Here is a 144,179-nt window from a genome sequence, read left to right on the forward strand (position 1 = left end):
CATGTTATCATAGTTTCACACATGTTGTTCATTGGAAAATGCAAGTACTCACAAAGACAAGCAGTGGGCCAAAGACCTATGCAGCCCTTCTATGGGAAATTTGCCCTTTTATTGCATATTCATTCAGGAAAACCAACATGGGCGCCCTAATTCCAAAAACATAAGCACCAGAATAGAATTAGTGTAAACTAAAATACCTTTGAATTCTTTCTATTGAAGTAATTCTATATCTGAGAAACTATTGTGCTCACGGATTGCAGATAAGGAGAACCAGCTCTCTCTTATTGACTCCCTGTGTGTGAAGTATTTGGCTCTAGAGTGTCTTTTTCTGCCTTACTGCTTTCAACAGACAACTGCCCTTGGGTTATAGAAGGACTGGAACAAGTCTTCCTCAAAGAACTATCCTGGGTCTCCATTGCGAAGAGGTTGGTTTCAATTCTTTCCAGGTCATCTGTCCCAGCCTTTATCTTTGCACATAGGAGGTGGATATATGTCTCATATCGGTTTTTCTGTGGAGAGCAGCAAAATAGAATGAAACATATTTATCTGGCCCAAAATTATTTAGATGTGCAATAAATAAACAATTAGCTGGCATGGATCATGCAAATCATAGATATATTTATGTCTTTTACAATTTGAATATTATTCCTGATTCCTCCAGAGCAGTGTTTCTCAACCTTGGCCACTTGAAGATGTCCGGACTTCAACTCTCAGAATTCCCCAGCGAATGCTGGCTGGGGAATTCTGGGAGTTGAAGTCCGGACATCTTCAAGTGGCCAAGGTTGAGAAACACTGCTCTAAAGAAAATATAGTGAATCCTGAAAGGACATAACTTCCTTTCTCAATTAGGAAACAGCCTTTGCTTAATCATAGAAGTAGATTATGATGCCCAGTTGTCAGATGCTTTTGTGCATGTCCAAAATTTCATCAAGTTAATTAGTTCTTCTACTGACAAACATCATTTGCCAACTACTGTAGAAGATAGAAAGAAGACTCACCTCAAATATTAAGTAATGTTCCTTCAAACGATATTCTTCAGCCTCTTTTGACTTCAGGCATTTCACTACAGGATGCAGTTTATGTTCAGTTAATTCATCTGTAATTTGCCTCATTTTATTCTCGTGGGACTGTAGCTGTTCTTCCTGATAGGTAAGAAATGTTAATTCATCCCTTCTGTAGAATCAAACCATTTTATTTTAACGAATGTGTGTGCCTGATTGATTTCAAAAATATTTCAAAATGTATCATTATTCTTGCTGCTTTCAAATTATATAATATGCATAGCGTAGCGTAGCATAGTTATCTTAGTCAGGTTATAAGTATTTTAAATAAAAAGGTGGCATACATTACATAAGATATGGAAAGAAACTCCTCTTAGGCAGTATTTCAGTTCACTGCCTCCTGCCTTCATCATAAAACAGACCAGGCAAGGCATGTAAAGAGGGAGCAGTAGTGATTTGCCTTCTTTAATCTTTGAGGCCTTCTATGATTTGGGATGCAAATCCTTCTCTTGCAAAAAAAATGTATAGTTCATTCAGTGCTTGCCTGAATTCCAGGCCACCCTATGTACACACATTTCAGTTTTACCTGACAGAGTTTAGTGGATGAAGAGGGCAAAAGAGGCCGGCAGAACTTCTTCATGGAGCAAATAGCAGCTGGAAATGCAGGGGCAGAAAAAATGGCAGCTACCAAGTTTATTCTCAGGATCCATGATAGCATTTCTCCTTTACTTCTATGGAAAGCAGGCAGCATTGAAAGTCAAATGGTCAGAAACATAGACACCCAGAGAAAGACATTTACTGTGCCATTAGTATGAAAAGGGGAATTGATGATTGGTACTGAACTAACCTATTATGTCAAGTGGAATGCCTTTCTCTTTTCATATCACTAATTGTTGTGGCCCAGCAGGAGTCGTTGGAGCTGCCACCAGATCCCGACAGCGAGGGGCCCCATGAGTCGGCCCTGGAGGATGTGGAGGACCCTGGACAGGGTTCCGACTCCAAACAGGGCGCAGAGAGACTGATTGGCCACCAGGTTGCGCCTGAGCCTTGGATCAGTGGGGAGGAGACAAGGGAGTGTAATCCTGACATCATGCATTGGAGCAGTGGGGAGGAGACAAGGGAGTTGGTCCTGGATGCCCAGCAATGGAGGGCTAATAGGCATAAAGAACAGTTACGCAGTTACAGGAGATAACTGAACTCAGCTGGTGGTAATTAGGTTCCTCTCAAGACTATAAAAGGAATGACTTTCCACATGCTCGTTGCAGGAATCAACGTATTTACTAGAGCTGGAGAAGCTATCGTGGCTAGCTTGGCAGGCTGGATTGCTGCCAAGGTTAGTCTGTGCTGGATTGCTGCCAAGGTCTAGCACGTGTGTTAATAAATCCTTGAAGTATCTTTGTCTCGGTGTGCTTTGGTGTTGAAGAGGGGGGGGGGTCAGAATAGGTAATATTTTTTTCTGCAAGTATGGATTCATTAACACACATGCTAGACTTTGGCAGCACACACACACACACATATATATGGACATAATTTATGGAACCTGACAATTATGTTGAGATTTATATTCTTTTTTCTTTTAATGTTGAAGAAGATAAACTAATTAATGTTGAAGAAGATAGATTGTAAACATTGGGAAGATAGATTCTCAATGTTTACAATCTAGGAAATTTATAGATTAGATTTGCCTCTTTATTATATGTAACAATTAGTCTTTGCCTATATATAAATATTTTATTTTATACAGTATTTATAACATAGTCCTGAGTACTATAGAACTGTCTTTGTCTTCAGATAATGGCTTCTAATGCTAATTACATAGTAATTGTAGGAGACGACCAGGCTGAGCCTGAGGGAGAGGTCAAATGTGTCATATGTCACAAGTCCTGGCACACCACAAGATCTAAATCCAATCCAGTTTGAATGCCTTTCTTATCTCCCACTCATTTCCCTTGACTGCTAGTTGGTCAGAATCTTGCAGAGAGCTTAAGCTTGCAATAAATCTTTATACTCATTGAACTGCCTGAATCTCCTGATTTCCCCAGAGCTTGATAATAATACGATATTTTTCATTTCTTGAACAGTAAGATCTGATGGTGTTGTCAATTGTAATAAGAACCTTAATGTGATCGTGAGACTTTGCTATATTAAAAGAGAGCTTGTAACTGAGGAGACACAATCCATGGATCTCAGGCTCCATTTTTGAGGTCCCAGATGCCTCCAAGATCATGTCACTTAAATTTACAAACAAACCATAATTGTTCAGCTTTTCATTAACCTAAAAACTGAAACAGATGAGTTACGCTTCTGCCAGGCTGAATATGTCCTTTTTTCCCTTTTAGTTCCCCAGTTTCTATGGCAAAGTCATCAGATCCCCAGAGCCTTTGGAAGGTGTAAAAACAACATCTCAAATAAGTCACCCCAAGTTCTAATAATCCTGACTAATCTTTCCTGTGGTACTCACGGAGCTTGGAAGAGAAACACTCTCCAGTCTGCTGTCTTCAGTTTCAGAACATTGGATTTTTTACTATAATCCGAGGCTTTTGTGGCTAAGGCATGATGAATGCGAATAGCATTCTTTAGATCTACTTCAGAAAGATCTTTATCAGGTTTATATTCATCCTGTGACAAAAAAGAAACAACAGTTCATCCATAACTGTTTGGAAATGACCCTTTATATCTGCTGAAAGATATTTCCCCAGATTTTCCTTTAAAAAGTCTGAGACTCCAATCCAATGAAGACCATAAAAAGAAATAGGAAAGAGCAGAATCAGATGATAGTCACAAGAGGAATGCATAAAGGAATTCAGTTTTGAATACTCTTCCAGCAATTACTGAATCCATTTTTTGGGATTTATTTCAAATTATAAGTATACAGCATGCAAGTTTTTTTAAAATAAATTTTGTGTATGCAGGCCTGGGACTGTGGTTGACAAGTGCTATATACTGCACAATTTTTAAAAAAGAAGCAAATTCAATAAATGCAGGTTGCAAGGTATAATGTTGCATTTTTAATACATGTGATATATGATGAGGAAGCAGGGATGCATTTTGTTACAAATAAGTTTTTCCTGGGGTAAAAAAGAGGGACTGATGTATTGATGAGTTAATCAATGCAGTGATTCACACATGGCAAGTGAATGAACAGTGTAATATTTTTACTTTTCATGTTAACCAAGGTCTAAAAGTAAAATGTGTACAGAAGACAAGCACTTTGTTGTTCTCAAAAAAAAAGTTTATTAATTCAATGTGGTAAAAATTGGCTACACAATTCTACACAATAACATATACTGGAATTAGGCTGTGTGATGCTATTGTACTATTTGATGCTCCCTTTTGGAAATGTGATTTATGACACAGTCTGAGGGGAGGGGAGGAACAGGGTAAAGTTCAGCTATAACTCAAACAAAGCTTAGATCTGACTGCGAAAGACCTTGCCTAATGATGCTCCTAATAAAGGATTGGTTTTGAATTGAAACTTGGCTCAATATTCATGAATCAATTAGGGCATTTTTAGGAAACCTGACAGATGGTACCTGAAGATATTAAACTAGTATTCCCATATGCTCTTAAGGCATTGCATTCCTACTAATGTCTTCACATTTAATTGTTGTTTCATATGATTGCTGCATTTATGAGAGTAGTATTTCATGCATAATCTCCATTCTTCTTGATATTTCTGTTCCTCATTGAAAAATCTTTAGAAATGTAGATACTGTCCGGTATTTCTTGGCTCTTGGATATATGCCACATATCTCTCTGTGATATGACTGGTGACATTTAGATAATTCTTATCTGTATATTAAGAGTTATGTTGAACAATTAGCTACCATTCATACTTTCTAAAATCTTAAGTAAGAATCACCGAATCCTTCAAACATAAATAATCACTAACAATTCCATTATGTCAGTGGTTCTCAACCTTTCCAATGCTGCAACCCTTTAATACAGTTCCTCATGTTGTTGTGATCCCCAAACATAAAATTATTTTTGTTGTTACTTCATAACTGTAATTTTGCTACTGTTATGAATCGTAATGATATACAGGATGTATTTTCATTATTATGAATTGAACATAATTAAAGCATAGTGATTAATCACAAAAATAATATGTAATTATATATTGTGAAATTGTTTGCTAATGAAAATAATATATATAATAATATAATATAATATAATATAATATAATATAATATAATATAATATAATATAATAATATAATATTATAATATAATATAATATAATAAATACAATACAATACAATACAATACAATACAATACAATATAATATAACCTCTAACCTTTACAAAAAGTCCATGAAACATTTCAGTTGGTAACAAAATAAAAATAAAATGGGGAAGAAAGACAGTAAAAAAAATGAGTCAAAGAGAAATAAAGTACTAGGTTTGATATCTCCTCCTATTTTTCATCTTGTCTTACTGGTTCTTTATGATTTATCAATTGTTGTTTGTAACTAATGATGGTAACTATTATTATGACCTATGACCTATTATTACTTGCTGTTTATATGTACACTGTGAGTTGATGCACTGGAGACAAATTCCTTGTGTGTCTTATCGCACTTCACCAATAAACATTTCTATTCCTTCTTCATTCTATTTCATTCTATTCTATTCTATTCTATTCTATTCTGTTCTGTTCTATTCTATTCTGTTGTATTCTATTCCACCCTATTCCTATTTCATTCCTATTCCCTTTCCCATTCCATTTTTCTATTCCATTCCATTCTATTCTAAGCATGGAAGCTTAAAACTAAAAAGATGTAGTGCTTTATTTTTTTTCAGTGTCTGCTGAAGATGTTTTGTGATGGCTATCTTTTTTCCCCTCCGTTCCTAAATTCCTGGAATCCTCTCGCCCCCAAGTTTTCCAACCACTCATTCATTCATAGATATCGCCGGAAGGGAACGAAGGTGGGTCTCCTTGTGAATGGACGGAAGTTTTTACAGAAAAGGGAAAACCCGAACTTCTGGAGCCAACTGCTGCAGAATGTCCACGTGAACTTCCGAGTCTCCGAGGAGGCTGTGGACTGAAAGGATATTGTCGCCATCCTTCCTGCCTCGGTTCTCAGCTCCTTCTTCCCGGTGTCCCCTCCCATCCCCTCGCTGCTGGGAGACCGAGCTCAGCCGGCCACCTCTGAATTTGATTTGAATTTGATTTTGAATTTGATTTGTTTATTTATAGGCCGCCCTTTTCCCTGAGGGGACTCAGGGCGGCTTACAATCAAAAAAGGGAAGGGGAGTGTAGGACAATACCAAAAAGAGATGTGCACAAAGTAAATTAGACAGTAAAACTCAACATTCACTCAGCATTCGGGAGGGGCGAAAATAAGATTATCCCCAGGCCTGACGGGCTAGCCAGTTCTTGAGGGCTGTGCGGAAGGCCTGGACGGTGGTGAGGGTACGAATCTCCACGGGGAGATTGTTCCATAGTGTCGGAGCCGCAACAGAGAAGGCTCTCCTCCGAGTAGTCGCCAGTCGGCACTGACTGGCGGATGGGATACGGAGGAGGCCAACTCTATGCGATCTGATGGGACGCAGGGAGGTAATTGGCAGAAGGCGGTCTCTCAAATAGCCAGATCCACTACCATGGAGCGCTTTATAGGTGGTAAGACCTTGAAGTGCACCCGGAGACCAACAGGTCTCCTGGCGCTCAGGCACTCCAGTCTCACTCCTCCCCTCCCCTCATCAAGCACAGCCATCTGATCAGTCCACTGGTGCCTCTCATGTCGCAATTGGCTGGGCACCGGTTGTCCTCGCTCCACTGCTCCTGTCAGGTAGCCCCTCCCTTTCACAAGGCAGCGCCTGCTGCTGCCCACAGCTCCCCTGGCTCCAAATACTGGCACGCAGGTGTCTCGGTTCCTAAGACCATCAAAAATATGTGTTTTCTGATGGTCTTAGGTGACCCTTGTGAAAGGGTCATTCGACCCCCCCAAAGGAGTCGCGACCCACAGGTTGAGAACCGCTGCGTTATGTGGTGTGTTTTAATCAGATTTGATAGCTCTTTCAGATTAAACATAAACAAAGTTTTCTTATATTTATATATTAGATGATAGAAATATTAAAATCACACACACCGAGAGGCACAGAAAAAGAAACACAAACCACACACAATTAAAACAATCTCTCAGATGAATAAAGGTCTTAGTGGCTATAAAGGATTTCTGTGGGATTCAACTCTTTTTACTACTGGTTCTGTGGGTGTGGCTTGGTGGGCATGGTGGGCATGGCTTGGTGGGTGTGGCAGGGGAAGGATGCTGCAAAATCCCCATTCCGCAGCCTCAGCCATCCAAACCCCGTTTTGTGCCTAGTGGGCCTCCCTGCACTTACCTGGGAGCCAAAATGGGGCACGTGGGGACTCCTGGAAGGGGAGGGACGGGGCCAGCCAGAGGTGGTACTTGCCAGTTCTCCAAACTACTCAAAATTTCTGCTACCAGTTTGCCAGAACTGGTCCGAACCGGCTGAATACCACCTCTGCTTCAAACTAGAAAGCCAGTATAGTATACAAACTTGCATACTGGAAATATAAATCTGATGTCAACGTCTAAAGTGTTTCCATGACTACTATCAACTTGAGAGGGGGGGAAAATGCCATGCATACTTTTGGCCAGAGTAAAAAGTCTCATATTTCTGTAACTGGGATGTGAATGTGCATGTCCAGAACCCTGCCGTAACGTCCTGTTGGAGAATGTGATTCATAACTTCAGGCAGAGGGGAGGGGACACAGGGGTAAACTTCAGACGCCATTAAGTGGGATTTAGTTTCGGCTCCACAGAAGTTTGTGCAAGATGTTAGTCCTAATAAATGAATAGGGTTTTTTTGAACTTTGTCTCAAGACTCGTAAATTAATTAGGTCAGCTCTTGGAAACTTCACATCTGGTTTGTAATTGTTCCTTCTTAAAGATCCAGCAGAATATTCCATTGTTACTGATTAATTTATCTATGATGAGTTCATTTCAAGTTTAATTTCAAGGATGATTCTGATCAAAACTCTTGAGTTGCATTTTCTACCATCTTTGGACAGTATAGTACTGAAACATTATAGTTCTACCCCAATGTGCAGTTCTTCATGTTCCTTGTTTTTACTGCTACATTATTTCCTAGCATTTTTTCCACTTTCCACTTCCGCTTGGAAATGAGGGGTATCAAGTACATGGCATCGGACCTGGGTACCTGAGAGACCGCCTCCTGCCGATTACCTCCCTCAGACCGATCAGATCTCACAGGTTAGGTCTCCTCCGGATTCCATCTGCCAGCCAATGTCGGCTGGCGACTCCCCGGGGGAGAGCCTTCTCTGTTGCAGCTCCAGCCCTCTGGAATGACCTCCCCATGGAGATCCAGACCCTTACTACCCTCCTGGCCTTCCGCAAAGCCACCAAGTCCTGGCTGCTCCAGCAGGCCGGGGGGCTTGTGAAACATCCAGCCCCACGGAAATTGTGAATGTCGTGTTTTTTAAAGTGTTGTCTTTGTCCTTGTCTATTTATCCCCTTTCCCTTGTCTATTGTGAGCCGCCCGGAGTCCTTCGGGAGTGGGCGGCATACAAGACAAATAAATACAATACAATACAAGTATTTGGAAAATGTCATGGCCTGTCAGCAGGAATAGCAACTATCTCCTTGATCCATGTTTCCTGTCACTTGCTGTAGAAAAATCAGTTTTTGAATTTTAATCAGTGAGTTACATGCATGGAGGTAACAGACAATAAGTGGGAAAATTATATGGTAACAAAAATTAAAGGTGGGGTAGCAACATTTGTTATAATGTAAATAAATAGAAATTCATTACTTTAAATTTTCTTATTCAAGCTAAATAAATGCAGACACATACTGCTATTTGAGGACAGAAAGCTTTCAAATTATATATTCTGGTTATATAATGAAAAACATTCCTGGGGAAAGTATGATTTGTTCCTGTACTGCCTAGCTTCAGATAATTACTTTGAAAGGGTTATTTCCTGCATAATTTCAGAGTGTCTCCATGAAAAATTGCCTTCAAATATACTGGTTAATAGCTTTTGCTTTACATTTTTCTAATCTATATTTGTGTCTTTTATTACTTAATTTTATTGCAGATTATGTTGTGCAAATTGTTTTATTGCTCATCTGTGTACTACATCAGTGGCTCCAAAGGAATAATGATACGTTACGGAAATAAACAAAATAAAGTGATAAAATAACATAAAATGATTCACACATGATTTAAATGAGCAAATACAATTCAGTGGCAGGAAAAGAAAGTTTTACACTTAGGCAAGAAAAACCAAATACACAGACAAATACCTGGCTCAACAGCAGTAACTGGGAGAGGGAATTAGGAATCCTGGTGGACAGGAATTTAAGTATAACCCTGCAGCTTCTTAAAATGTTAAAACCTAGACTGCATCTTAACCTTAAGGCCTAGACTGCATCAACAGAGGGATAGAATCAACATCACGAGAAGTGTTAGTACCATTTTATACTGCACTGGTAAGACCACATTTGGAATAGTGAGTCCAGTTTTGGTTATCCCAATACAAAAATATGTTGAGACCCTAGAAAGAGTGCAAAGAAGAGCAATACAAATGAAAAGTAGTCTGAACTGTATGATGAATTGTTAAAGCATGTCTAAACCAGTGGTGGGATTCAGCCAGTTCGCACCTATTTGGGAGAACCGGCTGGTAACTTTCTAAGCAGTTTGGAGAACCGGTTGTTGGAAGAAATCTCATTTTGTTTTTTTTCCTCTTTACAGGGCTAATCCTATAAGGAAGGCAGAAAGGAAACATTCTGGTGTTGTTTCTAGCCTAATCTTTTCTGCCCTGCTTACAGAAACTGCCTCTCTGGTTAACTCTTATTACATTGTAACAGCTAAGGTGAAGTGCCCATCAACGTGAGTGATGTTGAATTGGACATGCCCACCCAGTAACATAACCACCAAGCCCCACCTACCCTGCTGGTCATTAGGGCAGAGAACCGGTTGTTAAATTATTTGAATCCCACCACTGGTCTAAACCAGTGAAAGGAAAGATTAGGGGTGACAAGATAGCTGCCTACCAAATACTAGCTAAAAATCTTACAGATAAACAGAAAAATGAATTGACAAAGAAAATAGATCTTCAGGTAGTTAAGAAAGTAAAATACTTGGGAATTTAACAGCTAAATGTGCATCAAAGAAGACAACTATACAAGGCTTTGGGCTGCCGGATTGAGAGCTTTATTACCAGGCCTCGGCACTAATTTGGATGAAATAATGGATAATTCTCAGAAATGGAAGATTGCTATTATTGGAGGGACGTGATCTTCAATTGGGATGGCAAGGTTGACTCAGTGTTCTTTCCTTCCGAGGTCAGTAAAATGAGGGCCCAGATTGTTGAGGGCAAAATGCTGGTTTTATAAACTGCTTAGAGAGTGTTGTAAGGTGCTATGGAACAGCGCATGTCTATTTAATTAGTTAATCTTCAACGATGGTGATAAACAGTATAACATGGTAATCCAATCCTGATGGTTAAGACTTCCTGCTCTCCTTCTTCACCATATTTCATCAGTCTCTTCTTGCCAGAGATATGGTGATGCTGGGTGATGATAGGCTTCCTCTTCTCCAGTGCTTATTCACGCGAGTCAGCCACGGTAATCATAAAATCTTCTGGCAACCAAAGCAAGGATGGTGACAGTGATATTTTCAGTCTCCAGAATCTTTAATTGCCTCCCCTCCCTGCCTTTCCCACGGCACTGCAATTGTCCTTCTCTTCTTATGGAGATCTTTCTCAGATGTTATGATGATATAGGCATAAACGTCTCCACCCTCCAAAGAATTTGACATCAAGTATCTCACTCATACATTCCTCCCCAAACTGAGACATTTAATGATTCCTATATGTGTTTTCTTTCTTCCTTTCCTACTTTCTTTCATTTTCTTCCTCCTCCCCATTCACCAGAACTTTTGGTCCTTTCTTTCTGTATTCCAACATTTCCCTCCTCTATCTTCCTCACTCCTTCTTTTCCTGGTCTATATTTTCTGCTCGTCTACATACTTCATGTTCTTTTCTCACTGTGTTCCGTGTTCTTTACCAGATTACCATACCATGCTTCACATTCCTTCTTCCTTTTCTTCATTACTTTCTTCTTTCCATCCTTACATTACAAGTCCATTTCTCAGCTTCCTAGATCAGTGGTCTCCAACCTTGGCATCTTTAAGACCCGTGGACTTCAATTCCCAGAGTTCCTCAGCCAGCTTTGCTGGCTGAGGAACTCTGGGAGTTGAAGTCCACAAGTCTTAAAATTGCCAAGATTGGAGACCATTGTCCTAGTTAATCCCAGTCTCCTGGTCTGTTGACTCAAAGCAGACCAATTTAAAACCTCCGGATTATTTCCTGCTCCTTCCACATCAATCTGCAAGAGTGGGGATTCAACAATTCATTGGGATAATTTTGAAAAATCAGGAAGCTCCAAAATAGCTTAGCCTCAGGATTCCATATACATATAAAGATGACCAGCCTTTCTTTGAGAAACCAATTTGTACTTCAGCCTTGTCAGAATCTTCAGTTATAAGCTAAGGGCTTGAGGTCATGTGGCTTATTGTGGTATAATCAGATTTCCCTATATAGAATATATATAGGTTGGTTGGTGAACCAGGCAGAAGCTAAATAAAAAAGAGGCATCTCACATAAATTGTTTATTTATTCTCAGACTAGTTGTTTAGTCCTTCTTGAGAACCAATGTTCCATGCAAATCCAGCTGTATACCATCATCTGGTCAGCATTTTCCTGACCCTCACTACTTCCATTTTATCTGGATTAAATTTCAGTTTGTATGCTTTTATCTAACTAATCTGTTCAATATTTTTACTAATATGAACAAGACAGGTAGAATTAATTATTATTTGCATAATGATGTCCAAATAATGAACACAGTCCAATTTGCAGAATGGCTTCAGGATCACGTAGATGTGGGGGGATTAATAATAATAATAATAATAATAATAATAATAATAATAATAATAATAATAAAGTATCCCAAGGCTAATGACCAAAGGGCAAATCTATCAGCATCATTTTCTGCATGTTACCTTCCAGATAGAACAGGAGTTACATGAATTTTGGAGTTACTAGTGACTTTGGTTGTAAATGGCAAAGTAGAAGTTGGATGATAATATTCATGCCATGGGACCTAAATAATGATTCCACCCCCCACCGCCTCCCCCTGAATTGTCAGGAATTCAAACAAGATAGGATTATTTTTGTTAACTTCTGTGTGCAAAAACGATCCTCCTTTAATTAGGTCTTTACACAAAAAAACACACAGAGAGAGACTCCTGTGACAAAACAGTTCTGTGACATATGGTTAGGAGGAGAAATAGGGAGAAATGGAATGCCCCTCTACTAAAGATGGGACTATAGCATCAATGCCATTTTGAATATATGGAAAATGAATAGCCTGTACTGTTCATGAAAGTCAGATAAGTAATAGGGTCATAGATGGCCTTTTGTTTAGGTAGTGGGGACCAAATATCAGAGGCGCCAGATGCTGGGAGGAACTATTGGCACCTCCCAATAAATTGGTCCTAAGTCCCATAGTCATGCCAATCTTTTTGGAATATCATTATTAGTCTGTAACCTCAATTGTGATGGTCGAGCCCATCCCATTGGTATTGTGGCAGCAGTGATAATTAGCCAAGCCATTTGGATTCTGAAATTGGAACATGAATGTATGCAACTTGGGAGTCCTCCTGGACCCACAGCTGACCTTTGATTACCATCTGTCGGCTGTGACCAGGGGGGCATTTGCCCAGGTTCGCCTGGTGCGCCAGTTGCGACCCTACCTGAACCGGGAGGCTCTCACGACAGTCACTCGTGCCCTTGTGACCTCTAGGCTGGAATACTGCAACGTGCTCTACATGGGGCTGCCCTTGAAGAGCATCCGGCGACTTCAGCTAGTTCAGAATGCGGCCACGCGAGTGATCGTGGGCGCACCTCGGTTCGCCCACATAACACCTATCCTCCGCGAGCTGCACTGGCTACCTGTTGATCTCCGGGTGCGCTTCAAGGTGCTTCTCACTACCTATAAAGCCCTTCATGGTAGTGGATCTGCGTACTTGAGAGACCGCCTCCTGCCAATTACCTCCTCTCGACCCATCAGATCTCACAGATTAGGCCTCCTCCGAGTGCCATCTGCCAGCCAGTGCCGGCTGGCAACTACGCGGAGGAGAGCCTTTTCAGTAGCAGCTCTGGAACGATCTCCCCGTGGAGATTCGTACCCTTACCACCCTTCAGACCTTCCGCACAGCCCTCAAGATCTGGCTATCCCGTCAGGCCTGGGGGTAAAGAGTATAATCCGCCCCCACCCGAATGTTGAATGAATGTTGCTCGATTTTAATTATATATTGTGTTATATGTCATTGTATGTTCCCCCTCCCATACAAGTTGTTAGCCGCCCTGAGTCCCCTCAGGGAAAAGGGCGGCCTATAAATAAACTTATTCTATTCTATTCTATGAGTATTTTTCTTTTCCTTTGGTTCACAAAATGAAATGTTTAGCTGATTCCAGACAAACAATGTTGCTGCCTCTAAAGCAAACTTGTGAGTTTCCAGAGCTATGATTTAAGACTAGATTTGTAGGTTTCTTCCTACATTACATTTCTCTTAATATCAATCCATTGGGCATCTTAGGTTTAATAGAAATCCTTGCCTTGAGAAAATACCTTTCTGTGGTAAAAGGGGTTTATCAACTATCCTTACCTTTTGCAAATACAGTATGGTCCCTTTAAGCACAGCATAAAATTTCTTCCATCCCCTTCGTCCTCTTGGAGCTGAAAAAGATGGATAAATATTTCCCATGACTACAGGAAAGAGGGGCACACAATTAAGGCAGAATATCAGCAGATAGCCAGAATCTGCAAAGACGAAGTCAGGAAAGCAAAGGCTCAGAATGAACAAAGGCTTGCAACAAAAGTCAAAGATAATTTTTAAAAGTTTCTTCCAACATATAAATAACAAGAAAAAAATCAAGGAAAGAGTCGGTCCGCTAAAGAGAGAAGATGGCAAGGAATAATAGGCAGCAGAGAGAAAGCAGAGCTGCTTAACTCATTCTTTGCTTTGGTCTTCACGCAAAAGTAAACTATAACCCAACCTACCAAAAACATAACTGTAAAAGACAGACTAGAAATAAAAGTTAAAATAAGCCAAAAAAAAAATAATAGTAAAAGAACACCTGTCTGATCTTGATGAATACAAATCACCGGGACCTGACGGATTACATCCCAGATTTCTAAAGGAGCTGGCAGATGTCATCTCAGAACCACTGTACTACATCTTCCAAAAATCCTGGAGCACTGGGGAACTACCAGAGGACTGGAAAAGAGCTGATGTGGTTCCCATCTTCAAAAAAGGAAAAAACCAGACCCAGGAAACTACAGACCAATCAGCCTAACATCAATACTCTGGAAGATACTGGAAAAGATAATAAAAAAACAGATCTGCCAACATCTAGACACGAGTAATAACCAGCAGTCAGTACGGGTTTGTTAAAAACAGATCATGCCAAACCAATCTTATTTCATTCTTCAACATAGTGACTAAATTAGACGACCAGCGAAATATTGTGGGCATGATATACTTAGACTTCAGCAACATATGAAGAACAGTTATAGGAACTGTGCATGGCTAGTCTAGTGAAGAGAAGGACCAGGGGAGACATGATAGCAATATTTGAGAGGCTGCTACAGAGAGGAAGGGGTTGAGCTATTTTATCAGGGAACCTGAAGGCCAGACAAGGAATAATGGATGGAAACTGATCAAGGAGAGATTCAACCTAGAAATGAGGAGAACTTTTCTGACAGTGAGAACAATCAACCAATAGAGATGCTTGCCTCCGGAGGTTGTGGGAGCTTCATCACTGGAAGCTTTCAGGAAGAGACTGGACTGCCATTTGTCAAAAATGATGTAGGGTCTCCGGCTTGGGTGGGGGTTGGACTAGATGTCCCTTCCAGCTCTGTTAATCTAATCTAATGATTATCATGTAAACAGAAAGGTCCTTTCAGATGCAATCCATTAAAAAAACAAGATAAAAAAGACTAATAAACTGAACCAGCTATCAATACTATATGTAAACGTTTGCTTACATATAAATCCAATGAACCTCAAACCTCAACCTGTTTTCAATTTAATAGATATGAAAAGATACAGGTAGTCCTTGACTTACAACAGCCTGCTTAGTGACTGTTCAAAGTTGTAATGGTACCAAAAATGTTACTGATGAACATTTTTCACGCTTACGGCCGTTGTAGCATCCCCATGATCACATGATCAAAATTCAGATGCTTGGCATCTGGTTCACATTTATGACGGTTGCAATGTCATGGGGTCATGAGATCACATTTTACAAGCAAAGTCAATGGGGGAAGCCTGATTCACTTAACAACCATTTCACTAATTTAACAAATGCAACAATTCACTTAACAACTGTGGCAAGAAAATTTGTAAAATGGGCAAACTCACTTAACAAATGTTTCACTTAGCAGCATAAATTTGGCTCAGTTGTGGTTGTAACCCGAGGACTACCTGTACTTTAAAAATAAATAGGAGAAAATATGAACACCTATCTACAAGACAAAAGACCTCCAACTGCAGGGTGATGGGATTAAGACATGACCTTCCAGGACATAATAGGATTAACCCATCTAGTAGCGGAGCTCACCACATGGCACAATCACCTGGGGATATTGCATCACCCAGTAAACTTCAACCAAACCTGGGACAACCTACAAAGTTAGCTATGACCTCTACAACAGCCATTAGAATACATGTTCTTCCACAGGAACAGGAAGTTCAAGTGCAAAGCCCAAGAGAAGGTATATATATACCCCTCCTTCTCAACCCTATGTGGTCAGCTGCACCATGATCATGTGCTTGGTGGTTCTTTTCACCATTAACCTTTTTCCAATCAGCCTCCACGTTTCCAGTGTCTTTATCCCAGCTTAGAACTGAACCAGATGGATATTTCTTCCAACAGCAGTTATTTTCTATGTGAAATGAGTTCAAGACTTTCTGCTACAAATAATGGTGTGGAAAGTATTTTCCAAGGGCTTCGTCTTAAATTTCTTCAATGGGATTCAAGAATTGCATGTTGGTAGTGATTATGCTCTAAGATGATGTTTGCTTTAATCATAGTATGTTTCATAGTATGGATTAGTCATTAACTATGGCTTTTCACTGAGCTAATTTGAAACAAAACACATTAGTATAAATTAAGAGCCTCGTCATTGGGTTACCTTTTGAAGCAACCTTTGAATTACAACTTGGGCTTATGAAACAGTTTTTAAAACAATTATAATCAAAGATCAAAGATGGTCGTACATTGATAATGGAAGTTATAATTATTAACAAACAAGAATAGTAACTATTTCATTGGTTGTGATTGGCTTAGTTTTGACTTAGAATCTTGTGTAAACCTAGTCATTGTAGCTCATGTAGCGGTTTGACGTCATAGCGAGATCGGACATGAGGAACAGGGCTCTGTGAATTTGCACCAAATCCTTCTTGTTGGAGAGTCCTCCAAGGGGCTAAAGTCATCCTGTAGGGGTGTTGAAGAAAGAAGGGGCACCCTACATGTCGTGGAGAGCAGTAGCTCTCCAGATGGACCCAGGGATTCCCTCCCATCCAACAACAAAAAGGAGAGGCAGTCATTATGGCTGCCATGAATCTGGGGCAGCAGAAGAAACAAAGAATGTGCTGGAGTGGTGTAGATGAACAGTGATTGGAACTCGGTGAGATGATTGTTGTTGTTGTTTTTACCTAGAACCTAAACTCAAAGAAAATAAACCCAGCAAAAGACACTCTTTGAAATGCATGTCAAAGCAGTGGATAATACAGAGGGAAAAATTATAGACCCAAAACAAAAGGAACTAAAGGGAGAACGCAAAATCTTTAAAATATAGAAAGCTTGGATTTTTAAACTTTATTGGCAATATTTTGGTAAGGCATTTTAAAACGCTGGAATTATTTGTCTGCATATTGACTATTTGCAAAAAACTGAAACAAATATCTGTCAGATTTTGTGCAACATTTAAATTTAAGCTGAAGCTGCCATCTACTGGTGAATGGAATATATACTAAACTCCTACAACTTTGGGAAGTACTGATAAGACAAAGGGGGGGAGACCTGGAGGACTGCTGTGGTATCTACTGTTCTATATCTGTCTACTTCATGATTATTGGAGGTTTAACTCAGAAATTATCTAAAGAAAGAGATTTAAAATGCAAGGATCTATGACTGAACTTACAGAATGGACTTAAGGAGACATTTGGAAATCTTCCTGGATTACCTAAATGGAACAAATTGACTGTGGGAAAGAACTATAATTATTGCATTCACCTGAGGAGCAATGCTAGGATTCTAAGTTTCTAAGCTGACTTTTTGTGGTCATAGACAATTGAGACTTTGGGGTGATGACAGATTACTGACAGGCTATTGAGCAAAATTTGGACCTATCAAAATAAGACAAAATGTTGCATCAGGGGGAGATGAGTGGATTTCAAAAAGAAATGGTGTTGATACTCCAAAGTACTTATGATATGTTGATAAAGAACCACAGGGAGAAAAAACACTTAATGTATGACATTGTGGGGAAATCAGAAAATGTTCAACAAGGGACAATGAATAAAGAGCATAAAACACAGGAAATAGAGGAGATAATAGAAAGTCCAGAGAAAAAGACAGAGCAGATAAAACAACAAATAAAACAAGAAGAGAAGAAGGAGAAGACAATAAAGACTTATGACGCAAATAACGGACAATATACTGTATATTAAGAGTTCAAAAAAATGGAATTCGATAAAAAGAAAGATATTTTTGAAGAGAAGATAGGGGCTTAGGCAGATCCTCGGGAGGTATAGCAGCAAAAGATAGTAGAGATGGAAGAAATATTTGGGTTAAATAGGAAAGATGTAGACAAGGACCCAAGGGAGGAGTTTGGGAGGCAAGTCAAAAAACAAATAAGAATTGAAATACTAAAGCGGGCAAGAGATGATGGTTAGAATGGGAATGCTGTTTAATGAAGATTGAACATCTCTTCATTGAGAGCTAGAATAGAGGCAGAAATAAGATCAAAGGGGAATATTATTTTTATATACATATACATATACACACGTATGTATGTATGTATGTATGTATGTAAATGTGATTAAAAGATGGATTTAATGTTAATGTGATATATGAAACTAGGATTTTTAAATCCTTTTGGTTTGAACTTAACCAAAAAAAAAAAGGTAATTGAACCTGAAAGTTGCCATAGTAATATAAAATGAGGAGATGGAGATGATGCTTTCATATGTGCAAAGCTATGAAATAATTAATAACAGCCACAAAATTAATTAATAGTAAAGATTATTTAATCCATTTTTAGTTGCACTGACAGTTATAAATGCATCATAGACTCAAATTGTTATTTCATCATACCATTCTTGTCCCGTTAAGACTTACTTCTCTTCCCATCCATGTCAGCATGGGTTTTTCGAGTGAGGATGCCATGCTTGTAGGTTACAGCATTCTGGGCCTGGGGAGCATCCAGGAAAGGGTTACTGCCATCAACTATCCTTGTGATTTTCTTTGCACTGGCACCAAATTTATCATCCACCAATTCTGATAATGACTTCCTGAGTTCATCTTCATCACTTTGATGCAAGAAAAAAAGAATAAAAAAATTAAACCGAAGCATAGAAATTTTGGGGGGAAATGCCACACAGTATTGAGAAAAACAAAAAAGTCATCAGTAAGTTATTGTGGATGTTGATCAATCATCAATCATTCATCAATTTTGGGGATTAAAGTGTCCTTCCATTTTTGTGCATAAAATAATCTTGTTGCCATAAACATATATAACATCAAAGTTCCAATTTCCACCCCCCCGCCCAAGTCTTTTAATATAGAAATATTCCACACTGCAGAATCAGAAAGTGGCTCATATGAAAATGAAGGGAATGGAGGTGATAATCTCAATTTGTCTAAATCCTGAAGTTCTAAAACAGAGGAAAGTACATACCTTTTCCAGCTGTGTCACAGAGGATTTCAACTCTCCTCTTGTCCGCAATGATGAAAATGTAAAAAATGTAAAAAGAAAAAGGCAAGAGCTGCTGCTGCCAGAGCAGGAGGCGAGAGAACCACGTGCCTCCTTTGCATAAGGAATTTTTCGCCTTTTAACCCTTGCTTAACTCTGCTCAAGTGATCATAAAGATAGTCTAAAGGAGGCACGTGATTATCTCGCCTCCCCCTGCAGTTAAGCACTAAGCAGAGTCATCCACTGTGACTCTGGCAGCAACGACCTCTGCCTTTTTCCTTTTAATTTTTTTTTTCTTTTCATCATGACAGTGGTGAGGCCCAGCCTCCCCTGCCTGCATGTCCCTGGCAGGGACTACAGGTAGTCCTCAACGTATGACCACAACTGAACCAAAAATTTACGTTGCCAAGTGAGATATTTGTTAAGTTTGAGTTTTGCCCCATTTTATGACCTTTCTTGCCACAGTTGTTAATTGTTGCAGTGGTTAAATTAATAACACAGTTGTATAAGTGAATCTGGCTTTCCCACTGACTTGTCTTGTCAGAAGGTTGCAAAAGGTGATCACATGACCCCAGAACACATCAAGTGTCATAAATATGAATCGGATGCCAAGCATCTGAATTTTGATCACGTGACTATGGGGATACTGCAATGGTCGCAAGTGTGAAAAACAGTCATAAGTCACATAAGAGCCGAGGTGGCGCAGTGGTTAAATGCAGCACTGCAGGCTACTGCTAGATCAGCAGTTCAGTGGTTCAAATCTCACCGGCTCAGGGTTGACTCAGCCTTCCATCCTTCCGAGGTGGGTAAAATGAGGACCCAGATTGTTGGGGGCAATATGCTGACTCTTTGTAAACCGCTTAGAGAGGGCTGAAAGCCCTATGAAGCGGTATATAAGTCTACTACTGCTACTTTCTTCAGTGCTGTTGTAACTTTGAATAGTCACTAAACTGTTGTAAGTAAAGAACTATTTGTACATATTTTCCCAAACATATGTGAAATAGATTATTTAGTAAAACCAACATAAATTAATTTCAACAGTCATAAGTACCATGAAACAAAGAATAATATTGTTGAGATTTCCAGGACAAAAAAAAAATGATGATTGTCCCACACTAAATGGCTATGTGAGGGAACAAAGCTTTTCTTTTTCCTGCCTTTGTATTAAAATTCAAACTAAAATATTTTGAAATATTTTAGTTATTTTAGCTCTGCTTTGAGGTAATCATTACTAAGCCCTTGAATTTTTTTTTCCTAAATTAACATTTAGTTTAGGTTAGTCTAAAAAGAATGCTGCTAAGATGTAGATGGCATTGAAAACAATACAGTAATCTGTGTTCCATTAAACAAGAACGTCTCTGCACCAAACTTAATTCTTGGTGACTGAATGGATACATCCATGTTGGGCTGAGGGCAATTACAGTGAAGAGATTTCGCCTTGCCTTTTGGGATATCACTTGATTTCCCAATTTAGCCTACAGCCTTAGGATTTCCTTGATGATTCCCAGGTACAACCCTCCTTCATTTTTCTCAGGTCAGCCAACGTTGGCTCTAATTTGTTATGTCTTGCAATAGATTAATTAAACAATTTCAACTCTTGACCATACACCTCAGTTACACAGTTGGTTACAAATACAAAACAATTGCAAACAGCAAATGAAATGATGCTTACAGTAAGTAATACAGTTGCAGTCATTATATTGAACGTAATACTACATTTAAAGTATTTAAAAAAGCAATTAGACTACTCCATTTATATTTTTCTGTTGTATTCTTTGGATTTTGGGAATTATAGATTTTAACAAGTCTGTTTAAATAATGCTTTGCTATCTCTTTCTGTTTATATAATATTAAGGAAAACTGTTCTAAAAATGAGCTCTCAAAACAGTATATATTTACTATTGAGAACAATGATTTTTACAAACTCCTAAAATTGTTTATCATTCATGCCAAGATGTGCATACTGTTTATATCTGGAACAAAATCCATACAGCAATATCTTTGTAGGGGTTACAGTCACCAGACAATAATCTACCATATATATTTAAAACAATTACTTACATTGCCCATTCTAGTTTTTCATTTTTTATGGAGTTATACAGTGTCTGAAACAAGAACATAATATTATCATAATATTTCTGAATATCTATTAATTATTATTACATTTTCTGATGGGAAAATATTTTACAGTTATCTTAATGTATGGTATTACAGATAAAAATTTCCCTCTGCTCAGCATTCTTTGTACAAAAACTAGAGATTTAGCTTCAGCACTGAAGGCATAGGACAGTATCTTTCATTTTCCAGGGACAATAAGCCAGATCAGTTTAGTTTAGAACAAGATATGCAGTAGACATTTGTTCTTGAATACCCTTAAGCTGCATCCTTTGTTTAATGGCCAATCCTATATCGAAAAATAGATTTGAAGAGCTTGTTTATTTATTTTGTAACCATTATCCAGCGTATACAAGCAATGAATAATCAAGACATAATAAATGCTTTGGTTTTCTGCTAGCATTTTTAGAACTAACTTACTGTTTTATCTTCATAGCTCTGGTTTTAAGAAGATTGTAACTGAAATAAAATTATTCAGTAATAATGATCTAATTTAAGTGAGATATTTTTGTGAAGAACCAATTCTATAAAATAGCTAGCTGTTTGATATAAATCTATATTAATCATGTTAACAGTGGCACAGACTACATAACCATTCTGCATTACTTCTTGGATTTTACTTCTTGTAAAACCTGTTGTTGTTTTTTTTACTGTGAAAAGGATAAAGGAGTAAACATCTGTTTGGAAAACCCGTATAGCAATAGCACTTAGACTTATAGACCACTTCACAGTACTTTTCAGCCCTCTCTGAGGGGTTTCTAGTGGTTTCCCCCAACAATCTGGGTCCTCATTTTACTGACCTTGGAAGGATAGAAGGCTGAGTCAATCTTGAGCCAATGAGAATCGAACTACTGGCAGCTGGCAGTCAGCAGAATTAGTACTGCAGAACTGCATCCTAACCACTGTGCCACCATGGCTCTTATACCACTCCATTACATTTTACAGCCCTCTCTGAGCAGTTTATAGAGTCAGCATATTGCCCCCAACAATCTGGATCCTCATTTTAGTGACCTTGGAAAGATGGAAGGCTGAATCAACCCTGAGCCAGTAAGGACTGAACTCCTGGTTATAGGCCATTACATGACAAAGTGCAGATAGACATTAGTATGTAATTGGAGGACATAGATATTTGGCAATTGCATCATATTCTGATACTTTATATTATCTCTATTTTCCTTTCCAAGTTTGTACTACTTCAGAAGGTAATAGAAGATGCATCAGTTTGAATGGGAGCAGTTTCCCACTTACACAAAATAAGTGCTTTAAATAAAAACTTTCTTCTCTCCTTCTCTCCTTCCCTCCTCCTTCCCTGCTTCCTTCCCTCCTTTCTTCTCTCCTCCTCTCCTTCCTTTCCCCCTTCCTTTCCTCCTACCTTTCCCCCTTCCTTCTCTCCTACATTCCCTCCTTCCTTCCCTCCTTTCTTCTCTCCTTCTCTCCTTCCTTCCCTCCTTTCTTCTCTCCTTCTCTCCTTCCTTCCCTCCTTCCTTCCCTCCCTCCTTCCTTCCCCCTTTCTTCTCTTTCTTCTCTCCTTCCTCCCCTCCTTTCCCTTCTCTCCTTCCCCTTCCTCCCCTTTACCCTTCATCAATCTGATGGCCTCTAGATGTCTTGACCTATAATTTCCATAATCTCCAAGCATCATGTCCATTAATTATGTAAACAGAATGATATGGATTATAGTTCAAGGCAAAGGGTGACAAAGACTGATATAGGCAATATCTTAAGAATGAAAATGAGAATTTGCAGGCGAAGCAAGCAAGCAGTGGTAGCTTATCATCCACTACTGTATGTGTAGTGTGAATTCTGATACTTTATGTTATCTCTATTTTCCTTTCCAAGTTTGCCGAGGTGGCGCAGTGGTTAAATGCAGCATTGCAGGCTACTTCAGCTGACTGCAGTTCTGCAGTTCGGCTGTTCAAATCTCACCGGCTCAGGGTTGACTCAACCTTCCATCCTTCCGAGGTGGGTAAAATGAGAACCCGGATTGTCATTGGGGGCAATATGTTGACTGTGTAAACCGCTTAGAGAGGGCTGAAAGCCCTAGGAAGCGGTATATAAGTCTAACTGCTATTGCTATTGCTAATAGGGTCTTGGCTTCAGGCACCTGGCTTTTTATCAACCATAATGACTCATTTTGGGGCACAGCATTACCTTTAACAGATCCTTTGCAAAATCTTTCCCATCATTTAGTCCATCCAGATTTGCTGTAAACTGTTGGCAGGACATCTTTTTCCCAATATTCTATAATGCAGAAGAGCAGATCACTGGACACCTTTTTTTCAAAAAACCATAATGTTTTAAATACTATATGAAATATACGAATATTCAGATAAATGAAGCAAATGTTTCCTATATAGCAGTAGTTCCCAAACTTGGCAACTTTAAGATTTGTGGACTTCAACTCCCAGAATTCTCCAGCCAGCTCTGCTGGCTGGAGAATTCTGGGAGTTGAAGTCCACAAGTCTTAAAGTTGCCAAGTTTGGGAACCACTGCTATATAGCAATATTTATCTAGAGATCAGGTCCAAAGTGCAGCAGAATGAAAAAGAAAGAAAAATGATAGTCATTTTATAAGCAGCCATCTTTTTGCACGTGAACATGAAGTGAACTAAAAGATTCTTGTCTGGATTCCATTTCTGAAAACTTCCCAGAGAAATGAGAAAAAGGATTCCTTACTGTCATCTCACTGGCCTCTTTCATTAAAATCAGTTTAAAAAGCCCTTTTCACCTAGTACTGCATCACGGGACTCCAAAATGCTTAACTGATAAACTATCAAAACCAGAAGCTTACCTGGAGGTAGAGGAGAGGCAATAGTCTAAGCCATTTCAAACAGTTGTAGTCCCTGTTCACATATTGCTGAAATGTTCCTATAACATATCTAGTATATTTCCTTATGCTAGATATGTTAAATATTTTACATTAGGACTTAAAAAATATTCAGATAAGGGAATACCTTTAAACAAATTAATTTAACAAATAGAAAATTACCCGATACAGCTTTCTAATGATTTTGATTATTAAAACATTCGTATGTATGCACAGAAACTGCATTTTTCATTGATACAGAAGTCTGAATTGCATTGATCTGACATAGTGATTCAGTTGAGATATATAACTTGGATCAATTTTCTAAATAATTCAAACAACTGACTGATTAGCTGAATTTTCATACAACCATAATTCATAGATTAGTGCAGAGTATAGATATATCACTGGCATGGCATTTAAGGATACAACATCCCACGCATGTAATCAGAAGCTGAGGGTGTTGCTGGGTGTGACACCGGAACAATCATGGGATCCCTAATCTTAGGAGGCAGTTGCGGCTTGTTAAATCTGAGCAAACGCCAGAGGCAGCCTCCAGTAAACATTGTGGTACATATTGAAATGGGGTGCTATGGGCAAAACTACTAGACCTCACTTAATGATGGTAATTAGGATCAGAATTCCCATCACTCAAATGAGGTGGTTATAAAGTGTGATGACACACGATCTCCATCCCTTAATGATGGCAATCCCAGCAGTCCTGGTTACTATCAATAAGGCAGGATTGCAGGCTCTTAAGTGAGGACTTCATGTGGCTGGGATTTGCCACTTCTTGCTGCTTTCCAACAATGGCAGCTTACTAGGAGGTGGCAAGCAGGTGACTGCTGTGGAGTGCAGCCAGGTGGGAAGGTGTTGCGGTGCAAGTACAGGTTAGGGGGATAGGTGGCATGGTGCAGCGTGACTGTGAGCAAGTGGGAAGGGGTGCTGCGGCATGAATGTGGCTGAGCAGGCAAAAGGCATGTGCTTTGGCTTGGCATGAGCAGGGCCAGGAAGGGGACCATGTGCTACGGAGTACAAGTTCCTATGGGGAGGGATGCTGCAGACAGATACATGCTATGGAATTTCAGATCCCAGGATTTTGTGCTCGATAGCAGGGCTCCACAAGAGAAAAAGGGGCAGTAATTTATAGGAGTGACACAAAACCTTCCCTACTGGCTTTGACTTGGCTTGGAAAGCCAGCAAGGAAGGTTGCAAATGGCTATCGTGTGACTGAGACACTATAACCATTATGAATGCAAAATGATTGCAAAGTGCCCAAATCATGATTATGTGGCCATTGGGGTGCTGCAGCCACTGTTCAGCACTGTGAATGGGTTGGTCTGAATGATTAACCCAAGGACTACATATATTACAGTTTGTGGTGCTTATTCCTTAAGAACCGTGCTGAATAAGTATCTTATGCTGAAATAACTAATGGGGAAAATACAGACTGGAAACAAGGAATGTAGCCCAGAATAATACTTTTTTTTATGGTCATGAGAATATCTCAGGATTTCAGGTATTGCACTTTGTTCCTTCTTTTCTTCATATTGTTTTATCCACGTTATTTACACAGCTATAGCAAAATGTATTTTATCATGCAGATAATAAGGAAAACGTTCAATTGTTGCCTGCCTGCCTGCCTTCTAGGTTTCTGAAGAAATTTACAGACCTGTAAACTCCCAAATTGTTTCACCAGATGGCAGCACTGTTCTACCTTTGTCTGTGCTTGGAAGTGATGCAGGGTGAGTTCATAACTGAATGTCAGACCACCAGAGAATCTGAAGCCTGTAAGGTAGACTGGGAAATTGAAAAACATACAGGACAGCAGTAACGACACACCACTGCTGTGCTGCTGCAATGTCAACTGCATGGATTTGCAGGAGGTAAATTTGACCAGTTGGTGTCTTCACCTTTTTTATTTAAGCTTCATATATAAGGTGATCTCAGTCAGGAATTAACAGTTCCGTGCACAGAACACGCCATTCATGGAATGTCTGTTTTCAGACAATTGATGCATGGAGTGAAATTTGCAAGCTTTGCTTCATCAGAATCCAGAACAGGGCGGGTACTTTGGACAGAATCTGAAAAGCCTGATAGGAAGTTGTGGCATTAGAACCAATATTTGTAAAATTATCTTACCTTGGAGTTCACTGGTTTGTGTGTGAGTGTCCTTTCTCAACTTTTTAAAATAATTTAGGTGCACACACAAGCACTTGTTGCTTTAAGCAGCACATTGCTTTTGCACTTCCATATTGCAGCTTCTTGTGACCAAACAGTGGTGCATTGCCAGATGTGGTCAACATTGGAAGAAGCTGTAAGATGAAAAGAATGCCTGCGCTATTTCAGACAAATAAGTGAGTATGCACAGTGAGTATGTTAAACTTAACAAAAAGACCCACCACTTGGTTACCTCCAAGGTAAGATACCCCTTCCCCTTTTTAGGGCTCTTATAGAAATATATTTATATCCTGTGAAAGAGAAGGAAATACTAATGTAAATTTCACAGGTATGTGGTGAAGGATTGAGTCCTTCACCACATACCTGTAAAGCAGCATATGAAGAGATATACTTTCATTTTTATAGCCTCAACGTCAAGACCGATTCACACTTTCACTTGCATTTCTTCTTCACTCTCAGCTTGATAACAACAGGGTGTGTGTGTTTGGAATGCAAGAGAGAGAATAGTATTCAAGTATCCATCGGCATCATGGGACATTGCTGGCATCCCAAGGAAACACTGAGCAGATGCCCCGGCATTGCAGACCCATAGAAGATGCATAACAAAATGAACATGTGTGATTGGTGCACACTTTGGACTACAAGCCCCGAGCCAGCCGAAGCCAAGAAAACTAGCCGCAAAGCCAAAAGAGAAAACGTGGGCAGCTCGAAAGGTCATGGAGGTGTCTCCCCAATCCAGTGAGGGGGAAGATGACCCAATGGTAAGTGGCCCCATTATCCGCATAATGACCCAGGTAGAGATTTGGTGCCCTCCTCGGGAGTAAGGCACCCTCTCATGGCCTTATTGGTCTCCGGTTGCACTGTGCCTAATTAGCATCCAGACAGCGGAGAAGCTAGGGCTGAGGTGGTTAAGATAGCCCATGGGGTTTTCTCAGTTAGATGGTTCTCTTATAGGATGGCAGCAAACTGCCTAATGTAGTCAGTGAGCCTCAGAGTTGGGATCCATGTAGACACTATTTGTTTTATTGTGGCTTCTGGAATGACTGAGACCATGGTTGAGGAAATGGGACCTGTCAGTAGATTGGGACAGCAATAAATGGTGAATGAGAAAGAAAGCAGCTAGGTGGCAGGAACCAGCAAAGCGCCAAAAGCCAGCCATGAGCCTATAGTTAGGAAAGTGAAAGCAGAGTCAGAGAATACGCTAATGAGAAGCAAGGACTAAAAGCTGCTCATTCTGAATGAAGACCACAACCTAGCAGAGATGTTCAGCGAGAGGGAATCAGACACCCCTACAGACTGTGCTATTAAAATCTTGCCCGGAGCAAAATTGCCCAAGTCGAACATATACTCTATGATGCCGAGGGAGATGAAAGAACTTCAGGGGTTTATAGACAGGAACTTAGCCAGCGGATTTATCCAGCCATTGAAATCAAGGATGGCTGCCCCTGTGCTTTTCAAGGAAAAGGAAGATGGGTCTCTTAGGCTGTATGTGGACCACCATGGGTTGAATTGTATCTGCAAAAATATGGAAAATGTGTATTTTCTCTCCCTCATGAGGGACATGCTGGGCTACCTATCCAAAGGGAAAATTTTCACTAAACTGATCTTAAGATAAATATACTACCGAGTGAGGATTAAGGGGGGGGGATGAGTGGAAGACTGTGTTTAACTGTCCTTTGGGTTGCTACCATTTTTGGGTGATGCCATTTGGGCTAAAAGAGGCACCAGTGATACTCATGCAATTGATAAACAAAGTCCTGCACAAATGCCTGTATAAAGGGGTGCTGGGGTACCTAAATGACATTCTAATTTATACTGAAGCACGTAAGGATAGTGAGGGCAGTACTTGAGAAGCTAAAAAACATTGTGTGCCAAGCTATCCAAGTGTGACTTTCACAAGACCAGCCTAGACTATCTGGGTAGTACATTTCTAAGGATGGGATGGAAATGCATTCGAGGTATGGACAGACCACAAGAACCTGGAGGCATTGAAGACCCCAAGGAAGCTACCCCCTAAGCAGGCCTGGTGTGCTTGGTATTTTAAATGCTTCAATTTCACCCTTCACTATTTACCGGCGGGGGGGGGTGGTATTTTAGCAGATGCCCTCTCTCAGATGCCCCAGTACAGGAGTATCTGAGAGGAAGTAGTTATACCATTCAGGCAGCTTGCAGCACCAGTGCTCGCATGGCAGCAGAGAACAGTCTCCCCACAGCCGGCTGGGGACTTGGCGATGCAACTGCTGAAAGATGACTTTGGGGGCAGGTAAATGGTTCCAGAGACATAAAGATGACCTGATGACAGAGTGGAGGGCTTGGTGTGGAAGAGGAGTAAATTGTATGTCCTAGCCAGCCAGAGAAACTTGGTCCTGCAGAGAAGCCCATAACACAAAACCCACAGGGCATTTGGGGTTTGTGAAGACGCTTCACCTGGTAAAAAGTTTTGATGGCCTATGTGGCTACTTGTCCTGTATGTGCCTTCATGAAATGCTTACCTGGGAAACCTCCAGCCTTGCTACAATCGGTAACCAACCCAGCTAACCCATGGGAGATATCCATGGATGTTATCATGCCGTTGCCTGAGAGTGCTGGGAACACAGTAATTTAAACTGTCATTGACCTGTTCTCGAAGCAAGCACACACTCTGCCATTCAGCTGCCACGCCCCCCCCCCCATGCCAGAAATCACTTTCCTCCATGACTGAAGCTGTGAGCCTCTGCCATTTGGCTGCCACGCTCATGCCAGAAACTACTTTCCCCCTTGCCTGAAGCCATGTGCCATTGCCATTAAGCTGCCATGCCCCATCCCAGAAGCCGCTTTCCCCTGCACCAGAGGTCATGAACCTCTGCCATTTGGCTGCCATGCCAGAAGTTGCCTTTCCCACATGCCTGAAGCTGTGCCCCACCACTGTTTGGCTGCTGCACCTCCCCCATTGCCCCACAGCGCCTGTGATTGCCTATTGGCCATCGCACACTGGCAGGCAGTAGCGTGGTGGTTAATTGTCTGTGTGGCCAAAGGCCCGAGACAAAAGGTATATTGGAGAATGGGCCAGGCTGAATAGTGTGGGGCAGAGGGCTGGAGTCCATTGGCCAGGGTGAATAGCTGGAGGCAGAGGAAATCTGGCTGTAAATGGGCTGAGGCAGGAGATTTGTATTTCCCTTTATTTGTATTTCCCTTTATTTGTATGCCGCCCTTTTCCCTGGGGGGACTCAGGGCGGCTCACAGTTCAAAAAAAGGGGGGGGGAAGGACAAACAATTTCTAACATACAGACAATACATCATTATTAAAAACGCAACAGTCACACAATTCGAGTGGGGTTAGAATCTTAACCCCAGGCCAGCCGGGACAGCCAGATCTTTAGAGCGGCGTGGAAGGACTGGAGGGTGGTGAGGGTCCGAATCTCCACGGGGAGTTCGTTCCAGAGGGTTGGAGCAGCCACCGAGAAGGCTCTCCTCCGGGTAGTTGCCAGTCTTCACTGGCTAGATGATGGAATTCGGAGGAGGCCTAATCTATGCGATCGTATCGGTCTAGTGGAGGTAATTGGCAGTAGGCGGTCTTGGAGGCAAAGAGATTGGAGGCAAAGGAGGAGCGGCCAAGGGTGGGAGCCTGAAGATCCTAAACCTGGATGCAGTTCATGTCAAAATTTTGGTGGGAGTATTTGAAAACAATAGGCTCCTCCCAGGGACTTAGCTCTGCCTATTATCCTAGTACTAATGGAGCTACTGAACATATTAATTCAGTGGGAGCCAGTGGTGAAATCTAGTTTTTTTGCCACTGGTTCTGTGGGCGTGACTTGGTGGATTGGGGGGGGTCATGTGACTGGGTGGCTGTGGCCAACTTTTTTTCACTTTTTAAAGCATTTTTTTCCTGCCGGTTTGGGCGAATAGGCAGCAAAAAAATGCTTTAAAAAGTGGGGGGGAAAAGGTTCCAACTATTGCACAGCTCACAGCTGAGCAGTGCGATCCTCGGAAGCTTTTTTTTTTTTTTTTACTACCGGTTTGCAGAACCAAAGACAATTGTCCCGACTGGTTCAGCCAAACAGGGAGAATTTCACCCCTGATGCTGTTATGTAAATTATCAGCAAACTAATTGGACTGAACTGCCTTTCGCAGAGGTGGCATATCATAACTCAGTGCACAGAAGCACAGGTTTTACCCCTTTCGAGGTGGCTACAGAACTGAGTTCATGCTCATGCCAGAGCTATCATGGGGAACCCCATCCTTAGTGCCATTAGCCAAGTAAATGGCTAGTTTGAAAGCCAAGCGGGATACCGTGTGTGAGGTATTGAATAAGACTAGGGAGAGTCAAAAAAGGCAAGCAAATTGGAAAAGAGTCCCCACCCACCCCCACCCCAGGAGGAATTGGAAAAAGTTAGATCTCAAATATATAGGGCTTTTCCAAATCATCTGGATTTTAAATCCGGTGGCAATGGAGTTGTGATTGCCAAAAAGCCTTAGGTGGGTTTAGCCAGTATTTCATTGCAGTCTTTGAAAACCATTTTGATACTCTGGATTGAGACCAGTCAGAGAACCTCCTCCTCCTCCTCTCCTAATTAGAGATAAAAAAAATACTTGCTTACAGATACCACAAGGGAAAACTACAATATCTAGTGTTGTGGAAAGGCTACCCGTTAGTAAATGCTGAGTGAGTGGCTGCTCCAGATGTTAGGGCAGCTAGGTTAGTTAAGAATAGTTTCACAATAAATACCCTCAATGGCTCCAATAGGAATTGCAGTGGTAGGTGCTTATTAAATAATAATGTATATATGTTTACTATCGTTTCAGGTCTACCCTTCTTCTGGGAAGTCGACATGTCAAGACTGTTTCAGACTTTCACCTACACTACTTCACTCGCAGCCTGACAATAACAGGGAGGGGGGTGGTTGGAATGCAAGGGAAGGAGAATGATATTCAATCATCCATCAGCACTGTGAGACATTGCTGGCATCCCAAGGACACAGCAAGCAGATGCCCCAGTGTTGCAGACTGTTTCCCATAACAAAATGAACATGTGTGATTGGTGGACGTTTTGGACTGTGGGTGGCTCGTAGGAAAAAGTGAAAATTAACTACACTTGCTTTTGTGTGGTAAACCCCAGAGCTGGTTTTGCTTCTTCTGAGTCAATGTGGTTTATTTAGTACAGTTTATGCTTTTGATAAAAATAATGTCCCAAGAGTTTCTTTTCCTGGATTTGCAACTTGGACAGTTGACACACAACTGTAAAAACAATATCAATAATAGTTAAAAGAAGAAAACAATGGGGAACTGTAAACAGTGTTGTATAAAGTCATTCCTACAATCAATTTTGATTTTTACTCCTGGAACTTTACTCACAAACATTAGGATAAAGCTTTTATAAAAATATGAAACATGGTAGATTGTTGGCAGGATTTTGAATTCTTCATTTTTAAAACCTGATTTTAACAGAAATGTTCCTTACAACAAATTGTGAATTTGTTAAGAAATATGATGAAATTTACAGCATTGGCAACATCTTCAATGGGAACACTGATGTTAAAATTCAAGTAGGCTTGAATTTTCAAAGGTTTTTGAAAACTATGTTCACAAGGAACATCTTCTGCACTCCAAAACAAGAGAGATTGGGGCTTGAACTTTAAAAATATATATATATATATATTTTTCGGTATTCAAGAAATCCTATGGTGTCCCTACTCAGTTATCTCCAGAAAAATAACCCTTTCTTCATAGGGTTCAGTTTCTAGTTCCAAGGTACTCTTTGTATTCTGAACTGTTCTCCAAATCCTCTGTAAAGTGTAGTGCCCAGCGCTTGAGCAGGATTGGAAGAATAAAGTTGCCTAATAAACATATGCCACTTTTGACTAGGTGGTTGCCCAATAAAAATACATTCAATAAAACAAAGAAGTAAAGTTAATCCATTAAGTTTATATTAGCTCTGGTTCATATGAAGTTTGCAGTCAATAATAAGGTCTCCATCATATGGTGTGTGTGTGAGTGTATGTGTGTGTGTGTGTGTGTATGTCTATGATTCAATGTTGACTTCTCGCAACTGCAGTTTTCTTGGCAAGATTTTGGAAGTGGCTTGCCATTGTTTCCTTCTTAAGACTGAGAGTCACTGGCCCAATGGAATAGATGGGATTAGAACTCAGTTTCCCAGTTTCTAGCGTGGTACCTTAACCATTACATCAAACTAGCTATCTAAGGTCTGCATTACCAAGTCAGGCATCCCAATTACTTCAGGTGACAAGTCTAATTGGCATCAATTTGTTTCAAATCCTTACTGAGTCAAGAACTTTCAAAGTTGTTCTTTATCTTCCTGCAAGGCTCAGATTCATCTTACTCTACAGTGCTATTTTTCTTTCAGAAAATTCAAGAGTCTCTTCCATAAAGTTTGGAAAACTTTTTCTGGGTTCTGCTATTACTCCTATTTCCTGAGCTTGCTTCTTCCTTGGAGAGACCTGTCTGTTATATTGTAATAAATCTTTACTCTTTCTTATTTGAAATATGACCATTCACAGCTGCAATGATCCTCTTCTTCAGAATTTGCTGGAAGTTTCCACTTGCTGCAAGATACTGCATACTCTATTGCAGTGGTCTCCAACCTTGGCAACTTTAAGACCCGTGGACTTCAACTCCCAGAGTTCCACAATTCTTAAAGTTGCCAAGGTTGGAGACCATTGCTCTATTGTATTCAAGCAAGAACCCATTGTAGATCACAACTGCAGAACCACATCACTTTCTCTTTTGCTTTAGGTGTGCTTGTTTTAGATTCCCCCAATATACAAACCTTGATTTTAGTGACCTTATTAGGTGTGTGCATCCAATTTCCACTCAAGTTTCAGTACCCCAAGATATGCACATTATAATCCATGTCATATGAGATGTAACATTTCATTCTCCTTTCTGTTGTAGAAGTATATATAGCACAAATCATTCAACTTTAGCCTCAAAATAATATCTATATTTTCATGCCCTGTAGTAAAAAAAAAAATCACTTATTTTTACCCTGAAATCTATAAAACCCAAAGGAGAGTCGTAAAGACCTAAAGAGTTGTTTCTAAAGGCCCAGGACATGATGTGACTCCATTAGTAGATTTTATTTCTTTATTATTAATTATCATGAGTCTTCTTATAACAGTCCCCACTTCCCCATTTCCCTACCCTGGTTATTTCTATTCTTATTTTTAATTTATATATTTAAATTCCTGTAAGCAGCTCAAAATCAGATATGAGTGGGTGGCCATAGCAATCAAAATTTATACATATCTGTTGTGGCCCAGCAGGAGCCGTTGGAGCTGCCACCAGACTCTGACAGCGAGGGGCCCTATGAGTCGGCCCTGGAGGATGTGGAGGACCCTGGACAGGGTTCTGACTCCGAGCAGGGCGCAGAGAGACTGGTTGGCCACCAGGTGGCACCTGAGCCTTGGATCAGCGGGGAGGAGACAAGGGAGAGTGATCCAGAAACCAACAGTGAGTTGTTCCGGGATGCACGCCGTCAAAGAGCTACTCGGCATCAAGAACAACTACATAATTACAGGAGGTAAATATGCTCAGCTGATGGTCATTAGGCTCCTCTCCAGACTATAAAACAGACTGCTTGTGCCACGCCCTTCTTGCAGAAGTTAATGTTTTGACTAAAGAGAAACAAACTTGGCAGGCTGGATTGTTGCCAGAGTTTGTCTGAATTGCTGCCAAGGTTTGTCGGCCTTGCTGCCAAGGTCCTTATCTGTTTGTTTACTTGGCTTTCAGCCACCAAGAGTCTGATCTTGTTATTAAAGGACATTCTCATTAATCGTGTCTTGGCTTTCGTTACTGGACAGAGGAGGGGGTCAGAACACATATCTATATGCTTAAAGAGCCTTAGACTTTCAGATCAGTTCTGGGCTGAGGGACTCATCCAAGCAGACAGTCAACAAGTACATTCACTGGATAGAGATGGTCCCTAGGGGATGTATGCCTGATGCATCTCTTCAACCTCTAGAGTTCCCTTTGAATTCCATTTCTTAAAGTAATAGGTGAGGAAGAAATTCAATCACTGCACACACTGGGGACTGGGCAACTGCAGAATACAGGTCAAGGTGATTCTGCTGAAATTGCTTTGCTCTGTGATAAAGGACGCACCATCTGTAACAGCTTCATTTGCATGAGATTGGTAAATTAAATGTACAAAATCTCAAAGAAAAAAAGATAACAAAATCAAATGCAAAACAACATTTGGGGTTGGGGGAGCTAGCCAGAAAGCAGCCAATATTATTTTTTCCACTACTATCTGCTGACACTGGATTAATAACACATGAGAGATCTATAATGTAGGGGATTGTTATACATTTATAGTGTGTTTACATATTCTAATCAGAACTTTGGAAAATGACATTAAGTTGTATAAGGAAGGCACTGAAAATATTTTGTACATTAAAAATCTAAATATCAACATAACCCTATGTGAGGAATTTCAAAGATGTTTGATAAAAGGATGTATTTTGATTTAGAAGAAAATGGTGTTACTCAGGCATTTGAGTTGTACGTTTCAATCGGTTGTGAACCTAACAAGCAAGCAATTAGATTAGAAAAAGTATAAACTATGCGTATTATTTCAGCTCTCCAAGAAGTAAATTTTAATTTCCCTCCCTTTAGCTAGCTGGCTAGCCAGCTTGTAGGTTTGATGTATTTGTTTATATGGCTGTTGACTCCAGAAGACTATGCAGAACAACCCCCCCCCCCCAAAAAAAAATAATGAAAGAACAATAGCAGAATAGTAGTGCCTAAGAATAAACCTAACTCAGACCACAAAAACATACAGAATCACATCAATGGGTTCACCCCATTCCTGGGAGAACATCCAGGTCTTCAAACTCTAATAAAAGGTCTTCTATATATTTCTAATAAATATAGTTAGCTATTTCTTTATAAAACTTGGTATATAAATCTACCTTTGATTGCATTATGATGTTATGCCACGTCTGTAATCTTTTGATACTTTTTAAAAACTTTTCCTAATATGTAAGATATTTATATTCTAGCAAAAAGACAGGAAGATACTTTTTGACTCAGAATACAGGTAGCCCTCCACTTATGACCACAATTAAGCCCAAAATGTAAGTTGCTAAGTGAGAAATTTGTTAAGTGAGTTTTGCCCCATTTTATGACTTTTCTTGCCACATTTGTTAAGTGAATCACTGCATATTTAATTAGTAACACTGTTGTTAAGTGAATCTGGTTTCCCCATTGACTTTGCTTATCAGAAGGTTGCAAAAGATGTTCACATGATTCTGGGACACTGCAACCATCATAAATTTAAGACAGTTGTCAAGCATCCAAATGTAAATCATGTGGATCATGGGGATGCTGCAATGGTCATAAGTGTGAAAAATGGACATGAGTCACTTTTTTCAGTGCCATTTGAAGGTCAAACAGTCACTAAGCAAACTGTTGTAAGTTGAGGACTATCTGTGTTTTAAAGATAAAACATTCTAAGAAGTTTCCTGGGAATCTTGTTCAGAACTGTATTGCAGCAGTCTCCCCCCACCTCTCTCTCTCTCTCTCTCTCTCTCACACACACACACACACAGACACAGACACACACTAAAGCTTTTGGTCCACATGTATGTTAAATAGCATTATGACAATATATTAAATAACATCACCTATTAATTACTATGGTAATGATAACCACATTTAATTAATGAGCTATAAATTACAGGTAGCCTCTTGACTTACAACAGTTTGTTTAGTGATCATTCAAAGTTACAAAAGAAAGTTGAGATCCAGAACAACAGAATGTTCTCATGTACACCAGATAAGGCAACACGACACCATGGGGGAAAAAAACCTAAGAGGTGTGAGAAAAGTTTGGCTCTGGCCAAACTTGGATAGAAAGCATAAAAATGTACACAAATAATAAATGTGTCTATCTGGATACATTTCAATCTGTTTTCAGTCTTTGGTAAGGCATTGGAAACAACACTGATTATACTTTCCAGTAATTTTAGACAGGCAAAGAAAGGAGGGAAGATGCCTTCATGAGATTCCTTGATTTCCCATTGTCCTTCAATATCATTGAACATTATATCGTTTGGGGCCACCCCTTCAAAATTAGTTCTTCCTAATGCAGAAATAGCAAACTATGGCTCCTTTATGACTTGTGGACTTCAACTCCCAGAATTCCTGAGTCAGCATGGCTGCTTCAAGAATTCTGGGAGTTGAAGTCCACAAGTCATAAAAGGGCCACAATCCCTTACCCCTGTCCTATAGGGATAGTTGCAGGAGGGCAGAGAGATCGGATCCTGTATTCCTCATTACACTTTCCCTGCTCCTGTTTAACATCTGCATGGGTGAGCTCATCCATCAACCTGGGAGTAAGGTCACTAGTATGCTGCTGGTTATAATTTGACAGTGAGTCATTCAAATGGTATCATTAAAATGCTGTTTGGGTGTCTAGAGGGTGCTCAGGCCTAGAGGGAGAGGAACAGACTCTGGATATGAAAGGCATCCAATTACAGAGAGATACCATCTTTTGTACAGAACTGGTTTGTACCTTGGGAGTTCTAAACTCATATATCCTGCCTGATGAGTAGATAGCAGCTGAAATAAGTAGTACCAGTAAAGTAGTTGTTGTCCCCGGCATAATCCAGGACTGCTCAAATTATACACTGATTAAGGCATTGGGACCATTTTATTCCTTTCCCCCTCTGGACAGGATTCAGTCTAAATTCTCAAGAACATATCTACGTAAAGCCACTGGGTGAAAACATCTGCGACTATGGAATGAGTACCATCAATAGGCTAATGATATTCAAGTTTACATTTGCACCTGATGTTGTTGCTGTTCTCTTGTGGGGCCTGGAGGCTGCTGGGGGCTGGTTGGGGATAACAGACTTTGGTTGAACCTGGTAAGACTGAATGGCTGTGGGTGTGTGGAACTCCAGGTTACAGAACTTTCACACCTTTAGTTCTGGATGGGGTTGTATTAATAAAGAAGTAACATCATGGATTATGGTCCTTTTTCTAATAAATAAATATCTGCAGACACCTCAGAAGGATGTATTCTGAGAAATGACACTCATACACATCACATCAGAATGGCCCTTCGTCCTGCCTTAAAACATGGCTACAACATAATGCCAAAAGAATGGGAATGTTGTAATTGCTCTCTCTGGGGGGTGGGGTGTGTGTAAGATATTTTGATGTTTGGTTCATTGTGAGTGATATTCCTGTTTTAAAACTTTTGTACATGTTGCATTATTTTTCCTGTTAATTTGTTATGTCCTTATTGTTGATATTGCTATACTCAATTATTTGTTTTTTAATTTGAATATACAAAAAGAGGAATTATATGGCTCATATAATATCAATGTGACTTATGTCTTGCAAGTAAATAGTGCTAATTTCAATAAATTCAATAAGACAAAATGAGTTTGAAAAAGTTAAGAAAAACTATAAGTTGCATACATTTCCTTTTTACAAAGTACACTTTAATAATAAACATTTTTTAAAAAAGGAAAATGTTCTAGTGACTGAACTTACCACCTGAGAAAGGTTATACAATACAGTAAAAGTAGAAGATCCAGGAGCAGAGGAGAAAACAAACAAACAAACAAAAAGAAATTAATGTCAACATATACTACTGAATGGTTACAATTCAGAGAAGACTTCCAAACTTACACCTGCATCATATCACCACAACCACATCACTTACAAAGGAACTTGATTTGAATCTCAAAAGTTCTCTGCAAAATCTCCTCTAGGTAGAAAAGTTGTGATATTTGTGTATAGTAATCTATGCCTAATTCTCACTAATAGAGCACAGTATGTTAAATCTATTTCATTTGAGTAATTTTAGCTCAAACTAGAATTTCTGTTCACAACCAAGGTTCTTCTGTGAGTGTGATCTCAGATCATCCACAGTTGTTTTCCCATGCCCAATATGGAGATAATACTATTTATTCCTTTGGGTAGCAGAGTGAAAAGCCTGTGGGTGAGCTGGTAATCTAAGGTATTCTATAGGTTTAAAAGTCATTATTCTTTTCCAAAGAAAGCATGTGTCAGGATCTAGCAGGTTCACCTTCATGTCTTGCACCAAGTGGCTTATAGGCATCCTGCCATCAAGGATGAATGGGCAATAAAGCTGTGTGTGTAAGTGATGGGAAATAGGGAGGAGAGAATGACAGGCAATAAAGGCCAGAGCAGCTTGGAACCAGTTTGCACCAGCATCCAAAGCCAAGCACCCTGAAAAAGTGGATTACCCCAAAATATGTCACCTTTCTCAAAACCCCTCAACAAGTTCCGATTGGCTGAAGACGGATTTGTCACAGAGGGAATCAGAATCAGAATAGAGCTGGGAGGGACCTTGGAGGTCTTCTAGTCCAGCCCCCTGTTCAAGCAGAAGATCCTATACCGTTTCAGACAAGTGACTGTCCAGTCTCTTCTTAAAAACCACCAGTGATGAAGCACTCACAATGTCTGAAGGCAAGCTGTTCCATTGGTTAATTGTCCTCGCTGTTAGGAAGTTTCTCCAGGTTGCTTCACTCCTTGATTAGTTTCCATCCATTGTGTCTTGTCCTGCCCTCTGGCACTTTGGAAAATAAATTGAAATTGACCCCCTCCTCTTTGTGGCAGCCCCTCAAATACTGGAATACTGCTATCATATCCCCTGCACCGAGTCCTTCTTTTCTCAAGACTAGCCAAACCAAATCCTGCAACAGTTCTTCATATGTTTTAGTCTGCAGGCCTTTAATCATCTTAGTTGCTCTTCTTCGCACTTTTCCCAAAGTCTCAACATCTTTTTTGTAATGTGATGACCAAAACTGGATGCAGTATTCCATGTGTGGTCTTACTAAAGCTTTACAAAAAGTGGAACTAATACGTTATGTGATTTTGATTCTATGCCTCTGTTTATACAACCAAGGATTGTATTAGATTTTTGGCTGCTGCCGCAAACTGTTGACTCATCTTTAAGTCATCGTCCCCTAGGACTCCAAGGTCCCTCTCACAATTACTGATTTTTAGCCATGTTTTCCCTAATCTGTACTTGTTTTTTCTTGCCCAGGTATAAAACCTTGCTTTTCTCCACATTAAATTTCATTTTGTTGGATAGGGCCCAGTGTTCAAGTCTGTCAAGATCTTTTTGGATCCTGAGCTTGTGTTCTGGGGTCTTGGCTATTCCTGCCAATTTAATGTCATCTGCAAGTTTGATGAGTTCCCCTTCTATTCCCTCATCTAAGTCATTTATGAAGATATTGAAGAGTACTGGGCCTAAAACAGAATCTTGTGGTACTCCACTGTTTACTTCCCTCCATGTAAATGTAGTACTATTAAGGACTATTAAGGCTTTTTGCAAGCCGGAGATGTCCTGGAGGGACAACCAAAGAAGGGCAGTTTGGCGTGACCATCAGGCTGGCGGTTTGTGGTCTGGGCTTTGAAATCTCCTTCACAATCCCAGGTGCGGAAGAGGGCCACCTGTCATGGCTGTCCCAGAGTGCTGATAGCTGGCTGGAGTAAGCGGGGATCAAGCAGAGGGAGCAGCAGAAGCAGCGGAGTTGTGAGTGGCTTATTTGATTCCTGATCTTGGTGGAAAGTATTTTATTCCAAAATAGCCCAGGAGGCTGAGGACAAGGTATGGATCTTTCCTTCTAACCCCCCCCCCCTCAACTGTAGCAGCGAGAGAAAAGTGTTGAGCCAAGTTGGATGCCAGCAAGCAAGCAAAAAGATCTGATAGTCGAAGTGGAGGCAGGAAACTTTTTTTTCTCTGAACTGACTGGGGAGCTGAATTTAAACCTAATTAGTTATTACAACAAGGGCAGGCTTTGAACAACTTTGATAACATCGAAGCCCCTAGGGGAAAATAGATAAAATATTGAAGGAAAATCTAAAACGTGTCTGAAGAAGAAACACAGTTAAAATGGCTCTCACTGATTGTGCATTTTGTTAGACTGCATCTTGACAGCTTGCGGAAGAGGGATACCTACTGGCAAAATTTGGTATTTACCCTTACTTTTGACCACTTCAAAAGGGAAAGCAGAATATTACCCCTTAATACCCCCCTAAAATTAATTATTGAGTAGGGGGAGAGGGAAAGGGAGAGGGGAAAAAAGGGACTAGAAGAAGCTACGAGTGAGAGAAGAAGGTGGGAGTTCTGGAAAATAAATAAATTAGTGATCAGTTTTTTTTAAAAAAATGACAAGTCTTACAAATCTAACAAAACTTGGCATGGGGAGGAAGCCAGCATTCCAGATGTCCTTAGCGGCCTCCAGCCCTTCGAACCAGAGATCCTCTGAGGACATGCTCCAGAGAGAAAGATCTAACTCAATTAAGGATCTTCAGACTATATTAAAGGCTATGCAAGAAACAATGGCTAGAAATCATGAGGAGTTGATAAAGGATGTATGAGAAATGAGAAATGACACTGGAGAATTAAAGAAAAAAATTCAGAAGATGGATGATAAATTTGAAAAGTTTCAGAAACAGATTAATAAAAATGAACAAAGAATAAATGTAGTAGAAGGAAGGATGGAGAAGGAAGAGAAAAGAATGGGGGAGCTGAGTACTAGGCTGATACAGGCGAATAAGGAACTTGAATTGACAGTTCTCACATTAGAATTGGAGAAAGTGGCCCAATTTCTATGGTTTCAGAACGTAAAAGAAGAAAAAGGAGAGGATCTACCAGATATGATGGCAGATCTCATGGCAAAGGCTTTGGGAATAGAAAAGGACGAAATGGCAAGCAAGCTCGACGAGACATATAGAATATAGACGAACAACGCAAAAAAGAACAATCTCCTGAGGGAAGCTTATGTAAAGTTCATTAAAAAATCAATATGCAATGAGGTGCTGAATAGAACAAGAAACAACTCGGTAGTATACAACCAATGACAACCGACAGTCCTAAAAGAGGTACCAAGGAGAATCAGAAAATTAAGAAGGCCCTATCAATTTCTAACATCAGTGATGAATAAATATAAAATTAACATTAGATGGTTGATTCCAGAGGGCATACTGGTAACCTGGGGAGACAAAAGATTCAGAATAGACACGGTGGAACAAGCAGAAAAATTCTACAATCAACTTGTTGGCCAGGAGGATGAGGAAGAAGGAGCAGAAATGTTGGAGGCAAGAATGCAAGGACTCAGAGTGCAGATAAGAAGAGAAAAGAAGTTATCAGAGACAAGAAAGGAGAAAGAAGCTGAATTGGAGAAAAAAGGTGAAGAACCAAAAGAAGAGAGAGATAATGGCAACAAGAAGCACAAGACCTAAATATACATAGAATCATGTCGGGGGAAGTCAAGATCCTATCACTGAATATCAACGGTCTAAACTCATCCCAGAAAAGAAAAACAACCTTTAATAAATTAAAGCATCTGAATTATGATATAATTGCACTGCAAGAGGTCCATATAAGTAAACAACAGATCCAGTCTTTGGAATATCCTAGATTGGGTAAACTCTATGTGGCATTAGTTGATCAAAAGAAAAGAGGAATAGCGCTATCTGTTAAAGAAACAATCCAGACTAAACAAATTTATCATGATGAGGATGGGAGAATATTAATTGTAGAAATAATGTTAAATCAAAAAAAGTTGTTATTGGTTGTAATATATGCACCAAATGAAGGTCAGGGAAAATTTTATCATAGATTACATAGCATTATCCGAGAGATGGTAAATGAAAATGTTTGCATACTAGGAGATTTCAATGCTATAGTTGACCAGAAATGGGATTATAAAAGTGGGAATAAGAGAAAAGGAGTTAGGAAAACTTTGCCCAGGTCGTTTTTCCAAATGGCTGAAGAAGTAAATATCTTATGATGTACGACAAGAAAGATGTACAGAGGGAGAGCAATATACTTTCTACTCAAATAGGTATGAATCCTGGTCAAGGATAGATAAGGTCTGGTTGTCGATGGAGTTAATTTCAGAAGTGAAGGAGATAGATATAGAACCCAATCAATGGGTTGATCATAATCCCATGACAATCACCTGGAAGAAACCAAAAGGGCAGTTACCATTGGACATTCAATAGAACAATCCTAAAAGACCAGAATATATTGAAAGAGTCAATCAAGAGTTGAGATTTTTCTTCAAAGAAAACTTGCCAGGAGACACATCCATACAAAACATATGGGATATAACTAAGGCATTTATAAGAGGGGTCACGATAACAATTTTTTTTGAGAATGTGAATAAGCCGGGGCAGTGGCTAGCCTATAGGTTGAAGAAGCAGAAGCAAGAGAACTGGATCAACAAATTGCAAGACGAAAAAGGCAAGATTTGCTATCAATTAGAGGAAAAGAAAAGGATTATTTAGAAGTTCTATGAATAACTATACAGAGAAAATCGAGACTATTCAAAGGAAGGAATATTACAGTATTTGGAAAAGTCAGATTTGCCAAAGATATCTGAAGAAATAAAAGATATGCTCAAGGAGGAAATAAAACCATCAGAGATAACTGAGGTCATCCAAAAACAAAAAAATAATAAAACAGCGGGGCCAGATGGACTCCCAGCGGAAATATATAAAGAATCCCAGGAGATGCTTGTACCAACGATAATGGAGATTTATAATGCTGTGTTGAAAGAGGTGAAGATCCTGCTATCATGGAGGGAGGCTAATATTGTTTTATTACCCAAGAAAGATTCAGATCAGATGTCTATATAAAACTACAGACCGATTTCATTGTTGAACTCAGATTTTAAAAAAATTGCCCTGATAATTGCAGAATAGTTGAAAAAATTCCTTACCATGTTTATTCATCCAGATCAAAATGGATTCCTTCCCAGAAGACAGATTAAAAATAATATGAGGACCATACGGGACATTTTAGAATATTATGAATTACATAATGAAAAACAGGTTGCGCTGTTTTTCTTGATGCCCAAAATGTGACAATGTGACAATGTGAATTGGAAATTTTTACATCAACAATTTGAATATATGGAATTTGGGGATAAGTTCATAAACACAATTAGAACAATATACACAAATAAAAAAACTAAAATAATAATTAATGGTGAATTAACACCAAGTATAGCAATACAGAAAGATACAAGACAAAGTTGTCCTCTATCCCCGCTGTTGTTCATATTAACCCTAGAAGTTCTAGCTAGGAATATTCGTAAAGGGGAACAGATAAAGTGATTAGAAATTAAAAAAGAACAATTTAAGTTACAGGCCTTCACGAACGATTTAGTCTTTGTTTTAGAGGATCCTTTAAAGTCTGGTATGAAACTTATTGAGGAATTGACAGAGTATGGGAAAGTAGCTGGTCTGAAAATAAATATGACAAAGACTAAAATGTTGGTTAAAAATATGACACCCAACTTGAAAGAGGATTTAATGAAGAAATTGGGTATTCAAATAATCAAAAAGGTGAAATACCTAGGTATACATTTAACAGCAAGGTGTGTGTTCATCAAAGAAGACAACTATATTAATTTGACTAATAAAACTAAGCAAGATTTAGAAAGGTGGAAAATTTTACAATTGTCCCTAATGGGTAGGATTGTGGTCATAAAGATGAGTGTAGTACCAAAATTTCTTTTCTTGTTTCAGAACATTCCCATTAAATTAGAAAAAAGGCTTTTAAAAGAATTTGGTCTCTAAATTCATATGGCAGGGAAAAAAATCAAGAATAAAATTCAAAGCTATGCAAGACACCAAGGAAAAAGGAGGATTTGGCGGACCAGACTGGGAAGTTTACTATACCACGGCTATTCTTACATGGATAAAAGAATGGATAATGTTAAGAAATAAAAGATTACTCAAATTGGAAGGTCATGACCTCCAAGCAGGATGGCATGCCTTCCTATGGTATGAAAAAGGATCTGTACATAAGTATTTTCATAAACCCTACTTTAGACAATCCCTGATATTGGTATGGAATAAAATTAAACATGACCACTATATTGAAATACCCATTTGGCTAGCCACGATGGAAGCTTATATACATCCAAATTTAATTAACATGAAAAAATTTGTTACATACAAAGAGATATTGAATAAACAGGAGGAGATAAAAACCAGATTAGAATTGGCATAACAAGGGGTACACCTAGAGTGGCGGTCCTATCTACAGATACAAACAAGGTTTGCACAGGATAGGAAAAAGGAAGGTATTGCCAAAGAATATACAATATTAGATAAGCTCCTGATAGAGACAGAAGATAGCTTAATACCTGCTGGAATATAAACTCGAGGAAGAACATGTTAAGGAAACTATGGATGCCTGGGCGAAAAATTTTGGTTACAATGTGGAATTGGCTAAATGGGAAAGACTTTGGACACTTAATCGGAAATTAACAATGGCTTATAAGGAAAATCTGTATAAAATGTTCAATAGATGGCATCTTCCCCCAGCAGGGCTCTCCAAAATGTTTAAAAATTTGGCCCCAAATTGTTGGAAGTGCAAAAAAACACCAGGTGCCTTTTTCCATATGTGGTAGACATGCAATGAGGAAAAAAGATATTGGAAAATGATACAATCATGGCTGGAACAAATGGTGGGAAATCAAATTCTGTTCAAACAAGAAATTTTCCTCCTAGGCATAATACCAGAGGGGTATAAGAAAGATGTGCTCTATCTAATTATCCATGTATTAACTGTGGCACAAATAATCTATGTGCAGTATTGGGAAAAAGAAAGAATCCTATCAGAGTTAGACATAATTAGGAAAATTTTGGCCTGTGCGGAAGCAGATAGGCTCACCCTAGAATTAAAAAATAAAGGAGAGTCGGAATATTATGAAGAGTTAATATCCTCCCAGTTGATATCAGGGTAGTTAAAGTCCCCCATTACTACTGTAGTAAGTTTTCTACATACATTTCTTAATTGATTAGCAAAGTGTTCATCTATTTCTTCTGCTTGGTTGGGTGGCCTGTTGTATACTCCTATAGCAATGTCAAACCCCCCCCCCCTTTATATTGACCCATATAGATTCTAGGAGGTTTTCATCCTTGGTTTTGTGTATTTCTGTAGAGGTGTAATGATCTTTTATATATAATGCAACTCCACCTCCTCTTTTGTAAGGTCTGTTCCTTTTGTATCCTGATTCTTTTGAATAGTTTGTACATTCTAGTCATGAGTTTCATCCCATCAAGCTTCAATAATGGCAATTATATCATGTTTGCCTTCTTGTACTAAAGCTTCAAGTTCAGGGTGGGTTCCGGCAGTCACTACTGCCGGTTCACTTGTGGCCGCGCCATGTGTCTGTGTGCTTGATGTGCGCTGTGCGCGCATACACAATACAATAAAAATTGTTCTGCGTATATGCAGAAGCAAAAAAAACCCAAGTGGTTCAGGGGCGTAGCAGGCCTGGGTTGATGCCGGTTCCAGTGACCCAGGCCGCCAAACCACTACCGGTTTGGCCAAACCAGTCCAAACCGGTAGGAACCCACCAATGTTCAACTTCACCCTGTTTGTTCCATAAACTTTGAGTGTTAGTGTATAGGCATTTGAGTCCTTGTTTTTGTCTTGGGTATGTTTTTTATATCTCCTACTTTGTAATTGGGATTTATATCCTTTCCATCACTCTCTATTTCATTATGTTTTTCTTTTTTCTCTTTACTCCCTTCCTCTTTATGTGATTGGTTATCTGGTGGTTTTTGCTTGGAATTGGGTTCTATAGGTCATGAAGATTGGGCTCGTTCCCCCCTCAATTTTAATTTAAAGCCCTTTTGTTTTCCGAATATATTGTCTCCAATTCTTGTGAGGTGCAGTGCATCCATTGCCAATAGCCCTTCTTCTAAGTAATCCTAGATGTATTTTTTTGGGCTATATCAGAGCTACTATGACTTTACTGCAGCTAACACCCTTTGTAAAAGAACCTTTTATTTCAACCAAATGGAGTCGAGAGTCTTTCTTTCCTAAGGGATAAGATTGGGGCAGGTGTGACATTAGGCTTCTCTGCAGTTGTGGTCAATCTGGAGTGGAAATCGTCTCTACCATGGGGACTGTGCAAAGCAAAATGACCAGGAAGAGATTGAAGTACTCAAAAAACCCTCTTTGGAGGGTTGGATCTCTCCAAGCTGCTGGGATAGAATGACCTGCCAAGAGCTTGATGGTCCCTCAGAGTTGGAAAGAAGGAGGAGTGGGAAGAGAAGCCCATGGGGGTGTCATTCACTCATGGGAGCTGTGGCAGCTGCCAGTGGGAGATCCGAGTAGAATTGGAGCAGTGGTGGGTTTCAAAATTTTTTTGAACCTACTCTGTGGGTGTGGCCTCCTTTGTGGGAGTGGCTTGCCAGCCATGTGAACTGGTGGGAGTGGCTTGCCGGCCATGTGTTCTCTCTCTCTCTCTCTCTCTCTCTCTCTCTCTCTCTCTCTCTCCTTCCTTTTGTCTCTCTGTCCCTTTTTCCTTTTTTATCATCTCTCTCTCACTTTTTCTTTGTTTTTTCTTTTTTCATTTCTTTCTTCCTTTCTTTCTCTTTCTCTCTCTGTGTGAGTCTGTCTGTCTGTCTGTGTGTGTGTGAGAGAGAGAGAATAGTGGGTTTCAAAAAATTTTGGAACCTCTTCTGTAGATGTGGCCTGTTTTCCGGGTCCACTGGTGGAACCTCTTCTAACCGGTTCGGTAGATTTGACGAACCGGTTCTACCGAACCGGTGTGAACCGGCAGGAACCCACCTCTGAATTGGAGGAAGAGACAATTGCCAATGAGCCAGATCGAGAGGACTGGATGCTGGAGCAAGCCATAAAGTTCCTGAGGGGGGCTTTTGGTAACCTCAAAGCATGAGAAGCCCTAGTCCGGGCGGGACACCTGCTGACTAGCTGACTCAAGGCATGGCAAGCGATGGGCCAACAATCTTTGCTGTTGCAACGGCAACAGCAGCAAGCCCCATGGCAGAAGGAACTGCCGCAGCACCTGGCCCTGCAACTCAGCTTGAGAGGGACCATATTAAAGGGCACTCATGATTCTAAGTCAGCAGGACATTTTGGATTCATAAAAACTTGCACTTGGTTAAGAGGCAATTTTGGTGGCCCTCTTTGAAGAAAGACCTTGAAAGGTATGTGGCCAGCTGTCCAGTTTGTGTTGCAGCACAATATTCCCTCTGCAAAAAGGATGCCAAACGTTTCATACAACATGTGTGTAGGTTGTACGGTGTGCACTTGAGCATATTATTTTAGATAGAGGAGTGCAATTTACATCACAGTTTTGGCAGGAATTGTTGAAGCTGTTGGGAACAGCTCGGGGCTTAAGTTTCTCGCATCACCCCAAACTAATGGGGCATGTGAGAGAACAAACTCAGTCCTAGAGCAGTACCTCAGGTGCTTCATTAACTATCAACAGAACAATTGGGCTGGCCTTTAGCCTTTTGCAGAAGTAGCATATAATAATTCTGTGCCTAGTAGCATGGGTTTACCCCCTTTAAAGTGGCCTCTGGTCAGGACTTTGAGTTGCCTCAAGAGAAACCACATGTATCCTCCTTAGCAGAGTGGATAGCTCAACTGCAGAACGCTTGGCCAGTTGCCTATAATGCATTGGAGGAGCCTGTCAGGCATATAAGAAATGTGTGAAGCCAAAAGATTTTAAAGTAGGTCTATAGTTTACCTCTGTACAAATACTTACAGTCCAGTCAACCATCTAAGAAACTGGGCCCTAAATACACGGGCCCATTCCCAATTGTTAAAGTAATTAACCCAGTCATTATACAACTGACATTGCCCAAGAACCTTAAACATATTCACCCTGTGTTTCACTGCAGTTTGTTGAAACCTGAAACTGTACCTCCTGTACCCACTCTCATTGAAGGAGAGAAGCATTTTGAAGTTAAAGAAATTCTATATTCGAGGAAACAGATGGAAGGTCCAATACCTCATTGCCTGGAAACATTTCCCCCCTGTGCAGTCTGAATGTGTGGATGCTAAACATGTCTAGGCACCTAAACTCTTCCAGATTTTTCATAGAAAATACCCCGACAAACCCTGAAGGAATAACTGTTCTTAGTGTGGTGCATTGTGTGTTTTAAATTTTCTCTGTATGGCTAAAGCCTCTGTTACCGGAGGGGGAGGGGGGAGGCAAATGTCAGCTAACCTGCTGCTTGCTGCCATAGAAAAGAGGGATGGATCAGTGGAGAAGTTTTCACTGCAGCTTTGCAACTACAGCCTAAACTTTGCTTAACTCTCCAATGTCAGTTCTCCTAGCGTTAGTATGCAGAGGCCCTCTGGTTGTCTAGCTACAAGGGAGTTGGGCTGCACAGTTTGTTTCAAGTTGCTGTTTTCGTGGGCTTTGCCTCAGAGCTTGCCAGGAATTTCTTGCTTTTGGTTTGTTCCTAGTAAAAATACTTTTTAAAAAATCTATGGAGCTGAGAATTTTTCTTTCCTAGGAAATGGATAGAGGCAGCCCAGACACCGAGCATTTGCTTTCCTGACTTCATATTTGCAGATTCAGGCTATTTGCTGATATTCTGTCTTAGCTATGTGTCCCGCTTTCCATTTTTTGTACTTGTTCTTTTTGTCTTTCAGTTTATCAGAGTGATCTTTGTGATTTCTTCTTGGATTTCTTGCTTTTCTTTTTCAATTGTATTGTATTGTATTGGGCTCTTACGATCATATTTTTCAGAGTTTCTCATGCTTCTTGAGTTGTTTTCTCTTTTAGGATTTTCATCCATGGAATTTTTCTCAGGCTCTATCTGAGTTGGTTAAAATAGTACTACCTATCACTAACCTTCTAAAGACTAAGGGAGAGGGAAAACCCAAGCTGAGCCAGCCTCTTAAATGGACAAAGGAATGCCAGGTGGCATTCAAAAAACTTAAATGTTTATTTGTAGCTGAACTCATACTAAAATACCAAACTCGAATGCCCCATTTGTTATTCAAGCCGATGCCAGTGACATGGTAGATGGGCCAACCTACTCCACAAAAACAGCCAAGGGATTTTACAATGTGCTTTCACATCTAGAAAACTGTCCAGTGCTGAACATAGTTAGGCAGTCTGGGAGAAGGAGATGTACACTGTGTGGTTTGCACTCCTCACGTGGAGACTCCTTTTGGAGTTAATATTTCTATTGAGTTATAAGATAAAATAAGATACAAAATACAAAAGAAAATAGGAAAACAGTGGGAGGAAGGGGAGGGGAAGAAGAGTGAGAAAGGATTAGGAAAAAAGAAAAAGAAGCACTCCCTCTGCTGCAGTAAAATAAGGCATTAACATCAAATCACAACTTTTTGTTTTTTCATAATAATATAAAACTAGTCATTTCTGTAAGACTCCATCAATCCCATAGAGACAGTTTTTGGAAGGGAGCAAAGCCCCAAATATGGGCAGAGCATAAAAACCTGAAAGCTTTGAAAATACCCAGGAAATTATCCCCAAAACAAGTTTGCTGGGTTCAGTACTTTAACTACTGCAATTTCATGTTGCACTATCTCCTCAGGGGAAAAGCTTTGTAGCTGATGCTCTCTCCCAGCTACCTCAATATAATAGTTCCAAAACTGAAGTTATTAGCCCAATCATCCCTTCCAATTAAGTAGCATCCTCTGCTATCACTAGCACTCAGGCAAAATCCACCCCACAGATACCTGCAGATCAGGGGTGGGTCCCTGCCAGTTCTAACCGGTTTGGTAGAAGAGGTTCCACAAATCTACCGTGCCGTTTAGAACCGGTTGGAACGCTTGGCTTGCTCCCTCTGCCCGACACGATCTCCTTTCATTCTCCGTCTGCCTCATTCACTCGTTCAGGCACAGAGAACAAAAGGAGATCACATAGCCGAGGGCAAAGGAGCCTGCAGCCTCCTTCATTCAAACATTCGGGCGGGGGGGGGCTTTCTTGCATGCCTTCTTTCTTTCTCTAAGGGCGTGTGAGAAAGCCCCCCCATTGCCCTGCCATTGCCCGAACGTGTCCTGGAACTGTGCCACGATGTAAGGAAAGCAGGTCTTGAGACCCTCCAAAGAGCCCATGCTGAAAGAGAGGAGGCGAGCTGGTTTGAATGGGGCGAGCGGGCAGTTTAGTGACCCGCCTTCTTTGCTAGTTCGGGCAGGTGGAGAAAGGAGGCATGCAATAGTCAAGGGCAATGGTGCTCCCTTTCGCCCTTGGTGCTTTATCACAAGCCTCCTTTCTTTCTCTGCCTCCTTCTGCCTAGCAAAGGAAGTGCTGGCTCCAAACCGCCCGCTGATCCGCATTCAAACCAGGCCACCCCCTTTTGTTTCCCGGCATGAGCTCTCTGGAGGAGAATGTTCTTTCCAAAGACTGGCTTCTTTCCGGCATGGTGGTGATGGCAAGAAGCAGCTGCCAGCGAAGCTCTCAGCGAAGGCAAGAGTCCCGCTGCTGTGCTGGATTAAGCAAACCAGGCGGCTGTCAGAGAGAAGAGGACAGTGCATGCCCTTGGACTTGTGCAGCAGCCGAATCCTCATCTCCTGTTGTTCGGCTGCTGCACAAGCCCACGTGGCGTGCGCTGCCCTCTTCTCTCTTGACAGCTGCCTGGTTAAAAAGAAGGATGAGACTCCACTGGTCCAGAGCCCATCCACGGGGGAGGGGTCCCCCTCGCGTTCCTCATCTTCCTGGATGGGCTCCAGAGTCATTGCCAGCCGCATAGAGCCTCGCTGTGGCTCCACGCCATAGAAAACATAGGCCCATGCGCACACCCCGTAAATTACAGTCGTGGAGACTTTGTAATGCCGGGAAACAGTTGGGAGAGGGGCTTTGGTCCTGCTCCAGGCTGTAATTGTGCGGGGCTTGCACACACATATGTTTTCCATGGTTTGCAGCCACAGCCGGAAGATGAGGAACGGGAGGGCGACCAGCGGGGCCTCGTCCTTCTGAAGAGGACCTGTCCCCGAAGAGAAAAATGCTGCTGCCAGGTACTTTTAACCTGTGATTGGAACACAAGGTGACCACAGTGTGTGTGTGTGTGTGTGAGAGAGAGAGAGAGAGAGAGACAGACAGACAGACAGAGGCACAGAGAGAGAGGGAGGGAGGGAATCATAGAAAGACAGACAGACACAGAGAGAGAGAGAGACAGAGAGGGGGAGGGAGGGAGGAGGAGACAGATAGACAGACGTAGACACAGAGAGAGAGACACACACACAGAGTGAGTGATTGAGTGACAGACAGACACATACACACATATACACACAGAGTGACAGGGAGGGGAGAGAGACAAACAGACAGAGAGACAGACACACACACACAGAGTGAGAGACAGACAGACACACACACACAAACATAGAGTGACAGATGGGGGAGGGAGGAGAGAGAGACAGAGAGATACAGAGAGAGAGAGAGAGAGAAACAGACAGACACAGAGAGAGAGACAGAGAGAAAGAAAAAGAGAGAAAGAAAGAAAGAAAGAAAGGAAGGAAGGAAGGAAGGAAGGAAGGAAGGAAGGAAGGAAGGAAGGGAACTTATGACTACAATTGAGCCCAAAATTTTGGTTCCTAAGCAAGAGTGTCGTTAAGTGAGTTTCACCACATTTTCCAAGTTGGCCATGCCCACCTGGTCACATGACTGTCGAGCCTCTCCCACAAAACAGGCCACACCTACAGAATAGGTTCTAAAAAATTTTGAAACACACCATTGCTGCAGATCTACTGACAGTGCTGAAAGAGTCCTTGAGCAAAGATGGTTTAACAACCACCAAGCAGACTGCACAGTGTGAGATGGTCTCATTTGGATTGGAGCCAAATTATATACTGTATACCTGAAAAGAAGCCATGATTCAAAGCTGGTCGGGCACTTTGGTTTTGTAAAAACCCTTCATTTAGTAAAATGCCAATTTTGGTGGCTGTCACTAAAGGAGGAACATTGAAAGTTATGTTGCTAGTTGCCCCATCTGTTCTGCAGCTAAAGGTCAATAGGTAAAACCCTTGGCCTCCTACAACTAATGGCTAAACCCAGAGGTGGGTTCTGGCCGGCTTTACTGCCGGTTCACTCGGGTGCATGCTTTGCATGTGCTGGATGTGCACTGCGCATGCATGCACAATTCAATTAAAATTGTTCTGTGCATGTGCAGAATTAAAAAACAAGATGGCAGCAGCAATGGCGGCAACCAGGGAACTGATTCAGGGGCATGGCAGGCTTGGGTCGCTGCCAGTTCAAGCGACCCAGACCACCATACCACTACCGGTTCGGCCGAACTGGTAGGAACCCACCTCTGGCTAAACCCCAGGCACCCTGGAAGGAAATTTCCATGGACTTTATAATGGAGCTACCAGAAAGTTCAGGAAACATAGTGATCTGGGTGATAACTGACCTCTTTCCCAAACAGATGCACTTTATGCCATGTTCCCAAATCCCTTTGGCATGTACACTGGCCAGGCTCTTTGTGCAACATGTATCTAGACTCCATGGTACCTAGAGCGGATCATCTCAGATTGTGGAGTTCAATTCACTTCTCAATGTTGGCCAGCATTCCTAAGGATATTGAGTACCACACAAGGACTTGATTCCTCCCATCATCCACGAATGGAGGTTGTGAACACATGGATGGCGTCCTGCAACAATATCTTTGATGCTTCATTAACTACCAACAAGGCAATTGGGCTGACCTCCTCCCATACAACAATGCACACCACAGCAGCACTAGTTTTACACCGTTCTTTACACCAGGTCAACACTTTGTGGTCATACCAGAACTGCCACAAATCAAACCCCAAAACACATCATTAATAGACTAGACCGATAAGCTACAGAGCACCTTGCCAGTGGTCTGCAAAGCACTGGAAGAAGTGCATGAAACATACACAAAATAAGCTGATAACAAATGATCCAAACCAAAAGACTTTAACATTGGAGACTTATCCACCAAATATCTCCAATCAAGACAACCCTCAAAGAAACTAAAATACATTGGATCTTTCCCTATAATTAAAATTATCAACCCCGTGACAGTGCAATTGGAACTACCAAAAACCTTCAGACACATTCACTCAGTTTTCCACTGCAGCCTATTGAAACTGGCAAACACTTCTCACTTGTGCCCCACAAAGAAACCACCTCCAATCCCTGTCCTTACCAAGGGAGAATAATACTTCAAAGTCAAAGAGCTCTCAGATTCACGTAAACATAGAGGAAAAATACAATACTTGATACCAGGGAAGGATTGATACCCTTCTGAAACTGAATGAGACAATGCTCAACATGTTCAAACCCCAAGAATCCTCCACAAATTCCACAATAAATACCACGACAAACCCCACTGAAACCCTCATAAACTAACCATTTATCTTGTTTTCTTTCTGTTTCAGGAATAAACCACTTTTTTCAAAAGGGGCAGAATGTCTGATCTGTCATTGCATCACTTCAGCCCTGCTTCGTTTGATGGCATCCTGCCATAAAAAGGTGAAGGTGAAGTAGGGGGATATAGGGAGGTGGGGTGATTGGGACCACAGGTGCCAGCCCAGGACAGAGCCTGGCAGATCCAAGGACACAAGCATGAGAATGGAATGGACCAGAGGTGCAAAATTTAGCATTGTTACCAAAACACCTAGTTTGAATACCATTGGACAATTGTGAAAGGACTATTGGGGTGGTGGTGGAAGGGTTTATACAGGAACATTCAGATCTGGCTTTCCTTATGTTGTAACCACTTTAGCTTTCAATATAAATGGAGTCAAGGGTCTTTCTTTCCTAAATGCCCAAGCTCAGATAGACCTGACAGAAGCAATGGATGGAAACTAATCAAGAAGAGAACCAACCTATAATTAAAGAAAAATTTCCTGACAGTGAGAACAATTAACCAGTGGAACGGCTTGCCTCCTGAGATTGGGGGTGCTCCATCTCTCTAATGTCTATGCATATTTACCCATGTAGTATAGTTGTAGTATTATTTATCATTCTTTTCTTCTCCCTTTTTATTGGGATGATGATGATGATGATTGTGTTGCTTTGCACGTTCACTGAGTGCTTCTGTACCTGAGACAAATTCCTTGTGTGTCTAATCACACTTGGCCAAATAGAATTCAATTGAATTCAACACTGGGGGCTTTTAAGAAGCGATTGGACTGCCATTTGTCTGGAATGGTATACAACACAGTTCCCCAACCTTTCCGGCTCTATGGACTGGCAGGAAGGGAGAGAGGGGATGGTTCAATGCCAGTGGTGGGCAAGACCGCAAAACTCCACTACTGAGTGAAATCATTGGTTGTTCTGAGACAAATTGTCTCTCATGTATTTCATTTTATCGTTTTTATTTCTATAAAATGAGGAAGGTGCCAGAGGCTTATTTATTTATTAAATGTATTATTAAAATTATATACTGCCCAACTCCCACATAAAGTAGAAACAGAGAAAATAACCATAAAACAATGCAATAGTAAAGGAACAAACAGTGACCAAAACATGGGCAACAATAAAGACAGATCCATAGTACTCAGAAGGGCCTTCAATCACTTTAACCAAAGGTCTGGGCAAAGAGGCAACAGGAAGATTGAAAGCTGCCAATTATAATTAAAGGGACCAAATTGTCTGGAAAAAAAGGGAAAACTGAAGCCAATAAGAAGATGAAAATCTAGGCAGAAATATAAGTAGGTCAGCTTTACAGCAAAGGACCACATTTGAAATGCAACATGGTGCTTGAAAAATAATTCTCAAAAATATGGACTTTTTCCCAATGAAGAAATGACTTGTAGTGGCCCAACTGAGCTCCACAAAGGATCTTGGATTACATTTGCATTGCCTTTATTATATAGATGAGTTATATTACAGTTACTTATCTTGGACTATTTTAATGGTCATACTTAAAAAAAGAATTTGATTACTGAAAGTAAATGGGTGGGAGAAGATATTGGGGGGGCTGTATTCTTGTAAAGAGTTTTAATGAGTTGCAGCTTTAAATCTGATTGATTAACTGAACTATAATATTTATGCCACATATATAAAGATGCAAATTATGACATTTAATGCTGCTGATCTAGAAATCCATTTGGTTTTTTTAAAAACTGTGGAGTATTTTTTTTTTATTAAAGTAATTGTTTTTCAGTGTACTCAACAAATTTCAGCCTTCATCTGACAAAGGCACATAATTCTAGTTTTATTGATGTGCAAGATAAATGTTCTCCTTTTTAAACATACTAATTTAAGAAACTAAATGTTACAAAAACAAAGATCAGGAAAAAAACGTATCATCAGAGTATCCCTGCCTGCCTGCCCTTTGCAGATTCAAGGATAAGGATGAGAATGGGGAGCCTCCTAGAAGCAGCTCACTTTTATTACCATGCTTAAAGTAGCTCAACTGCCCCCATCCCCATTGGCCAGAGTCATTTTATTAAAATCTAACTATCTTGTCATCTGATTTCAGTGATACTGTTTTGGGAATTGATGGTTGCCTATTCCTATACTAATGCAAAACTAAAATGTTCCATGAATAATTCCACATATACAGTACTAAAGAATTTCATGCAAGAACCAGTTTGGTGTAATGGTTAAGGCTAGAAACCAGGAGAACATGAGTTGTAGTCCAACCTGAAGCGCAAAGCCAGCTGGATGACTTCCAGTTTGTTGAGCTCTCTCAACCCGAGGAAAGAGATAATTGCAAACTACTGCTGAAAAAACCTTGCTGAGAAAACTGCAGGGACCAGTTGCCAGAAGGCACACACAATAACACACAAAAAAATTTCATGGGGCTAAATTTCACACACTTTCATCCAACTTCATAATTGTTTTTGTCTAGCTTTGTTTCTATTTTTTATGACAAATTGTACTACTTAATACACATGTATGGTTTATTATTCTATTTATTAGATTTTTATCAGGCCTTTATTACTTTATAAGTAACCCAGGATGGCAAATGTGCTTAGTAAACCTTCCTTTCCTTTTTCCCCTACAACAAGTATTTGAGGTGGGTTCGGCTGAGATAATGTGATTGGCCCAAAGACATCCAGCTGGCTTTCATGCCTAATGGGGGACTAGAATTCACAGTCTCCTGGTTTCTAGGACAGCACTTTAACTACTATACCAAAGTGATTCCCATAATTTCCATTTGATAACCTTAAAGATATTTGACCTATTCTTTTATTATTCTTTGTTCTTTATTTACACAAAATTAAAGACCTTTTAATGAGTGTGTCAGAGCCACCATCTTCGGCTTGGTGCCACCCTGGTGTCCTGCTATCAAAGGACTGGGAGGGGAGGAATGAGGGGCGGACAAAGGGGCAGCAATAAATCTGTATGCATTTTTGTGTGGGAATTTGGGAAGGGAGATGACAGCTGAAGAAAAGCAGATCACCATGGGACCAGTTCATGCCAAGGCGTCTTCAAGGCTGTTAGCCCCGAGTGTGGAAAGAAACATCCAGGTCGCATCACATTGGCTGGGGTTGGACTGGTCATAGGGGAGAGGGACGGGATTGAAGAAATAGTTTGGTCTTGTTGCATGGGAAACCCAGATTCCGTCTGACTTTACTGCAACCAGCATCTTTTACTAAAAGTACTTTTCACTTCAAACAAATGGAGTCAAGGGTTTTTCTTCCCTAAGGGATCAGACTGAGGCAGGTCTGATCAGAGTCATTGATGAGATTTAACACAAATGGAATTATTTACAATATATGAAGTTCTGGATTTTGTATGCATTAATTTCTAGATTTGTATTTATACCAATTGTGGCAGAGTAACATCAGACCCCCCCAAATATTATACATTTTGACATTGTATTCTGAAGGATCATTATATCTGTCTCCTCTCAGTAGGGCAATACATTAGGCTAATTTGGAGTCACACATTCTTAAGTAAGTTTCACTTACTTAAACAAAAAAGGGTTGCTGTTCAAGCCTCAAGCCTGTATTTCGTTATAACCTTAATGAATTATAGTAAAGCCTGCAGACATTCCAGGTAGCTTATGTCAAGATGGTTCAGGACTTTCTCAAGGGCTGATGAACCAAAGAAGCAAATCAACTGCGGCTAATCCTTCACTTGAACATGTTAAACCTAGTTGTTAACTTGAAAATTTCTTCACATTGAGGTAAAACACATGGCTAACTTCTATGGTAGGTGAAGAATAGAAACCAGAGAATTTTATGTTAACAAATACTTTGGAGATAATTTTAACTGACATTCTAGCTGATCAAAAGTATACTTTTAAAAAAGCTACATTTGGCAGTGTCTTTTGCTCTATCTGGGGCATGAAACTAGATTTAATTGAACTGTTTAAGTCACTCTCCTCTACCATTTGTTTTACTATATTCATTTCAAAACTATTCTAGTATTCCCAGATAGCCTCATATTTACCATAAGGGAAGAGTCAAAGGGGGAATCTCAGGGGAGAAACAAGGTTAGTCTCTTTTTATTAGCCATACTTACATGGCCGTGGAGATCAGTGTTCAGCAGCATCAGAGCACAGGTGAGTGTATGGATTCCATCTGGAAAATACAAGGAATTTAATATACTTTAAAATTAGTCCCAAGAAATATATTGAAAACAAGGCAGTTCCTATATCTGCTTAACTCACTGGAGGGGACAAGATTTTAACATCTGAGACCAAGCGGCTAGCAGTAGCTGATAAGATTAATTTTGTCCCAAATCCAGGAACTGTTCAAATTCTTAATAATATTCCTGCATTTAATTGTGACACTAAGGGTGAAAATTGCCCAAAGCATCTGGTGAATATTAAAGGAAAAAAGAGCAATAATGGCAATGTTGTGTGTGTACCATCCAAGCAGAAAATACAACTGAATTACTTACTGTTTAAATGTGTGAGGAATCCAGGAAATGCATTGCAATGGAAATGAGGGAATTTCAACTATCCCTCATTAATTGGGAATCAAACATTGCAATAACTGCTCCAAAAGGGTTCTTTACATGCCTTGCAGACACTTTCATTGTCCATTAGGTGGAGGTTGGAACTCAAGGTTCAGCTGCATTGGGTCTAATGCATTCTACTAGGAAAGAAATTGTTGAAGAAGTGATAATTGTAGGAAACTTGGCAGAAAGTGGCTATATGATCTATCATCATCATCTTTTTAGTCATTGTCTATCCACTGCAGGATGAAGGCCTCTTTTGCATGTTCCAATACGGTCCTGAGCTTTCTTTTGCCAATTGTGCCCACAATACTTGCTGATGTCGTCAATCCAACTTATTTTAGGTCTCTTTTGTGGGTGCTTTTTATCAAGTGGAATTAATTCTATAACTGCCTTGGTCCACTTGCCTTCTTGCTTTGTGACCAACCCAGTTCTTTTACTCTGTCAGCTGCTCATCTTCACTTTCTTTGAAGGTCGCTAGCAACTGCCATAACTGGGGGGGTGGGGCAGGGGGCATCTAGGAAGGGAAGCATGCTGAAGATGTGAAAGAATGCTGCGGGAAATTGAAGACTAGGGACACTAACAGGAACCAGAGATGCCAAACTGAGCTTCAAGGACACTAGTCCTGGGAAAGGAATTTACATTGGTGCCTGGGGCATCGAGTTCCCAAAACATTGGAATGGAACCTGATTGGACTACTTTCCCAGGGAGGAGGGTTTTGGACATTGGGGATTGCTTTCAATATCTAATTTTTGTGCAGTTTCTTTTTTCAGAGTTTGTCTCATCCATGCTGCACTCAGCATCTCTAGTAAAAGTACCTCTTCTCTAAATCCTATGGGAGTCAAGGGTCATTCTTTCTTAGGGAGTAGCTGAGGCCAGTCTGACACGCTTGATGCTATTGTATACTTTCATTTGTTCTCTAATCCATGTGCAGGTTTTGAGATTCTGAGCATGCACCTTTCCATGGCTCTTTGCGCCACTCATAGCTTTTGTAACGATTGTGAGGTTAGTGTCCATTATTTCATCAGCATATGTTAGAGCAGGTCGCACACACTGATTGACAACTTTTCTGTTCAGGCATAGAGGGAGAATGTTCTTGAAAATTATGCTTAGCTTACTGAATGCCTGTCAACCATATTTGTCATTCAAAAAAAGGAAAGGAAATATGATATATAATTCAGTGTATTTCAGGCAGGGAGAACTAAAAGCAATCAGATCAGTGTTTTAGTCTTCAAGAGGGTTGATTTTGATAAATGAAGAGGAAAAGTAAGAAAAATTCCATGTATGAAAATCCCGAGGCAGAAAATAATTCAGAACGGTTAAGAAAAACGAGATAAGAAAGCCCAACCACAAGCAATACCAGAGAAATAAAAATGAGAGACAGATGATGAAATTTTGTTGCATAAAGAACTCTGAGGCAAACAAAAAGGACACATTTAGAAAATGGACTCTATCCAAGAAAATGCTTTGCAATGGTAAAAAATGAGGTTCTCAATTTACCTAGGAAAATCAGATGCACAGGAAGAAGACAGGCAGCATGTGGTTCAGCAGTAGTGCTAGATACGAGTGTCTACATTCTGACAGATTACAGATTAAGCATAAAATAGCAAGTGTCAAAAGAGCCAATAACATTTTGAGTCACATCAATATAGATCATGGGAAGTGATAGTACCATTTTACTGGTAGTCAAGTGTTGGACACTTGAATACTGAAATATTGTATTCAGTTCTGGTCACCACACGAAAAAGATCTGAGGAAAGAGTGCAGAGAAGAGCAACACAAATGGTGAAGGGATTGGAAGCTAAAGCTATAAAGAACAGTGAAAAGATTAAGTTCAAAGAAGAGAAGGCTAACAGGAGCATGATAACAGTCTTCTAAAACATGGATGACAGAGGGAAGAGGTGTGGATTTATTATTCAGAGCACCTAAAGGAAAGACAAGAACTGGTGGATGAAAACTTTATACTGAGAGATCAGAATTTGAAATAAGGAGGAATTTCTCATTGTGAGAGTTATTAAGCAGCAGAACAGTCTGCTTTATGGAGTCATGCTCTATTGCAGTGTTTCTCAACCTTGTCAACTTGAAGATGTCTGGACTTCAACTCCCAGAATTCCCCAGCCAGCAAATGCTGGCTGGGGAATTCTGGGAGTTGAAGTCCAGACATCTTCAAGTTGACAAGGTTGAGAAATGCTGCTCTATTGCTAGACTTTTTTCCCCCCAAACAAAGATCGGATATCCATTTATTGTGGATGGTCTGAGTATTCCTGTGCAAAAGGATTAGAGTAAAAGACCTCCAAGATTCCTTTCAACACCATGATTCTTTCTAGATCATCTGACACAGTCTCTCTTTTTGCGAGAAGGTGTGGTTTACTTACGGTTTAACTGTCTTCTTCTGTCACCTGTCTTATTATATCTTCCCTCTATTTGAGTGACGTTTCAACGACCGCTCAATATTACAGCCAGAACCACCGTGGCCTTTTTTACTATTTAGTCACAGAATTTGGAGAGGGAAAGGGATATACTTTTCCTTTTGTAGGCCTTTGATTTTTTTCACTGTTTCTTTGAGTTTTATTATTATCCTATGATGGTTAAAACTGTTCAGATATAACAGCTGTATAATAGTTTTTGAGTAGTGTCCACCTGAACTGTTGAATAACTGGTTATCCAGAAGCTAAAATTTTCCTCTATCTTGATTTGTTCAAAATTCCTAACACATGGAAATAGCTGTATATATAAATCATTTGTATTTTACTTTTTTCAGCTTTCAGCAAGCTTAATTATTTTACTCTTTATGAAACAGGTATTCTACCCTTAAAAGTGATAGCACCCAATGACATCAGCAAGGGAATAAAATCTGTTACGATTCCTCTCTCCTAGCACAAAGACAAGTGACTAGTGGTGAATGAGATGAGGGTGGCAGTTCTTGGCCATTTCAATCTGCCATGGATCCCTCTCCCATTTTGAGCCCTACACAGTTTCATATGCAACTGTTCTCCTAAGAAGAGGATAGGGAAACACTATTGGCGGCTAATCAGAATTTTGCAATTGCATTAATCTGCTCAGTTGGTAAAGAGTCTGAGTTTGTTTATGGCATGCCTTTGCTGGTTAAATACAAACACAAAACATCAAATTAATAAAATAACAGGAATAACCCTTTTCCCGCTTCCCAAGAGGACCAAAGAATTTGGAAATCTGCTTTCATTGTCTATATCTATATCTATATCTATATCTATATCTATATCTATATCTATATCTATATCTATCTATCTATCTATCTATCTATCTATCTATCTATCTATCTATCTATCTATCTATGAGGAAGTAAGGAAACTGATTGAGACTCGGCTCTGTTCACGATATTGATTTGTTTGTTGTTGTTTTTTTCTTTTATTCGGCTCCAGTTATAACAGCATGAATGTAGGAGCAGGGGGCGCAAAGGAAGAAGCCTAAAGATAACCTATAGCCAGAGCGCCGACTCCATTTCTGCTATAGTGCCACAAGTTTTTTTCCATCTGATCTGTTGATATGTCAAAGAGGGGCAATTGGTAAATTGTTCTGCTTACCATTCACTACACACAGAAAATCAGGAACAGTGAATTGAACAGACACAGTAGAGACAGAATAGATAGCGGTGGGCAGTCAGTGAATTTTATCACCTTATTAAATTTTTGGGTTATTAGAGAACACTTAAAATTGGCGTTTATTTTTTAATGTAAAATATGTGAAATCTATAAACCAACTCAGTCCCTACAACTTTAGGAGGCATACAAAAGCACTAGCAATAATGTTTGTGTGTGTGTGTGTGTTACAATAAATACAATAAAACCAAAACATGTTATATTTTTTTTTTAAAATAACAAACATGATGCCAACAAATATAAAATAATCATCTTCCAAAGGCCTTCTGAAACAGCCAAGTTATTACATCTCTGAAATGTCTCTTATTTCTATCCCATTTTGCCCCTCAACAAAGCATCTGCAGATATTTTATGCTTCCCCGTTATAGCCTTTGGGCTGATTTCTTTTCAGATGAATTTTGAAGCAGATTGAGTTAAATAGGTTTGTCTTCAAAGCTCAAATCATGAGTATAGGCTTTAAGATGTGTGGACTTTAAGACGTAGACCACAATATACTTCTTGGTAAGCTAGAAAAAAGTGGGATAGATAGCATCACCATCAGATTTATAACTGGCTGACAAACCGTACTCAATGAGTAGCCCTTAAGGGTACTACATCTACATGGAATCAAGTAAGAAGTGGGTACCACAACATTCCGTCTTAGGCCCAGTACTCTTCAATATTTTCATAAATGATTTAGATGAGGGAATAGAAGGGGAACTTACCAAATTTGTAGATGATACTTAAGCTAGCAGGAATAGCTAACACCCTAGAACATTGGGCTCTATCTAACAAAATGAAATTCAATGTAGAGAAAAGTAAAATCCTACACTTAGGCAAGAAAAACCAAAAGTACACATATAAACTGGGTGAAACCAGGCTTAATAGCAGTAACTGTGAGAGGGACCTTGGAGTCTTAGTGGACAACCAATTAAATATGAGCCAACACTGTGTGGTAGCAGCCAAAAAAGCCAATGCATTGACAGAGGAATACAATGAAGATCAAGTGAGATACTAATACCACTTTATAAAGCCTTAATAAGACCACACCTAGAATACTGCATTCAGTTTTGATTGCCACACAATAAAAAAGATGCTGAGACTCTAGAAAGAGTGCAGAGAAGAACATCCAAGATGATTAGGGGACTAGAGATTAAAACATATGAAGAACAGTTATAGGAACTGGGCGTTGCTAGTCTAGTGAAGAGAAGGACCAGGGGAGACACGATAGCAGTGTTTGAGGAGCTGGCACAGAGAGGAGGGGATCAAGCTATTTTTCAAAGCACCTGAAGGCCAGACAAGGAATAATGGATGGAAGCTGAACAAGGACAATCTGGAACCATCTGGAAATAAGGAGAAATTTTCTGACAGTGAGAACAATCAACCAATGGAACAACTTGCCTTCAGAAGTTGTGGGAACTTCATCACTGGAAGCTTTCAAGAAGAGACTGGACTGCCATCCGTCAGAAATGGTGTAGGGACTCCTGCTTGGGGGGAGGGGTTTGGACTAGATGACCTACAAGGTGCCTTCCAACTCTGTTAATATGAATCTGAAATCTGACTTTAAGATGCAGGAAATTCAACTCCCATAATTCACCAGCCAGAATGCTAGCTGGAATTCTGATGTGAAGTCCACACTTTTTTTAAAGTTGCCAAGTTGAAAAAACAGACCTTTGGAAATGCATTAGGGAAGTGGATCAACCCATTTCCTCTTTGAATCTCCAACTCAAACCTCATCAGGTTTACTCACAAAGTCCTAATATTTCAGCCTAAACCAGTGTTTCTCAACCTTGGCAACTTGAAGATGTCCGGACTTCAACTCCCAGAATTCCCCAGCCAGCATTCGCATTTGCTGTCCCGGACATCTTCAAGTTGCCAAGGTTGAGAAACACTGGCCTAAACTACATGATATAATAAATATACCATTTGATATTTCAAGTGTTATGGATGGTACCTCTTTAAGTACTTAATTATATCCTTCTTGTGCAGTCTCCTTGAATTGAATTTATTTGATTTCTATGCCGCCCAATCCCGAAGGACTCCGGGCGGCTTACAGAATAAAAAATTTAAAAGAGCTTAAAAACAATAGGACACACGAAGTTAAAAAAGGAACACAACAAACACCCAATCAGAAGGCCTGCCGGAAAAGCCAGGTTTTAATGGCTTTGCGAAAGGCCATGAGAGTGGGGAGGGCCGGGATCTCTGGGGGCAGCTCATTTCATATGGCCGGAGCAGCAACAGAGAAGGCCCTACTCCTAGGCGCTGCCAGCCGGCATTGTCCTGCTGAAGGCACCCGGAGAAGGTCCATCCTGTGCGATCTTATTGGTCTAAGGGAGGTATGTGGCAGGAGACGGTCTCGTAGGTACGCAGGTCCTAGGCCATGTAGGGCCTCTGCACTTGGCCCTTATTCCTTCACACAGTATCATACCTTCTTAAAAAAGTGAACTTACTGAAACAAAAGGAACTGAAACGAGAATGGGAAGCAACAGGAAGAAAAGCAGGAAGTAATAGGTTTATCACCACGTGCAAGATTTTTGTATATCATATTAGACAAAACTATCTGAAGCTAATCAAAGACAAGGGTGAACAGAACCAAAGCTGTTACATGTCTTTTGAGACTTCTATTCTTGGCCACAAATATATCAAGAACCCTATTAATAGCATTCAAGCTTCAGCTCACCATACTGTATGTAATTGTCTTCTGAAAATAGGGACAGGAAGAAAAATAATAATAATAATAGTATCTGAAACACTATTCTAATGTTTTAATAATCTGCATGTTCCATGGAAAAATATCACCCCTTCTCAGCTGATGTCTTTATTCCCTCTTGTTTTATTCAGGGAGAGAAAAATTAGTTGTTGTTTTTCCCTACAGCCCTGTGCAATTCCTTTGATAAATTCAAGCAATGTTTCTCTTAAGCGAGAATTCTGCCATGAGTCTGAATACAATTTAAATAAATGAATTACTGAAATAAATTCATCTGCGTCTGAGGCTGAAATCTGAGCGGCATCAGCTCTTACCTTCCGATGTGCTCTCCTGGGGATTGCAGTGACAATATCTGTGAGAGAAGTGGATGAGGACCCGCTCCCGTTCCTGTGTCTCTCCCATAAGGGGGAAAGCTTTTAGGAAAGCTCTAAACATAGAAAGTGTTTAAAAAAGCAACTAAACAAACAAGAGATTTAATATATCAAACTTTTTCAAGTTTTAAAAGTACCAAACCTTTTGGGATCAGAGACATTCTGTGAGGATTTGAACTCTAAAGACTGTAAGTCATCAAGTGATTTGAACTAAATAGCAAAGACTGTGTAAAAGGCTTTTGCTCTAGCTCCTGTGGAGATCTGATTTGGGTGTTTTGCTCCCAAAGGATCTTGGGTGGAATTTGCCCAGATAGTGACTATCATTCCCATGGAAAAAAAGACACCCCTCACTTTTGAAAATGTGCAGGTGGCTCATACTTTTGGTTTTTATTTCTTTTCATAGCAGAAAGACCCTCCATTCAGACAACAGGCGGGTTCCCTTTCATGGCAGCCCTGGAGTCACTCAATGGGCAGCACTGCATGGTATGGTCATCTATCATTTCAAGAAACAGCATTAAGAAAGAAGCCGCCTTTGGAGGAAGCTTATAATACTGGTCTTATGTGAAACAATTTTGTTGTAGAAAGGAATAAAAATATCAAATGCACAATATTTATGTGAAATATGAGTATGAAAAGAAAAGAAAACCAAAGAACGAAGGGCTAAATACATTCTACATCACTGCCACACCAACGAATTTATATCCAGATGTTTCATTAAAAATTTAGGTTGCAAAATGGAAAGCAGAATGGCTTGGATTTACTGTACATTTGAACTGGTAGATTATATGCCCAAATAAAAGCTTTTTCACAATAATTAATTAGACACCGGCAGGAAATCCATAGCAAAATATAAATGTAATATCTCTTCCCAATTCCTATTCCCCAGGAACCAGCATTAAAAGCGATCCTGCTTCTAGTACTGCATTAAATACACTATGAGCATTATGGCTAGAGGTTATTGAGCTATTATCTCTTTTGTCAATTGCCTAAACCCCTCTTAAAATCAAATCAAAGTTGTAACCCATGATAGTGAATTCTATAGCTTAATAATGTGCTGGGTGAAAAGCACTTACTGTAGTACCTATGGACTAGATCATATTTTTATTAAGCTATTCACCATAACCACTAGATATCTTTTCTGATTTGTCTCTGCTAATTCACTGGCTTAGATGTGAAGTTAGAATTGTTTTCTTCAATGTGTATCATATACTTATCTACAGTGGAATGCCTTCTGTTTGAAAAGCATAGAAGCAATAGAAAGGAATATGTCAGAGATCCAAAAGAAAAGTATATTAACCTAACCAAACCAATGTAAGAGTTAGAAACAGGAGGGGGGGGGGAACAAAATCAGTAGTGGCCACAGCTATGGTCCTACTGTCCCCATTTATTCGTACCCATTTCCTGTGTTCATGTCCATGTTTATATTTAGACGTGTTATCTCGTACATGTTTGACAAACTAACTAACTAAAAATAAATAAATAAATAAATATTTTGCAATGCATGTAAAAAAGGGGTGGAATTTAGATGATATGGCTGCGACTGCCCTGAAAACACCCTGATTAGAAATCTGAAATGGAAGGCATAATTTTGTTTTACGGATAAACATGTAAAGAAAACAGATAGCACTTTAAACAGAAAAAGTTCCTTTGGAAAATGTACGGTAATTTGCAGTAAAGAGAGAGGTTAAGGTAAGGTCGGAGTTTTCCCCATAGCCTTTTTATTAGAAGTGTGCCCTCACACCCTAATCCTGCCTTTCAGCCCATGGACATTTATTTACTTTCTTAAATCCTGCCTTTATTACTATTTATGGGTAACTCAAGGAAGCAAACATACATGACGCGCCCTCGCGCTCTTAGTTTTCCCACAACACTATGAGGCGAGTTGGGCTGAGACGGAGTGACTTGCCCAACTCACTCAGCTGGCTTTCATATCTAAAGTGGGAGTAGAACTCACAGTTTCCTGGTTCAGGCCAGCACCTTACTGGCTCTCTACTCCAAACTGGCTCTCTATGGAGTCCAAACGTTTTGGATGAAAACATCGTACTAGTTTTTCATAGGAAGACATCTTCACCTTGCTATTTATTAAACTTTACAAGCGAAGCAAAGGTAAACTAGGGTCATGGTTTGCCATCATGCTCAATGGATAAAGAGAAGAGGCCTGAGAGAATAATATTCACATGTGGATCAGACTACTCAGTGTGTCAGTGTGTCAGTATTGAATTGAATTTATTGCACTTATATGCCGCCCTTTTCTCCGGAGGGGATGGTTATGGTATATGGTTTCTGCTCAACCAACAAACATTTCAAACTTCTTTAGCTTTTATAATATTCAATATTTTATTTAGAGATGAACAGTGCTTGTTTATAAACAACCAATGCTATCTCTTTTACTTTTTTAACCCTAAAAATGGTTAAGTTAATTTTGCAAAATTCCAGAAGCATAAAATTAATAGATTCAATTATCCATTAGTAATCAATCAACCCTGCTCACCTGAGTGCTTTATCCAAGGTCAATCCAGTAAAGTCGAAGAAACGGAGATATTCTTCTGCTACCATTTTGCTAAATTCATTACTGTAATTAAAGATGACACCATCAATAATTATGGGCGTACTCTTCACAAAGAATCCCATAAATGAATGTGTTTGTGAGTATACAACATCAAACTAGTGTATACCTCAAATTGGAAGTGGAAAAGACCACATTTGATTGGGTTAAGAGTAGGGTACTATCCTCTCATTGGAATTTGAAAAAAAATCATTCTCATTTTTTGCTCTCAGTATGATTCTGATTTTTGTTCTTGTTTTAATATATAAACAATAAGTTAAACCTCAAATGGAAAAATTGGAAACAATAGACTGATACAAGAAAGTATCAAAGTTTTTTTTTGATACAACCTCTTAATAGTTTGGTTTGGAGAACCTTATACTCTACTAGCTGTATTTATATCTAATATGTCTAGGAATAGGGATTTTATTTATGCGTTTATGATACATGATTGTACAGAAGCATTATTCCATCATTCCAAATTCTGGAAGCTTTTTTTTTTACTTCCATACTGGGAGAGCTGCTTCACAGATCTTTAGAAATGCATTAGGGAATTGGAGATGGAGGACTGAGGAGGGAGATATATTTATTTGTTTGTTAAATTTATTTGTTGCCTAACTCATTGTGGGGGCTACTTTTGGCAGCTTACAAGAATAACGACATAGCGATATGAGAAGTTGGGCGGATGGGAAAGCAAGGAGCAAGGGGAGAGGTGGGGTTAGGTATCAATCTAGTAGTCACCTCCAATGTGGTAGTCCCCTATTGGGGCCTCAGGTCAACTGGCAGAGCAAGTCTTCAGACTCTTACAGAAGGATAGGAGGCTGGAGGTAAGTTTCACCTTGGAGGGTAGGATGTTCCAAAGTGCGGGCACTACTGCAGAGAAGGCTCTTCTTCTGGATCCCAATAGTCAGAATTCATTGACTGATTGGATCCACAATAGGCCCTCTCTGACAGCATGATATGTGATACATATGATATATGCAATTGAAAATATCATAAATTCAATGACTGTTTATATGTACTACTAAGATTTTTAGGCATATATCAGTGCATGCCCAAGAATCCTAAGATATACATTAATACATTTCAGGGTTGGCTGATTTGGGTTAGGGTGTTTTGGATAATCTCCCAGATTTTGTTTTTATTTGCTGCTGTGTTTACTCATAACAGAGTGGAATTTACCCTGATTATAATTACAATTAATTTACAGAACTCATTGTCTATATAAGAACACATCTCAAAAGCATCTCAAATTCCAGTATTTCTGAGAAAATCAAAATGAATCAATTAGCAGCGAAGCAGAGAATATAAGTCATTCCTTATCAAGCAGGGTTCTACAAATAATCAGAAATATCTCTAAGCCGGAAACAAACAGGACATTGTAAAACATATGCAAGATGCATACCTCAAATTCACATGTTACATACTTTAGAAATCAGGATATGTTTTATATCTATATGCATGCTGCAATACCAAAAGTGCAGAAAAAGAAATCTTACATTATGTAAACCCACATTTACTTTATTGCTACCTTAGGTAAAGGACACATAAAAAATAGCACCTGCTATTTTTTTTCCCCTGCTAGTACAAAATACCAGATTTTTTTGTGGATGGACAGAATGACACGCAGAAACATCAGCTTATGCAAGAATCACCAATGTGAAATCCTTGTGATAACCTATAATATTTATATGTGTTTCTATATTTGTGTATTTAAGTCTGTCTTCACTCCTGGTGACTACCTAGACAAGTCCTGCCTGCAGTTTTCTTGACAATATTTTTCAGAAATGGCTTGCCATTACCTCTTCCTAGGGCTGAGAGAGAGTGACTGGCCCAGGGTCACCCAACTGCTTCTTCCTAAGGCAGAACTAGAACTCCAGTCTCCCAGTTTCTAACTTGAGTAGCCACTACTCAAAATGGCCACTGAAGTAAGATTATTAATAATGAACATATACTGTATTTTAAAGACTATCCTCTAAAGAGAGGAAAGATATGAAACTGTTTTCTAAAGTGTTTTTGTTTTCAAACACAAATTTGGATTTATTTGATTATTTTTTTAAAGGTTCAAGCTTAAGTTGGTTGACATTTTTTAGAATGTTCAACTCATGGGAAAAATTCAGCCAAGAAGAATTCTAATGCAAACTCTTTGCAGCAATCCAGAACATGGAAAGGGAAAAAGGAAATATCCATACAACCTCTTCCAGCAAAATGAATACCCATGCAGCTTTATTAAAATATTCAACCATTGCAGCACAATCAACACAAGCTACGAAAAGGTATGTACTACCATACTTCAAAAACATCTCAGAAACAACCAACAACTCATGACAACCAGACAATATCATGTTAGCACACAAGTCAACTAAAATCTTCCAAAACAAGTAAGCAAAAAGACCCAGTAGCCCAAGGGGGGAAAAATAGGAACAAGCAAAACATTGCATTGCCAAGAATTCAGTGACTTGCCACTGATTCTCTCTACTAATGATTTTCTCCCCACTGTTTTACTTTTTTAAAAAACTTTCAACCTTGTACTCCAAATTTCTGGCCATAGGACAGTAAGATCACATCTAGCAAAATGGATTATACATTATAATAAAATAAAGTGGGTTAGTGCTGCCAGCCTTTTATGTTTTGTTTTGGGTTTTTTTTTGCTCCTAATGTAGCTGTAATAATGCTTTGGAAACTATGGCTAGTTTAGTTTCATTTAGCCATCCTCTGGTCCTTGATTGATCCAAGAGAATGTCTTCTTGCCGGCGACAGTAAGCACAGCCTCAAGCTGATGAAGTCGGGACAGCTCCACCACAGGAGGAAAGCGGTAAGAAAAAGTGTGTCCATCTAGTGAGGAAATCTTATTTTTATAAAAGACTGCCCAAAAGATTGAAGTTAAATTAAACTGTTAAAGAAAAGGAAATAAGCGGTGAAATTAAGCATTATTGGACAGTGTGTTATCTTTTTTTATTTTATTTTTTTCTATGGATGGAAGTTTTGTAAACATTTTTTTCCTTTTTAAAGTAAAAGTATCGTATTTTCTTCTTCTATTTCTTTTTTTACCTATGGATTAAATCTTTTCCTTTATTTGTACAATACTGGTTGGGATGGATTTTTTCTTTTTCTTTTGTTTCATTTAAGAATTTTGTTTCTTCTAAGCCTGAAACATAAAGAAGATATAAAAGGAATATAAAGAGGGTAGTAATCTTAGAGGGAAAAGAAGTTACACTGCCACTTGGAGGTTGGAGGTTGAGACCTGGAAACATTGCTTTTTCTTTTTTCCCTTTGATCATTTTGACCTTGCACTTCAAAGGCTTCAGCTTGTTTATAGAAGAAATAAGGAGAAGAGCATGGGTTGTTTACATAGGTGCTCTTTGGATGCTTGTTGGTAGCTGGAAAGAAGTGAAAACAAAGATTTGTTTTTAAACCAGAGTGGCAGTGTTTACTAATTGGAAGGATGCCACAACATCAAAAAGAAACCATAATATTACAACAAATTATGTTTGGAATTCAAAAATTATTAGAAACAACAGAGAGAATTGAGAAGAGATGGGAAAATATTGAAAATATAAATTGTAATGTGGTAAAACCTGATGGAAAAATGGAAGATATCCAGCAAATGGAAAAAGTAGAGGCTAGAGTCCTAAAAACCCAAGGGAAAAATGAACAAAGAGGCAAGATAACCGTGGATATTGACAGTGAACTGAGGGTGGTTGGAGATGGAGAAAGTGGAACAAGGAAAGGGAAGATAGATGGAAAGGTACTTTACTCCAGATTTCAAGGTATAGAAGAAGAAAAAAGAGAAGAATTGGTGGACTTAAGGAGAGAAACTTTGACAAAAACACTACTGATAACGAAAATAAACTGATTAAAGAAGCTGATGGAGGGTTTTGAGACTTTACAAGATATGTAACAAGCAACAAGTTGCGAAGAGAAGTCCAAATAAATTTGATTAAGGAAATAACCAGAAGACTAATTCCACAAATGGCAAAAGAAATAGGACTACATTATTACTGGAAAGACACAGGTTGAGATATAAAAACTAATAACAAAATATTAGTCAAATTTAGTTAGAATTAGAGCATTATGTTATAAATGAAGTGGTAATGGATATAGTTAGATAAATAATTGATAATGATAACAATGTATACATATGTATTGGTTTGATAAGAGGTAATTTGGTATAAATTTTAAATGGTGAAAAAAGGGGGAAAAGAAAGTTAAACTTGGTCGAACTATTGTTAAATAAATGACTGATAATGATAATAATGTCATAATTTGTATTGACATGATAAAAGGGAAATTGGATATAAATTGTAAACAATGATTAAGAAAAAAGGTCTAAAAAATTGTTATTAAACATAATTAATTTTTATTTTGAATGTGTTATAAAGATATAATGTAGCTGGATGATATTGAAAATAGATAAGGGAATGCCATTATGTGGTTTTGTTTTAAATTTTGGAATGTTTGTTATAAAGGGACGATAGCGAGGTGTAGAGGGAAAGAAGAGGGGGGAATTAAGAGGGAGTGAGAAGGTAATGTAAGGAGGGTGAGATGGTGGGAAGGGGAGAAAGGAATGGCTGAGGGGGAGGGGAAGTAGAAGAGGGGATTGTTGGAAGGGAGAAATGAAAGTTGGAGGGGTAGAAGGAAGGGTGTATGTAGGATAGAAGTGTTATGAGTTGTTTATTGCTTCTTCTTTTTTAACTGCACAGTATTTAAGTGATTGTATAAAGGAAAATGAAAATGTAATAAAAGATTAATCTTGATAAAGGGACGATAGCAATATATATAAATATATTTGATGTAAAATATATAACTTGAAATGAATCATAGGTGATGACTGTGGAAGGGATGCACGAAAGTACTTTGTAACCAATTGACCCACTTTCTACAATTTGTAATGGAAGATGATTTTAAGGTGTTTGATTGTGTTTATTTAAATGTGTGTGTGTGTGTGTGTATTGTGTCACAACCCCAAATATGGAAGGGAGCATACTGCTTCCCTTTTCTGTCTATCAGCTCACTCTGGGAGCCATCCAGACAGAAAGCCATTTTTTTTTAATGGTGCCTTGTTACATTTGTGTTGCATTTGTGCTGATAAATAAATAAAGGGAGACTAGTATAGATCTATTTCAAGCTATGTAGCCCTCATCAGCTAGTCATACCCTTACTGGGAATCGGACCTAGGCTGTATTACATATTAGGCAGTTATATATATATAACATAACAAGTATAAGGGTTTAGGGGGGCTGAAATCCAAATAACCAATCAAAATTATGTTATGCATACCTTATTAGGTGAAGGGGAAAGGGTTGAATCCGACCGTCCCTTGACTATAAAAACTGCTGTAAGATTCCACTCTTGGCCCTTGGTCAGCTTTTCAAACCAGGGTCCTTATATCTTGGTACCAAAATAAAAGTATAATTCTGTATCACACTTTGTGTCCGGTGACCTATCGGCTTTGACACCAAGCAAGAACCCAGTTACATTACATTAAGAGTGTGTGTGTGTGTGAGAATTGTTATATAGTTTTTATGGATTGTTCCCTTGGAATCACTTATTATAAACATGCTGTTTTGATTCAGTTGTTTCAAGCAAAAAGTGAGTGACTCACCAGCTTTCCCCCAGTCCAAAGCTATACCTAATACAGGTGAAGGAATAGACCATATTCCATCCATCTCTAATTTACAGCCCTAAAGGCACAATACAATTCCACAGTACAATTTGTAGTATAAACATTGAAGAGACATCAGACTTTACTTCAAATGGTTTTTAAAAAAAATATAAATATCTAGTAATGGTGTATTAAAATATTACCTCTCTAGGAGTGTCTGTGGGGGTGGAAAAATAACGTAAGTCAAGGTGGCAGTCACAGCGTTACATAGATATACAAAGGGATAAGGCTTCAATCCCATGGTTGATTGCCATCTTGACTTCTTTGACCTCTCTTGCCTCATAACTTGAATTTTCTTTCTTGAAATCAGTGACATTATTACTGAAGCACTATCAGAAATCATGACTGGATCAATGTAATACTTTTTAACTAGACTAACTATGGACAGAAAAATTAATAATCCTAATGTAAGCATGTACCATATAGGATTGATAAGTTAAAGTTAAAATGATTTATAAGAATAAAATAGAATAGAATAAAATAGAATAGAATAGAATAACAGAGTTGGAAGGGACCTTGGGGGTCTTCTAGTCCAAACCCCTGCCTAGGGAGGAAACCCTATACCATTTCAGACAAATGGCTATCCAACATCTTCTTAAAGACTTCCAGTGTTGGGGCATTCACAACTTCTGGAGGCAAGCTGTTCCACTGTTTAATTGTTCTAACTGTCAGGAAATTTCTTCTCAGTTCTAAGTTGCTTCTCTCCTTGCTTAGTTTCCACCCATTGCTTCTTGTTCTACCCTCAGGTGCAAATAAGTTAAAGTGTAAGTTAAAAATATTGTCTCTCTATATCAAATAGGTTAAATATATTCATATTTGCATTGAGGGCAATTTACCTCTGAATATTAACTTATTTTTTAAATTTTCATTTCAATTGATTATGGATCCATGACCGAAAATCCCCAATAGCAATTATAGTATGTGACCTACTTGCAAGTAAAAAGGTTTTTGCAAAGCAGTTATATGAAATATTTGGCTTATTTCTAGTTGAACCATAAAAAATGTTCTTTTTTAACCCAGACCATCCAACTTCCTCAATTGTGAACCATCGTGAATAAATGTTATTGTGAAACTTTCCCTGATTAACAATCTTCTGGCCAAAATTTAATTTCCACTTATGTAAATCTGATCCATCCATTTTCTAGACGAAATGCTTTTTAAAAAGAAAACACATATTTCTTGCAAGATATAGACATATAAGATATACACAGAGATAACATCAGACTTCATCTTAGTTTGCTAAAAAATATTACCATTTAATACTCCATGATGCAAGCTGCACCATCATTTAGAAAGAAGAAAGAAAATAAAGAATCGAAAGAGAGATTCCCACAAAGGGTAACAGCCAAACAATTACTAAAATTATGTTATCCCTCTGTCCCTCACTTACTTCTTGCCCAACTGGCGGGCCACATCACAGTGCTTGAATCCTTCAAGATTGTAGAGCCTTTTAGCAAGTCTTTTTGCAGCCTCACTGTGTGCCTTGCAGCCATTGATAAGAGTGTCCGTGCTTCCCTGGTCAAGTTGTTCTGTGCTGCCCATATCAGAATCTGAATCCGAAAGGCCATCTTTTATGTTGGCATCACTAGAATAACAAAAAATAATTTTAATAAGTGGCAGCTGTGATTAGATGTTAAATATCTGAGAATCCCAAAATTGCTTCTTTTTCCTACTCTTCAATTAAAAGTGATCAGATTTTTAAATCTATTGTTCTCCGATATTTTGACATTTTTTCCATTAATGTTATTTTTGTATTTTAGAAGTTACCTTTAAAGCCAATGGCCAAGATTAGGCCACTGATGCTGTTTTGTGTGAGTTTAAGAGTGGAAACAGGAGTAAGGCAAACTCTATAGGAGACAAACAATTCTCATTCTCATCTTTAACCCCACCAACACTACAGTAGCACAAGTAATCCTGAAAAATGACAATATGGTGCCTTTGGGAGCTTGAGGATGGAAATAGGCACACACTGATGATCAGAAGCCTCCGGGTCCGGCTTCCACTCTTAAAAAACCTTCTCGTAACATCATCATGACAGTGGACAGTCTCTTCTTGGAAGGTCAGGTGTCTCATCTGCAGTCTTGAAATCTTTACTAATGAACAATGCAACTTGCCACTCTATTCTTCAGTTAAAAGAAATGGGAGAGCTCTTCCTATTTCAGTCTTGCACCTATAATGGGTTGAAGGGAGAAATATAAGGGGCTGGCAGTGAATCCAACTGAGAGCAGGGGTTGGTTGGGGCTAGTTCAGTAACAGAGAAGTCTGACAATTACCCAACTCTATTGTAAAACATCTGATAAATGCATTTTAATGCTTATGGCAATAATGATGGTCTAAAACAAGAGTTTTTACAGAGTTCGCAACGTCACTATGTGCCCAACCTTCCTTCAATTGCTGAACAGTCTTTATCCTGCACTTTTAAAAGTTTGTTTTTTTAAAGAAATAGAGCAGCCATCTTATCAGTCAGCAGCTCAGCAGAAAATAGGTGCTCAGGGCAGTAACCAAGCCCAAGGGAAGAGGCATGGCAAGCCGATGCAGCTAGTCACAGCTGTGGCTATTAACTAAATTAGAATGAAGCATTGGAAACAATCTGCTCTGAAGGGTGGAAGGTGGCTTGGATTGTTTTTGAATTGTTGCTAGAAAAGACACATTGAAAATGGAGTAGGAAAAGAGCATGATGTGCGTTCCTGCATACTGTATTGGCCACAACCTAAGTGAGATATGCGGATATGTTCAAAGTGTAAAAAGTAGAAAAGGATTTTTTGAATTCTATTAGCCTATTATTATTAAGGTAATTAGTAAATTGGTACTTTGACCTGACTGTGGCTGACATTTTTAAACATGTCCTATATTCTATTAAATCTCTTTACCGACTCTTGGGATTTAACCTGCTTTCTTGATCTAGATTTTGCATTGACTTTCAGCATGCATGTTTAAAGTGGAAGATAATGAGACTGATATATTTGTACTGTGTAAAAGGAATCCACAAATATACTAAGAATAAATTGGCACTGCTTGCCATGCCGCTTTGCTATAAATTTATGCTTTCAACTCTACATATCTTGTTTGGTAAAACATTAAGATTTGATTATAAAAATAATTCATACAAATCAAATTTTACAAATCTCAATGTAGGAGGCTGGGTACAATAGGCAAAGCTTCCATTGTAGTTCCATCATTTGCATAATAGCATTCCAATAATGACATCATCCCAGGTGATCTTTGTGCGTAGATGTATATTTGATAAACTGTATTATCTTTTTCATTTTACTTGAAAGACTTGGAAAACAAATTCATACTGGCCTTTAACATTTAATTCCAGAGAAGCTCTGTTGACCCTTTTTCCCATATAAAAACACTGCCACACAATAATTGAATACAGTTCTGGTTCTTGTTTATTTGTCAGAGTTTTATCATGTCTTTCATCTAGAACAGTGCTTCCCAAACTGTTTCCTTCATTACTGAAAACTCCTCACTAGAAAGTTCTTATTTATATAATCCTGATGTAAGATGTTTAACTAGTTTGATTTAATGGTTAAGCAATAGGCTGGAAACCAGCAGGCCATGAATTCTAGTCCTGTCTGAGCCATGAAAGCCAGCTGGGTGACTCTGTCATTCTCTCAGCTCAACCCACCTCACAGGGTTGTTGTTGAGAAATAGGAGGAGGCAGGTGTGTTAAATATGTTCACTGCCTTATTTGTGAAAATAAAGGTGGGATATAAATAAATAAAAGGATGTCATCACCACCAAAAAACTTCTACTTCTACTCAATTTTGGGTAATTTACCAAGGTTTGGAAAGTAGTGCTTGGACCTGCAAGTTTTAGTCCAAAATCCTAACTTATAAAAACACCCTGGCTACAAGCTTTACTCCAAGAAAACACTTGAAAGCTTTTCATTTTATCAATAGTATTTAAAAGTACAGAACACTTACACAGAAGCAAAGCATCCTGAATAATACTTTAAATAAATATTGTTTTATTTATTTGTGCTCTGGGTTTTTCTTTTGAGTAATTGAAAGTAATTCATAAGAGAGTATCTCCTTTTATGTAGATATATTTTGAATAGCACTATTAAAAGTAGAACAACAAATAAATATTGCCTCTCAAGAATAAAATGCATTTCAGGGGAGAGACCGGAAATATCTCAGTGAGACAGACAGAAAACCATGAGCTCTGAAGAGCCTCACATAAATTCCGGCTGGCAAACCGAATGCCGGGGATCCTTTTTGGATCAGAACTTTCCTGAAGGGAAAGTGAAGGAGGTGCATCTCATTCAACCCAGAGGAACGCAAAGGGTTCCTGGTAGGTCAGAGATTAGCTCTCTGAATCAGGCCAGGGAAGGCAGCATGGCTAAGCTGAAGCTTCTGGACTAAGCATCTCAGCAGGAGCGGTGGATGGAAGGAATGCGGAAACCTGATAAGAAGATTTAAATAACCATCTGACACAAATTAGAACTTGGAAAAGGCAAAGAATCTGGTGAGTACAAAATAATATTGACGGATAGATTGGGATTTTGGCGGAAAGAAAAGAAAGAAGAAAAAAATATTTGTGGTTTAAATCATTTGTTTGTTTTAAACAACTTGGAGAGAGAAATGAGAGAACTGAGAACTGACTGAGACATTGACTGAGACATTGAGATACAAACTTTGAATTTGGATTTGAAAAGATTGTGTCTTTAAAAGAGATTAATTGACAATTGGGAACCTCACAAGGGGAAAGGAGGATGGGGGAATGGAAGCTAAAAATACACCAAGGAGACTAGCTTTGTTTGAACTTGTTCTAATTTACATATCTTAAGCAACTCTAATCAATGAGAGGTGGAAGTTAATAAGAAGGAAAATCAAGAAAAAGCACTATTTTCTTCGTTCATAACTCTTATCTTTCCTGGATTTAAAACTGGATTTAAAAATATCAAGTTGTATTGCTGAAAAATCATCGAGTCGAAAGAATACGGAGCCATTTGCTGGAGGGAAGAATAAATAAAGCAAAGCGATTAAGATGTCTCCCCCTTCTCTTTCTCTCCATTACAGCTGAACTGGAATATAGAAGCTGAATCAGAATTGGGAAATAAGAAGAAACCGTGGAACTTAAATTATAATTAACTGTAATTTTTGAACTGGACATTATGGAAAGTTGGGAATTTGAATACGTGAAATTATAAAAATGTGCATGAGTCATTAAAATTAAACTTAAATAGAATCCTGAAGTTAGAAATCGAGGAGAGAACAGTAAATGAGGGAAGAAGCGGGAGAGGATAGTGAAATTGTAGAAATAATGGAAAATAGAAAGCAGACAAAAGATTTCACTGGGTTTGACAGTGGCACAGAGAAAATTGAAAAGGGGGGATATGTCCCAACAAGAAAAAGGGAAGGGATTATAGAAGAAAGGAAAAGAAACATCCAGACTAGGAATAGAGAAGAAAGGAAGGAGTGATAAGAAAAAAGAGGAAGAGAAGACAGGGAGACAGAGGATACGTCAAAAGACACAGCCGTGGGAGAGGAAAAGGTTTGAGAAGGAAGAATATATACCCAGTAGAAAGAAAAAGCAGTTTAGAACTTGGGATAAAAGGCTCACTAGCAAGAAATTGGAAATTATTATGGAAATTATTTACTCTTTTACATGATAATTAAATTGAGTTGCTTATTGATTGAATATTATAATGAAAAGATAATGAAATATGCAGTAGGTTAAAATATATGAAATATGGATACACACAGAACTTTTAAGAAGATGAATAAAAGTGAGGTGCGTTATTTTATATAGCAGATCAACGGAATTGTAATAAGCATTGAATAGCAAGGATTGTAATTTAAAGAGAACTAAATGTAAGCTAAGTAAAGATATGGAAAAAAGGAGGGGGAATTTGAAATATAATGGAAAACTATTGAGATTACAAAGACAGAACTAAAAATTTGGGGCGTGCAATGATGTACAACTACACAATATTATGATGAGAGTAGCTGGAAATTGTAACCAGGTCCACATTTGGGCCAAAAATAAGTTGTGGGGTGGTGTGTGTGTGTGTGTATAATATGTGTGTGTGTGTGTGTGTGTATACTTTTCTCTTTTTTTAAAAAAAAGGAGGATATACGTTAAATTAAAGATGTTTATTGAAAACAGTAATACCATCAACATAAAATGGAGCCCACTCAGAGGCTGAAATACACCATGTAAATAAGATGAAGAGTGGGGAAGAGAGGAGAGAGGCAAGAGGAAGAAGAGAGGATTAGAAGAGAGGGCGGAGGGAGGGGAGGAAGAGGAGGAGAGAAAGAAGGAGTGGAAAGAGGAGAGAGGAGAAGGAGAGAGAAAGGTGAAGTAGACAAGAGAAGGATGATAGAGGGAAGAAAGGAGGTAGGGAGGAGGAGAGAGGAGAAGAAAATGATGGATAGGGTACAAATATGATGTATGGAGAGCAGAAGAACCAAAGATAGCTCTTGGGGGTTGATGGTAAGACAACTTGACATAATATTTAACAATACAAAATAGTGTTAGTTATGTAATGGAATATATGTGGTTATTTGTATGAAAATGAAAAAAAAATTATATAAAAAAGAGTAAAATGCATTTCTATATACTTTCAATACAGATTTTTCATTTAAGTTCATCATCTACATATTCATTAACCAGTTACAAAAATTCACTGTAGGTAATTTAGTAAGTGGGGATTTTTTAAAAAAAAGCTTGCCCCAAACCTGTTTTGTACTTTAATAAATATGTAAATTATATATATAATTATATATGTTTAATAAAGCAGGCTTAAATTGAATGGCTGACTTAAACTGATAGTGTGCCATAATGACCAAAACTGTCTTTTTATAGATGGTTTTCATATAACAATTTGAAAAAATCCAGATAACATAAAATTCATCCAAATCCCATTAATGTTCCTAGGAGAGTTGTTCTATAGATTCAACAATACCTAAAATAAAGTTATTTAGGTCCAGGAAGAGCATTTTAGTTTATCATTTTTCTACAACTGCTGACAAGATAATATGAAAAAACTCACAGGAAAAATTAAGAGAATTGTAGAACAATTTACTATTTTAAGCCTCTGACTCCAATTTTTACAACACTCAAAAACCTGAAGTCTTTTCCTTCCCTCACTTTCTTTAGTGCAGGTTTTTTTTAAAAAAAATCCCCCTTTTGGGCTCCTATGATTTTGTCTAACAATAACAAATTAATATTTGGTCAATCAACTTCAGGTTGAATCCACGTTTTTTAAATAGCTTTATGAAGTTGACTCTGGAAGAAATCCTTAATTATACAAGGAGATAACATTTTCATGTCTCCTTAACTTTGCATGCCTGTCATTTGTCATTAACTGAGCACTGTGTTATATGGAATACAATGCAGTGAGATGTGTATATTGGTGAAACAAACCACCACTTCACAAGGGCATCACACAACATAGGAAATCTAACCAATCTATACAATATAGAAATAATTAGGGCTAGAAGCTCAAAAATGTATTTAAAGTATTGATTAAATATAAACACTGTTAAATGTTACAATTTTTATATAGTAACAGTACAAATATTACTGAAAGTCTAAGATAATAGTTTAATCATCTAAAAGTACAAAACAACTTTTGAAGGGAAAAATGGTTAATATGGATAGAAGAACAGAGATAATGACAATGCGTACAAATATGAAATTGCTTAAACAAGCAATTCTCAACCATACTGATTAGTCTTAGTCCCATCAAACAGTAAATCATCAGAAACTATCATCCCCATTAATTAATTTAGCAGTGAATCAATCAAAACTAGTATTGTGTATGTATCATTACCATTGCTATTACCAAAACTACCACTGCTACTATCGTTTTAGATGTTATTATGAATAGTAATAAGAGAAAGACTATGCAGTGGAGAAAATTAAATGGATTCATTAAATGCAATTAAATAACAGCTATAGTCTGAGTAAAGCAAATTACCTGACTGAATTACTAAATTTTGGAAGCTTTTCTTCTGACCGTTCCATGTGATAGCCGTTAGGAATATTTTTCAGTGATACTTGGCTCAGCACATTCTCAGACTGGCTGCTAGTGATGGAGTGCTGCAGGGGACTCCCCAAATCATCATCCATAACCCTGGACATCATTTCACCCTGTTTCTCTGTTGCCCTGGGCTCCAGACCTTCCTTCAGGTTAGTGAGGAATTTCTGTTCTGAAAATTCAGAACTTTCTTTGGTTCTTTGCTGAATAAGAGGTGTGAGTGGAGCTTCAAAGCTAACACAGCTGTCTGTCTCATCTGTAAGGGAGAGCACATCCAAGGAGTCCAAGCTGCTGTAGTATGTGCCCTTCATAAGGTCAGATTCCACAATTTTTTCAAAAGTAGAACTGAATCCATCCCTGATGTCTTTGAATGCAAAATTTTCCCTGTCGTGACTGCTGTAACAGAGGTTAGATTCTGCAACAATTAAGCTGAAAAGAAAGGACATATTGGATCAGTTAAAAATTTATGCACAATAGATTCTATTTTTATAGAGTTTAAGGAGGTAATTTAGGACAAAACTAATTTAATTCAATATTTGCAGTTAATCTTTATTTTTGCAATAATCTATAGATCTAAATCCATTTTATAGTAGCACAGCTAAATTATTGCTAATAATTTCTTCTCTATTTTCAAGAATGGAAAATACAGAGTGCTTGATTTCTTTAAAAATTCTACAAGATACTGAAGAGGCAAGATGTTGTCCATGAAGCATGGCCACTGACCATAAGACATAGTTGGATACTTAGAAAAATAATCCAATGTAGCTCTTTCCAAATCTGCTTTGATTTAGATCTGTATCATAAACAAGAGATTTGTATGCTATATCATTAAAGACACAATAGTTCTGCCAGATGTTGGGAAAAGGTTATTGTAAAGCTCCCTTTTATTCTGGTACTTTTGCTTTTCCAGTTAGTTGCATTATTTATATGTTTTCTTTAACTGTCAGAACCCAGCGTTGTTTAGGAAGTAGGTGACCTATAAATTAAGTAAATAAGACTTGGGAAATCGAAGCATTCCATCTCCCAGCAGTAGTTTAAGAGATCTCAGTGTTTTATGCATTATAGAATTAACACTGTATACGGTATCAACATAGAATATACTTAATCAGTAAAGTGTTTCTAGCTTTCCAGTTAAAGAAGAAAGGGTGGGGAGTCTTTTAATTTGTTTTAAAATCATATGCGACTTGTTTTTGTTGCTCTTTTTTAAATAACATGTTATTTCCTGGCATAGTTCCCTTTTCAGTGGGAATTAATTGTGATCAGTTTCAAGGAGCCCCTGATGCTCCATTTCCTATGGCACGTACATCAGGCTCTCAAATCTATTCATCTCTACATTCCCCTAAAAAAATGAAAAGCATGCGACTGAGCAAATATTTGGAAAGTGTCTTCCATAATATTCTTCTAACAATTCCCATAAACCAGAATTAGTGCTCAAAATATTTTAATACACCCTTGGCCCTGAGACTAGATCTAATACTTAACAGAGAAATCTATATTAGCCTATGACCTTCAAAGAGTTTACAATAATTTATCTTAGCATTCCTGTCCAAGATGGCAGAGATTCATAGCCTAAGAAGGCATCTATTGACACCCTATAAGTGTTCCCCAGTTAATGTTCCCTCCTTTTAGTCACTGCAAAAAGATACTTTTGAACTAATGACAGCTACCAAATTCTTGCTTTCTTGGGATTATTCTAAAGTGACAAGGAATTTTGAAGAATTACTGAAAAATAAGAATTAATTTAAGTAATAAATGAATGCTAAACTCTGCTGTTCCTTGGCATGAAAAAGAATCCCACAATGAAGCCTTCTGAAAATACATTCTAGAACTTTAGTCCTACCAGATCAATGGAAAGATGAATGGTACTGTAGCAGAAACTGCTTCTCATGGTTTCTCTATTTGTTACCTTATGTGTTCTTCTCCATCCTCAGGATAAAACAGCTCAGTAACATCCCGACATGATTGCAAACCATAATTGTTCCTTCTATCATTGAGAAACAACTCATTTGCCAAGATGTTCTCTTTGAAAGCAGCACTGCCAGTCCTTGGAGTGGATGGAGTTTGTGCTCTGTCTTTATCATTTTCTATACCAGGCTTTGATTCAGCATGTAACCCATTTGTGTGCATTATGTTGCTGGTGCTGTCACTGTTGGTTCCTAATTGTTCTTGCTGACCATTGCTCTTCTGCATACTCATCTCCTGCCACACATCTATTTCCACTTCCTCTTGTTTGCTTGCATTACCCAGGCAGTCATCATCTGTCTGGGTTCTGTTCTCCATTGCTCTGAAAGACTCGCCATCATTCTGAATACTGGATGTGATAGCTGGAGCATCCGTAGGCTCTGTAAGCTGCTCCATCTTATTAGACACGATCATGGCTAGTTGAAACCCGGAGATATTTGATTCATTACACTCTGCAGTTGGCAGTGGAATATTTCCACTCATCTTTGACCGATTGTAACTTGTCCTGGGTTCCTCTGCCTTTTTTCTTGATTGTGACCCTGCAGCCTGTGGTGACAAGAAAAAAACAACTACTTAAATTTGTTACAAAGTGATTTTTAAAAACTCAAATTCTTAAAATAGTGGTAACATAAAATAGCGGTAACATTTTAAAACATTAAAAGATATACATCTGCCAACTGTGGACACTCCTGCAGATGAGATGATGAGATAGTTTAGCTCACAGCAAAATAATTGCTTATTGCAACTATCCTTCACAGAGTTCTAATATCTCACAAAATTAATTACATGTTTGGATACACAAGCTGGATTTTGACGGTTAATAGTTAAAAGTTAAAAACAGTAGCGGGGCAAAAAAAGCACAGCAGGGGTTCAGCACTTCAGTTTGAAAGTCAAAAAGGTCCCTTTGGTGCACAGAGGACGCAAACGTAACCCTTGTCTATATCTCCTTAAAACAGCCGCGCCTTTTCCCAGGATCAAGCAAAATGGGATTTGCTCTAAAGAGTTGCAGCTTTCCATTTGTGTCCCTGCACCCTCTGAGGCTTTCAAATATGGCATCCCGCAGAGGCTTAACAATTATTCATTGCTGCCCTTGAAATAGAAAGCTATTGCCAACTTCCAGGAGGTTGTGAACAAAAAGTAAGATGTTTCCTTGGAAGGAAATTTTCGAGACTAAAAGGCTGTTTCCCTGAACTAACTAGAGAGATCTTGACGCCTCCAAGAATGATCTGAAAAAAATGAAAAGTTTAAATAGGAGAGGTAACTCTTTTAAATATTTGTACTGTAAATTGTGAGCTTGTTCTAAACCGTTCAGGTCAACAGAATTCTTTAAATTGCTGCAATTTCAAGTTATTCTGCTTCACTAGTATTAACAAAGAGCATATAACAATCTAGACCAGTGGTTCTCAACCTGTGGTCTGCGGACCCCTGGGCAGCTATAATGTCATCAGAGGGTCTGCAAAGGCTTAAAGAAATGTTATGATTTAAATCTTGATGGTCTTTAAGTCTTGATGGTCTGTTGCCAAAGTCCATGGCCACAAAAGGTATTAAAAGACCAATTTTTATTCCTGAATGCTGTTCAGTCTATTTCAACTAGAATGGATTTTTGCATTAATTGGAATGCTGCATTTTCCTTCTGATTTCAAAGAACCTGAATCCAGCCTAAATCAACCCAATTCAGTAATGTCTAAAAGCAACTGAATTTTTTTAAAAAAAATCACAATTCACTCTTTTTTCAAATTGCTCCATTTGGTAACTGTTTACATTTTTAAACACTTAGATGAGAGGATTGAAGTGGCACTAAACAAATCTGTAGATGAAACGAAAAAGGGGGAAATCAGAAGGTAGATTCAAGATTCAGAAGGATTTTGACAGACTTGAGCATTGGGCCCTATCCAACAAGATCCAGTTCAATGGCAAGAAAACTAAAGTCTTGCATTTAGGCACAAAAAAACAAACACATACGTATAGGATAGTACGTATATGTCTAAAAAGTAATGCTTTATGAGAGGGATCTAGGTGTCCTGGTGGATGACCACTTAACTATAATTCAGCAGTGTGCTGCAGTTTCCAAAAAGCCAACACAGGGATTGGATATATCAACAGGGAGATAGTATCGTATTACCATATTATTATACACTAGTGGAGCCACATTTGGAATATTGCATCCAATTCTTGTCACCACAATACAAAAATGATTCTGAGGTCCTACAAAGAGTGCAGAGAAGAGCACAAAAATGATAAAGTGTCTGGAAACTAAATCCTATGAAGACCAGCTAAAGAACTAAGGTATGTTTAGCTTAATGAAGAGAAGACTAAGGAGAGAAATGATAACAATCTTCCAATACTTAAAGGGCTGATGTAGGGAGAAGGGCACCAATTTATTCTCCATAGCACCTGAGGGTAGGACAAGAAGTAAATGGTGGAAGCTCATCAGAGAGAAATTCAACTTGGAAATAAGGAGGAATTTCCTGACAGTAAAAACCATTAAGCAATTGAATGGCTTGCATCCCAGAGTTGTGGAAATTTTCAAGAAAAGATTGGACAATCATTTTCTCAAGATGGTATGGGCAGGGGGGTAGGACTAGAACACCTTTAAGGTCCCTTCCAGCCTATGATTTATGTCCTTTGGTCTTCTCAGTCCCGTTAAATCTTCTCAGACCAGAATACTAACTTATGCCTTATTGACCATTTAGTTGGAGTACTGAAACTCCATGTGGGCTGCCTTTGGAGATAATTCTGAAGCTAGAACCAGTACAGAATGCAGCATTTATTGGCAGATTGTCCTAGCCAGTCTAGGCATCTAGAGAGAGACTTTCCAAGATCCTTCTACATGAGTTTTGTGAGGTGTGAACTAGATAACACTCTTTCTCAATGATAGCCCCCTCTTTGGAATACCATCCATTTCTTAAAGTATGGATGACCCCAACTCTACTTGCATTTTGAAAACAAAGAAAAAATATTTTATTTCAGTATGCTTTCAGTCCTTAATTGTTTCTTGGAATTTCATCACATGTTATTTTTGGACGCTATGGTTCATTTCAGTACATATCCTGAGTCTGATTAGAAGAAGATGACTGTGATTTTACAATTGTAGAAGAAATATAATAACCTGCAGTATTCCAATGATAACCTTGATAACCGAAAAGGTAAGGAATTTGCAAATGCTAGTAATAAATGTTAAGGAGCAAAGTGAAAAAATGGAATAAAATTAAATATAAAGATCAAACTAAGGTCAACCTGAGGACAACCAGCTTCAGAAGTGACAATGAAGCTATCACAATAGGGAACAAGTTCTGCCTTTTAGGTTCAACCAGCAACAGTGAAAAACCAAGCAGTCAAGAAATGCATTGCATACTTGCACTTGGTAAAGCAGTCATGAAAAACTTGAAAAAGATACTGAAATGCCATGATTTCTGTACCTATAAAGATCAGAACTGTGCAAGCCATGGTATTTCCTGTGACACATTATGGAAATAAAGGGTGGAGCTTAAAGAAGCAAGATAGGAAGAGTATTGACAGCTGTGAACTTTGATATTGGAGAAGACTCCTGAGAATACATAATAAGGGCAAAGAAATAGTGATATATTGCTCCCCTCCTCCTTAACCATCCTGAGGTAGATCTTAATAGCAACTCTAACTCATGCTCAATCACACTCATTCTCTAATATCCTCTAGTGGTGCTCTAGATATCCCTTCTCTTGCTTCATTTCCCTGAACTCCTTGATAAATCAAAGAGAGATCCAAGATCTATAAGATGAAAACAGCCACATAAGGTTGATCCAATCCAAAGTTCCAGCTGCCCGGTCTTTCCAAGCCATGATTAAAGCTTCTGTTGACTTATGCAGCAAATCTTCAGGAACAAGCCTAAGCTCTCTGAAATCCAATGGATCCACCTGAAATGAACTGATCAAATTGGTTCTGGTTGATCTGAGTTAGTTCATGGCCACCATGTTGGCCTGAACCTGTATCAGACTCCATCCCAAAGAAAACAAATTGAAATCCTCTAAGCTTGTGGGAACTCAATGCTATGGCTACACAATCAAGGAGCTCAGGCAGGGAGGTTGAAATGCAACAGGGAAGCTAATATAGCAACAGCAATTCCAACTGATCCCTAGAGCCCTGGTTAATCATCAGGGTTTGACATCCAGTTATCTGCAAGACTCTACAAGCTCCCAGAGTAGCTCTACCATCCCTATTCTGGGCCCAGGACTCAGTAATACTCACCAGCTAAGTCTTCTCATCCATGATTAAGTCACAGAAAAGGAAGATCTTATTACACTGCAGCTGCAGCCCCAAACCTCTGAAGGTCCAAATAGGGAAGAGGGTAGAGTGCAGGAAGCCAGAACATATCAGGACCAAACACCAGGGGCAAATTTCCCAAGTTGCAGTCTGACCTCTGCCTCCCACCACACCACTCCTTACCCATCAGTGCTGCAGTGAAATAAGTGCCTGAAATAAGTAAAATGTCTGATACTGTCAAATCTATTAAGACCCCAGAACCATATAACGACATTTACATTTATAGGTTTATAGGTTTATTGGATTTATATGCCGCCCTTCTCCCAAGGACTCAGGGTGGTGTACAACATAAAAGAAAACACATATTACAAAAATTAAAAGGGACATTAAATAAAGTATCCAAAAAACCCCCAATTGATATTTACAATAAAAATTTAAAAATTAAATTAAAATTAACAACCAAATGAATCCTATATTTTATTCTATTCAGGCCAGGCCGGCTTGCTGGAAAAGCCAACTTTTTAGGGCGTGTTGGAAGGACCGGAGTTGGGGATTATGCAAAGCTCCAGGGGCAGCTCATTCTAGAGGGAAGGCGCTCCCACAGAGAAGGCTCTCCTCCTGGGGGTCGCTAGCCGACACTGTCTGGCTGACAGCACCCTGAGGAGGCCAACTCTGTGGGATCGCACTGGACGGTGGGATGCTACTGATGGCAGTAGGTGGTCTCGCAGGTATCTTGGGCCTAAGACATGGAGCGCTTTAAAGGTCATAAGTAGTACCTTGAATAGCACCCAGAAGACAACTGGCAACCAATGCAGGCCACCTAAAAGGGGTGTAACATGGGAGCACCTAGGTACCCCCATGATAACCTGTGCAGCTGCATTCTAGACCAATTGAAGCCTCTAGGTGCTCTTCAAGCCCCATGTAGAGATCATTACAGTAGTCCAGGCGAGAAAGGACAAGGGCATAAGTGACTGTGCACAGAGCATCCCGATCCAGAAAGGGCGCGACTGATGTATCAGGTAAGCCTGGTAAAAGGGCCCCCTGGTCACAGCTGTCAGGTGTTCCTCTAAACTAAGCCACGTATCCAGGAGGACTCCCAGATTGTGGGCCCTCTCTGAGGGGGGTAAAGTTTCTCCCCCTATCATCAAAGATGGAACAAGATGCCCAAATCGGAATGACGGAAACCACAGCCACTCAGTCTTGGAGGGATTGAGCCTGAGCCTTATGATTGTGAACTAATAGAGAACTCTGACACTCTTGCTGTTTTCCCCATAATACGGACCAAACTGAACAAAAATTGAGAATAAATCCAAAAGCCAATTTGAAGAGGAAATGTGCAAGGAAAGAACCAGGGAAGAGAGCACTGAAGAGAGAAGCGGGAGGGAGGGAGGGAGAGAGAGAGAGAGAGAGCTCCATTCTCCGCTGCGCATGCAGGGCAAAAAGTCTATGGGACTACGATTAAAAAAACACCATTAAAAAAAAAGTAGGTAGGTAGAGGGAGAGAGAGGGGGGGGAGGGAGAGGGAGAAATACAGTAAGTAGGTAGGAAGAGAGAGAGCACTGAAGACAGAGAGGGGGGATGGGGGAGGGAGAGAGAGACAGCTCCATTCTCCGCTGCGCGTGCAGGACAAAAAATCTACAATAAAAAAACCCCATAGTTCAGACCTTCCAACTTCTCATGGAAAAAAAAATCTCGCAAAGTTTGAAGTGTCAACCATTTTTTTACAGTAGTAAAACGAGGCCCCAGGTGTGCCACGACACGTCCCTCCAAGCCGTAGAGGTCCCTCCTCACCCAGACAAAGGGGGGGGACTCCAGCCGACGATGACCAATCAATGAATCCCTATGACAGTGAAAACGAAGGTGAAAATGACCCAATGGTGAGTGAACCGATCCAACCCTTCATCTTCCCAAAAACAGGAACCTGGGGTACTTTTCAAGCCCTAATAGACTCAGACTGCATTAGATACTTGATTAACCTAATCACAGTCCTGAAACTGGGGATTAGAGTGAACAGAGTGGCCCACCCGATCAGGTTCGAACAGGTCAATGGGTCCCTATTGCGGGGAGCCTATGCCACCCACCTGACCGAACTAGTGAAGCTAGAGCTAGTGAATCACTGGGAAGCAATTCAATTTGTAATAGCCCCCAAAATTGTCTCCTTGCTAGACAAGTGGGGCCTGACCATCTGGTGGCAAGGGGGCAACCAGAGACTGAGGATAGCAAGAGGATTCCAACCCCCTCCACACCAGCAAATATAAACATTGTTGATGCAGGAAATCCTCCCAATGGCCCCACCAGAACAACTGGCAGTCACCTTTGACAAAACCCCAGAGACCAAACAGTTCCCCAGAGAATATCGGGACTTCATGGAAGTGTTCAGCGAGCCCAAGTATGACATCCTACACCCCCCCCCCCAATCATGAGATGGACTGCACCATCTAAATCATCCCTGGGGCAAAACTACTCAAACCCAAACTGTATGCAATGACACACCGGGAAATACAAGAAATGCACAAACACAGACCCCTGAAATCAATACCTGTACTGATTACAATACATTAATACAGTAGGTAGATAGGAAGAGAGAGAGTAGGTAGGTAGGTAGGTAGGTAGGTAGAGAAAGAGAGGGTAGGTAGGTAGATAGAGGGATAGAAAGAGAGAGAGAAATACAGTAGGTAGATAGGGAGAGAGAGAGTAGGTAGGTAGGTAGATAGAGGGAGAGGAAGAAATATAGTAGGTAGGTAGGGAGAGAGAGAGGGGTAGGTAGGTAGGTAGGTAGGTAGGTAGGTAGGTAGGTAGGTAGGTAGGTAGGTAGGTAGATAGATAGATAGATAGATAGATAGATAGATAGATAGATAGATAGATAGATAGAGGGATAGAGGGATAGAGGGATAGAGGGATAGAGAGAAAGAGAAAGAGAAATACAGTAGGTAGGTAGGGAGAGAGAGAGTAGGTAGATAGATGTTTCCAGGTGTAAATGCACCTGGAATCCATGTGTGGAGAAGGAAATTGCTGACAACCTGCAGCACTTAAGACTTGTTTCTACTGGCACAGCACTTGATCAATGTAATTCTCATCAATCACTCTAACTAAAGAGCTTTCCGAAAGGAAAGGAAAAAAAGTTTTTGCACTCTGCAAATCTCCCAAAACCATTTTTTTGTGAAAACGGGCCCGTTTCCCCCCCCCAAATAAAAGGCATGAATAGCCTTGTGTGGGCTTGCAGAGTGCTCCTAGGGGGGGTTGGCCCCCCCAAAAAATAAGCAAAAAAAATAGCCAGTTTTTCGTGAAAATGGGCCCGCTTTTTGTCAAAAAAAATTGCATGCATAGCCTTATGGAGGGTTATAGAGTGCTGCTGGGGGAGCAAAAAACGGCCAATTTTTTGCTCATTTTTGCCCTCCCCAGCCCCCAGGAGCTCTTTGAAAGCCTCCATAAGGGTATGCCATTTTTGTGAAAGGGCAGGGCTTCAGGAGGCAAAAAATTGCTGTATTCAATGTATAAGACACACCCAGATTTTCAGCCTCTTTTTTGAGGAAAAAAGGTGTGTCTTATACTCCGAAAAATATGGTATTTTTGCTTTGCACAGGTTGCCTTCACAAAGTGTGGGGAGCCGAATGTCAACGCACGAAGCATTCCTGGCTTGCTCTCAAGTTGCCATAGGCAGGGTGATGGGGAACCAAGCCTCATAACTGCAGTGTGGGTATTGCACTTCAGCCAAAATAACAGCACATTCCAGCCATCTCTATGTCAAGGCCATCTCCACGGAGACCCACAGTGGCCAGAGGGAGGGACTTCTACAGCCTGCAAAATTGCTTCGTTGGGGAATGTGACTGATGATACATCTTGGGGGGAGTGTGGAACAGAGTCAGAGCCTGGATATGAATTAAATGAGGTCAGAGTTGGCTTCACTTTGAACGTGCTGACATGACGCTCCTAATAAATAACTGGATTTCTTTTGAAGCTTGGCTCGAGGCTCATGATTTAATTAGGGCATTGGTCAGAACCCTGACACTCAATTTAATTCCAAAATATTAGCTGGATTTAATTGAGAGGCCAATGGATTTAAAATGAAGTTATTGCCTTCTCTGTCATAGCACCTGCCCCCTTGAACACAACTCCCCACTCTTTTGTACCAACCTAGTCGCCTTCCAAGAACTCTGAAAACCTGGCTCTTAGGTTAGATTGGGAGATTCTGAGTTTGATTGTTGTACAATGATTGTTTTTCTTCCAGACATTGGCATTTGGGACCCAGAGTCATTGTAGAGTCTTAACATTTTTTAAATAAATAAAATACATTTTAATGAATTTTAAAAAGGTGTGTTCTTATGATACCTTAATAGATGAAGAAATTCCACTAAGGCAATACTGCATTTTTTTCCAAAGAATTTTTATTTTTTTATTCTCTTACATACCATTTTAGGTATACATTCACATAATTGATATTCTTCTTTACATTTATCATACTTATACATTTATTATTTCATTTAATAAGTTATAATGTACAATTTGGGTTGCTTTATTTACCATCCCTTCCTCCTTTTGTAACAGCTCCTTGTTTTCCCTTTCTTTTCTCCCTCCCTTCTCTACTTTCTTCCTTCCTCCTCTCCTTCTCCTCTCTTCTTCCCTTAGCTTTCTCCTACTCCTGCTCTTCCTCTTCCCCCCTCTTCCCTCTCTCCTTCTCTTTCTCCCCCTTCCATCCTCCTCTCCTTATCTCTTTCTTCTTTCCCTCATCTTCCTTTCTTTCTCTCCTTCTCTCTACCTTTCTTTTTCTATTATTGTTGGTGTGTATTTCAAAATTCAGTTTATGTTTCCTTGGGATGGTATTTCTGTCAGCCCAAATATAATTTAGCATCATTTCTTATTTCCTTATCTTCACTAGTCTACCCTAGGTATGTTCCCCCCCTTTATATCTCGTTCTTGAATATATACTTATATGTTTAATATTTTCTTTTCTGTTTTCCCCTTCTCCCCCCCCCACTTTTCCATTTAATAGTGCGTAATCTGGGTACTTTATCTTCTCCCTACTTTCTTTTCTAGTTTGCTTTCTCTAGCCAGTCATAGAATCTTCCCCATGTCTTGAAGTACTCCGATTCCTCTTTATCCTTTATTTTCATTGTCAACCTATTCATCTCTGCAGAACACAATCTAATATCTTTTTTATTATCTCTTCGTCTGTTGGTTGCTTATTTAATTTCCAATTTTGGGCAAATACAATTCTCCCTGCTGTAGATACACGTATCAAATAAGTATCCTCTTTCTTGAATTTCTCTGGGATAATACCTAGTAAAAATATCTCTGGTCTAAATTCTATTTCTCGTTGTAACATTTTCTTTAACCATACTCGTATTTTAGTCCAATATTTTAGTCCAATATTTCCTTGCTTCTGCACATGTCCACCACATATGATAGTATTGCTTGTTGACATTTCCAACATTTCGCTGACTGGTCTTTAAACATCTTTGCTAATTTTCCCAATGACATGTGCCATCTGTAAAACATTTTGTATAAGTTTTCTTTGTAAGCTGTTGACATGGTTAGTTTATAATTTCTTTCCCATAGTTGTTGCCACTTTTCTAGTTCAATCGCATGGCCAAAATTCTTTGCCCAAGTTAACATTGTAACTTTTACCACTTCTTATTCTAGCATAGTTCTTAATAGATAGCTATAGAATTCCTTGATTTTTCTTTCTCCCGTTCCCATAAGTATCTTATCCAACTCCGAACTTCCTAAGTTAAAACCATACTCCCTTTTATCTTTTTCATATCTTGATTGTATTTGCAATTGTTAAAACCAACCTATATCAATCCCTTGCTTTTCTAATTCTTGTCTTTTTAGTTCCTGCTTTCTGTTAAGATATCTTTGTATCTAATAATAATTTTCGTACTACTTATATTTGAATGTGTCAATGCTTCCATTGTTGAAAGCCATATTGGTATTTCTAAATAATATTTCCCTTTCACTATTTCCCATATTGTTAATAATCCATTCCTAACATAATGTCTTTGAAAATAGCCATGTGCTCTACTTTTATCATACCACAAAAAAGTATGCTAACCCAGTTGCAAATCAGGCCCCTCCAGTGTCAATAATCTTGTATTTCTCAGTAAAATCCATTCTTTCATCCAAGCTAGATCCACTGCTTGATAGTACAATTCCCAGTTTGGTAATCCAAATCCACTTCAAATCCTTGCATCTTGCAACATTTTTATATAAATTCTTGCTTTTTCCCCCCTGCCATATATATTTCCCCACTATTTTGTTCATACTTTCAAAGAATTTTTTCTCTAGTTTTATCGGTATTGTTTGGAATAGGTATAACAATCTTGGTAATATATTCATCTCTACTACTGCTATTCTTCCCATCAGTGATAATTGTAGATTTTCCCATCTTTCCAAGTCTATTTCTATTTGTTTTCACTCCTTATAAGTTATCCTCCTTTAGTTTTCCACATCTTGATGTCAATTGAATACCCAAGTATTTCACTTTTTGGGTATCACTTGTATGTACAGTTTCCCCATCAATTCTCTTTTCTGTTTTTCTGTCATATTTTTTTACCAGAATTTTTGTTTTACATTTATTAATCTTCAAGCCCGCTACTTCTCCATATTCTTCTATTATTTTAACTAGTTTTTGCCCTATTTCTATTGGATCCTCCATAATAAACACCAAATCATCCGCAAACACTTGTTATTTATACCCTTCTTTCTTGATCCTCATACCTTTTACCTCTTTATTTTGTCGTATTTCTATTCGAAATCTCTAGTGTCACTATAAATAATAATGGCGATAGTGGACATCCTTGTCCAGTTCCCTTCGTAATTGCTATCTTTCCTGTCATATCACTATTTACCATTACCTTTGCCGATTGGTTATTATATATAGTTTTAATCATATTTATAAACCCCTCACCAAATCCCATCATTTGAAGTTCCATTATCATGAATTGCCAGTTCACATTATCAAAGGCCTTTTGAGCAACTAGAAACAACAACAGCATTTGTTTTTCTGGGTGGGCTTCATAGTATTCTAGCGTATTCAATACAATCCGCATATTGTCTCTGATCTGTCTCTTGGGAAGAAATCCCTTTTGGTCTATGTGTATAAATTCATTTAAAAGTCTCTTCATTCTTTCTGCCATTATTGATGCAAACATTTTATAATCCACATTTAATAGTGAAATAGGTCTGTAGTTCTTTACTTGTTGTGGATCTGACTCTTCTTTTAGTATAAGCGTTATATATGCCACCGTCCATGTTTCTGGCATTTTTGCCTCTCTTAATAAGTCACTGAATAGTTCCAACGTTACATTGCTTAATACTTCTTGTAGTGTTTGGTACAATTCTGCCGGTAATCCATCTGGTCCTGGTGTTTTCCTCTTTTTTTGCCTTTTGATGCCTTCTGTTACCTCCATCATTGTAATTCTTTCTTCTAGTGCCTTCTTAATTTTTTCTGGGATTTTGGTTTATTCTAGTTTTCTCTAAATATTGTCTCATTTTCCCTTCTGGAACTCTCTCATGCTGATACAACTTATTGTAGAAGTTCTCAATTATTGTTCTCTTTTTTCATTTAAATGTATATTCCCTTCTTCATCCACCAGTTGACTTATCAGTCTTTTTTCTCTTTCCTTTTTCATCTTGTAAGCCAGCCAAGGTCCTGGTTTATTTGCATTTTCAAATAAGTTTTTTTTTTGCCGATTTTATTTTATTTGTCAAGTTCTCATTTTCTATTAAGTTCAAATTATGTTTTTGCAGTTCCATCATATTTTTTAATTTTTTATTTTGTGGGTTTTTCTGCATCTCCGTCTCCAGACTTTTGTTCTCTGACTCGAACTTCTTTTGAATTTGTCTGTTCTGTCTATTCTTTTTCCCTAAGTATGTCATTGCAAGGCCTCTGATATATGCTTTGCAAGTGTTCCGTATGTTCTGTAATGATGTGTCTTCCTTTCTATTTTCCTGGAAGAAATATGTCAATTCTTTTTCCATATATTGCTGGAAACTTTTTTCTTTCAATATTCTTGAATTTAAAGTCCGTCTCCCCTTTTTCCTCTGTCCTTTCCAGAGGAATTGTTGTTGTTGGATTATGGTCTGCCCAAGTGCTTATATCTATGTCTATCTTAGTTATTTTGAGCGTTAGCTCTGTTGACAACCACATGATATCAATTCTTGACCATGATAAATGTCTTATTTGAGTAGAATGTATATTTTCTTTCTTTCGGGTGTCTTATTCTCCAAAGATCTTGTAAGTTTAATTCTTCTATCATGAAAAATGTTTTGGGTAGAATTTTTCTCGGATTCTTGTTCATCTTTGTAGATTTATAGTCTATTTCATTATTTACGATTGCATTGAAGTCTCCTAGCATATATATATCTTCATAGTTATATTCTGTTATCTGTTTGTGTAGTTTCCCAAAAAATTCTTCTTGTTTGTTGTTTGGATCGTATATTGCCACTAATAATATCTTTCTCATGTTCATCGTTATTTCCACCTTCAGTATTCTCCCCTCCCCATCTTCAAAAATTGTATTTGATTGTATTGTGTTTCTAATATATAATGCTATTCCCTTTTTGCTTTGGTCAGCCAGGGTCATATATAAATTACCAAGTTTTGCCTGTTCCAAAAAATTTATTTATTGCTTTCTAATATGTGCTTCCTGTAAGCATATAATGTCCAATTTCAATTTCTCTAATTTATTGAATGTTCTTCTTTTTGTTGCCGAATTTAATCTGTTTATATTAATGGAGATTACTTTTATTTCTTCCTCCATGTCATTGGTTTATAGGTTTAGTTGATCTAGTCATTCTTAACTCCCTCTTCTCCTTTGTCTCTTTGGTCCTTCTCTTTTTCTTGCTTCCTCTCCCGTTTTTTCTTCATCTCTCTTTGATTTTTCCCCTTAGCTTCCTGGCATTTGGCTCCTTCCTTTTATCTTACCAGAGTTCCCTCCGGTGCTGCTATATTTTGTTCATAAAATAATTCTGCTTTCTCTAGTATATCTAGTCTGTAGTTTGTACCAGTTTACCAAAATCCTTCTGGAACAAGCCATCTAAAACTCACTCCTTCTTTAATCAGACTCTTAATCAAAAAGTGATACTCCTTTCTTATTTCTCTGACCTTCCTTGGAACTTGCTTCAATATTATTATCTCTCTAGATTTGTATTTTATTGTGGCACTTCTTGCAATATTTCATTCTTTAGGAGTTTTTTTGACAAATCCTACATGTACCTCTCTGGGAAAGTTGTTTCTCATTGCATATCTTGTATATACTCTAAAAGTCTCATCCATTCTGCCTAGAATATATTCCTTACTCATTTCTGTAGCCGCTGAGAGAATTTCTGCGATCTTCTCTGCTAAATTCTCTCCTTTCTCCTCTTCTATGTTCTGGAATCTTAGATAGAATTCAGATCTTTCCATCTCCCCCAATATGTTGGCTCCTTCCTGTTTTTTATCAAATGTTGTCAGCCTATAATCCATCTCCTCCACTTTTTTCTCTGTTATCTCTGCCTTTTCTTCCACCTTCTGCAGTCTTTGTTCATTTTTCCCCATCATTTCCTTGACTTCTTTCAATTTGTCTTCCACTTTACTGACTTTCTCTTCTACTCTGTTTATGTGCTCCTTGATATCTGTATGTATGTCTTGCAATATATTTTTTTAGCTCCAAAATAGCTTTGTCTTGTTGTGTTCCTGTGCCTGCTGGTTTCTGTGTCACTAAACCAGGTGGGGTAGCTCTTGTAGAGGTATATGATGTTATTTTCTTCATCTTGGTATTTGGATCTGACATTGTTATATTTAATTTGCAATCAAGTTTTGTAATCCAAAAAATAGGTTAATAAATTAATTGTAGTCCTGGAGTCACCCGCACCGGCCCAAGCATCAGCCTCCAATAAACCGACTCCTGTTCTTGGGCCCTGTCTTCAGGTTCTTGCTACCTTAATCCAATCGCTCCACCCCCCCAAAAAAATGGGGGAGAAAAAAACCCACAAAATTAATTTCACGATGGTAATCCACACCTCATTGCAAGAGGTAAAAAAAGATAAAAAGATAAAAGTTGGATAGGTAAAAAATGACCCAAAGTAGGCAAATAAACAAAAAGAAAAAAAAGGGAAACCTTTGGTATGAGTTGTCTGAGTTATCCAAATTCCCCCCCCCCCCGGCGCCCTTTTAGGCAGCAGGTGGAGGCACACACTAACAGGATGGCAGTCTCAACAGCCCATTATAATGTAGCAAGGGAAGGCACGACAATGTTTACACAGCTGGTCTTATTTCTTTCTTCTAGTGGACTTTTATCAATTCATTATTATCCACCATGTTTCAAGGTCAACTCTTCTTAGGCAGCTTTTACCGGGTACTGTTTGCTACTAAACAGCAATGAGGATAATTAATTCAACATATTTTCTTTTAAGTTCCAAGTGAATAATCTAAGCAATTCTCAAAAGTCACCAAGTTACCAAGAAAATCATAGGCATAGAGTGTAAGTTAAACACCAATGGCTTCCGATTCGCTTTCTAACATCCTTAAACAGTTCTCAAGATCTATCACTTCCTTTCTTCTAGCTAATGGCTCTGTCCGTTTGCTGCTGACCCGAGGAAGTGAGAGCTTTGTAACGTCCGCTGCCCCCCTTTCTTTTGCCACTTTCTTTTTAAAAAGCTTTAACCGGAGGTTTAGAAGTTAGTTTACAGGAATGTTGCACTTTCAAGCACTCTTATTATCTCACCCGGAAGCTGTCCATGTTTATTCCTGTACTTTATCTGGCCTTCCAGCTGTGATAGCTCACGTTGGCTACCTTTCTTGCTTTGGGTCCAAGGCAAAAGCAGGTGTTTTAGGGGAGTTGCGGGTTCCCCATCCACACCCACCTGCACCCCCTCTTCACTTTCTCTCCAGGACAGCTATGGTGGGGTTACAGGTCACCCCTCCCCCGATAAAGCAGGAATCTGACGGTTCTTCAGAGAGCCCTCCGGAGATCACATCCTGTTGCTGGAATTCAGGCCACACCCCCAGGCAATACTGCATTTTAATACATCCAAAACTGGAGAAAACCAGATTTTTAACCAAAATATTTTCCCCAAATTTACTTGCACCATATCAAAAGTTTTGCTTAGGTTGTTCTATTAGGCTTATAAGTTATTCCACTTAAGTGACTCTGAGAGGCTTTGTTTGCCTCCAGCAAAGCCACTACTGCCAATTATTCTATTGTATTTCTAAAATATTTATTAGCAGTTTGGGAGGTGGGGCTTATGTCGCTACAACACGACGTGCAATCTTGGTGCTCCAGGATTGCTGTTGATTTCTCTTGCTGGACGGTCCTTTTGGACCGAAGAGACGGTAAACCATCCTGAAGAGACGGTGTCCTGCTGATCTCAGGGGCATTGCAAAGCCCCTGATTGATCCAGGAGAAGCTCTTTCCTCCGGCTCCAAGAGAAGCAGCCATTGAGGCTACACAAGGTTGGGACAGACCCCTGAAACGGAAGCAGAGTAGGAGAGAGAGTGTGTCGAAATTGGTGAGATAAACTTTACTATTGGGGAAGAGAACACCCAAAAAGATTTAGAGCAAAATTAAAATTGAAGACAGAAGAGAGTAAGTGGCGGGTTAAACCTGTATTAAAATTAGAGTGTTATCTTTCTTTTCTTAACTTTGTTTTCTTTTTTTGGATGGAATTCCTACAAATGCCTCTTACTTTTTTAAATTGGACTGGTCTCTTTCTTCCTTCTTCTTCTATTTTTCCTCACTTTTTGTATTTGCGGAGCAAAAATCTCCTTCTTTTTGTAACGTTTGGGTGGATTTTTACCTTTTAAAAAAGTTTTTTCAAAGCTCGGAACAAAGAAAGGGCTAAAAGCAGGAGAAAAAGAAGTAACACTGCCACCTAGAGGCTGGAGGCTTGGAAACACTAATTCCTATGAACATTTGACTTATATTTTATATCTCAAAGTCCTTGACTTGGTTTACTGAAAGGAACAGCGGGAAGAGCACGATTTGTTTATAGCTTATCCTTTGGAGAGCTATGAAGTTGTGCCATCACGAACAAAAATGTATTTTGGAATGCCAGAAAAGTCCCATCTGTCTGTAGAAAGGGGCTGTTTTTTGTTTTGCTTCTGGAATGTCCAATTGACAGGATATTGTAGGGTCATCCTTTCTGATGTGCTGCCACAGAAGAAGTTTAAAGGGGGAGAGGGGACTCCTGTGCTGATATAAGTATGCAGAACTTAAAAAAAAAACTAAAATGAAATACAAGGAAAAAATGAAGTTCCTTTAGTCATAATCTTGTATATCATAAAGGCAAATCTCATTTCTCTAACATAAGATTTGCATATCAGAATTCCTTTTCATTCAATTAATCATGTCGCTTTTCCTTCATTCATCCAGTTCAATTTATGTCCATTTCTAGAATAAAATATAGCACAAGTTAATGGATAGGGTCAAACTACAATTATTGTACAGGTCGTCCTTGACTTATGACTGGTCACTTAGCGACTCAAGTCATGATGGACCTCCCTGGGAGTACTTATGTCCTGGTTCCAGTGGCTTCCCCCCTGTGGTCACATGACTGCTGTCAGATACTTGGCAACTGGCCTGCATTTACAACTGTTTACAGCATCATGCTGTCATGTGAATGTGTTTATGACAGTTTTGCCAAAAACTGGTATTTACTTCTGGCTTTTAGCAAAACTGACCAATAGTCACCCATTAGTTTACTTAATGACCACAGTCGTCATTTTACAACATGTCATTTCCTTAATGACCATGGCAAAAAGTTATAAAATTGGTGTACAAGTGTCACAATTTAAGGCCATGATGAACAGGCTCCTTTATCGTCATACATTGAGGACCACATATAGTAATTTCTAACAATCAGATTTGCAACCCTTAACTGCCATGTGAATGGTTCTGGGTAGTATTAGTGGAAGGTACCTGATTTAATTCATTCTTGTCCCAAAGGTGCTTTTTCCCACTAGGCAACTAGACTTTGATTTTTTTTTTCTTTGAAAACATTGCACTTTTCACCCAAGAAGCTTCTGCAGTTCTCTTCAGAGAACTTCAGAACTAAAGAAGCTTCTTGGCTAAGAAGTGAAACTTTCTCAAAGGAAAAAAAAACAAGAAAGTCCAGTTGCCTTTTAGAAAAAAGCATCTTTGGACAACAATGAACCTAGATGACTGAGAATCTCCATAGACTTTAATTCATTCTTCTTCCCCTTTATCTTCTTTTGTTGAAGGAAGCCTTCTTGAAATAATTCTTCAATTGCGTCAGATCTCAAAGCTCTAAGACAGTGCTTCTCAACCTTGGCAACTTGAAGATGTCTGGACTTGAACTCCCAGAATTCCCCAGCCAGCGAATGCTGGCTGGGGAATTCTGGGAGTTGAAGTCCAGACATCTTCAAGTTGCCAAGGTTGAGAAACACTGCTCTAAGAGGATGAGAGAAGTTGGTCCAAGACTCCGCTTGCTCATCACTTTAAAAAATAATTTATTTTTGTACTTTACTTGTCTTGCTTTTCATTTCCATAACATTGCTGTTGAGACCAACCCATTTTCTTCTTAATATATCTCAATGCTACCAGCCTTATTACATGTCTTATTATTTATACAGTCAGAATAGTGGTTTTTAAAAATACATTATAGTTAATTTTGTCTGCAAAAACTCTCCATACTATTTATGGAACAAAGAACTCGGCAATCTAGCTGAGGGGCAGGATGAACTTATACAACTCATCTGGCTCACTAAACCTGGTCAAGATCAGCATAGCAGCTGCAGCCTGACTCACTTCTCTACCGAAAATAACACTACCCCAATATTTTTGGTCAGGCAATTTCATATATATGTTTGACAGAGGACTTAAGCTATTGTCAGTGTATTTAATTTCACATATGCTTACTGCTTCCCATTTTTAATGCCACTTTTAAAATGGGGGATCATTTATATTCATACACTATTGATCTTAAAATATTCATGCTGCCCCTTCATTTTCTCTAAATAATACATTTTAATACACATATACATTTATATTATTCTTAAAATGCTGTAGTTTCTTTATCTCAGAGAAATATAGAGCACAAACAAAACAAAATCAGAATGATAATAACGCACAACATAAAAGGAACTAAAATGGTGCAAAGCATCCTTAAAGCATCACACAGTGGAATAAATAAAAAATGAAAAGGCACAAAAAGGATAACAGAAGATGGGAACAGAAGACTAGACTTACAATGTATTTTTATGCAACAACCCCACCCCCTCCAATACTATTTATGTAGTATAGAAGTCAGGGAAATTAAGTATGAGTATGCCACGGCCCTGAGGCAGAGCTGAAGAGCTCATTTTGAACACATCCCCTCTCATTTTTGACCCCAACATGGGATCTCTCTCTCTCTCTCTCTGTAATCTCTCTCTCTTTGTAGAATGATTCATGGAGGTGAAAGAGAGGCTAACACTGACACCTACCATGTTGGATTTAGCTTAAGATATCCGGAAAAATTAATTCTTTGTAATGAAAGCCCTGTATATCTCTTTCATAGATCTAAAGGTGGCTTTTGATTCTATACCGCAAGAGAAACTCTAAAGTTAGCAGCCTTCATAATCGATCACCATTTTGTCAGGATCATTCATTCATTCATTCATTCATTCATTCATTCATTCATTCATTCATTCATTCATTCTTGCCTAAGCCAGACTATATAATGTGTGGCCCACCAACATTTGAAAAATAATCAACACACTGCCACCAAATGTCACTGCTTCCAATTAGGACCCCCTGTCATCATTGGCTTTGTAGCCACTTGTAGCTCTAAAGACACATTGCTGAGCACCTCCCAGGCTTCCAGGCCTCACAGGCCAGCTCCATCATCCCACTGCATTGCTATCCCCCAACAGTGGTGGGTTTCAAAAATTGTTGGAACCTACTCTGTAGGTGTGACCTCCTTTGTGGGAGTGGCTTGCCACCCATGTGACCGGATGGGAGTGGCTTGCTGCCCATGTGACCGGATATGAAATTATGAATTAGTACTTAGATCGGTCCAAGTAGCTATTCAGAAGTTAGTGACATTTGACATTTGACATTTATTAAGATTTATAGGCCGCCCTTCTCCCTGAGGGGACTCAGGGCGGCTTACAATCACGGGAAGGGGGTGCAATAATAAAAGACAAACAGTGAGTAAACAAAATAAATGATAAAACCCCAACTTGCATTCAACAGTCAACACTCGGGCGGGTAATTTAAAAACTTATCCCCAGGCCTGCTGGGAGAGCCAGGTCTTAAGGGCCGTGCGGAAGGTCTGGATGGTTAGAAGCCATCATAAAGCAAGATATGGAATTAAAACCAGAAATATTTTGTTGGCTATTTGAAAGGGAGTAATTATATATATATATAATTTTACACACGTTAGCAGCTGCTGGAATTGTGTTTGCACAACAGTGGAAAAACAGAGATATGTAAATGAATAAATATTACAATGTGCAGGAATAAATAGACAATTAAAATCAAGAAGGCTTTGAATACTTTTTCACGTGGGATTGATTTTAGCAATTGCCAACTAATGGAAACAGAAATTAGAAATCCAAAAGTATGAAAGAAAACACCAATTATGTAAGGAAAGGTCCCTAAAATGTATAAGGAAATATTACTAGATCATTATTAATGTGTAGATAACTGCGGGACATTACACACCCACCAGTGGTGGGTTTCAAAAAATTTTGGAACCTCTTCTGTAGGTGTGGCCTGCTTTTGCTATGTGGCATTGTAGTTGGAAGAGAATACATCAGTGCAATGGACTTAAGACCTCATGTCAGAGTTTCAAGTAATAGATCCATAGCAAACAAAACTCTGAGGCAGGTAGATTCCTCAAAGAATAGCTTTATTGGAAATATCATATTGGCATATATCTGGTGAAAACCAACTCTGAAGTCTCCATTGGTTTTCATCTAACTAAAAGTTTTTTTTTTACTTTTTCAAAACAATCAGTCACACTGTCCAATCACGGTGCAGTCTGGTAGCCGGGTAACATCACTCCACCTTCCTCCAACCAAGAGTGAGAATGTCCTTGGTTCCAAAGAGAAAATATTTTGTTTTGGCTACAAGGGCCCCTCTATCACAAATCCCCCCTCCCTATCCCTTAGCTCCAGTGTGACAAGACTGAAGCGGTAAAAAAAAGGCTTCAGTCAGGCCAGCTTCAGGGTTGACAACTCACTTCCATCATGCTTGTTAAGTGAATCGATTACCCATGGTCATTAAACAAGACATAAACTGCAACTTATGATTTTACTATTGATTCTGCTTTTCGAAGCTGGCAGTGAGGTGTGGAAGTGATGATTATGTGACTGAAGAACACTTCAATGGTTGTAAGTTCGAGGACTGGTTGTAAAGTTACTTTTTCAGCTCCGTTGTAACTTTCAAAGGTCTCTAAACAAGGCATCATTAATCAGGGACTACTTATACTAAAAAATCATACTTTAAATGCTCATTCACACAATACCATCTTCGCAGCTCTGCAGAAAAGCAATAAAAAATATCCCAAGGACACTTCTGGCAGCCGTGATCTTTGGTAGGAGGGCCAATCAGACAGAAGAATTGCTTTTGCACATCTTTTTTTAACTAACAGCGAACCATATCCCATTTCCAAATCAATAGAGGTCAAATAAAGCTAATTTTTAAACTTTTAAATAATTCAATATTTACTGTTTTCTGCTGCACTTTTCTATTTTAACATGCTATACATGGAGCAATTAAAATCCTACATATAGAGTTTTACCACCTCCTTTTTTCTGGCAGGGAATGGTTGTCGGGAAAAATGGGAGAAAGGAAGTAGAACTGAATCTTTACTCTTTTCCATTTCTTATATGACCATGCAAACCTGGATATTAGAACAGAGGACTAAAGCATATGAAAAAAAAAATATCAAGAACAGTTGCAGGATTTGAGTTTGCTAGTCTAGAGAAAAGGACGGGGGAGAGGGAGACATGATAGCAGTATTCCAGAATTTGAGAGGCTACCATTAAGAGGAGGGGATCAATTTATTTACCAACTTATCAGAGGGCAGGACAAGAAACAATGGATAGAAACTAATCAAGGAGAGAAGCAATTAGAATTAAGGAGAAACTTCCTAACAATGAGGACAAATAACCAGTGGAACAGATTGCCTTCAGAAGTTGTGGGTGCTTCATCATTGGAAGTTTTTAAGAGACTGGACAGCCACTTGTCTGAAATGGTATAGGAACTCCTGCTTGAGCAGGGGGATGGACTAGAAGACCTCCAAGGTTCTTTCCTGCTCTGTTCTGATTCTAGCCTGAACTTCATACACAAGATTAAAATCCATTTACAGTCTTTAATTTTGCTATAGACATACTCTGCAGGAGTTTGCAGTTATCTGTCATTATAGTTCTTACATGTAATGGTAATGGTAAATGCATAATCTTATGACAGTGTTTTAAATAATGTTCATTTATCAGGACAGTAATATATTTCCATTTAATAGAACAAATCTCCATCCATGCACTTTTCTTTGCAATGGTGTTTGTGAGTGTGTGGAGAAAATACTTGGCATTATCATTCTCAGGGATAATTTTTCAATTTTACAGTATAACATATAACCTTTGGATTTGCTAGTAGTGTCCCTTTCAAGTACTTATCAGATCCAAATATATTTAGCTTTTTACATATTGGTCCAATTTCCCTACCCCATGGATGGCCCAACCTTTTTAGTTCTGAATCCTTTGAAGAAACTTTTTGAGCATTGAGAATGGTAACTTTAAAGATTTTCTCTAGAGAAGTTTCAGAAAGTCTACTGTGCCTTGGCTTCAGGCAAGAATATCGCTTAAAAGGACAAAATCAGGAAGAAAACAATATTACATAGTTTTAAAAATTAATAAGTAGAGTGATTTGCAGAGGGATAAACAGAAGAGGATTAAGTAAAAACAAAATAAAACAAACCTACTGTGACTATGTTGTTATAACTGTTGCTAAAATAGAAAATGGAAGGTAATTGGAAAGGAGAGCAATCAAAAGTTAGAAAAGCAAACTAAGGAAGGAAAATCAAGTGACAATGGCAATGAGGGTGATGAAAAATAAAATTGGTTGTTAACTAGAGAAATGTTGCCATACAAAAATTATTCCTGTGGTTTTTTTTTTTTTAAATAAGCATTTCACCAGCTGGCCAAAAGTTGCAATTAGAATTTACTTATAATGATTGTCTTCGTTTGAAGTTCAACCCTTCTCTGTTGCCGCTCCGGCCATATGGAATGAGCTGCCCCCGGAGATCCGGGCCCTCCCCACTCTCATGGCCTTTCGCAAAGCCATTAAAACCTGGCTTTTCCGGCAGGCCTTCTGATTGGGTGTTTGTTGTCTTTCTTTTTAACTTCGTGTGTCCTATTGTTTTTAAGTCTTTTTTCTTTTTAATTTCTTTTTATTCTGTAAGCCGCCCGGAGTCCTTCGGGATTGAGCGGCATAGAAATCAAATAAACTCAACCCGTTGATCTCTGGGTCCCATGCTTTTCTCCCCATCAATATCTGAAATGAACGACGACCAGATGGTTTTCCCTTCTTGTTTGATGGTAAGTTTCTGAATCATAGGACAGACCTGGGGAGGAGGTTGAATGGGAGGAAAGCAAATCAGGCATCTATACTATGTCCAGCTTCAAGAATGAGGTGTCAAAGAACACCTCAATCTTTCTTTTCCCTTGGCCAACAAGAAGCGGAGTAATGGGGTGGCTCAAGAACAAGGCTCTTGGATCCTGACAAGTACCATCAAGCTGACCAAGAACGTTGGAAACTAGCACTTCTTTGCGGAAAGCTGAAATATATGTTTTCCCCAGAATATTCTGTTTGAAAAATATTTATTTCAAATTCTATGGACAGCATTCTGAAATTGTTAATTCAAACATTATTATTACCAGCAATAGTCAGAGTTAAAAATAAAAGCCTGACACTACATAATGTCACAACCAACAGAGGACTTCACCTGAAATTAGACTACTTATCATTTATATAGTATCTTCCTCCAGATTCCTTAGGGAGACATGGATTGTTCAGTTCTTCATCAGAAGAGTATAGTGAAATTGAATAGAAAATAAAGAATTATGACAGCACAAAGCCACCTAATCAACTTCATGGTTGAACTCCAAACATGACACATGCAAACAAACACTTTTCTTTTTTGAGGGGTGTGTCTGTGTGCGATCATTGCTGTTAAAAACTTGATTAAACCTGTTTTAGGTCTTATGCTGCAGTTTCTGCATACTTCCCACATGTTTGGAAACTGCCACTAAATCCAGCTACAGATTCCATGGAATTGTAAAAGGGGTTCAGGTGGCAGGTGCCATTGTGGAGCTACAGGTTGCCTACCCAGTTTCCATCTCCAGAAAAATCTAAATGAATCCAATTGTTGGGATTCTCATTTCCTTGTGACTGAGAGAGATCCCAGATCATTTCATTCAGAAGGTTTGAAACTGAGCCAATGCATCATGCTTTCAAAGCTCAGTGAAAGCTGTTTACATTGGAAGCAGAAGGGGAATAATTTTCCTTTGTCTTTGAAAAATGTGTAACTGCCATTTTCAGTTCAGTTGAAAGCCTCATTTTTCCTAACAAAGCATGAATAGTTTCTGTTCTGCAGGTATAGAGTTCCAGTTCAGCCTTCTTAATTCTATCAGAGGAGTAAAGATCAAGTGTAGATATGGTTAGCTTCTCTTCTTATAACAATCCAATCTGCAGAATCGAAGTGAACAGGCTAAGATGTATCTATGGAAAGTTGATAAGGGATGGTTACTACCAATTACAGTTCTGTACACCTTGATATACCATGTGAACATGAAACTACATGGATTTGTCACAAAACAGACAAAAGTGCAGATCCTGGTGATGAAATTTTGCTAGCTTGGAGATATTTGCCATATCAACATGCTCTTTCCAACATAAATTTTTACCTGACATATTACTGGATATTAAATGGCAAAGGGTGAAATTATTTGCAGAGAAATCAAAGATGCCTTCCCCACCGCATTTCAGATAGGACTCCAAATACATGTTCAGTATGGGCATAGAATGAAGTTAAATTAAATAATGGGTAAAACTCATCCCACACCCCAAATAAAAGAGAATCCAGCTACAACAGAATTAAGCATGCCTGCATTGTAAAACTGAGCACATTATGGGAGATACATATGTACGTTTGTCACAGGAGCACAGGAGTGTGTCTTGCGAGGAAGCATTTTACCATGAAATATATTCCTTTTCTTCAAGAGCTGACATCTTCCCTTTTTTGTCAAATGTAAAATATCCCCCTCACTCTGGCTAAAAAACTGAAACACCCAGACTATATTGCATGGTTGAAATTAAGAAGGGGAGGGAAATGCCATTAACTCCTAATAAAACAAGTCAAATCTCCCATTGCTTTACTTTCAAAAAAAACCCCTCTCTCTGCAGGATTGTTTTTCAATGCATCTCTTAAAATGATTAAGAGATTAAATTATATTGGTCCCTGCTTCATCTTCATCTCCTGTTTAATGAAAGTGGACACAGACACTAACACTAATGCAGCAGCTATAACCAGGGTGTCTTGGCAAAGAAGCCAGATTAAAGTGAGATAATTTCCATTATATCCTGAAATACTGATTTGTTTCTTTCTAAAATAAAAGTAACACATTTCTAACACACAAAAAGCAAAACATGGAGAAAAGGAGTAAGTTAAAACAAGACTGCATCACATTTTGATGGTTCAGATAAATCTTCTTTGTACCATCTCCATGACAACCCTACAAGGTGGATGTTACACTGCAGAACTGATGCTTAAATGAAGTGATGGTATAAAATACAGCATCAAATACATCAGGTTTTTTTTTTCATATGCCTTTTCTGTACATAATGAATGGTAGCCTAGCCATGTGTGTGTTTTAAATAAGTATCAACTCACAATTAAACTTATTGCTTTCCATGTCTGGATCTTTGAGGCTGGACAAGGCAAAATATGTACATAATTATTTGAACAGTTCATTTTTCATTTCCCAATCTAATAATTCATATATAAAAATAAGGTGCTTGTCTAAATGAGTCAAGGCATATGAAAGCAATTAAATGCAAACATGATGTTGCTCCATTAAAACAATAATATTTACACCTCAACCTATAGGAACATATTTAGAATATGCTTATTGAGACATACATTCATTAGAGAATGCTAGAGATAAATGAAACCCTAGTAACTGTGGTTGTAAGTAAATGCAAGATATATTCATGATGAGTGTAAGATTAATAAAGCACCTATTCAAGAACAATATGCCAGAGAGTGGATAGATATAGGATCAAATCAAGCAGGTTGTGATTCCACTTACCAGAGCAAAAACGTTTTCCCCCAAACGCAGTTCCTTTTGCTCCACAATCCATGCAAAATCAGAAGCTATTTGTAATAAGTCATCCTGTACCTCATGCCTTCCCAGACTTTCTTCTTTTTTACTCCCTCCCTTAACATTACTACTTGCAAGGCTTCACGCCTCCCAAGCTTTTCCTTCAGGTGTCAAAAAATTGCCAGGAATCAGGTTGCAGAAAAGGCAGGAGGGGACAAAAGGGAAGGGGAAGGAGAGAGTGAAGCCTGAACCAGAAGGCGGAGATCGTCGGAGCTCACCGGAGCAATGGGAGAAAACTGATGCACGAGGCTTTGGGTGAATATGCAGATAAAGCAGCTAGCCAACGAGGCAGCAGCTCCTAGTGCAAGAGGGAGCAAACCTCTCGGAGTATTTCACATTTTCCTCAAGGATCTGAGAGATGGATGATCCTGCTAGCCAATCAGACACTTGGAAACCGGAAACTAGGAAATTCCTACCAAACAGGCAAGCCGTCTTTAAGAAAATGGGATGCATACAAAGCAACAGCTTCAGTAAAAATGCTTTGACTGGGTTGGTTATTTTCTCTTACATGACCTTTTTTTTTTGGTTGACCAGTGTTTTCAGACCCAGAAACATACGTGCCACTGCAGTCTTCTCCTCAACACAACGAGCTATCTATGAAACATGCATGAAACATATACTGAGAAGGGGTGGGTGGGAAATCAGAGGAGGATTGATCTCAAGCTGGATGATTTTAGTTTATTGTATTAAAACATGAAAGAAAGACAAATTATGTGAAATTTCCCGGGGAAGGAAGAAGCAGAAGCCAAGCATGCACAGGGGGCAAGATGGAGGAACAGGCTGTATTTTTTAGGCGAGTGGGAAAGGCCAACATTATTCAGTGGATAGTCTCTCCCCCCCCCCAAGCATATCTGATTCAAATATTTGCAGATATTTGACCAAGGAGGGAGTGGTTTTGTTCACTGTTATTCCTGCACTGAGAAGGTACATTGTGAGAGCATATGCACACCTACTTCCATGGGAATTCTTAGGGAATTTAGTTGATCTTCTCAGTCTTAAATATCAGCAACAATAGTAATAATGATGAAAGTATCCCCAAAGTAACATGGCTTTCCTGTTACTGACTATGACTATGTGTTAGAATCCAAAGAAGTGTGAACTAGTATAAAACAATAATACTGGAATGCTAGATAATGATTCAATTATGCCTATTTCAGAATGTGTACCAATTTGAAATCCCAATCAGTGAAAACGCTAAGAACAATATACCTAGAACCAATGTGAGACAATGATTCTTTTTAATCTTTTAACTTAAAAAATCCTGACATTATGCTTAGAATTTTCTTTTGATACTTTCTGGGCATTCAAATGTTTTTGTAATACATGTAGTTCGTGATTTACAACAGTTCATTCAGTGACCATTCTGTTCTGACCTAGGCTTCCTGAGAAAGCATAAATCACAATCGTAGTCCCGAAAACCCTCTTTTATTTATACTGCTGTGAATTATGGTCATTCGCAGTCCACAAGGCTTCACAAACAGTCTGTGAAGATTCCAACAGATGTTTGCTCCAGTTGCCACAGTCTTTCAGGGGAATGTGGATAAACACCCACCTTATCTCCCTTGGAATCCTGCCAGAGACCTAATTGCCAAATGCAGAGCAAGGCCAAACTTAGCACAGAGTCAAACAGAACCTTTCAAAGCTTGAACTGACCAGATGAACTACCGCATTTTTGGAGTATAAGACGCACATTTCCCCCCTAAAAGAGCGTGGAAATGTTGGTGCATCTTATACACCGAATACAGCCATTTTTGACCTCCCGAAGCCCTGCCCCGCATCCCATTTTTGCGAAAAACAGGCAAAACCCAGGCCGTTTTTTTTGCAAAAACAGAGGCTTTTTTTGCCTTCCCTCATCCCCCAGCAGCACTCTGCAGGTTTCAGCAGGGCTGAAACAAGGCAAAAATGTCCCAATTTTTGCAGGAGGGAAAGGACAAAAAACAGACCGTTTTTTTGCACAAAAAAAGGGGGGGGGTTGCCTTACCCCAGCCCTGCTGAAGCCTGCAGACTCTGCTGCCAAAGCCATCCAGTTGGCTTTCATGGCTAAGGCAGGAATTCAATTCAATATCTCCCACTTTCTAGTCTGTGTCTTAACCACTAGATTAAGGTGACCAGATTTTCAGATTGGAAAAGAGGGACGCCCTTGACCAGGGGGGGAGGGGGGGGGCTTGATTAAAAAAAAATTTTTTTGTCAAAAGGTCACCCCAGGACACTGAAACCAGCATAAATATGAATCTGTTGCCAAACAAAATTTTGATCATGTGACCATGAGGATGCTGCAACGGTCGCTAAGTGTGAAAAATGGTCGCAACGGTCGCTAAGTGTGAAAAATGGTCATCAGTCACTTTTTTCAATGCCATTGTATCTTCCTGATTATTAAAAGTGCAAATTCACTCAGTGTCAATCATGACTCCTGAGTCCATTTCAAAGTATTGTGCATAGAAATTTTAAAAATGGCTTGTTTCAATTTATTTTGGATAGAATCTTTTTTTAAATAGTTTAAGACAATTTAAAAAAAGAATCAACACAGAATAACACTATTTTTAAAAATCATATGCACAATAAATCAAATATTATTTTAAAATACATTAAAAAAATAAAAGAAAAAACCCAGCTCACTTACCAGCAGGCAGGCAGAGTCAGCAGATCTTCGTAGGGATGGATGGAAGCACACAGGGAGCCTATATATATGCAACTGCAGTAACAATGACAATGATGAAGGATTGGATTGAGTTAAAGAATAAAAGAATTCTGATCTTAGAAGGCCATGACCTGCAGGCAGGCTGGCATAATTTCTTATGGAATGAATGACAAACATAAAACGCACAAATACTTTCAAAATCATTTAATTAGAACTTTACTGCAACAATGGCTCAAAATCAAAAAAATCCACTATGTGAAAACCCCAAATTGGCTATCACCAACAGAAAGAACGACACACCCAAATTTTACAGATTGGAACAAAATTCTAAGATACAGAGATCTAATTGACAGACAGGGAAATTTAAAAACAATTGAAGAATTGGCAGATCAGAATATGAAAGGTGACTGGCTAACCTACCTCCAAATTAAAACTAAATACAATAAAGACACTAAAATATATGGTATTGAAACAGAACCACACAAATTGAATAAAATTATTCAAAGTCTGGACAGAAAGATGATAGGGAAAATATACAAATTCCTCTTGAAGTATCAAATGGAAGAGGAAATTGGAAACTGTAAAAGAACCAATGATAAAATGGGCACAGAACTTTGGCTATAACATTGAACTAGACAAATGGGAAAAATTTTGGGGAATAAATTTAAGAATGACACTATCAATCCCATACAAGGAAAACCTTGTTCTTTCAATCCTTCCAATATTTTTTTCCTTCATTCCCTTGTCTGTTTCAATATTAAGTACATTTCTTCCTTTCTTCCTATAATTTTTTCCATTTTCTTCCTTATATTCTTTTCCATTTCAACATTGTCTTCCTTTTTTCCTTCCTTTCTTCCTATACGTCTTTCCATTTTCTTCCTTATATTATCTTTTCTGTTTCAACAGTCTTTGTTTCTTCCTTCCTTCCTTCCTTCCCTTCCTTCCTATACTTCTTCTTTCATTCATTATATTTTCTTTTCCATTTCAATATTAAGTGTAATTCTTTGTTCCTCCTTCCTTCTTTCAATCCTTCCAATACTTTTTCCTTCATTCTCTTTTCCTTCAATATTAAGTGCAATTCCTTCCTTCCTTCCTTCCTTCCTTCCTTCCTTCCTAAGTTATTTCCATTTTCTTCCTTATATAATATTTTCTGTTTCAACATAAACTGCCTTCCTTCCCTCCCTCCCATCCCTTTCTTTATGTTTTCTTCATGCTTTCTTTTCTTTTTCCTCTGCTCTTTTTAAATCCCCCCCCTTCTTCTCCTCCTCTACATTTAGGTTGGATTAGTTTGTTCATTAGTTAAGTCAAACGTTTTAATAAAAGTTTCATCTTTTAAGATTCGTCCAACACATCCAATTGTAACCTTAACAGAATCCCATTGATTCACGAACGGACTCCACAGACAGCAGCGGGGAGCCCCAGAAGCCAGAGGACGTTCTCTGCTGGCGTCCGCCGCTGCCACGACATCTCTTCCTTCCGCGGCGAATCCCATTGATTCACGAACGGACTCCACGGAAGGAAGAGAGGTCGGGACAGCAGTGGGGAGCCCCAGAAGCCAGAGGACGTTCTCTGCTGGCGTCCGCCGCTCCCCCGACCTCTCTTCCTTCCGCGGCGAATCCCATTGATTCACGAACGGACTCCACGGAAGGAAGAGAGGTCGGGACAGCAGTGGGGAGCCCCAGAAGCCAGAGGACGTTCTCTGCTGGCGTCCACCGCTCCCCCGACCTCTCTTCCTTCCGCGGCGAATCCCATTGATTCACGAACGGACTCCACGGAAGGAAGAGAGGTCGGGACAGCAGCGGGGAGGCCCAGAAGCGAGGGGACGTTCTCTGCTGGCGTCCGCCGCTCCCCCACCTCTCTTCCTTCCGCGGCGAATCCCATTGATTCACGAACGGACTCCACGGAAGGAAGAGAGGTCGGGACAGCAGCGGGGAGGCCCAGAAGCGAGGGGACGTTCTCTGCTGGCGTCCGCCGCTGCCACGACCTCTCTTCCTTCCGCGGCGAATCCCATTGATTCACGAACGGACTCCACGGAAGGAAGAGAGGTCGGGACAGCAGCGGGAGGCCCAGAAGCGAGGGGATGTTCTCTGCTGGCGTCTGCCGCTGCCACGACCTCTCTTCCTTCCGCGGCGAATCCCATTGATTCACGAACGGACTCCACGGAAGGAAGAGAGGTCTGGGCAGCACGCACAGAGCGGGAAAGGCAGCACCAAAGCCTGGCCGCGAGCGAGGGAGCCTCTCCTCCCTCTGGGGCAGGAGAGCTGGGAGCAGCCGCCCGAGAACTTCCACGTGGTTCCAGAGGTTTTGCCGCCCGTTCCAGCGCAGCACAGGGGCTGGCTGCGAACTTCGCAAGGGGGCTGTCTCCTTCCCCCAGCCCAGCGCCTCCCGATTCCCACAGTACCAAATTAGACAATACAAAACATGATTTACTCACCACCAGTGAGTAAGCGCAGCTGCCCAAAACAAAGACGAAATAAAGTGGAGACTCGCGCATGCGTCCTCAGCTAAGGAGTCCAGCCAATCAGTGAGCTGGTTGGCCAGCTCACTGATTGGCTGAAGTCCAGCCAATCAAATCAGTGAGCAGCAGGCTGGGCTGGCTTAAATTTGTAGGTGGTAGCATAGAACAGAACGATGAGCCAGCCCAGCAGCTGATGGGCGGGAGCTGCGAGCGCCAAAAAAAGCGTGCCTTTTAAAAAAGCGGGCGGGACGCGGGAAAATGCATCAAAAAGCGGGGGTGTCCCGCCAAAAGCGGGACGTCTGGTCACCTTACACTAGATCAAATTGGCTCTTTAGGGCCCACTGTTCAAGTCAGTCATGCATGCCTTGTGATAACTAACATAAGATGTAAGTTGTGGCATTTGTTTAATGATTTCACCAGGCATGAATCATTTATCTCCTATGGATGCCCATCACCTTTTCCCCCTCAGATGAGTTCAGTACAGAATTTAAGAGGGAAATAGATGCCTTGAGTTTTTGCACAGCTTTACTCAAGTATTCATAAAACTGAGCCATTCCATCCACTGGTAATATCTTTAAAAAAGATAATGAAATCAAAAGTATTCCAAATCACTAAAAGGGAAATTGTATTATTACAAATCCTGCCTTCAAAGGAACCTTTGGCTGGTTCCTTTGTGTGAGACAACCAAGTCAAATGATAGGCTATATGATCTTCTATTTTAGACAATTCCTCATTTAATCGCCTTTTTCTCTTTTTAAATATGTAAGCCTCCCAGAGTCATTTGGATGTTCTTTCAAATCTTCTAAAATACATACATACAAATGTGCCTCATATAAGTTTCTGAAGTTATCATGTAATCCAAATCTTGCCTCTCCTTCAACTGTCAGCAAGAGTTTGAAGGCTTTTTATATCAGAAGGTTTTCCCAGTAAAGATTGTGGCTGAAGTAATATATCTTTTAAAATATTATTGTAATTTGCCAGCTTTTGCTTGCACAGGAATAGCAGCAGTTGCCATTACTTTTAAGTCCACAAATTTGTCCTTCAATATTCCTACTAAAGTTGCCACTAAATATCAATGTTCCACTTTGAGTTGCAGAAATAATTCTTAAATGTACAGGTTGTAATTGTCAACTTAAATTAAATGTGGGTTTTTTCCTCTTTTGATATTAATCTCTTCTTGGTCTAGAGGTTTAGCCCAGGGGTCTGCAAATTTAAACATCTAAAGTGCCATTTTGAACCATTTCCCACAGAAAAGAAAACACCGGGAGCCAGTGGTGGGATTCAAATAATTTAACAACTGTTTCTCTGCCCTAATGATTTCTTCCAACAATCAGTTCACCAAACTGCTAAAAAAGTTAACAACCAGTTCTCCCGAAGTGATACGAACTGGTTGAATCCCACCACTGCTAGGAGCCAATAATTTAACAACTGGTGTGACTGGGTGAATATGGCAAACTCAATGTCACTCACTCTCACCTGGTCACGTGGCCCCTCAGCCATGTCTACCCAGCTGATCATTAGGGCAGAAAACCGGTTGTTAAATTATTTGCCATACCTGACCTTGCCTCACCCCTTCCCTCCCAGCCACCTCTTGCTACACCCAACCTCGAGTGTGTTGTTCACTTTTGTCTCTCTGTGTCTCTGTCTCTCTCTGTGTGCCACTGTCTCTTTCTCTGTGTGTATTTGTGTCATTTTCTCTCTCTCTCTCTCTTTCACTGTGCTGTGCAAGGGCTGGCTGTGGAGCGAGCATGAACCGCGGCAGTTCATGAGGAAGTGAAGGAAGATGACCCTCCTCCTCCTCATGTAACCTTCTAGCCGGCTTTGGCAGAGCCGGGAGGGTATGCATGAGCAGGGAGACCCTCCTCAAGCGAGCAGCCAGGCTTAGTCAAAGCATTGCAAAGGGCAGGTGGATTGACCAGCTGGCGGGTGAATGTCTTTGGCAAGGATGCTCTGGCTTTCTCTGACCCTGACCCCCTGGTGGGCATGCAAGGTTTGGCAGGGCCAGCCCCCTTTCCCCACTGCCCTGAGCTTCTTTACTCCTCCAGTGGATCAGTGCCACTGGCGACATTGATTGAAAAGCATCCTCCAGGGACCAAAAGTCCCCTGTGCGAGGTTTAAAACCAAAGCTGGCTGCTGTGGGCCCATCCTCCTTTCCATTGCCTGCAAGACTCAGCAAGAGATGAGGTGCCAAAGACTCAGTCCCAGCCACTTCTCTGCACAGCAGAGGGAGTGAAGAATCCACAAGAGGGAGCCACAGCAGAGGGATAAAAGAGCCACATGTGGCTTCAGAGCTGCGGCTTGCTGACCCCTGATCTAGACCAATGTCTTCAAACTTGGCAACTTGTGGATTTCAACTTCCAGAATTTCCATCTAGTGGTTGATACCTAGTTAGTTAATAAATGTAACCCTAAAACTCGAAGGAAGGAAGAATTCCAGGCAGAAATTAGGCTTGGATGATATCTTATAAAATGGAGTACGCGTAGTCCTTGTTTAGGGATCACATTTAGGATCAGGAACTCAGCGGTTAAGTGAAGAGTTTGGAAACTAAGATTGTGCTTATGAGCTTTCCTTTGCTTTACAGACCTATGAGGATCGCAAAGAGAGGGTTGGTTGCTGTTAAGTCCTCAACTTGACTTATGACTGGCTGCAAGTTCTCGACTTACGAATGACACCCCGGCAACCAAAGGCTCGCATCTATTGATTAAGACGCACCTGGCTGGAAGCACGCTTTTTTACTGTATTTCTATTGGCCACTCTGCTTGACAGCTCCCGTATAAATAGCTGTCAAGCAGAGTGGGTGCTGAAGTTGTTGAGTTACCTAGTTCTGCAATTCTGTGTTAATAAATGTTGTTCCGGTTACCTCATTGAGTCTATCGCCTCTTTCTCAACTCAGTCTCCAATACTGGCGACGAAGGTGGGATCATGAGGACCTCACAACTTAGACTAGGGGGAAAATTATTTTCCCTCATCAGTCTCCTGTGGCTTCCAGTATGGCATCACTTCCTCATTTTGCTCCCTTCGGTTCTACCTCAGAATCGTGGGACGGGTTTTGGGAACGCTTCGAATGCTTCCTGATTGCCAACAACTACTACAAACTGTCTGAGGACAGAAAATGCATTTTTTTTCCTCAGCTCTTGTGGTCTGAAAATGCTTACCACTGCCAGAGCTTTAGCCGCACCTTCACCAGCCCACGCCTTATTGTGGGACACCTTAATCACCAAGCTCCGTAAACATTATGCTCCTACTCCTTTCCGCATTGCCCATTTCTACACTGTCAAAAAGATGGACTGACTGTCAGCCAGTTCCTTGCAGTTCTGAGAACAGCAGCCAACCAATGTGAGTTTCCAGATCTGGATGACTCACTATTGGAGCAGTTCGTTTGTGGGGTTCGGGACATTCACCTAAAGTGATGACTGCTGGCCCTCTCTGAGTTGACTCTACAAGCAGCCATGGACGAAGCCAGAGCAGCCAAACTCTCTGAAAAGTCCATGGCTGAAATCCAAAAGTGCCAGCAGTTTACCTCACTGACACCCAGAACTTTTCTAATTGATGACCTGGCACTTCTCGAAAATCAAGAGGATCACTAGATCGACCGCCTGAAGACACAGCCTAACAAGAAACTTGCTGCCTCCACACGAGGAGCCCATGCCCACATCGCTTGTCAGTTTAAAAATACAATCTGCCGGTGCTGCAACAAAAAGGGGCACCTCGCTCATGTTTGCTGAGCCACCCTTCTGGTGCTGGCCCTAACTCACTACCGCCCCCTGGCTGCCCATCCTGCCCACCATCCAATACTGCCTAGAGATGACTGCTTTGCCATCTCCAGGAACCAGAGCCACCCTGCTGCTTCAGTCAGCTACTCAACGTCTCGCTCGGCTGATGGAAAAAAGATCCACCTCTCGCTGCTCATTGAGGGGGCTCCATGCCGCATGGAGGTTGCCTCTGGTTCCTCTAGGTCAATCCTCTCATGGACCACCCTCACCAGCCTGATGCCAACCATCTCTCAAGACCAGCTGACCAATGCTGCCACTAACGTAAGGGACTACCAGGGGAATGAAATTCAAACCCTGGGCAGCTTGACAACCCTTGACATTTGGGTTGATTACTCTGATTCCCATGGCAGCCTGCCTATCCTCGCAGTGGCCAAACCCCTCCCAGCCCTCCTAGGGTTAGATTGGTTCCCTAAACTGGGCCTGTCCCTAGCGGGCGTTCACTCCACCTGCCCAGCTGCCATCTCTGTAGAAGACATCATCCAGGAGTTTGCTGACGTCTTTGATGGCAAACTAGGTAAATATAAGGGCTCCTCTATCACCCTCAATTTGGATCCCTAGGTAGCCCCAATCAGACTTAAGGCTCGCCGGGTTCCCTTTGCCATAAGGCCCAAGGTCGATGCTGAGCCCAACAAGCTCCTGGCACAGGGAATCCTGGAACCCATCGACCATTCTAAATGGGAGACATCCTCATTAAGGCTGGCAGGTCCATCAGGATCTCCGCCAACTATAAGTTGACCATTAACAAGGGCCTCCAAGCAAATCCATACCCAGTTCCCGTGGTGCAGGACTTGCTCCACTCTTTGGGGCAAGGCTGCATCTTCGTGAAGCTAGATATGCCCAGGCCTACCAGCAGCTCCCGGTGGATGATGAGGCCAGACTATCGTTACCCATCGGGGAGCTTTCCTGTGCCGCAGGTTACAATTTGGAGTGTCCGTAGCCCCTGGGATCTTCCAGAGCCTTATGGAGCAGTTGCACCATGGCCTTCCAGGAGTTGTCCCATATTTCGATGATGTTCTGATCGCTGCTGGCAGCTGATCGGAACTCATTGAAATACTTCAGAAGGTCCTAGCCCATTTTAGGGACATGGGTCTAAAATTGAAATGCAGTAAATGCTTTTTCAGCATTTCCCAGGTGGAATTCTTGGGCTTCCTCATTGATGCCCAAGACATCCACTAACAAAACCAAAGTATAGGCATTCCTTGCCTTTTGAACTTCTACACCTCTTTTATTCTCCACAAGGAATCACTAGCCAAGCCGCTCCATTGGCTTCTCAACCGATCAGCAGCCTGGCACTGGGGCAGCTGTGAAGCGCGTGCACTTGCGACTGTAAAATCCATGCTAACCTCAGCAGCTGTCCTTGTCCAGTACAATGACCATTTGCCGCCGACATTAGCATGTGGTGCCTTCCCCTACAGAGTGGGGACTGTCCTCAGCCACATCTTCCCAAATGGCTTAGAGGCCCCCATCACCTTTTATTCCTGGACTCTCTCCTCAACAGAGAGAAACTACAGCCAGATTGACAAGTAGGCTCTGGCTGCAGTTTCTGGGATTAAAAGTTTTCACAAATACCTCTACGGATGGCACCCTGATCACTGACGATAAGCCTCTCTTGGGTTTCTGGCTGGTGACCGTCCCACCCACCTCATTCTGTCCCCATGCACGTCACGCTGGACAGAGTTCCTGACCATCTATTCCTACTCCCTGCTATATGACCCGGGCAAGCAGCTTGGCCATGCTTACGTACTAAGCCACTGCCCCCTCCCTTCCATTGATTCCGGTTTCCTTGGTCCTCTACACTGAGGACCTCTACCTCCCACTTCCACCTCCGATGTCACCAACAACTCCAAGGCAGACCCCATGACGGCCCAGGTGCTCAACCAGGTGCGCAGCGGGTGGCCTCTGTGCAGGGTGTCTGCAGAGTTCTAGCCATACAAGTTATGCCAGCTGGAGGTCTCCACCCAGGGTGGTTGCCTGCTGTGGGGAGACCGGGTGGTGGTTCCCCCTTCCCTGGGAACCAGGTGTTGGACTGACTCCACTTGGGCCACCCAGGCATAGCTCGCATGAAGTCCCTAACCCGCAGCTAGGTCTGGTAGCCCAAGATGGATGAGGCCATCACATGTGCCATAGGTTCGCCATCCCGGACCTAAGATCTTTTTGTAAAATACACCAACTGTTAGGCACATACATGATGCCCAAGTGTTTAAGGACAAAACCAACAAGGGGTTGGAGTATTTTTTTTTAATGGGCCACATAGCTACCATTATTTATTATATGACTTAGGGAGTATAAGTAGTTCTCAAGGTACGGCCCTAATGGAGCCTGCCCATTAGGCTCATAAATAAATAAAAAATCCTCAAATGAATCAGACTCAGTTTAACTATTTTTTAAAAAATCAAACACACTCATTGAATCCAATGAGTCATTCAATGAACAAAGATCAGACTTACTATTACTTGAGGTCATTTAGTCTAACCCACTGGTCTCTCAAGAGACCTATACTACAGTATTTCTGATAAATGCCTAACCAGTCTCTTCTTAAAAGCCTCCAGAGTACTGCAAAAAATACTGCAATGCAGCATACTTTTTAAAAACTCTCTATGTATCCCTTCCCCTCTTTTTCATACATTCAAAAAGATGTAGTACTTCTACAAACTAACTACAGTAATATACACTAATTTCCTAAGTAAAAGCAAGGAAACAACACTGTAGAAGGAGCAATTTTCAACCTGTGGGTCACGACCCCTTTGGGGGTCGAACGACCCTTTCACAGGGGTCGCCTAAGACCTCTAGGGCCTAGAGTCAATAACCGGAGACAGGAATTAATTCACTTGATGTTAGCCAATGGGAGCATTCGCCAACCTCAGTGTGAAAAGGGAGGCGTTTTGCAGCAACAGCCTCTGCACTGTAAACACTTCTGCGAAGTGTAGTCTTAAGATGCTCCTTTTGCCTGCCAAGATGCCGCCAGCTCCGGTCATGTGTTGCCTCCCCGGCTCTGCAGTGGCGGCCCTTGGATGTAGTAGACATATGGCAGCGGTGAGTGCGAAGAAGCAGGTCCACTTTGCCCGGTTGGAATAAGAGGAGGGAGTGCGAGAAGAAGCGGGAGTCCTTTGGTGCAGGAAAGCTGGTGGCGGCTTCCCGGCGGGCATTGAAGTGGTGTACTTCAGCTGCTCTTTGAGCCGCTTTCCTGGGCCTGGTAAGGAGGCGGGAAAGCCAGGCAGGCGAACGAGTCGGGCAGCACATCAAGTGACAGCCGGCTTTGCTCCCTGATGACCCTGCGGGTGCCTTGCCCTTATGGCCCAGCCCACAGCTTCCTGGGAGCAGCAAAGGAAGTCCGGGGTTGGGCGCTGCCTTCTGGCACCCTTGAAAGAGCGACAGTCAGCAGACCCGAGCTGCCCCGCTGGTGAGAGATCCTGCGGGGATCTCTCTGCCTTCCTTAAGAAGCAAATGTTGCCTTGCTGGAATAAGGACAAATGGAGACCCTTTGCCTCTTGGGCTGTTTTTGTTCAAGCCTAACATACAGGTCGTCCTTGACTTACCAGCCCACACTTGAGCCCAACATTTATGTTGCTAAGTGAGAAGTTTATTGTGGGTTTTGCCCCATTTTACCATTTTTCTTGCCACATCTGTCAAGTGAATCACTGCAAGTTAAGTTAGTAACACTTTTGTTAAGTGAATCAGGCTTAACAATTCATAACAATTCATTACCGTTATGAAGTAGTAACGAAAATAATTTTATGGTTGGGGGGTCACCACAACATGAGGAACTGTGTTAAAGAGTTGTGGAATTGGGAAGGTTGAGAACCACTGTTGTAGAATGCTTTGTGTAGATGTGACTAGCATTTCTACAGGCAGTTTCAAGGTAAATGCAAACAAACTTTATCTTTGCAAAATATTGTACTTACAAACACAATAGTTTGCAAAGTACAGTACTTAAAAAGAAGCAGAAGATTTTGCCAAGTGTTTACAAACAAACAGTATTATAGAATAACAAAAAAGAATATTTTAAAATACTTACAGAAGAAATTCTAGCACTCCAGTCCTCAAGCCAGCAAAAAAATAATCTGCCATGCAGCACCAAAAAGCAAAAACAAAGTGTGCACCAGTTGTAAAATCATTGGAGATTGTTTGGCCATGTGACCAGGGCACACAAACACACACCAATTTGAGAGAGAGTTCAGCCTCGAATACTACAGTTCCAGCAAAATAGAAAACTTCTCTGTTACATTATACAACCTTGTTGATGATGTCTAAATCCAATACAAGTAATCCCGCAGGTACAACTGTTCATTTAGCGAATTTTCACAAGAACCAATTTAAGAAAGGGTACTTATGTTACAAATTCAAAAGTGTGGCCACAAAGAGGCCTCTTTGTGGTCACACTTTTGAAGGGGGAGGTCTTTACTGTTTAGGTGGGACAGATAGGGGAAGGAAACAGGAATGCAGCAGAGAAGAAAAGAGATTAAAAAATTACTGAGAGTGTTATGGGGGAGAGAGTGCTAGCTTAGAAGACTGGAGGATCACAAAACTCTGAGAACTTTGCAAGAAGTACATCTGAGAATAAACCATGAGAAAGTCAAAGAGAATTCAATGCCTGGGTTGAAAACTGTGTCAGCATTCCACATATCATGCAGAATTAAATCAGAGTCCAAGGCAAAACTTTCATCAAAGCTCCAATTTAATAAGACGGACATGTTGGCACATCTGTGGAAAATCCCAAATCTAAAAACTTCCTGGGATTTCACCCAGTTGAAAGTTCATGATCTTATCCCCACACCCATAAATCCATCACATGGTCCAATCTTCTTCAGCCACGCTGGCATTTCCACCGATCTAATTCCAGTCAGGTGCAGAGGTGCGGAGACAAAAGATGACCTTGGGCTTCTAAAAAAGAATGACAACAACACATTCCACAATTCTACTCCTTTCTATTCCCCCCTCCCAACTACTACACTAATGAAACAGCACAGTGAAATAAAAGAGAGTGTGACAGGCCAAAGATCCTAAAAGGTATATAACTGCAGGCCTGTCAAACTGACTATCCATAAGAAGGAAAGAAATGTAAAGATAACTGAGCCCTGGTGACACAGTGGTTAGAATGCAGTATTACAGGTAAATTCTGCCAACTTTCAGCAGTTCGATCTTGACTGTCTCAAGTTTGATTCAGCCTTCCATCCTTCTGAGTTTGGTAAGTCTAAGTATTATTGCTATAAGAGACAAACACCTGATCTAGCTAAGGCAAAAGGAGAATAATGTCTGTCTCTTAATTATTAAAGATATAGGATTTTTAAATGTTTCTTACAAATTTTGTTAAACATGAAAAATTGTATTTCTTTCCCTGGATGAGTTGGGCTTTGCTATTTACTCATTTTGTAATCAAAGCAATAAAAAAGTCAACTACAGTAGTTCTATCAGACGCTGCTTTACAACATTTATGGCAATTCCAGACTAATGATTTATAGCATCTTCTAGCATCATTCAGTCATCACTGTGACAATATAAAGTCTGACCTTATTACTGTGATATCAGCAGTGGGATGCTAGCTGATGTTAGAAGATGCTGTAAATCACTAGCCTGGAAATAGCCTAACACTTCCAGTTGTTTTAATGCCTGCTTTTTATATTTGCTTTTATAGCGGTATAGTAAACGTTCCCATTATAGCAGAGGAAATGGGTTTCCAAGGTCATTTTACAGAAGTTGAGTGCCTCTTCATTTTCTCAAATTATCTACATTAGGGGTTCCCAACCCCCTGTTCGTGGGCTGGCACCAGTCCATAGCATGCCAGAAACTGGGCTGCACGCAAAGCCCCATCTGCAGGATGTAGGCAGCATGCAAACCATGTCCCCTCCGGTTCATGGAAACACCTCTCTCCAAGGAACCGGTCCTTGGTGCCCAAAAGATTGTGGGCTACTGATCTAAACTATCAGAAATGACATTTTGATGTTACAGGGATGGAAACAATGGAAAGATCACTTAAAGGGAACATTTCAAAGTTCAAGTAAAAGTGACTATTATGTGGCTCACAGTATAGACATGCTTGATCAAAATGTTGTGGGACTAGTACCTGTTATATGGGGTTGCTATTTATGGTGGCTGCTGCTGTTCATTTTCTCAGGGGAGTTCCCATGGCCACCTTGGGCTCTAAGTCTGTGGTGACCTCAACCTCGCAATTTTTACCACACTGAGTAAAGGAACTAGTTTGAGCCCTTTTGGGCCAAGGAAGCAGTGGATGATCATAAGTGTTCATAATGTTGAAGGGTACTTCTCTTCAGTGGGACTCCAAGTCCCCATTTGCAGATGGGGCCAGGCAGCCTTTCTCCTCTATGTATTTTAATCTCTTTCTCTGGAAGGAAAGAAGAAGATTCACCTGTTCTTTTCTCTAGTAATGCATGCTGTGTGTGTGACTGTGGGTGTCTGTGCCCATGACTGTATATAGGAGAAAGCTGGATATGTAGTGTATATGTAGATGTGGCTGAGAGGGTGTCTGAGCACGTCTCTGTACAGATATGTGTCTGTTGGGCGATGGGAAATTGAAAGTTGAACCTCTCGGGAGACATATGCTTCATGTATGTCTCCTGAGAGGTTATAGCATAAACATTCCCATGTTTATAATTAAAATGATATCTTAAATGAACAGTGTATAGTGGACCAGGTGGTATACATGGGAATATTGCTATCTATTGATGCCACAGTAGAAGAGCCGAGGTGGCGCAGTGGTTAGAGTGCAGTACTGCAACCACTTCAGCTAACTGCTAAGCTGCAGTTCGGCGGTTCAAATCTCACCGGCTCAAGGTTGACTCAGCCTTCCATCCTTCCGAGGTGGGTAAAATGAGGACCCAGACTGTGGGGGCAATATGTTGACTCTGTAAACTGCTTAGAGAGGGCTGAAAGCCCTATGAAGCGGTATATAAGTCTAATTGCTATTGCTACTGCTAACTTTAATGTGGATCTGTATCTGTCTGGAGACGAAGCTACTGTAAAAAAGTTTTCTAAACGTTCTTGTCCTATGTATCACTTTCATTACCATTCATTTTCACTGCCGCTATCCTACCCAGCAAAGATAAGTGCAATTTCTCCCATTTTTTCATCTCTGTCTGTATGCTATACCAAAGTGGTTCATAATTATGCTTATATAATTTCCCATTTGAAGTTAAAATGTTAACTCCAAGATATTTGACTTTTTTAACTACCTCACATCCTAGCATCACTCCTAATTCTTCCTTTTGTTTAATATTCATATTTATAGCTAATATTTTCGTTTTTCCTAAGTTTATTTTAAAGCCCGACACTTGACCATATTGATTAATCATATTCATTAAAACCATACTGGATTCCTGCGGTTGTTCCAATATTATGACCAAATCATCCGCAAAAGCGCGGACTCTATATTCTTGCTGCCTAATCTTGATCCCTTTTAAACCATCCAAGCCCCGTATTTTATTCAACAATACTTCCAAAGTTATAATAAACAATAATGGGGACAAAGGACAGCCCTGTCTTGTACCTTTTCCAATTTGAAAAGAGTCTGTCAGACTTCCATTGACTATGATTTGTGCTGTTTGCTGTTGGTATATTGCTTTAATTGACTGTAAAAAATTATCTCCTATCTGCATTTTTTGCAGTATCTTCAACAGAAATTGCCAATTAACTCGATCAAAGGCCTTCTCAGCATCCAAAAATATAAACGCAGCAGGGATCTGGTTGTTCTTTCCCAAATATTCTAATGCATTAATAATTAATCTAACATTACTTTTCATCTGTCTCCCTTGTATAAAACCTGTTTGGTCCGTATGTATCAATTGTTGAATGACCAACATTAACCTATTTGCTAATATTTTAGTAAAAATTTTATAATCTACATTCAGTAATGAAATGGGTCTATAATTTTTGGGTTGAGTAGTATCTTGATCTTCTTTGGGTATCAAAGATATAAACGCTGTCTTCCAAGATGGAGGGACTTTACCTTCCGTTTGAATCATATTAAATAATTCTCTAAGAGGTTCTACCATTTCTAACTGTAAGTTTTTGTAGTAAACCGCTGTCAAGCCATCTGTACCTGGTGCTTTCCCTGGCTTTAATTGCTTAATTACCTGCAGGATTTCCCCCGAGGTTATTGGTTGATTCAATTTTTGCCTGTGTTCTTCTCTAACTGAAGGTATTTTCTCCTTGTCTAAATATTTGTCTATGTCTAAACCATTAATTTTATCCCCTTTATACAGTTCTGTAAAAAATTCCCAGAAAGCCTTTTGAATCTCTTCCTGTTGGAACACCTCCTTCCCTCTGTAAATCAGTTTAGATATATTTCGAGTTTTCCTTTTTTTCCTAATCTGATAAGCTAACCATCTGCCAGGTTTGTTTGCATTACAAAAAGTATTGTGTTTTGCATATAATAAATTAGTAGCTACCTGGTCAGAGATCAACATGTCGAATTGAGATTTTAATATGTTAATAGCTTCCTTAACCTTTGTATCGTCTGGTTTCCTTGTTAACTCCAGCTCTTTTCTCTTAATTTCCTCTTCCAGTTCTGTTCGTTTTAACCCTTGCTTATTTCTATGTGTTTTATTTATATTCATCAAAACTCCTCTCATATACGCTTTGCTTGCATCCCATACAAATTCCATAGATGTACCCTTATTCATATTCAAAACAAAATATTCAGATAGTAATTTTTTACAATCATTAATATAGTTTTCATATCTAAATAAATTTTCATTCAGTCTCCAAAACCTTCTTGCCTGCACTACCCTTCCCAACTCCATCCAAACTGGGTTATGGTCCGAAAGGACTCTAGCTGCAATCTTTGTTTTCTTGACCCTAGAAAGCAAATCATTAGTGGTTAGAATAAAATCAATCCTTGAAAGGGATTGATGCCTGTCCGAGAAGAAAGTGAAGTCATATTCCTCTGCATTTCTTTCTCGCCAGATATCTCTCAATTCGAAATCATCCATAATGTCAAAGAAAGATTTGGGTAACTTTGCTCGCATCTTGGTATTTAGGCGGGAAATCTTCTTATCTCTCTTAGTGTCTATCACTCCATTCCAGTCACCCAATAGTATACAGGAACTATAGTCCCACTGTACTAATTTAGCATGAAGATTTCTATAGAATCTATCTTGCTGTTGATTGGGAGCATAAATTCCCAAAAGTAATGTCTTTTTCCCTTCTAAGATTAAGTCTAAAGCAATATATCTTCCGAAGGGATCTGCTTCTATTAATTCAGCTTTCATATCTTTTCTTAAGTATACAACTATACCATTCTTCTTTTCCATAGCAGAAGCTGCAAAATGTTGACCAAGTTTTGAGTTGATCAAATATTTTTGATCAGTTGACTTGATATGAGTTTCTTGCAAACAAATTACATCGTTCTTAAACTGTTTAAGATAATGAAATATTTTCTTCCTCTTCTGTGGAGAGTTCAGTCCGTTGACATTCCATGTTAAAATCTTAGTTGTCATCTTTGGTTGGTTGAAGCATTTTTAGAGCTTCCTGCACGGCCTGTTTAACCTTAGGTCTAGCTCCTCCCACTGCTTCCAGATTTGTTGTTGTAGTTCCTTGATCGATGGCCGATGATTGTTGATGCTGTTGCTTCTTAGCTTGTTTCTCCATACGTCTAGTAGTCATGCGGCTAGGTCTTGGTTCCATAGCACCTTGCACTTCTAGAGAAGAGAGATGCTCCATCTTGTCTGGTGGTTGTATAGTTTGCTGTCTATCCTGTCCTTCTTGTGGTCTTTCTCTAGGTCCAGATGGTGCAGGGTGTCCGGCCTTCAATATATTATAATAAAAATCTCGGGCTTTCCATACAGAGTTGAGGCGGTACCTTTGCTTATCAAATGTAAATATGATGCCGAATGGTGCATCCCATCTATACTGTATCTGACGATTTCTGAGTTCTTCGACCAAAAAAGCGTAGTCTCTTCTGGCTCTTAACATTTGAGGTGGTATCTCTTTCAAAACAGCCAGGTCTTCACCGCCAATTTGAAGCTTAGTGTTATAAGACACTTGCAGTACCATATTTCTGAACTCTCTTGTAGTAAAATATATAACGATGTCTCGAGGAAGCTGCTTCTGCTTTGCCAGCCAGGAGTTAACGCGGTAAGCTTTGTCAATTTGCCAGCCTTGGTTGGTCCCTGGTCTTCCCATCAGGCGGTCAAAAGCTTCCGATAGGATCTGTTTCAGGTTCTCCTGTTTCTCCTCACGCAGCCCCCTTACTCTTAATGCGAACTCCATTTGTCGGTACTGTATCATAATAATTTCTTTTTCAGCATTTTCCACTTTTTGTTCCACCACCTCTGTTTTCAATGTCAAGTTAGCATTGGCATCATTAAGAACCTCTAGAGTATCTTCCACTCCAGAAATATGTTCTGTTAATACAGTTACAAGACTCAGCATGTCATCTCTAATTTTATCAACCTTAGCCTCAAATTTCTCATACAACTCCTGTTTAAGTCCTTTTATTTCACTTTTAATTTCACTTTTAATTTCTTCTTTCATTTCTTTTATTTCCTCTTTTCCCTCCTCTCTATTATCTCTAAATTTATCTTCCATTTTAATTGTCTGTGCATTAAGAGCCTCGCTTAGATTACTCAGAAAAAATTCTTTCGTTAACACATCCCCAGCAGGGGGCGTAGGAAGCGGAGGCTGCAGCTTTGTGCCAGGCACTGAGGATGTGCCCCTGGAAGTGGAGGGTGACGACTTCAAGTTAATATTTGGTTTTGAGGCCATTTCAAAATTTGTCTGCCTGCAGTTAATAAAACTCTATTGCCTAAATATGCAGCTTTAAGTAAAGAGGCTTTTATTTTGAAGTTTAAGGCTTGGCAAAAGTTTCAGTGAGTAAACATTGTAACAAGACCGTTCAACAGATTCGTCACCATTTAACTTCCAAATAAGCAAAGTTAATGAAGGAGTAAAATTCTTCTATTGTGAAACCAAAACATATGATAAGCTATCTCTTTTGTTTTGAATTCTTTTGAAGTCTTGTGAGAATTAGCAAAAAGTGTTCGTTATTACCGGAGAAACCAGCCTGCTCGGCGCCATTTTAAAAGCCTCTGAGTAAATAATTTTTCGGAGGAGAAAAAGAGAAGAAGCTAAAATGTTGATAAGCAATTATTGTCCTCGCAGTAAACGGATTCAGCTCGTGATAAGATTAAATCAAACAAAACTTAGAGCAGAGTGGGAGAGACCTACTTTGTCCTGCACAAGGCAGTTTGAAGTTCCCAGCACGGACAGCCGTTCTGCCTTGGGCTAGCCCCCCTTTCCTTGCAAGCACAAAAGCTGCAAAAATCGAAGAGCATTTGCCAGCAAAACAGTTTCTTCTTTCCCTCTTGCCTGAAGGATAAGAAAACCTGATAAGACGTCAGATGGAAGATCCTCTAAACAGGTACGTAGCCAGGAATTCGGAGGCAGCTGATTTTTTGCTGCCTTCACCAGTAGGCTCCTCCCAGGAAGTCATATGGGGTTGCTATTTATGGTGGCTGCTGCTGTTCATTTTCTCAGGGGAGTTCCCATGGCCACCTTGGGCTCTAAGTCTGTGGTGACCTCAACCTCGCAATTTTTACCACACTGAGTAAAGGAACTAGTTTGAGCCCTTTTGGGCCAAGGAAGCAGTGGATGATCATAAGTGTTCATAATGTTGAAGGGTACTTCTCTTCAGTGGGACTCCAAGTCCCCATTTGCAGATGGGGCCAGGCAGCCTTTCTCCTCTATGTATTTTAATCTCTTTCTCTGGAAGGAAAGAAGAAGATTCACCTGTTCTTTTCTCTAGTAATGCATGCTGTGTGTGTGACTGTGGGTGTCTGTGCCCATGACTGTATATAGGAGAAAGCTGGATATGTAGTGTATATGTAGATGTGGCTGAGAGGGTGTCTGAGCACGTCTCTGTACAGATATGTGTCTGTTGGGCGATGGGAAATTGAAAGTTGAACCTCTCGGGAGACATATGCTTCATGTATGTCTCCTGAGAGGTTATAGCATAAACATTCCCATGTTTATAATTAAAATGATATCTTAAATGAACAGTGTATAGTGGACCAGGTGGTATACATGGGAATATTGCTATCTATTGATGCCACAGTAGAAGAGCCGAGGTGGCGCAGTGGTTAGAGTGCAGTACTGCAACCACTTCAGCTAACTGCTAAGCTGCAGTTCGGCGGTTCAAATCTCACCGGCTCAAGGTTGACTCAGCCTTCCATCCTTCCGAGGTGGGTAAAATGAGGACCCAGACTGTGGGGGCAATATGTTGACTCTGTAAACTGCTTAGAGAGGGCTGAAAGCCCTATGAAGCGGTATATAAGTCTAATTGCTATTGCTACTGCTAACTTTAATGTGGATCTGTATCTGTCTGGAGACGAAGCTACTGTAAAAAAGTTTTCTAAACGTTCTTGTCCTATGTATCACTTTCATTACCATTTTGCAATATGGAATTTTTAATGCAAATGAATGAAACAAATTAGAAAAAAGAACTTGAGACACTTATTGGTGTGTGTGTGTGTGTGTGTGTGTGTGTGTGTGTGTATTTAAAGTCACAACCCCTGGTATGCCCAAATATGGGAGGAAGTTTACTACTTATTTTTATATTTATCAGCACAAATACAACACAAAACACACACACACACACACACACACATATATGTCTGTCTGTCTGTCTGTCTTTGGTTATTCGGGTTTTCTCCCGCGTAAATTTGGAAGTGTCAAACCACAGCAACGCAGCTCACTAGCTCAAATCCCCCGGCAACCCAGACTAAGCCGAGCACAAACCCCCCAACCAATCAGAACACACCTCCACCCAATCAGAACACAGCCAAGCTCCCACCCAATCAGCTCACACCCCCACTGGCAGTTAAAAGGAAGAAACAGCTGTGATCTCACATTGCTCCTAGAAGCACAAAGCTGAGCAAACCAGCCTGAAGATGATGAATGAGACTTCGTCGAAACGTCTCCAAGACACTTCCAAATTTACGCGGGAGAAAACCCGAATAACCAAAGACCTACACACACACACACACACACACACACACACATATATATGTGTGTGTGTGTGTGTGTGTTGTATTTGTGCTGATAAATAAATAAAGGGAGACTAGTATAGATCTATTTCAAGCTATTTAGCTCTCATCAGCTAGCCATATCCTTACTGGGATTCGAATATATGTATATGTATATGTATGTGTATGTGTATGTGTATGTGTGTATATATATATGTGTGTGTGTGTGTGTGTGTGTGTGTACACATATACACATATACATATACACTTTTTTAAGGCATGGGAGGAACAATATGAGCCCTGGGAAATGGCAAATTTAAACAGTCTGGACATTAATTTTAGCATGGTGGAAGGGGAATTCTGGGAATTGAAGTTTGGACATTAGAGTTGTCAGGATTAAGAAAACTGAATTAGCTTCACACCTGCACAACTGGGCAGTAATCACTCTAACACAGATTAATGAAGCACATCAAATGACAGGTCTTACCAGGGGAAAATCAGCATGATGACTGCAAAGAGAAGCTCTTGGAGATGATTGGAGACTAGTGCAATCTAATGCAATCAAGCATGTGAATGGGGTGTCTAGATAAATATAGCTTCTATAATTTGATTCCCTCAGCTTTTGATTAAAACTCTATAACCCAAAGATCCCTGAACTATAAATTAAAAAAGGAATGTTCAGATCCTCGTGCAATCATCATATTCATTGGTCTTACCAGGCTAGACAAGGCCAAAACAGCATGAGCATGTAAACCAATACATCATATAATTGTTCACATCATCGCAAGGTTGGCAGGGGGGAAAAAAATTATTGCCCAGCTTCAAAATGATTTTAAGGGAATAGAGAGTAGAAACTATGGTAGTGATAAAATATCCAAAGAGTACTTAATGAAAGATACAAATTATGTAGTTTGGGGTTTTTATTCTGTAAGGTTTAGCAAGAATTTTCACAAATGTTTGTGGAAAGAGGAGTAAATAACTTCTGCTTAAAACAAAAATGTGAATATTTAAAGAAATCAAAAACTTGTTCGTCTATCCCAGTAATCAGAAATTCCTGATAGTTTGGCAACAAATTCTGTTTAGGCCCATCTTGTATCTGCACACTGAACTGCTGCGTCTAGTTCAGCGATGGCGAACCTATGACACGCGTGTCAGTGCTGACATGCGTAGCCATTTGGGGTGACACGCACAGGATTTCATGCGATTCATCCTCGGCTCCTGCATGGCCGCCGAGGATGAAAGAATCTGTGCTGGAGGAACGGGGGGGGGGCGGGACGTGTGATCTCCCCCGCCCACACTCACTTACTGTATCGCCGCCGCCCCTTTCTGAGCGCAGGGGCTGCTGGTAAGGCGTGCGTGCCGTGCGCACACACGTCATCAGCGCGGCGAGGGAGGACCTGCAGGAGAGGAGCGCGGGAACAGTGCGCGCCTCTCTCCAGTCAGGCTGGCACAGAGAGTCTACTCCTGGGACTGTCGGTTACGACTGCACCACAGCAGGGAACAGCGGAGTGCCAACGGGAACTGTGAGCGCCATTAGCAGCAACTATAAATTGCGCAAAATTATGTTTTTGTCGAAGTGACACACAACGCGAGTTATGCTCGATTTTTTGCCGATTTTTGACACACCACGCCAAAAAGGTTGCCCATCACTGGTCTAGTTCATGTTTACTGTAACATACAGAGAAAATAATGGCTTTGATGCCTAGGAAACTGGAGAAGAATTTTCCTGCTATAAGATAATGACTGATGGAGGAGAACCAGAGTGTGAATCACTTCTGTTCATGAATTTTGGCCCTAACTATGCTTAAAAGGTTGAGATGAAAAATAAAGTATCAAATTACTGGTGGGAGGGAGAAAGGGAGATGAGAAAAGCCCATTGGTCAAAAGCAATGTCACAATCCAGAAATAGCAGAACAGAGGCATAAGAGGAACAATAATAGTTGGGAACACATAACAGGTGCCCGATTTTCCTCCCCTCTCCCTCCGCCCGACACCTTCTAGGAAGATGACAAGAACCTTGGAAAAAAATGTTGTAGAGGAGAGCAAGAATACAACATTCATACTTTCGTACCGATTACTGTATTCTTTTTAAGGTAAGACACATTATGCACAGTACAGAAAATTGCTATTGCTATTTGTCAGTCATGAGGGACTTGGGATCTAACTAAGTAGTGGTGGAACTATTACTACAGTGAGCACTATATATTTCCTCAGAACTCACAGACTGAGGTCAGATAATTTCATAAGATTGTTGTGGGAAAAGTATCCATTTTAAATAAGGAACCAACTTGCTTGGAGATAAAAGAAAGTAAATGTTATTGGCATGCAGAGCAACAGTAATTACTGGGCAAGAAAATGTAGAAGTGCCCCAAATAAAGGTTATATTATACTCACAGAACGGTACCCACAGATCTGATACATAGAAGAAATATAAATCATATGACTTTTACAACGAGAATGTAATATCTGATAATATTATGGGATGACTTACTATAGGCTGTCTCTAAATTCCACCTTCCTACAAAGGTTCCAAGCTCACCCTCTTCTGCTGATATTAGCAGCTCCTAAAATAAGCAGCGTTCTTTAGCTGTACATGTACCGTCTCCTTGCACACTAGGGAGCAGGCAATAATCTGGTTTCTCCTTTCTGCCTCCTTCCCTTTGAGGGTCATCAGACTCCTTCAGTTTGTCTATTCTATTTAATATACATTTCAGAACCACAAGGAAAGGATAGAACCTTATTTGTCCCCAGTTCCCCAATCTCCATGAAAAAAAAAAAGCACAGGGAATGGCTTTGAAGGACAGGAGGAAAAACTGCTACTAAGATAGTGATTAGATAAGCAGGACTGGAGCCCATTCCAAGAAACTATTTTGAGCTAACATCCCAGACAGGCCTCTCCTTACTTTATATAAAAGGAGGGAGGAGGGAGGGGGAAACATCTTTAAATTTGCAAGGTCCTGTTTCTATAGCAATAGCAATAGAACTTAGACTTATATACCACTTCACAGTGCTTTATAGCCCTCTCTAAGTGGTTTGCAGAGTCAGCATATTGTCCCAACAATCTGGGTCCTCATTTTACCCACCTTGGAAAGATAGAAGGCTAAGTCAACCTTGAGCCTGGTGAGATTTGAACTGCCAAATTTCAGGGAGTCGGCAGGCAACAGAAGTACCCTGCAGAATGTATTCTAACCACTGCGCCATCGTGGCTCAGTCACCCCAGCTATAGATGTTCTAATAAAAGTAGTTTAGACCTATATGGTTTTTAGTCTGATCTACAATACTTTATATGGCTGACTGTTGTGGCCCAGCAGGAACTGTTGGAGCTGCCACCAGACTCCGACACCGAGGGGCCCTATGAGTCGGCTCTGGAGGATGTGGAGGACCCTGGATAGGGTTCCGACTCCAAGCAGGGCTCAGAGAGGCTGATTGGCCACCAGGAGGCACCTGAGCCTTGGACCAGTGGGGAGGAGACAAGGGAGAGTGAGCCAGACGCCAGTAGTGAGTTGTTCCTGGGTGCATGGCTAATAGGTGTCAGGAACAGTTGCGCAGTTACAGGAGGTAATTGCACTCAGCTGGTGGTCATTAGGCTCCTCTCCAGACTATAAAAAGACTCCTTGTGCACACGCCCCTCTTTGCAGAAGTCAACACAGGATTGAATGTCGGAGAACATTACTGTGAGCTTGGCAGGCTGGATTGCTGCCAAGCCTTATCTGTGTTTATTGCTGCCCAAGCTTGTCTGTGCCGGTTTGCTGCCAAGGACCTGTCTGTCTGTTAATTAAATACTGTAATTTATCTTTGGCTCGGAGTGTGTGTTGGTGTGGGACGAGGGGAATCAGAACAGCTGACAACTGGCATTAATTGCCAATAGAGTCCAACTCAGCTTGCGTCTGATCAGGTTTATCTATCAAACGCTGCTAGAATTCTCACAGCAGGTGTTCTTTGCAATCTTCTTTTCCTCGGAGGCAACAGGTCCTGCTACTGGATGGCGTTCAATAGAAGTAAGAGTAACAAAACATTTTTTTTTACCATCCCTATTACCATCATGTAGTCTTAGACATGTATTACTGTACTAATAGGGACTGGCCAGGTTTGAGATGATGGCCCTTCTTCCATTAGTACTCTAGGGATCTCCTCTGTTCCCTGATCTCAATAATCCAAGGAGCTGCAGAAAGGGGAAGGCAGCTCCAGCACAATCCATTTCATTCATTTAATTAATGTATACACTTTCCCTTTTGACTTTTCTTACACCCCAAGTTGCAGTCTTTCATATGTGATGGCTCTCACCAGACAGGTCTACATATCTCTGCTCCAGGGGTGAGTTTCTCGCCCCGTTCCAACCGGTTCAGTTGGAACGGGGCCGGCAGCATCCTCGTGCACGCGCGCAGTGCACGCATGCGTACTAGCGTCTGTGTGATGCTCCAGCTGCTCCTGGAGGATCACGCAGGCACTGTATGCGGCCTGCGCATGCGTGGAAGCGCAGAACTCGTCAAAACCAGGTAAGGAGCGCGGGTGGGCGGGCAGGCCCTTCGCCGTTCCCGGAAGTTACTTACTTCCGGGTTCGCCGACCAACCGGTTCGCACGGACCGCCACGAACCGGTTGAAACCCACCCCTGCTCTGCTCCCACCAAGACTTTGTTCAATCAATTTTTTTGCATAAGACTTCAGATACAGACGTGATTACCAGTTTTAGCTGTACTCATGCTACACAGAGCTTTCCCTGCTGTAAGTAAGGACAGAACTGGTCAGTTTGGATGCATTTAGGCCAATAAGATCAAGTGCAACCAAAGCCCATTTCTACCTAAGAACACTGGAATTTATAAACTACCAGCTCCCTTGTAAGCCAACATATTGTTTCTCTCATTCCACCTATGAGGCATGCAGCGAATGGAAACATAGTCAAAATGTAGAAGAATAGCAGGATTTAGAAAAATCGTAGATTACGTTTCATGGCATTAATGATTAGAAAAGAGGAGTTCAGCCTTCTGATGTGGGTGTGAGAATTCCAAGGGCCTCTAGATGGCAAAAAGCAACAGGAGATGGGAGCTCAGGCCAATTGCCTTTCCTGAACCACGAATGGTTTCTATACCATTCATGATATGATTTCTTTAAAAAAACGTTTGTGTGTGTGTGTGTGTTGGGTGGGGGGAGGGGATATTCCACTTCCTTTATATACATTTCTTTGGTTTACCTAGCCTTCATCCTCCTAACCATACAACCATAATAAAATATTTAATGACTGTTGAATGTATATAGTATGCTAATAATAAAATTTACAGATGTGAATACAGAATCAATGGCCATAAGAAATTAAAATGTGGAGCAGAATTAGTCAAAATTCAGGCTTTCCGTAAAGCCGTTAAGACCTGGCTGTCCCAGCAAGCCTGGGGCTGTTGAGTTCCACCCCTACTCGAATTGGTTGTGCCTGTTGTGATTTTTAAATTGTTTGTATTGTTGTTTTGTTTTTTGTCTTACTTTTTGTATTTGTTCCCCCCCCACACCTTGGTTTTTGTTCAGCCGCCCTGAGTCCCTTTGGGAATAGGGCGGCATACAAGTCGAATAAATCCAATCCAATCCAAAATCATAAGATTGCTCATATAATGTATTTTGTGTGATTTAGGTGCTTTTTTCTGCCCATCTCTCATTTTCCACAAATACCACAACAGCCTTTCTGCTGTTTCTGTAGCTGTTTCTGCTACTTTTCTGCTGGGAAGGGAGGGTGCGGCTAAACAAAATATTTGCCCCATCATTGCAAGAAGCAGCAACAGATTCTGATCCCAAAATACGGTTCCCCTGTCGTGAAATAAGGAGCATAGACACCGTAAGATATTTTCTGTCTTGCTTCAGTTATCGGTTGGCACCTCTGCAATAGCTGATAGGGTGGCTGGTACACTCTCAGCCTTTTCCTTCTGGGTAAGAGGTGTTGCTAAGCAACCACATCCCTTGGGAGTCTGCAGTGCCAGCATGCTGATCCCATTATGTCAGCGGGGAAGACGAAACCACCAGCAGCTTTAAGTAAAGATGCCAGAACCTGACAGTCTGGAAGGGGAAATGGTTTGGGCTGTGAAAAACTGCCCTGAGACAAAGACCAGCATTCAGAATTATCTATGGGGGGACTACCTAGACCTGGAAGAGCTTTGGAAGAGTTCAATGGAAGAGAATAGAACAGAGAAGATATGAGCGATGGGAAGGAAGAGCCAGATCCCCTTCTCTGTGGATGAAACGTAGGAGCAGCGTAAGCAGAATGTGGTTTGCAGCATGTTGTTTTTGCTGTATCATGAGGCAACTGCAACCAAAAAATCTGATTTACCATCACATCAGCCACAAAATGAAGCAGGTGTTTCCATTTTCTGCCATTCTGCTGCTTAGCTTCCTTGATCAGAAAGATTTCCATAGGCCAAGACCAGGGGTGGGTTTCTTGCCCCGTTCCAACCGGTTCGGTTGGAACGGAACCGGCGGCGTCCTCGTGCACGCGCACGCATGCGTACTAGCATCTGCGCAACGCTCCAGCTGCTCCTGGACGATCGCTCAGGCGCTGTATGCGTCCTGCGCATGCGTGGAAGCGCAGAACTCGTCAAAACCGGGTAAGGACCACGGGCGGGCAGGCACGCCCTTCGCCGTTCCCAGAAGTTACTTACTTCCGGGTTCGGCGACCAACCGCTTCGCAGGGACCGCCGCGAACCGGTTGAAACCCACCCTGGCCAAGACTGCTTGAATGTTTAACCCCTTTCTCTTGAGCTCAGAGGATGAATTAATTGTCACTTCAGTTATCATCTATATATGCCCTTTGCTATTATCTATCTGACTGTTTGTCTATCATCTATCATCCATCCATCCATCCTTTGTGTTCAAAGAAGCATGCAAAATATTACACAAAGTTTAAATAGTATCATTATAAAACTATAGACCAAATTATTATCAAGGAACAAGAATGATCACATAGTTACTGAATAAAGTTTTCATAAAGCACTTGAGGCACCATCATAAAAAGGCCTGGAACTTGCTACTCCCGTGTTCAATAAATGACAAAGAAGATTTTCCCCCAGCCCACCCTAAAATAACATCAAGGCTGAGGAAAACACAAACCTTAATGAAGGACAACCTTTAAGGAACCTTGGAGATAAGTCACAAGGCTTTGAATGAAATCAATGGGACTCACACATTGTGTTGGGATCACTACCTATGAAGCCAGCATGCTGATATTTGCATTTGGTATGAACAAGAGTTTCTGAGTTGTCTTTAAATTCACAGGGAAAACATCACCATCCACTAGCACAGGTGTAACAGTGGCTTGGACCTAAGACGATTTCATCTTGGAAAAACTTGCCACATCATGCTGCTAAGAACATGCCTGGCAGTCAACATCACTTGCACATTTCAGAAGCAATGAGATTGAGATTTGTTTTATTTATATGCTGCCCTATTCCCTTTACAGGGACTCAGGGCGGCGAACAACTCAAGCGGGAAAGGGAACACACAAATACAAGACAAGCATTTAAGATAGCAATAGCAATAGCAATAGCAATAGCAATAGCAATAGCAGTTAGACTTATATACCGCTTCATAGGGCTTTCAGCCCTCTCTAAGCGGTTTACAGAGTCAGCATATATTGCCCCCAACAACAATCTGGGTCCTCATTTCACCCACCTCGGAAGGATGGAAGGCTGAGTCAACCTTGAGCCGGTGAGATTTGAACAGCCGAACTGCAGAACTAGCAGTCAGCTGAAGTAGCCTGCAGTGCTGCACTCTAACCACTGCGCCACCTCGGCTCAGTGAATCAGTGAAACAACTTGCCTCCAGGAATTATGGATGTTCCAAGACTGAAGGTTTTTTAAGAAGAATGGGACAATGATTTGTCTGAAATGGTATAGGTTTTCCTACTGGAGCAGGGGGTTAGACTAAAAGACCTCCAATGTCCTTTCTAACTCTGTTATTTTTTTTATTCTGTCATTCTATTATATTTAATTTGTATTACATTATAATTGTTTTTATAATTATTCACCACCCAGAGTCACTTGCTTGAGGTCAGCGACTATATAAATTGAATAATGAAATAAATATTTCAAGGAGATCAGCATGTATGTATAAAGTTTCAAAACACCCAATAAAAATTTTAAAGACAAATTCCTAAGATTTTTGGATTAATAGATTTTTTTCCTACTGAGAAGATTATTGTCAGTGATAAGATTTATGCTTGAATTGAGTGAATTCTCATAAGCTCTTTGATATTCAAATAATATTGAAAAGATATTTACATTACAATTCTTAGAAGGTTATCTCTACTCAATTGCATGAATGTCAAAAAAGACAGAAAAAGAAATACAGTACCAAAATGATAAAAATCTCTCTTTCTCCTTATCTTATTCAAAACTTTCCTGTGAACCTTCAAAAATATAAGCCATCCTTTTTAAAACTGTAAAAGGGACTGTACAAAAATCAACAACAGTGTGTAGGTAAATAACAATTTAAAATCTTTATTTCAGTGCAAGAAAGGAATGAGCTCATTCTTGTTTAATAGTACTCAGGGTTTTGATTACCAATCTCCCTGCCCTCTCCAGATTTAGCAGAAGTTCTTAAGTAGATCATTTTTTAAATAAGACCTGTTTTCTTAGGGGTTGAGATATTTTTAGTTATTTCTATATAGAAATACACAATTTATAATATGTAATTTCTCGTAATATATTTTTGTGGTTCTTTCCCAATTCGACAATTTCTATCAAGTGAGTAGATTGTAAAGTTTTAATGTAACACATGCAAATGAGCAATACTGCATACAATCTGCCAACTATCAAAGTGAAAACTCTGAGAAAATAACATCTTCTGTTTCTATGACTTAACAATTATACAGTGTAAGGACATAAATGAAATCATTAGCATTATTAGATTCTCCCCAAATGCTCAGAAGGAATAGATGTTGAAATGTTTTCTTACTTTATTCTTGAATTTTACAAAGCAATACAACATATATATTGCAGGCAGCACGCCCCGGTAAGGTTCTCTGGAGGGCCTACCCACCCGGCTTCCCTACCTGCACAGCGCCTGAGCCACGCTCCACCGAGCAACTGGAGCATCGCGGACGTGTCATGGAGCATCGCAGGAGGTAAGAATGCATGCATGTGCTGTGCGCGTGTGAAGAATGTGTTCCTTCATACTGGAAAAAAATTGTTGTATTCCCAGCGATTCAGATCAATCTCACTTCTATAAAACATAGATATTTTTGGAAGTGTTCTCAAAAATCCTAACTTGAGTGAAACTTTCTCTGTTTGTTTTTCCAAATTAGTACTACCCTGTTTTCCTGAAAATAAGACCTCTCGGGCTTTTGAGTGCATGGGCTAAAATAAGCCCTCCCCCCAAAATAAGCCCTCCCTGAAAATATTGCAACATAGCAGCAGCCATGAGGTGACCACGCTCGCTGCATCCTGCACCTCAAAAATAATAAGACCACCCCAAAAATAAGCCCAAGGGCTTATTTTGGGGGTCAAAAGAGAATGAGACCCTGACTTATTTTTGCGGATACACGGTAACCATTGATTGATGTATAGCAAGTATCATTATACATTAGATGACTAAAAGACGGCTTAACAGATTAATTTAACTTGAATATATATATATATGATCCTCATTTTACCTACCTCGGAAGGATGGAAGGCTGAGTCAACCCTGAGCCAATGAGATTTGAACAGCTGAACTGCAGATCTGCAGTCAGCTGAAGTAGCCTGCAGTGCTGCATTTAACCACTGTGCCACCTCGGCTCTAACATAGCCAACAACCACACCTGTCGAGAGGGGAAGGGAGCTCAATGCTGGCCACAGCAGTGAGGCCACACCCGGAATACTGCATCCAGTTTTAGTCAAGGAGGGGGAGGAAGAGGAGGAGAAGGAGAAGGAGAAGGAGAAGGAGAAGGAGAAGAAGCTGAGATTCCAGAAAGAGTGCAGAGAAGAGCAACAAAGATGAAAAGAGATGTGGAGGCTAAACTGTGCAAGTTAAAAGAACTAGGTATAATAGCATAATGAAGACTTGGATAAGGGGTGACATGATAACTGTCTTCCAATCAGAGGTGGGTTGCTCCCGGTTCGGTCGAACCGGTAGTGGTATTTTTGCCTGGGTCACAGAACCAGCAGCAACCCAGGCTGGCCACGCCCCCAAACTGGTTCCCTAGTCGCCACTGCCATTGCCAGCATGTTGTTTAGTAGTGTGTGTGTGTGTGTGTGTGTGTGTGTGTGTGTGTGTGTGTGCAGTTCACTGTAAATTGTTCTGTGCATATGCAAAGAACAATTAAATTGAAATATGCACGCACACACAGCATGCATTTGGTGCACGGGCAAGCGAAGTGTGCGCGCACGAAGCCAACCAGTAGTAAAACTGGGAGCAACCCACCTCTGCTTCCAGAACATAAAAGACTATCACAGGGAAGAGGGGATGATTTATTTATCAAAGCACTTGAGGGCAGGGCAAGAAATAATGGGTGTTAAAGAAAGATTTAAGCTAGAAGGAGAAATTTTCTGACAGTGAGAACAATTAATCAATGGAACAGGTTGCCTTTCACAGTTATGGGTGCTTCCATAAGAAAAGATTGGACAGCCGTTTCTCCAGAATGTTATAGGGTCTCCTGCTTGAGCAAGGGATCAGATTAGAAGACCTTCAAGGTCCTTTCCATCTCGGTTATTCTATTGATGAAGAATCAGCTATGCACCCCATAGTGAATTCTCCTCAAGGTACCATAATCGTGTCCAATCCTCAAATGAACGTTTTTAATGCTACTGAAAAATAACTTCCTTAGAAAACAAGATCCTTGTGAACACAAGACTTATTGGCATGCAGATGTCTTCAGTTCAGAGATTTTCTTCCCCTTCAATTCAGGAAGACACTTTTTAATTGTCCATTTACACCTTGCTTAGATGGATTGCAGCCTTCTTTCTGGTGAGGATTTCTAAATTAAAGGCAGTTTCATAGCTTGGTCTGAATTTGACAAGGTCATAATGGAAATCCCTGAAAGTACATCAATTCAACAGAAGACTCTAACCAATATCTACTTGGGATTTCAAAACTGAAATGACGACATCCTTAACAATTAGGTTTACATGTGATCGTAATGGAGTCTTAGACTGCCACCCTGTGTCCATTTGTGATAATGCAACACCTTTCATTATGAGAAAACGATTCATTTATCTTCATTTATTGCTTTTATTTGGAAAAATAAAATTAAATACTTTGCTTTCAGTTAATTGTTGTGTCTCAGATTAGTTAAACTGAACCACCACTTGTTTTTCTCCTGATATCTATGAAAAATTAATGTTTCTGGACAAACTTTCAAATTTCATTAAAAGAAACTACAATTCACATAATAGGACAAAGTAGGAATGAACTATAGAAATAGGTTTCAGACATTATTCTTCATCACAGAAGAGTAATGTTTCCTAACCTTAGCCACTTTAAGAAGCTGTTAGGTTTAGGTTTATTAGATTTATATGCCGCCCTTCTCACAAGGACTCAGGGTGGCGTACAATATTAAAAGAAACACATAATACAAAAGTTTAAAAAAATTAAATAGAATAACCCAAACAAACTCAATAAGAATTGACAATAACATATTTTTTTTAAAAAAAATCGAATTAAAATTAACAATGATCAATAATTTATTTTGTTTTGTTCAGGCCAGGCTGGCTTGCTGGAAAAGCCAACTTTTTAGGGCACGTTGGAAGGATTGGAGGTCGGGGATTATACGAAGCTCCGGGGGCAGCTCATTCCAAAGGGAAGGCGCTCCCACAGAGAAGGCTCTCCCCCTAGGGGTCACTAGCCGACACTGTCTGGCTGATGGCACCCTGAGAAAGCCAACTCTGTGGGACCGCACTGGACGATGGGAGGCTACCGGTGGCAGTAGGTGGTCTCGCAGGTACCCTGGGCCTAAGCCATGGAGCGCTTTAAAGGTCATAATTAGTACCTTGAATTGCACCCGGAAGACAACCGGCAACCAGTGCAGGCCGCCTAAAAGGGGTGTAACATGGGAGCATCTAGGTGCCACCATGATGACCCGCGCAGCCGCATTCTGGACCAGTTGAAGCCTCCGGATGCTCTTCAAGGGCAGCTCCATGTAGAGAGTGTTACAGTAGTCCAGGCGAGAAAGGACGAGGGCATGAGTGACTGTGCACAGAGCATCCCGATTGTTTGTTCCCTATTGTGTTCAGTTTGGGTGAATCAGTTTTCTTTAGGTTCATTTATGGGATCATCATTTTAGAAACTCTTTGCTCCTTATTGTGTTTAATTTTGGTGTAATCTTCTTGTTTAAGTTGGGGTTTCTCACCTCTAGACCCTTTACTTTTTCTTCTAGTAATTCATGTAATTTACATTTAATACATATGTAGTTTGGGTCTTCTGTGGGGGTAAGCTCAAACATATGACATATTTTAGGTTTAGGTTTTATTTAATTTGTATGCCGCACTATTCCCGAGAGACTCAGGGCGGCTAACAATCTGGAGGGGAGGGGGATACAAAATAAAAATAAAAAGACAGACAATTTAAAATAGAGCAACAGTCGTAACCTCGGATGGGGCTGAAAAATTCAGCCCCAGGCCTGCCAGAACAGCGAGGTCTTAGTTGCTTTGCTTAGTGATTTTGTAAATCACTATAATGCCAGTCTCTATTTCCAGTGACTTTTGTTTATTTGTTTAAAAATTTAAAATGTCTAAAAATTAAATATTTTCTCTATTGTGAAGTGTCCATTTATAATAGTTTACAAAATTTCTTGGCCCTTTATTCTCTGTCTTAAAAAAATTCATCACCATCTTACTTGTTTCGAAGTGTCCGTCTCTTTTTCTGTGATTTTCCCCCTCTTTTAGATTAAGAATTTAAAAATTTCTAAAGAGTTAAAATAAGTAAACTGTTTTTTAATTAAAAAAAGAAATTTACAAATTGAAAAAAATGGAAAAATGAAATTTTAAAATATTAAAAAAGAAATTAAAAACGGAAAAGGATTTAGAAAATGAAAAAAAATTGGGAAAAAATGAAAAATTGAAAAAAGAAATTTAAAATATTTTTTTTTAAGTTTCTAAAAAGATTTTTTTTTAATCCAGAGATTTTAAAAGTTTACAGAATTTCTTGGTCCTTTATGAAGTGATATGCACTTCTTTTTGCCTGGAAATCTCAGACTGCTTTCTAGAAGATGCTTTGCTCTTAATCTTCCACTCTTGGTTTTGAAAGTTTATCCTTTTTCTACCTGCCTTCTTGCCCTTCAGTTGACTTAGTTGCTGCTCAGCTGATCCTGGTCTGCCTTGCTGCTCTCAGCCACTACTGTGGGTCCTCCAGTCTGCTGTCATACTAAGCTCTGCACTGTCACTGCTCTGCTCTCAGCCCCTGCTAGTCCACTGTACTGCTCTCAGATTAAAGGGAAAAGTCACCCCTGTTCATGTATAGAAACATCCTGCCACCAATCCAGAACAGGTATTTTGGTACACATGTGACACAATTTACCACTTGAAATGAGATGTATTTGACAACTATATTTCTTACTTTCCAATCCTTCTGAATCTATTTTTAAAAACATTCAAGATAGAGCCAGATTATGCTGATTCTTTTCAAATTATTCCAGCACAATGTTTGCATGTAAGGAAGTCTCCCTTTTTAAGATCAGCATGATAGTTAAATCAAATGAACATCACTACCCCTAGCATATGCTCCCAATGGATATTTTTGAAGAAAAATTCAGGGGGAAACGCCTACATTTTAACCTCTGCCCATGTGGTAAAGAATTAATTGTCCACGTTTTGGAACATTTTCCACTTGAAAAAGATGTGTGGCTCTTTTTCATTGATCTCTTTTTAATTAAAGTTTCAGGCCATTCCGATCTTATCTATATATAACTGTTGTGCCCAAATTCTGTTTTGCTCTATGCAAAATTCGCTGTGTTCCATCATACCAGTCATATAGGAATTTCTATCTCATTTTTTTAAAATTTCACTTTGCTTTGCTTTAATTTTGCTTTTAGCTGCGTGCAGATAATTGTTAACCAATCAGTGATTACTGGTCCTTCTGTAATAGAGTCTCCCTCTATTACAGAAGGACCAGTGAGGGGGAAAACATACTCTTTTTCCCTCTTCATAAAAACAA

The 144,179-nt window shown here is 39.9% G+C and overlaps 1 protein-coding gene across 1 annotated transcript; it reads right to left on the reverse strand.

Moving 5' to 3' along the window:
- Positions 1-281: 281 nt before the first annotated feature.
- Positions 282-82,852, reverse strand: PSD2 (pleckstrin and Sec7 domain containing 2). The gene is made up of 14 exons (XM_032220448.1): positions 82,569-82,852; positions 80,603-81,091; positions 74,057-74,251; positions 66,948-67,028; positions 64,400-64,512; positions 57,324-57,382; positions 23,302-23,391; positions 21,100-21,143; positions 18,465-18,655; positions 13,724-13,794; positions 3,463-3,620; positions 1,588-1,732; positions 999-1,142; positions 282-509 (listed from the first exon to the last, which is right to left on the reverse strand). The coding sequence occupies exons 1-14, from the start codon at positions 82,850-82,852 to the stop codon at positions 282-284; spliced, it is 2,292 nt and encodes a 763-aa protein (XP_032076339.1).
- Positions 82,853-144,179: the final 61,327 nt, after the last annotated feature.

Source organism: Thamnophis elegans, chromosome 6, assembly GCF_009769535.1.
Source record: "Thamnophis elegans isolate rThaEle1 chromosome 6, rThaEle1.pri, whole genome shotgun sequence".
In the NCBI taxonomy this organism is placed as follows: Eukaryota; Metazoa; Chordata; class Lepidosauria; order Squamata; family Colubridae; genus Thamnophis; species Thamnophis elegans.

What these genes read in the sequence shown, in the direction of transcription:
- PSD2 (XM_032220448.1), bottom strand. Translation starts at nt 82,852, where the DNA reads ATGCAGAAGAGCAATGGTCAGCAAGAACAATTAGGAACCAACAGTGAC. An exon ending in GCCCGCCAGTTGGGCAAGAA is followed by an intron (nt 67,029 to 74,056) that starts GTAAGTGAGGGA and finishes CTTTAATTACAG; the next exon opens with TAATGAATTTAGCAAAATGG. An exon ending in CATCCACTAAACTCTGTCAG is followed by an intron (nt 1,143 to 1,587) that starts GTAAAACTGAAA and finishes CTTACCTATCAG; the next exon opens with GAAGAACAGCTACAGTCCCA.